The following is a 134,609-nucleotide window of genomic DNA, read 5'->3' as shown; positions in this document are numbered from 1 at the left end:
TCTCTCTCTTGTCTAGGGTGTAAACTGTCTCTTGCCAGGGTCCAAAGACTAAAAGCATCTATGAGAATCGACTTTGCTTCTCTAGATTTTAACATAACTCTAAAAGAACACATACACAAAAACATTTTACCATTATTACCTTGTCCCCTTTTGACCACTACCACTACCCCAAATCTTTATCTTTGCACATGCTTTCAATTTCTGCGATCCTTCTGAATTCTGCTTACTGGGGCCTTTTAAATCTGTATCCACCACCTGAGTTCCCATTCGAGGGGTCAATACGAGTCTGGTGGTGGAACTGAGGTCGAGTCCTGCGCTTCCTTTTATTGCTCTGCGGGGCAGCCCTGGATCCGATGGTTCTACCTTTAGTTTCACTTTCTCTAACCTGTTGGTGATGCTTTCTAGATTGTCTGACATTTCTAAGGTCAAGGCTTTTAAAGAAGAATATATCTTATTTGTTTCCTGGTCCTGATTATCCTCTTTTTTTTTTTATCTCTGGCTTCTCTCTGTTCCTTTTATCTCCTTTTCTTTTCTTTTTTTCTTTCGAGACCTTTTCTTCCTCCGACATACTTTCTTGTTGCTCTGCAAGGACCCTCTGACCTGTCCTAACCACTCTAACAGCATCCTCACATCGTTTATCCTCTAAGCAGGCACGGGCCATTTGCAAAAGAGGTTTTGGTCCAGGCTTAAGCTTGCCCTCTGTGGCTTCTCTATCCCACAAAAAAAAAAAAGAAACAAAATTACAAGCCCTACCCACAAAGGATCCATTGGCAACAACACTGCCATAGTTTAGCAACACTGCCTTTCTGCCTCTATACCAAGGCTTTCATCTTCTCTACTTACCTCCAGAGAACCTTATTGTCCCTTATCCGGGAATTTACCAACGTCGCCGTCCTGAATTTAAAGAGTTCTGAATCCACGAGAATGTCCTCGGGTCACCGTACGGGCCACCAGTTGCCACGCCCACCTCGGCAGGCAAGGAAGACACAACAGGGTCGGATTCTTCTCAACAGCCTTTATTGCAGGACCACCTCATTGCTGATACAGGGACCTCGAGCGGCAAAAGCACTCGTCTTATATACACAACAGGCTGGGACTATGCTAATTGTCTTTCAGGGATTGGCGGAGCACGAATCACCCCACTATCACCCCTGCTATTTGTCCTCCAGGGATTGGCGGAGAACGACCCGGACAACTGACACCAGGTATAAAACCCATGCATGCGCAGTACCGTTGTTCACCACAGGAGGGCGCCCTACATCCATGGATTGGAATTATCCTTCTAGTATCTACCATAGGGCTTGATTTGTAGAGAGGTATTATTGAAATTTTACTTTATCATGGAAAATATTCTTTTCTCCTTCAATGCAATTGATGATTTGTCCAGGCATAGTGGTTTAGGCCAGCATCTGAGGTCTCTGTGAGTCTGCAGGACATTTGTCCTGACACTTCTGTGTTTTAGAGTCTCAATAGAAAACTCATGTAACTCTAGTAGGTCTGCCTCAATATTTCACTTGCTTTATTTCCCTTGCAACTTTTAATATTTTTTTTTCATTTTGTCTATATGTTTAGTGTCTTCATGGTTATATAACAAGAAAAGGTTTCTTTTCTGGTCCAACCTATATGCCATTCCATCTGTTTCTTTTATGTTTATAGGCTTGTCCTTTAGGCTAGAAAATATTTCTTTGATGACTTCATTAAAATAGTTGTGAACCTTTGAGCTGGGAATCTTCTATATCTTTCGCTGCTGTTTGATCTTCTTTTTATTTATTTACTTATTATTGGATATTTTAATTTACATTGCAAATGTTATTCCCTTTTCCAGCTTCTCTGCCATAATTCCCCTATCCCATCCTCCTCTCCTTTTCTATAATGGTGTTTCCCCTCCACAAACACCTCCCCCTTCCCACACCCCCTGACATTCCCCTGCACTGAGGGGATCCAGTCTTGGCAGGACCAAGGGTTTTTCCTCCCATTGGTGCCAAATAAGGTCATCCACTACTACAAATGCAGCTGGAGCCACGGGTCTGTCCATGTGTAGTCTTTGGGTAGTGATTTAGTCCCTGAGAGATCTGGTTGGTTGGTATTGTTGTTCTTATGGGGTTGCAAGCTCTTTCAGCTCCTTCAATCCTTTCTCTAATTCCTCCAATGGGGACGCTGTTCTCAGTCCAGTGGTTTGCTGCTAGCATTCGCCTCTATATTATATTTGTCATGTTCTGTCTGAGCCTCTCAAGAGACAGCTATATCAGGCTTCTGACAGCACGCACTTCTTGGCTTCATCAATTTTATCTAGTTTTGGTGGCTATATATAAAGGGACTGTATACCCAGATGGGGCAGATTCTGAATGGCCATTCCTTCAATCTCTATTCTAAACTTTGTCTCTATGTCCCCTCGTGTGAATATTTTCGTTCCCCCTTTTAAGAAGGACTGAAGCATCCACATTTTAGTCATCCCTCTTCTTGAGCTTTGTGTGGTCTATGGACAGTATCTTGGGTATTCGAGCTTTAGGGCTAATATCCACTGATCAGCGAGTACATAGCATGTGTGTTTTTTTCTTTTGTGATTGGGTTACCTCACCCAGGAAGATATTTTCTAGTTCCATCCATTTGTTAATGAATTTCATAAAGTCATTGTTTTTAATAGCTGAGTAGTACGCCATTGTCTAGATGTGCCACATTTTCTGTATCCATTTCTCTGTTGATGGATATCTGGTTTCTTTCTAGCTTCTAGCTATTATAAATAAGGCTGCTGTGAACATAATGGAGCATGTGTCTTTGTTGTATGTTGGAGCATCTTTTGAGTATATGCCCAGGAGAGGTATACCTGGGTCCTCAGGTAGTTCAATATCCAATTCTCTGAGGAGCCTCCATACTGATTTCCAGAGTGGTTATACCACTTTGTAATCATACCAACAATGGACGAGTGTGCCTCTTTCTCCACATCCTTGCCAGTATCTGATGTCACCTGAGTTTTTTATCTTAGCCATTCTGAGTGGTGTGAGGTGGAATCTCAGGGTTGTTTTGATTTGCATTTCCTTGATGCCCAAGGATGTTGAACAGTTCTTTAGGTACTTCTCAGCTTTCGATTCCTCAGCAGAGAATTCTTTGTTTACTTCTGTACTCCATTTTTAATAGGGTTATTTGACTCTCTGGTGCCTAACTTCTTGAGCTCTTTGTATATTTTGGATATTAGCCCTTTATCAGACGTAGGATTGGTAAAAATCTATTCCCAGTCTGTTGGTTGCCTTACAGAAGCTTTGCAGTTTTATGAGGTCCCATTCGTCGATTCTTGATCTTATGGCTTAAGCCATTGGTGTTTTGTTCAGGAAATTTTCCCCAGTACCCATGTGTTTGAGGTTATTTCCCACTTTTTCTTCTATTAGTTTGAATGTATCTGGTTTGATGTGGAGATCCTTGATCTACTTGGACTTAAGCTTTGTACATGGTGGTAAGAATGGTTCGATATGCATTCTTCTACATGCTGACTTCCAATTTAACCAGAACCATTTGTTAAAAATGCTATCTTTTATCCACTTTTAGTTCCTTTGTCAAAGATTAAGTGACCATAGGTATGTGGTTTCATTTCTGGATCTTTACTTCTATTCCACTGATCTACCTGCCTGTCTCTGTACCAATACCTTACAGTTTTTAATCACTATATCTCTGCAGTACTGCTTGAGGTCAAGGATGGTGATTCCCCCCAGAAGCTCTTTTACTGTTGAGGGTAGTTTTCACTGTCCTGGGTTTTTGTTGTTCCAAATGAATTCTTCAAATTGCTCTTTCTAATTTTATGAAGAATTGAGTTGGAATTTTGATGGGGATTGTATTGAATCTGTATACTGCTTTTGGGAAAAATGGCAATATTTACTATATTAATCCTGCCCATCCATGAGCATAGTTTGATCTTTTCATGGAGTCCCCATTTCCTAGATGATTTGTGTCAGGAAATTTTTTTTAAGATTTAACATTTTATTTTACTGATACATCTATTTCTTCAAATATGTGTTCAACACCCAATATTCCCTCTTTAGTCTCTTGTAGTCTGTTGGTGAAGCTTGCTTCTGTAGTTGCTATTTGCTTAGCTTGTTTTTTGTTTTTTGTTTTTTGTTTTTTCATTTCTAGACATTTCTGGGTACGTGCTTTATTGCTTCTATTTTATTTCCAGGTCTGGAACAGTTTTAATCAAACTTCAAATGTATGTTTTGTTTGGCTTTCTTGACTTTCTTTCAGAAAATTCTCATTTCCTCAATTTTTTGTTTCTTTTTTTTCTTCATGTTCTTTAAGGAATTTGATTCACTTCTTATTTAAAAAATAGTATCATTGTCATAAATTTTAAGGTCTTTTCTTGTGCTTCTCTCTGTTAACATATTAAAGAATGATATAGTAGAATAGCAGAGCCCTGGTGGTGAAATTTTGCCCTGACTTTTGTTGATTGTGTTCATTAAAATGCCTTCTACATATCTAGTTTTGGCATGAATACAGGTCTACTTGCTGATTTCTGAGTTTGTCACTGCTGGAAGGATGTTGTGTTTCTTAATTTCTGTTCCTGTCTACTCCTCTGCTGTGGAACCTGTAGTTGAGCATGGCTCTTGACACAGGATGGTGTCTAGGACAACGCAATGAGTATGGTAGTGTGTTGGGGATAAAAAGGGGAAAAATGGGGAAGGTCTGCAGACCAGCACCATATCTCTTCATCAACCAGAAGGTTCTCACATATATTGGGGGTTAGAATAGCAAGACTATGGAGAGAGATGATTGGAATAGTATGTGGGGTTGTGGAGAAAATAGGGAACGTCCTTAGGCAAGAGGCCTACCTGGGCAGTTTTGGAGAAGGTTCCATGAGATGTTGAGAAGAAGATATATCCTTTTAATTAGGATGGAGTGTTCTATAAATATCTGTTAAATCCATTTGGTTCATAACTTCTGTTAGTTTCTCTATGTCTCTGTTTAATTTCTGTTTCCATGATCTGTCCTTTGATGAGAGACAGGTGTTGAAATCTCCTACTATTATCATGTGAGGTGCAATGTGTGCTTTGAGCTTTAGTAAGGTTTCTTTTATGAACGTAGGTACTCTTGCATTTGGAGCATATTTAGAATTGAGTGTTCATCTTGGTGGATTTTTCCTTTGATGAATATGAAGTGTCTTCCTTATCTTTTTTAATGACTTTTGGTTTAAAGTCAATTTTATTTGATATTAGAATGGCAACTCCATCATGTTTCTTCGGGCCATTTGCTTGGAAAGTTGTTTTCCAGCCATTTACTCTGAGACAGTGTCTGTCTTTGTCTCTGAGGAGTGTTTCCTGAATGCAGAAAAATGCTGGGTCCTTATTACATATCCAGTCTGTTAGTCTATGTCTTTTTATTAGGGAATTGAGTTCGTTGATGTTGAAAGATATTAAGGAATAGTGATTTTTTGCTTCCTGTTATTTGGTTGTTAGAGGTGGAATTATGTCTTCTTTGTCTCTCTTTTCATTTCCTTGCAAGGAAATTATATTCTTGCTTTCTGTATGATGTAGTTTCTCTCATTCTGTTTGAGTTTTCCATCTATTATACTTTATAGGACTGGATTTGTAGAAAGATATTGCATAAATTTGGTTTTGTCATGGAATATCTTGGTTTCTCCATCTATATTCATTGAGAGTTTTCCTGGATACAGTAACTTGGGCTGGTTTTTGTTTTTCTCGTAGATGTCTGTATGACATCTGTCCATGATCTTCTGGCTTTCATAGTCTCTGGTGAGAAGTCTGGTGTAATTCTTATAGGTCTGCCTTTATATGTCACTTGATCTTTTTCCCTTACTACTTTTAATATTCTTTCTTTGTTTTGTGCATTTGGTGTTTTAACTATTATGTGATGGGAGGAATTTCTCTTCTGGTACAATCTATTTGGAGTTCTGTAGGCTTCTTGAATGTTAATGGGCATCTCTTTCTTTAGGTTAGGGAGGTTTTCTTCTATAATTTTGATGACTATATTTACTGGCCCTTTAAGTTCAGAGTCTTCACTTTCTTCTACACCTATTATCCTTAAGTTTGATCTTCTCATTGTGTCTTGAATTTCCTGTTTGTTTTGGGCTAAGAGCTTTTGGCATTTTATATTACTTTTGACAGTTGTATCAATGTTTTCTATGGTTTCTTCTGCCCCTGAGATTCTTTCTTTTATCTCTTGTATTCTGTTGTTGATGCTTGTATTTACGGCTCCTTGTCTCTTCCTTTGGTTTTCTACATCTATATCTATATCTATATCTATATCTATATCTATATCATCTATATCTATATCTATATCTATATCTATATCTATATCTATATCTATATCTATATCTATATCTATATCTATATCTATATCTATATCTATATCTATATCTATATCTATATCTATATCTATATCTATATCTATATCTATATCTATATCTTTTGTGCTTTCATTATTGTTTCTATTTCCATTTTCAATTCATTCACCTGTTTGGTTGTGTTTTCCTGTAATTCTTTCAGGGATTTTTGGGTTTCCTTTCTAAGGGCTTCTACTTGTTTACTTGTGCTTTCCTGCATTTCTTTAAAGGAGTTCTTTAGGTCTTTCTTAAAGTCCTCCATCATTATAAAAAATGTGATTTTAAATCTAATCTTGCTTTTCTGGTGTGTTTGGATATCCAGTATTTTCTTTGGTGGGAGAACTGGGCTCTGATGATGCCAATTAGTCTTGGTTTCTGTTGCTTAGATTCCTGAGCTTGCCTCTAGTCATTGGGTTGTCTCTGGTGTTTGTTTGTCTTGCTGTTTCTGTGAGTGACTTGACCCTGTATAGGCCTCTGCATCAGCACTCCTGTAGAACTGTCTTTCTGTTTTCTTTCAGCCTTTCCTGAGAATAGGTGCTCTGATTTTAGGTGTGTTGGCACTCCTGGAGACTGTGTTCCAGCTCTAGGCGTGAACAGGAATCAAAGGGTCCTGCCCATGATTGCTCCTAGGTCCTTGCACCCAGGGGGCACAGTTGGCACTATGCGATTCCCTCTTGGGTCTGGACTGTGGGCAGAGGGTAGTCTCCTCTGATTTCTCAGGAGTATCCACACTTCTGAGCACCCATCTCTCTTCCCCATGGGATTTGGATACAGGGAGCTGTTTGGACAGTTCAGTTTGGTCCTTGTCGCAGATCAAATTCACTTTTCTAAATTCTGTTTCATATTAGCCACTAAGTATGGGGATTTAATTCACAAAATTTTGATTATACTTCCCTAAAAATATATATCTGCCCTTTCCTATAAATATATACCATGTGATAAATATAATTAAACTGAGCTGTACAATATTTTTAAACTGAAATTTTATAAAAGCATAAGTGAAGATATAAATGCTATAAAGAAACTTATTTTCTTATTAATATTCTTTCAGCAAAATGGTTTATTGTTGGTCTTCTTAGACAGTTTTCATACAGTTTTTATTTTGTTAGCATATAATAACCTATAAAATCTTTGTTCTTGTTATTGGAATTACTATAATTATCCACTGATGTATTAGAAATGAAATCTTCGGGGCTGGGGATTTAGCTCAGTGGTAGAGCGCTTACCTAGGAAGCACAAGGCCCTGGGTTCGGTCCCCAGCTCCGAAAAAAAGAACCAAAAAAAAAAAAAGAAATGAAATTTTCAATTTTATTATGCACTAGAGTCATGTGATGTACCTGTATTTGAGAATGTTGTAACTAAAAATAATATCACATGGTTTAAACTAAATGACAAAATAAATTATTAATGTCATATTGGATACTTGAACAAAGATAAAGATGCCAAGGGCTCCATAACATGTAATTATGATAGATGGTCTGATAAACCTTCATGTTGTTATAAGTACTATTGTTTTTAAATTCTTTTTAAAAATGTATTTTACTTTAATAATTGAATTTCCCAGAATCTTATATCTGATTTAAAGTAAACTAAGAGAAAAGAGAAATTACTAGCACAAAGATGATATTTGCTTATATTATTTCATTACATTCATTTATTTTTCCTATGTGTGTATTTGCATGCATGTGTGTATTTATGGATGTATGTACATCACACTGTACATGTAGATGCCAGATATTTGTGAGAATTGGCTCATTGTTTCCATCATATAAATCCTTGAGTTCAAACACAGGTCTCCAGGCTTAGAGCCAAGCAATCTTACTACCTTGGGCTTCTCACTGGCCTGATAATCTGTTTTAAAAGAATAAATTCATTAGGTGTGATGGCACATACTTGTGACACCAGCACTTAGGATTCTGGAAGGTTTTAAGTTTGAGGACCTATTAAGATAGAAAATTAGTCCCTGTTTCCAAAAACAAGCAAAGAAATATATACTAAATTAATGATTCATTGTGCATAAACTGTGTATATCATGTGCCCCTGATTGGAGTATAATTGTTTTATTATCATAAAAGCAAGATCTTATTTATGTGAGCAGAATTTATTTATGTTTACCAAAATTAGGATTTGTAATAGGAAACAAAATCATGTAAACTTAAACAATGTGAGGAAGAAGATGAAGAACAAATTGACAGAGTAGAAAATATTGGAAAGATAGTACCAGAGACTGAGAAAATTGATTTTCAGTTCAACAGTCTACTCACGTTTAATTCATTAAGGATGTGAACATATAGCAAAGGGGCACACACTTTCCTGTAATCCTAGCACTTCAGAGAGAGAGAGAGAGACGCATGAAGATAATAAATTCCAGAAAATTCTGGAGTCTCTATAAAGGCTTATTTTATATGAACAAGAGAAAACTTGAGGCTCACAAATAAAATCAAAGGGAAATGATGAACATTAATATCTCTCTGATTATAAGCAGTTCAGAATTATGACATCAGGGGTTTCTACAATAAAATGCTAAAATAGAATGAAGGGGCAAGCTATTAATTCATTTTGACAACTTGCCAAAGCCAAAGTATTATGATCAGTTTTATAATTATAAAATAATTTGAAGATTAAGATATGACTCACGGTGTTCTATAAAAACAATTTCCTGTAGAGATGATACACAAGCATCTATTTACCTCAGATAAAGTCAGTCGAACATACCTATGTACAGTACCACCAAAATGAAACATGAGGAGTCATAAGTTTTATTGGTATTACTTATAGAAATATAGGTGATGGTTTACTTACTGGAGGGGAATTGAATCAAAGACAGTTATATCATCAAAGCTTACCTAACATACGTGAAAGCTGACAAAATGTGGGAAACTAGAGTACACTGCACAGCATGTAAGCATCTCAATGCTCAACATGATAGAGAATGTTATTTCCATCAGACTCCATGGGTCTGAAAACTCTCCCAGAAAACTATTCTCGTGCCAGTTACTCCTAGGCAGCCAGTAGCCAGGGTGCCCATACTCACCTTGACCTTATCAGAAAACCAGAAAACCTAGTTAACCTCTTGCCAATAACATGCATTTCTATAAAATATCTTAATGAAGATAAAAAATGTGGATAGAGGAACAGTAACTATTCCAGTGTCTTGAAAACAAAGAAACTTCAACCATGTGCATTGGCATCTATCTTTTCCTCAGCTGACAGGACATTTACTGTCACTGGAAGGCTTCAGAGCAAACAAGCTTGCTCTAATTCAGTAAGCACTTTAGGTGAGAAGAACTTGCCCTTTAACTCTCAGTTTATATTGTTAAAATTTCTTCAAGAAAGTATTTCTGTAGACAAAAATCACTAAAGTTTTGATTTTGCATTTAGCACTGTACTTTTATTGGCTCATCTTGAACCAGTACTTTAACTTGATCTCTCAAAATTTCAAATGTTGTCTTTTTAGATTCAACAATGATATGTGGGCCTCCTCCACCTATTGAGAATGGAAACATCACATGCTTCCCACTACAAGTATACACGCTATCATCATCAGTTTAATATCACTGCCATTAATCATACAAACTGCAGGACAATAAGAAAATAACATGTAGAAGTGGAGAGTGGTCAGAGCCACCGAAATGTTTATGTAAGTACCCAGTATTCATAGATCTTGGGAAAGTCCATATTCTAATAATAAGACGGAAGTCAATATATTTTTTTGAAAGTGTCAGTTATCACATGTCATGAATCCCAAATAGGCAACCAAATTTAAGTACTGACAACAAACCCGATTAAGAAACAAAATGGTTATCATTATACAAAAAGTACTTTTTTAATATACCAATTCAATTGTTATTGCTAGTAACAATAAAAGCAATCTCATTCAGAGTGCTTAAGAAATTATCTAGCTGCCCATAAGCATGCAAGAAGCCTACAGAACTCCAAATAGATTGGACCAGAAAAGAAACTCCTCCCGTCACATAATAGTCAAAACGCCAAATGCACAAAAGAAAGAAAGAATATTAAAAGCAGTAAGGGAAAAAGGTCAAGTAACATATACAGGCAGACCTATCAGAATCACACCAGACTTCTCGCCAGAAACTATGAAAACCAGGAGATCCTGGACAGATGTCCTACAGACCCTAAGAGAACATAAATGCCAGCCCAGGTTACTGTATCCTGCAAAACTATCAATTAACATGGATGGAGAAACCAAGATATTCCATGACAAAACCAAATTTACACAATATATTTCTACAAATCCAGCGCTACAAAGGATAATAAATGGTAAAGCCCAACATAAGGAGGCAAGCTACACCATAGAAAAAGCAAGAAACTAATTGTCTTGGCAACAACAACAAAAAAAAAAAGAAGAGAAGAAAAGCACACAAACATAACCTCATATCCAAATATGAATATAGCAGGAAACAATAATCACTATTCCTTAATATCTCTCAACATCAATGGTCTCAACTCCTCAATAAAAAGACATAGATTAACAAACCGGATAAGCAATGAGGACCGTGCATTCTGCTGCCTACAGGAAACATACCTCAGAGACAAAGACAGACACTACCTCAGAGTGAAAGTCTGGAAAACAACTTTCCAAGCAAATGGTCAGAAGAAAGAAGCTGGAGTAGCCGTTCAAATACCGAATAAAATCGATTTTCAACTAAAAGTCATCAAAAAAGATAAGAAAGGACACTTCATATTCATCACAGGAAAAATCAACCAAGATGAACTAGCAATCCTAAATATCTTTGCTCCAAATACAAGGGCACATACATATATAAAAGAAAGCTTACTAAAGCTCAAAACACACATTGTACCACACACAATAATAGTAGGAGATTTCAACACCACACTCTCATCAATGGACAGATCATGGAAACAGAAATTAAACAGACATAGACAGAATAAGAGAAGTCATGAACAGATGGACTTAACAGATATTTATAGAACATTCTATCCTAAAGCAAAAGGATATACATTCTTCTCACCACCTCATGGTATTTTCTCCAAAATTGACCATATAGTTGGTCGTTAAATAGGCCTCAACAGATACAGAATGATAGAAATAATCCCATGCGTCCTATCAGACCACTATGGGCTAACGCTGGTCTTCAACAACAATAAGGGAAGAAAAACTCACATATACATGGAAGTTGAACGATGCTCTACTCAATGATAACCTGGTCAAGGAAGAAATAAAGAAAGAAATTAAAGACTTCTTAGAATTTAATGAAAATGAAGGTACAACATACCCAAACTTATGGGACACAATGAAAGCTGTGCTAAGAGGAAAACTCATAACTCTCAGGGACTGCAGAAAGAAACGGGAGAGAGCATATGTCAACAGCTTAACAGCACACCTAAAAGCTCAAGAACAAAAAGAAACAAATACACCCAGGAAGAGTAGAAGGCAGGAAATAATCAAACTCAGAGCTGAAATCAGCCAAGTAGAAACAAAAAGGACCATAGAAAGAATCAACAGAACCAAAAGTTGGTTCTTTGAGAAAATCAACAAGATAGATAAACCCTTAGCCAGGCTAACAAGAGGACACAGAGAGTGTGTCCAAATTAACAAAATTAAGAAATGAAAAGGGAAACATAACTACAGAATCAGAGGAAATTCAAAAAATCATCAGATCCTATGACAAAAGCCTATATTCAACAAAACTTGAAAATCTACAGGAAATGGACAATTTCCTAGACAGATACCAGGCACTGAATTTAAATCAGGAACAGATAAACCATTTAAACAACCCCATAACTCCTAAAGAAATAGAAGCAGACATTCAAGGTCTCCCAACCAAAAAGAGACCAGGTCCAGATGGGTTCAGTGCAAAATTCTATCAGACCTTCATAAAAGACCTCATACCAATACTATCCAAACTATTCCACAAAATTGAAATAGACGGAGTGCTACCAAAATCCTTCTATGAACCCACAACTATGCTTGCACCAAAATCCTCACAAAGACACAACAAAAAAATAGAATTTTAGACCATTTTCCCTTATGAATATTGATACAAAAATACTCAATAAAATTCTGGCAAACTGAATCCAAGAGCACATCAAAACAATCATCCACCATAATCAAGTAGGCTTCATCCCAGGCATGCAGGGATGGTTTAATATATGGAAAGCCATCAAAGTGATCCATTATAAAAACGAACTGAAAGAACAAAACAACATGATCATTTCATGAGATGCTGAGAAAGCATTTGACAAAATTCAAGATCCCTTCATGATAAAAGTCATGGAAAGAATAGGAACACAAGGCCCATACCTAAACATAGTAAAAGCCATATACAGCAAACCAGTTGCTAACATTAAACTAAATGGGGAGAAACTTGAAGCAATCCCACTAAAATCAGGGGCTAGACAAGGTTGTCCACTCTCTCCCTACTCATTCAATATAGTTCTTGAAGTTCTAGCCAGAGCAATCAGACAACAAAAGGAGATCAAGGGGATACAGATTGGAAAAGAAGAAATCAAAATATCACTATTTGCAGATGATATGGTAGTATATTTAAGTGATCCCAAAAGTTCCACCAGAGAACTACTAAAGCTGATAAACAACTTCAGCAAAGTGACTGGGTATAAAATTAACTCAAATAAATCAGTAGTCTTCTTCTACACAAAAGAGAAATAAGCCAATAAAGAAATTAGGGAAACAACACCCTTCATAATAGTCCCAAATAATATATAATACCTCGGTGTGACTTTAACCAAGCAAGTAAAAGATCTGTACAATAAAAAGTTCACTTTCTGAAGAAAGAAAGTGAAGAAGACCTCAGAAGATGGAAAGATCTGCCATGCTCACGGATTGGTAGGATTGACATAGTAAAAATGGCCATTTTACTAAAAGCAATCTACAGATTCAATGTAATCCCCATCAAAATACCAATCCAATTCTTCATAGAGTTAGACAGAACAATTTGCAAATTCATCTGGAATAACAAAAAACCCAGGATAGCAAAAACTACACTGAACAATAAAAGGACTTCTGGGGGAATCACTATCCCTGAACTCAAGCAGTATTACAGAGCAATAGTGATAAAAACTGCATGGTATTTGTACAGAGACAGACAGATAGACCAATGGAATAGAATTGAAGACCCAGAAATGAACCCACACACCTATGGTCACTTGATTTTTGACAAAGGAGCCAAAACCATCCAATGGAAAAAAGGTAGCATTTTCAGCAAATGGTGCTGGTTCAACTGGAGATCAACATGTAGAAGAATGCAGATCAATCCATGCTTATCACGCTGTACAAAGCTTAAGACTAAGTGGACCAAGGACCTCCACATCAAACCAGATACACTCAAACTAATAGAAGAAAAAGTGGGGAAGCATCTCGAACATATGGGCACTGGAAAAAATTTCCTGAACAAAACAACAATGGCTTATGCTCTAAGATCAAGAATCGACAAATGGGATCTCATAAAACTGCAAAGCTTCTGTAAGGCAAAGAACACTGTGGTTCGGATTAAAAAGGCAATCCACAGATTGGGAAAAGATCTTTACCAATCCTACAACTGATAGAGGGCTTATATCTAAAATATACAAAGAACTGAAGAAGTTAGACTGCAGGAAGATAAATAACCCTATTAAAAATGGGGTTCAGAGCTAAACGAAGAATTCACAGCTGTGGAATGCTGAATGGCTGAGAAAAACCTAAAGAAATGTTCAACATCTTTAGTCATAAGGGAAATGCAAATCAAAACATCCCAGAGATTTCACCTCACACCAGTGAGAATGGTTAAGATCAAAAACTCAGGTGACAGCAAATGCTGTCAAGGATGTGGAGAAAGAGGAACACTCCTCCATTGTTGGTGGGACTACAGACTGGTACAACCATTCTGGAAATCAGTCTGGAGATTCCTCAGAAAATTGGATATTGAACTACCTGAGGACCCAGCTATACCTCTCTTAGGCATATACCCAAAAGATACCCCAATATATAACAAAGACACATGCTCCACTATGTTCATAGCAGCCTTATTTATAATAGCCAGAAGCTAGAAAGAACCCAGATGCCCTTCAACAGAGGGATGGATACAGAAAATGTGGTACATCTACACAATGGAATATTACTCAGCTATCAAATACAATGACTTTATGAAAATCATGGGCAAATGGATGGAACTGGAAAATATCATCCTGAGTCAGGTAACCCAATCACAGAAAAACACACATGGTATGCACTCATTGATAAGTGGCTATTAGCCCAAATGCTTGAATTACCCTAGATGTACAGAACACATGAAACTCAAGATGGATGATCAAAATGCGAATGCTTCACTCCTTCCTTAAAGGGGGAACAAGAATCCCCTTGGCAGGGAATAGGGAGGCAAAGTTTAAAACAGAGGCAGAAGAAACACCCATTCAGAGCCTGCCCCACATGTTGACCATACATATACAGCCACCGAATTAGATAAGATGGATGAAGCAAAGAAGTGCAGGCTGACAGGAACCAGATGTAGATCTCTCCTGAAAGACACAGCCAGAATACAGCAAATACAGAGGCGAATGCCAGCAGCAAACCATTGAACTGAGAATGGCTCCCCGTTGAAGGAATCAGAGAAAGGAATGGAAGAGCTTGAAGGGGCTTGAGACCCCATATGAACAACAATGCCAAGCAACCATAGCTTCCAGGGACTAAGCCACAACCCAAAGACTATACATGGACTGACCCTGAGCTCCAACCTCATAGGTAGCAATGAATAGCCTAGTAAGAGCACCAGTGGAAGGGGACGCCCTTGGTCCTGCCAAGACTGAACCCCCAGTGAACGTGATTTTTGCGGGGAGGGCGGTAATGGGGGGAGGGTGGGGAGGGGAACACCCATATAGAAGGGGATGGGGAGGGGTTAGGGGTATGTTGGCCGGGAAACCGGGAAAGGGAATAACATTTAAAATGTAAATAAGAAATACTCAAGTTAATAAAGAAAAAAAGAATTTATATTAAAAAATGGGCTACAGCGCTAAACAAAGAATTCTCAACAGAGGAACGACAAATGCAGAGAAGCACCAAACAAAATGTTCCACACCCTTAGTCATCAGGGAAATGCAAATTAAAATGACCCTGAGATTCTACCTCAAAGCATTCAGAATGACTCAGATCAAAAGCTCAAGCAATAGCACATGCTGTCAGGGAAGTGGAGAAAGGGGAATACTCCTTTATTGCTGGTGGAATTGAAAACTTGTACAACTACTTTGGAAATCAATCTGGCAGTTTCTCAGAAAATTAAAAATAATTCTACCTGAATACCAGTTCTACCACTCCTATGCATATACCCAAATGATGCTTCACCATACGCTAAGGACAAATGCTCCATTATGTTCATTGCAGGTTTATTCAGAATAATCAGAAACTGAAAACAACCTAGATATCCCAAAGAATAAATATGGGAATCTGAATCAAGGTAGAATTCAAGAAGAAAATTTCAAACTTAGAACTGAATTACAATTAAAATACAATGTACTGACACTTATTGATTATATTAAAGGCAGTTTCATGAGGTGAGTTCATAGCACTAAGTGCCTACATTGAAGCAATAAAATAAAATAAAATAGCCTAGAGAAATCTTATGTTATTTTTACATAATGGCATCTTAGAAAACCCTAGAAATAACACCCCAAATAGAAAGGGGTAAATTAAACCATCAAAATCAATGAAATAAAACAAACAAAAATTACGAAGACTCAATGAAACAAAGCAAAATTATTTGAGAAAGTTTGACAAAACTTTCACCAAATTAATCAAGAGATGAAGATAAAAGGAAACAGCAAGGATACGGTAGACAACAAGGAAAATCAGAGAATCAGAAAGGCATACTTTAAAAAATTTGTATTCTACAAAACTAGAAAACGTAAAAGAAATTAATAAATTTGTATGTATTACCTACCGAAGTTAAGCCAAGATAAACAATTTACACTGATCCATATACCAAGGAGAAAAAAAGCAGTAGTAAAAAGTCCTCCCTCCCAATAAATGCCTACATCAGATATGATTCAGAACAGAATTCTCCTGCAAATTCCAAAAAATTCCTACTAAAAATATTCCTCAAATTATTGCTCAGAATAGAAAGGAAGCATTTCTAATTTCTTTTTATAAACTTCTATTTTTATACCAAAACTACTCTGAGACTCCTATACAGAATGTGTAACAACATTATATAGGCAATTTACAACAAGCATGGAGAGAAACTAAAGTAATTCCATGGACATTAGAAACAAGACAAAGATTTCCAGTCTGTCCCTACAAACTCTTATAGAAGAATAGGAGGAAGGATTGTGGACTGTGAAAGTGATAGAAATGCCACAGGAAGATCAACAGAGTCAACTAACCTGGATCCTTGGGGCTCTCAAAGACTGAACCACCAACCAAAGAGCATGCTTTGACTAGACTTAGGTCTCCCTGCAAAATATCAAGCAGATGTGCAACATGGTCCCCATGTGGGTTCCAAACAACTAAAGAGAAGACTATCCCAAAAGCTGTTTCCTGTCTGTGTGATGTATACTTCTAGTTAGGCTGCCCTGTCTGGCCTGAGTCAGAGAGGAGGTGCCTAGCCTGACAGACACTTCAAGTGCCAGGATGGTGGGAGACCCAGGGGTCCCTACCAGTTGAGAGTAGAATTAGAAGGGGAAGAGGTAAAGGATTGTGAGAAGGATGACCAGGAGAGGGGCAGGGAACAAGATGTAAAGTAAATATGTAAAAAAATTTTAAAAATGAAGAAACAATGGAATGAAGACAAAAACCTACCAATTGGAAGGAGGATCTTTGTCAGCTACACATGTAACAGGTTTATATCCAGAATATATAAAGAATATAAAAACATAAAAATAAAACATTTACTCACAAAATGGGCCTGTGATCTACACAGAGTTCATAAACCAAGAAAAAGCAATGTTTAAGGAGTATCTCAAGCAAGGGTTTGGAACCCTAGCAGCTTTCATTTTATTCTGTCAGAATAACCAACAGTAATGATCACAAGAACAATACAAAAAAAAAAAAAAGAAAGAAAAAGAAAAAGAACTAAAGAACTGGCATCAAAAGCTGGAGAGATGTGAGAAAATGGAACATCATTGAATTTTTATCAGTATTACCAATTGTGCAGCCACATTGGAAATTATCAAAAAAAAAAGTAAATTGACCTATGACCAGAATGACTTATCATCCTATCCCACATGTGCTTGCCCAGCTATGTTTATTGCTGCTCTATTTACAACAGCCAGTGAATGGAAACAACCTAAATGTCCTTCAGCTGGTAAATGGGTCATATGAAAATGGCTGGCATATACACTATGTGATACCATTCGGCTGGTAAATGGGTAAATGGGTGAACTAAAAAATATTATATTGTGATGTAACCGAGACCCACAAAAACAGACTACATGATCTCAACCTCCCTCACTGGATACTTCTCCGAATCTTCATAGGTGAGTCATATTCTGAAACAACTACAGACTCCAGTACAGTAAACACAGATCAGGGCCAGAGTATCAGGCCAGGTGAGCAATGGAAAGGTAAATATCAGTGTACAAATGATCTGAAGGAGAAAATATCAAAAGGGACAGAGACCCTGAGAACACAAATACAAGAGGGAGAATGGTAAATAACATTAAGGATATATGGGAAAGTCATAAGGACTCTTACTCTATCAACTCCTCACCATTCAAAATCAACTATAATTTGTAATAGTCTCTGTATGTATGTTCATATATATTATTAAAGAATATTTTATTCTCTAGGCTAAAAAAATGTTCCTTCCAAGAACCAAAGGCCATTTGAGAAACACAGTCATAACATCTAACATAAAATGAATGCTAGGAGAGAGAAATATTCTTTTGAGTTGTTGGGTAAAGTTGCCTTATGTAACACAAAATATAATAATAGACTACTTGTATTGCATTTGGTGGCCACCAAGAGGTAGAAGTACGTATTGCTAAAAACAACATTTACTTCATCACGGGGTCCAAAGTACCCTGATGTGGACTGTCCTGAAAGCTTCCTCTCTCAGCACTACCATTCATAGTACCAGAAGTTGTCATGTAAATTTCTAGTCAGGGAAGAAAGTAACCGTCCTGCCCAACTATGATGCCAATAAGAAGGAAACAACAAATTTATTGTCTTGTCTTCTTTTCCAAATCCTTCAGTTTGGCTGACTAGGAGACTCGCACTTTGAAATTGAACTTTATTATACTGGTCAATAAATGTAAAATGAACTCAGAGTGTTAGTGTGAAAACACTGATTGGACATTCTCTGTTTGTTTTGCTCCTCCCTTGTGAACTTTGATATTTACCAAACTAGCTGCTAGTAGTGTGCTGAATTTCAGAGTGATGACAGGGTTCCCAGAAGCACCACCACGGCTGGAGTTTTAAGGTTGAGAACATGGGGTTCTGTAACCTGTTGCTCTTAACCACTGTCTTCCTAACCTTATGGTTCACTACTTCCAAAGGTGAAGGTAAGAGGAAACAGACTTGAAAAATGCACTTTATAATCAAATATATTTTTCTCCTGTATGTTTACCAGAATACTTTTTAGAGTCTTTCATTTATTTTTATTGGTTATTTTATTTATTTACATTTCAAATGTTATTTCCCCTTCCTGATTTCCCCTCCCCCTCCTATTCCCCACCACCTACTTCTGTGAGGGAGCTCCCCCACCCACCCACCTACTCCCACCTCACCACCCTAGCATTCCCCTATGTTGGGACATTGACACTCCATAAGACTAAGGGCCTCCCCTCCCATAGATGCCAGATAAGGTAATCCTTTGCTATACAAGCAGCTGGAGCCATAGGTTCCCATCTGTGTACTCTTTGGTTGGTGGTTTAGTCCCCGTGAGCTCTGGGGGAGGCGTCTGGTTGATTGATATTATTGTTCTTCCCATGGGTTGTAAACCCCTTCGGTTCCTTCAGTCCTTTCCCTACCTCCTCCATTGGGGTTCCTATGCTCAGTCTGATGGTTGGCTGCAAGCATTCTTATCGTATTGGTCAGGCTCTGGCAGAGCTTCTCAGGGAACAGCTATACCAGTCTCCTATCAGCAAGCACTTCTTGGCATCGGCAATAGTGTCTAGGTTTGGTGTCTGCAGATGGATGGATCCCTAGGGGGACAGTCTCTAGATGGCCTTTCCTTCAGTCTCTGCTCCACTCTTTGTCCTTGCATTTCCTTTAGATAGGAACAAATCTATGTTAGTATTTTTAAGGTGGGTTGACGGCCCCATCCCTCAACTGGGGGCTGTGCCTGACTTCTGAACATGATCTCTTCAAGTTCTCTCTCCCCTTTATTAGGTACTTCAGCTAATGTCATCCCTTTTGGGTCCTGGGAGTCTCTTGCTTTCCTAGCATCTGGGACTTTCTGGTGGTTGCCACCAGATTCCCATCCTCAACTGGTACATACCTCAGTTCAATATCCTAACCCTCTGTACTTCTTCCCCTCCCATCTCCTCCCAAACCTGCTCCTGTCCCTCCCTTTTCCCTCTCCTTCCCTCCCAAGTTCCTTCCTCTATCTTTTTCCTGTGATCATTTTGTTCCCCCTTCTAAGTAGGGCTTAAACATTCACGCTTTGGTCTTCCTTATTCTTGAGCTTCATATGCTCTGAGTTGTATCATAGGTATCCCAAACTTTTTGCCTAATATCCACTTACCAGTGAGTATACATGATATGTATTATTTTATGACTGGGTTACCTCACTCAAGATGATATTTTCTAGTTCCATTTATTTGCCTATGAATTTCATGAAGTCATTGTTTTTAATAGCTGAGTAGTACTCCATTGTCTAGATGTACCACATTTTCTGTACCCTTTCCTCTGTTGAAGGGCATCTGGATTCTTTCCAGCTTCTGGCTATTATAAATAAGGCTGCTATGAATATAGTGGAGCATGTGTCCTTGTTATATGTTAGAGCATCTTTTGGATATATGCCCAGGAGAAGTATAGCTGGGTCCTCAGGTAGTACTATGTCCAGTTTTCTGAAGAATTTCCAGACTGATTTCCAGAATATTTGTACCAGCTTGCAATCCCACCAACAATGGAAGAGTGCTCATTTAGAATGGGAAATATATTAATCATGATTCTGAGTAGCCTGAATCAAGACTGTGATTGAAAACCATCAATGGGACCAAAACCTGCATCAGAAAAGTGTAAAGTATCAATATATTTTGGTCTGATTTGAGGACCTGCTATTTCTGCCTAAGATACACTTTTTAAAAAAATATTAGTTTTACTTCGAGGAATCAGATACAAAAATGACAAAGACAAATCCATATATGCCCACATGAGAATTAAAATTAGCTAAATATCTGAGAACTGTGATAATATGATACTCTGTTTTAAATGATGCTCCTTAAAATAACTTGTAAAAAGGAAATCTCAGATAATTTAATTTACCGATGATCTATGCAAAGTATAATTCTCAAATTTGTTAAAGAAAAATATTTAGGATACAAGAATATAATTTTAAACCATGTACCAAAAATATAGAAAATTCATGGGTTTTCAACTTATTAAAAAATACAATGAAAAGCGAAACTATAGCAAATTTGTATGCTTTTGTTGGTATTTGTTAGAATTCTTTTAACATGTTGCATGAGCTTTCCTGAAGTATAATCATACTTTATGAAAACTCATACTATTATGACAGTAAAAGTACTAATTATTTTTAAATAGGAGTAAGAAGAGATAAATGTGGCAACTTACATATAAATTTATTAATACTATGAACAATATAGCAATGTAGAAATGTTATAACATAGTTTAAAATAATATAATCACAATAAATTTCAGTTCAAATTCAAGTTTTAATTAAGCATTTATCATAGTCAATATTAATAAATATCCCAAATCTTCTTCTCTGGCGGGCTGTAAGATATAATGTAACTTCATAAAGAAAGACTTCCTCACATACTTCAGTGTCTGAATTCTATTTGTTTTCCTGTCCATCATACCTTTGTCTTCTTAAGCAGTTATACTAATTAATAGAAAGTAATTCTATTCAGGTGGTTTATCTATGATATGTATGGTTTATTATTTTAAACATGAAAAATTACACTACATTTTCCTGTAAGGTAAAAGAAATACTTCCTTATTCAGTAAATTTTCCCAATTAAGTCAAGGGACACATTTACTTCAAATATGAGTATGAAACATTCACATCTTTGAAAAGTAAGAACCTGTGAATATTAATACATGTGCCCAATGAGTGCTGAGAAAAGCAATTTCAAAATTAGAAAAATGTATGTAATCATTGAAGTTCTATATTGAAGTTATTGTTGATTAGATGAGTCATAAATCATGAAGCACTATATGTAATGGCTTCAACAGAGAAAAATTCAAGTCAGAGAGGCACAAGTACATTGGGAAGAGAGAGAGGAAGCATGAGTGATATATGAAGCTTGAGAAGATGTGCTTATTAAGGTCATTTTTACAGCTTTCAGTAAAAAAAGGAAAAAGAGTGTCTGCCTTTTAGTTTTCATATACATACTTAACATTGGAAAATGGGGAGCTGGAGGTAACCACTAGAAAGTACCAGACAACTGGGAAATGAGAGGTTTCTAGGACCAAACAGGGATGACTTTAGGTGAAATGCCCAACAAAGGAGAATACAACCTGTAGAGACCACCTCTCAAGATAGGCAAGGCCCCCAGTTGGGGAAACTCACGCAAATCAAAATTGTTAACTCAAAAATGTTCCTGTGAAAAAACAGGGGGAGAAATTGGAATAGAGACTGAAGGAAAGGCCATCCAGAGACTGCCCCACCAAGGGATCCATCCCATCTACAGATACCAAAGCTGAAATAATTGCTAATGCGAAGAAGCACTTGCTGACAGTAGCCTGGTATGGCTGTTGCCTGAGAGGTTCTACCTGACCAACACAGGTGTGGATACTCACAGCCAACCATCAGACGGAACCCAGGGGTCCCAATGGAAGAGTTAGAGAAGTACTGAAGGAGCTGAAGGGGATTGAAAACCTCATAAGAAGAACAGTATCAACTAATCAGACTGCGCAGAGCTCCCAGAGACTAAACCACCAACCAAAGAGTATACATGGATGGATCACTGTCTGTCAATACATATGTAGCACAGGATGGCCTTAGCAGCCATAAATGGGTGGGGGGTTTGGTCCTGTGGAGACTTGTTGCCCCATCAAAGAGGGATGCTAGAACAGTGAGGTGTGACTGAGTAAGTGAGTGGAGATGCACCTTCATAGAGGCAAACATAGTGGGAGAGGGGGAATGGAATGGAAGGTATGTGGAGGGGTAACCAGGAACAGGAAATATCATTTGAAATGAAAACAAATAAAATATATGTGTGTCTATGTATATATGTATATATATATGTGTGTGTTTGTGAATATGTGTTTATTATATATTATATGGCATTTGTTATACATATACATATAATGTGTATACACACACACACATATATATATATATATATGTATGTATGTATGTATGTATGTATAATTGTTTTCAAATGCTTACTTTCAGGAATAGCATGCAAACCCCCGTATATTCCAAATGGAATCTACTCACCTCATAAGATTAACTACACAATCGATGATGAAATAAAATATGAATGTAAAAATGGCTTCTACCCTGCAACAAAGGGAACTGTTGCAAAGTGTACAAGTACTGGATGGATCCCTCTTCCAAGATGTAGTTGTAAGTTTAAGTCAAAACTTTACTCCACATATTACTGAACTTACTCTTTAAACATGAACAAATGGAGACAACTTACTAACAAATATTTGATGTTTTACTTGTGTACAACCCTTAGAGACACTCTACTGTTAAAACTAATATTTATGTGATATTATATTTTAACTAATAGTAAATTTTAAAATATGAAGTAATATTAAATTTTTGCTTTAGAAACCAATAATTCATATTTTACTTCTACTGCAACTGATCAATATGTTTTTATGTGTCTTTAATTAATGAATTTCAAATATTTTTAGCAAATTATTGGGTAAGAATATTGTCATATAAGAATTGATTTTACTTATTCATTTGCTTTGTAGCAAATATCTTTCACAAATATTTGCTCCTTAATTAAACTTTGTCATCCTCCATTTCTGTCAACCATATTTGAGGATGACATGGCTACTGGCTCTGGATGCCATGCTGTCAGAAACTGTCTTTATTCTCAGGAATCAGGAGATTTTGCTGGACTGTAGACTGTATTCCAACATGGCACACAAATTAGTACATGAGCCTTCAGTTCCTTATCAGATAAACTGCCAGATTGGTTAATGAAATCTAACTTACCCTAGAGTTACTGATCAGGGAGACAATAGAGGTCTAGAATCCATGCATGAACAATTCTCACCCATTATGTTTTGTTTCGTTTTGTTTTTGTTTGTTTGATTTTAAGTGCTTATGGAATTTTTTTTATTGACATTTCATACATTATTCCTTTTCCTGGTTGCCAGTCCATAAAGGCCCTAATCCATCCATCTTCACCTTGCTTCTATGAGAGTGTCCTCCATTCACCCACAATCCCCTTTTTGCTCCCCACCCTGACATTCCTCTACACTGGGGCATCTAGCCTTGACAGGATCAAGGGCTTCTTAAACAATTGATGCCCAACAGGGCCATCCTGTGCTACATATGCAACTGGAGATATGGCTCTGGCCATATGTACTCTTTGGATGTCGGTTTAGTCCATGGGAGCTCAGGTTGGTTGGTATCGTTGTTCTTATGGGGTTGCAACCCCCTCCAGATCCTTCATTCCTTTCTCTAACCCTCTAATGGGGACCTTCTTTTCAGTGAAATGGTTGACTCTGAGCATCTGCCTCTGTATTTCTCATGCTCTGGCAGAGCTTCTCAGGAGACAACTATATCAGGTTCCTGTCAGCTTGCATTTCTTGGCATCAGAAATTTTTTTCTGGGATTGGAGGCTGTATGTTTATGGGCTGGATTCCAAGGTAAGGCAATCTGTGGATGGCCTTCTCTGCATTCTCTGCTCCAAGCTTTGTCACCATATCTCCTCCTATGAATATTTTTGTTCCCCTTTTAAGAAGGACTGAAGCATCCCCAGAAAACTGGAAAGTTATCAACCTCAAGACCCAGCTATACTACCCTTTGGCATATACCCCAAACACATCCTATCAAAAAGCACTCTCTAATCTATGTTCATTGCTTCTTTGTTTTTAATAGAAATACGAAGAAAATAACCTAGGTATTTCTCAAGAGAAAAATAAATTTTGAAAAAAATATGTTGCATTTATATAATGAACTTATACTCAGAGGCTTAAATAATTACAACATGAAATTTTCAGGCAAATGAATAAAACAATAAAATAAACATTGTGCATGGTATAACCGAGACCCAGATATATAAATATGGTATATATTGACATATAAGTGGATATTAGCTGTTAAGTAACTTATAACCATACTATAATCTTTAGATCCGGAGAGGTTAGATAAAGAAGGTTATAGAAGGAAAACATGGTTTAAGTATGAAGAGGAAATAGAATAAATGATGTTCATAGAGTGAAGGTTGGTAGAGAAAAGAACAGGAGGGATCAAGTGTGTGTGGAAGGAATAGAGAGAGATAGTATGGGGAGAGACAATTGGAATTGAGGCCTTTTGGGGTAGCAATAAGGAAACCTAGTGCAATGAAAAGTTGCTGAGTCTATGTCGATGAACTTAGACAGGATTCCTAGTCATGAAGATACATGGTCTGAACATAATCAGGCAAGGGTTCCAAAGGTAGGACGGGGTTATATTGTTTGGGTTGTTGAACTAGAAGGACAAATGAAGATCTCTGAACAACCCAGACTTGTGTTAGAACCAATGATTGCCCTCTTAAAACTGATAGTGCAGGCCTTATGATGAGAATAACATCCATTCAGATCACTGATTATAGGTAAGTCAAGTTGATATGGGCTTGATGCCTTCACTCTTATATTCTAGACCCTTTGTCCCCATAATGTAATATACAGGCTATTGAAAAAAATCTGGAAAACTACCAAGCCAAACACTCCCCAACCATATTCTGTCTTGCCTGTAAGATGTACAAGGGCAAAGTTGGCACAGAACATGTAGGACTGGCTAACCAACATTCGGTTTAACTTGAGGCATATGCCACAGAAGAGAGACCATTCCCATCACTGCCTGGAATACTAGGAACCAAGACTGGATATCCCAAAACCTACAGTATAACAAAGTTATACCTAGAAAATAGGGATGCTAGAGTGTTGAAGCATGGTAAGTTTAGTGGGTAGAGAAGCACTCTCATAGAACCAAAGGGGAGGGGGAAGAAGAGGGATGAGATGCATGGTTTTTGGAGGGGTAACCAAAAAGGAGGAATGTCAACTTATAAAATGATTTATATACATATAGATAGATAGATAGATAGATATAGATATAGATATTGATATAGATATAGATAAGATATTGATATATAAATAAATATATAATTATGATTACTTTGAGACATGACATTGCAAACCTCCTCATATTCCAAATGGGAACAACACACCCCAGATATTTAACTACACAGTTGAAGATGAAATAAGATACGAATCAAAAGATGGCTTCTATCCTAAACCCAAGGAACTGTTTCAAAATTCACAAGTACTGGATAGATCTCTTCTCCAAAATATAGTTGTAAGGTTCAGTTACATCTTTACTCCACACAGTACTAAAATTGCTCATCTAAAAATACACAAGTGGAGATACATTACCAGCATATATTTGATTTTTATTTCTGTACAACACATGAACTCTACTGTTCAAAATAGCACTCTACATAATGTAATATTTTTATAGAAAGTTTTTTATTTACATTTCAAATGTTATCCCCTTTTGTTGGGAGTGATGCCCTTAAAACCCTCCATTATTGATGTTAATAGTATAGTTAGAGTTAAGTATGACTGGGTTCATGGAAAATCCCCAGCCAGCTGCAGAAGACTAATACAAATCTGGTGGTCAGGATGAATAGTGATATGATAAAGTTCTGACCTTGCTGAGAAATACATCTGATGTCAAGATGCCCAATGTGATGACTTGTAACCTTTCGGAGAAACCAACATCCTGCTGACTAATGATATGATGTAATGATGTAACCTTTCTGAAAGAACAACATCCTGTTGACATCAGCTGACCACACAAATACTGTGTCCTTGGCCTGCATAAATGTTTCCCACTCCCCATCTCTCTCTGTTACCCCTGTTATGGTATAAATTCAGCATTGGGAAAAATTAAAATTGTCGCCTTGGCATCCTTCTTTGTGCCTCTTGTTCCCCATTCTCTTCCAGGTACCCTCGGCACACTCATTGACTGTCCTGTAGGATGAGACACCCTTTTCAGGCTTCATGTCCATAAACCCCTATTTCATCCTTCCTCCCCCTTGTTGTATGAGAATATTTCCCACCCATTCACCTACCACTACTCACCTCCCCGTTCTGACATTCTCCTATCATGGGCCATCAAGCCTTGGCAGGACCAAGGGCTTCTCCTCTCATTGGTGTACAACAAGTACATCCTGTGCTACATATGCAGCTGGAGCCATGGGTCTGTCCATGTGTACACTTTGGATGGTGATTTAGTACCTGGGAGCACTGGTTGGTTGATATTGCTGTTCTTATAGGATTGCAAACCCCTTCAGCTCCTTCAATAGTTTAACTCCTCCAGTGGGGACCCCATTATCAATTCATTGGCTGTCTCCTAGCATTTGCCTCTATATGTTTTATATTCTGGCAGATTCTCTCAGGAGACAGTTATATCAGGCTTCTGTCAGTATGCAATTATTAGCATTAGCAATATTATCTGGGTTTAGTGGCTGTATGTATATAGGCTGGCTCCGAAAGGTCATTTCTTCAATCTCTACTCCAAACTTCATCTCCGTATCCCTTCCTGTGAATATTTTGTTCCCCCTTTTAAGTAGGACTGAAGAATCCACACTTTCTTCTTCCTTCTTCTAGAGCTTCATGTGATCTGTGCATTGTACCTTGACCAAATTGAGCTTTTGGGCTAATTTCCAAATATCAGTGTGTACATACTATGTGTGTGTTTTTGTAATTGGGTTACCTCACTCAGGATGATATTTTCTAGTTACACCCATTTGCCTATGAACTTGATAAAACCATTGTTTTTCATAGCTAAGTAGTACTCAATTGTGCAAATGTACCATATTTTCTGTATCCATTCCACTGTTTGAGGACATCTGGGTGCTTTCCAGCTTCTTGGTACTATAAATAAGGCTGCTATGAATATAGTGGAACATGTGTCCTTGTTAAATACTAGAACATCATCTGGGTATATGCCCAGGAGTGGTATTCTGAGGAACCTCCAGAATGATTTCTAGAGTGATTGTAACAACTTGCAATCCCACCAACAACGGTGGAGTGTTCCTCTTTCTCCTCATCCTTACCAGCATCTGTTGTTGCCTGAGTTCTGATCCTAGCCATTCTAACTGGTGTGAGGTGGAATCTCAGGGTTGTTTTGATTTACATTTCTCTAATGACTAAGGATGTTAAACTTCTCAGCCATTCGATATTCCTCAGCTGAGATTTCTTTGTTTAGCTTTATACCACATATTTAATAGGGTTATTTGACTCTCTGGAGTCTAACTTCTTGAATTCTTTGTATATATTGGATATTAGCCCTCTATTGGATATAGGATTGGTAAACATCTTTTCCCAATCTGTTGGTTGCTGTTTTGTCCTAATGACAGTTTCCTTTGCCTTACAGATGCTTTGCAATTCTATAAGGTCCTATTGGTCAATTCTTGATCTTAGAGCATAAGCCATTGGTGTTTTGTTCAGGAAATTTTCCCCAGTGTCCATGTGTTTGAGGCTCTTCCCCAATTTTCTTCTCTTACTTTGAGTGTATCTGGTTTTATGTGGAGGTCCTTGATCCACTTGGACTTGAACTTTGTACAGGGTGATAAGAATAGATCAATTTTCATTCTTCTACATGCTTACCTCTACTTGAAACATCACCATTTGGTGAAAATGCTATCTTTTTTCCACTAGAAGGATTTTAGCTCCTTTGTCAACGATTAAGTGAACATAGGTGTGCGGGTTCATTTCTGGGTCTTCAATTCTATTCCATTGAGCTACCTGCCTGCCTCTGTACCGATACCATACAGTTTTTATCACTATTGCTCTGTAGCACAGCTTGAGGTAAAATTTGGTGATTGCCCTGGAAGTTCTCTTATTATTAAGGATAGCTTTTGCTATCCTGGGTTTTTTTGTTCTTCCAAATGAATTTGCAAATTGCTCTTTACAATTCTACAAAACCTTGAGTTGGGATTTTGATAAGGATTGCATTGAATTTGTTGATTGCTTTTGACAAAACGGCCATTTTTACTATATTAATCATCCCAATCCATGAGCATAGGAGATCTTTCCATCGTCTTAGATATTATTCAATTTCTTTCTTCAGAGACTAGAAGGTCTTGTCATACACATCTTTCACTTGCTTGGTTAGAGTTACACTGAGGTATTTTATGTTATTTGTAACATTTGTGAAAGGTTTCATTTCCTATTTCTTTTTCTCAATCTGATTATCCTTTGAGTAGAGGAAGGCTACTGGTTTGTTTGAGTTATTTTTATTTCCAGCCACTTTGCTGAAGTCCTTTATCAGGCATAATAGTTCTCTGGTGGAATTTTTGGGTCACTTTAATATCCTATCATGTGCAAATAGTGATATTTTGACTTCTTCCTTTCCCATTTGTATCCCTTTGACCTCTTTTTTTCTCTGCTCTGGCAAGGACATCAAGTAAGTGTATTAAATAGGTAGGGAGAGAATGGGCAGTCTTGTCTAGTCCCTGATTTTAGTGTGTTTCCTTCAAGTTTCTCTCCATTTAGATTGATGAAGGCATGTTGAATTTTGTCAAATGCTTTCTTGCATCTAAAGATCATGTGTTATTTTCCTTTTGAGTTTGTTTGTATAGTTATGATATATAAGTTGTTAATGAACTTCCATATATTAAACCATCCCTGCATCATTGAGATGAGGCCTACTTAATTATTATGGATGATCATGTTGATGTGTTCTTGGATTCGGTTTGGGAAAATTATATTGAGTACTTTTGCTTCAAAATTGATAAGGGAAATTGGTCTGAAGTTCTTATTTGTTGGGTCACTGTGTGGTTTAGGTATAAGCATAATTGTGACCTCATAGAAGGAATTAGACAGTGTTCCTTCTCTTTCTATTTTGTGGAATAGTTTGGACAGAATTGGTATGAAGTCCTCTTTGAAGGTCTGATAGAATTCTGTACTTTACCTATCTGGTCCTGGCCTTTGTTTTGGATAGGAGACGTTTAATATCTGCTTCGATTTCTTTAGGAGTTATGGGACTGTTTAGGTTGTTTATCTGATCCTGACTTAACTTTGGTACCTGATATTTGTCTAGAATATTGTCAATTTCATCCAGATTTTCTAGTTTTCCTGAAGATAGGCTTTGGTAGTATGATATGATGATTTTTTTTAAACTTCCTCTCTTTCTGTTGTTATGTCTCCATTTTTCTTTCTGATTTTGTTAATTTGAATATTCACTCTGTACCCTCTCCTTAGTCTGGCTAAGGGTTTATAGATCTTGTTCATATTCTCAAAGAAACAGCTCCTGGTTTTTCTGATTCTTTGTATAGTTCTTATTGTTTCTACTTGGTTGATATCAGACCTGAGTTTGAATATTTCCTGCCTTCTACTCCTCTAGGGTGTATTTGTTTCTTTTGCCCTATAGCTTTTAGGAGTACTGTCAAGATGCTAGTGTATGCTCTCTCTATTTTCTTTTCGGAGGCACTGGGAGCCATGAGTTTTCCTCTTAGCACTGCTTTCATTGTGTCACATAAGTTTCAGAATATTGTGCCTTCATTTTCATTAAATTCTGAAAAGTCTTTAATTTCTTACTTGACCAACTTGTAATTGAGTAGAGCATTGTTCAGCTTTATGTATATGTGGGCTTTCTGTCATTTCTGTCATTATCGAAGACCAGCCTTGGTCCGTGGTGATCTGATAGGATGCATGGGATTATTCCAGCCTTCTTGTGTCTGTTGAGGTCTCTTTCACAACCAATTATATGGTCATTTTTGGAGAAGTACTTTGAGGTGCTTAGAGGAAGGTATATTCTTTGGTTTTAGGAAGAAGTGTTCTATAGATACTTGTCAAGTGCATTTGGTTCATAACTTCAGATAGTTTCACTGTGTCTCTGTTTAATATCTGTTCCCATCATCTGTCCATTGATGAGAATGGGGTGTGGAAGTCTCCCACTATTATTGTGTGAGGTGCAATGTGGGCTTGGAGTTTTAGAAAGGTTTCTTTAATGTATGTAGGTGACCTTGCATTTGGGGCATAGATATTCAGGATTGAGAGTTCATCTTGGTAGATTTTTTTCTTTGATGAATATGAAGTGTCTTTCCTTATCATCTTTGATAAATTATGGTTGAAAGTAGATTTGGTCTGATATTAGAATAGCTATTCCAGCTTGTTTCTTGGGACCATTTTCTTGGAAAATTATTTTCTAGTCTTTTACTCTAAGGTAGTATCTGTCTTTTTCACTGAGGTGTGTTTCCTGTATGCAGCAAAATGCTGTATCCTCTTTATGTGACCAGTCTGTTAGCTTATGTTTTTCATCCGGGAATTGAGTTCATTGATGTTCAGCAATATTAAGGAAAGTTATTGTTGTTTCCTGTTATTTTTGTTGTTAAAGGTAGAATTATGTTTGTGTGACTCTCTTCTTTTGGATCCATTGCAAGAAGATTACTTTCTGGCTTTTTATAGGGTGTAGTTTCCCTCTTGCTGTTTATCATCCTTTGTAGGGTTGGATTTGGAGAAAAATACTATGTAAATTTGGTTTTTGTCATGGATTATTTTGGTTTCTGTATCAATGGCAATTGAGAGTTTTACTGGATATAGTAGGCTAGTCTGGAATTTGTGTTCTCTTAGGTTCTGTATGAAATCTGCCTAGGGTCTTCTGGTTTTCATAGTCTCTAATGAGAAGTCTGGTGTAATTCTGATAGGTCTGCCTTTATATGTTACTTGACCTTTTCCCCTTACTGCTTTTAGTATTAATTAGTTTTGCCCATTTGGTGGTTTGACTATTATTTGACAAGACAATTTTCTTTTCTGGTCCAATCTGTTGGTGTTTTGTAGGCTTCTTGTGTGTAATGGGCATCTCTTTCTTTAGGTTAAGGAAGTTTTCTTCTATAATTTTGTTGAAGATATTTACTATCCCTTTAAGTTTAGAATCTTCACTCTGTATCATATTTGTTATCCTGGGGTTTGATATCCTCATTGGGTCCTGAATTTCCAGTATGTTTTGGGTTAGGACCTTTTTGTGTTTTACATTTTGATTGACAGTTGTGTCAATGTTTTCTATGGTATCTTTTGTCACTGAGAATCTCTCTTCTAACCCTTGTATTCTGTTGGTGATGCTTGTGTCTTTGACTTCTGATCTCTTTCCTATGTTTTCTATCTCCAAGGTTCTCTCCTTTTGTGATTTTTCATTGATTCTATTTCTACTTTTAGATCGTAGATGGCTTTGTTCAATTCCTTCACCTGTTTGGTTGTGTTTTCCTATAATTTTTATGGCATTTTTGTGCTTTCTTTTTAAGGGTTTCTACTTGTTTACCTGTGTTGTCCTGTATTTCTTTAAGGTAGTCACTTATGTCCTTCTTAAAGTCCTCTATCATCAACATGAGATGTGATTTTAAATCTAAATCTTGCTTCTCTGCTGTGTTAGGATAGCCAGTATTTCATTTGATAGGAGAACTGGGCTCTGATGATGCCAAGTAGTCTTGGTTTCTGTTGCCTAGGTTCTTGTGCTTGCCTGTCATCATCTGATTAATTCTGGCATTAGCTGCTCTTGCTGTCTGTGAAAGTGACTTGACCCTCCTGTAAGCCTGTGTGTCAGCACTGCTGGAGATAGGCTTTGTTCCACTGTGGTCTGTGTACAGAGAACTCTGTCACAGGGTCAGCTCCAGGCACAGACATAAACCGGAAGAATCCTTGCACAGACTGCTTCTTGGTTCTTGTGTCCAGAAGGCTCCCAGCAGTTTCCTCTGGAGTCAGGAATGTGACCAGAAGTGGTGGTCTCCCCCTGTGTTCTCAGGATTGGTCACACTTTGAAGAGTCCCATTCTACCCCCAGGAGATCTGTATACAGAGGGCTATCAGACCAGGTCAGCTCTAGGTACAGGTGGCAACCACAAGTCTCCTGTCCCAGACTTCTCATGGATTCCTGTGTCCTGAGGGCTAGAGGCAGGTTCCTTGGAGCAGAAGTAATGGTCTTCCCTGTGCTGTCAGGATTTTTCACATGTCTAAGAGTCCAGGTCTCTCCCATGCAGTGTCTGGGTATAAAGTTATATTAAAAGCACATATCAGAAAAACAATAGTTCATAATTTAATTCTACTCCAATTTATGAATATGTATATAGGTTTCTTCAATTAATGAATATTTTCAAAGATATTTAGCATATTATTGGGTAAGAATATTGCCATATAAGAATCAATTTTACTTACTCATTTGCATTGTAACCAATATACTTCAAAAAGATTTGCTTCATAATGAAATTTTGATGTCAACCCACTTCTCTCAGCCATATTTGAAGATGATTTGGCTACTGTGTCCACATCATTGTTGTGCTGTCAGACACCGTCTTGACTGTCATTCATTAGGAGATTTTGCTAGGCTATAGGCCTTGTGTCAAATGTGGCACACTCACTAGAACACATGAGGCCTTAGTTCCTTATCAGATAATCCTCTACATTGATTCGTTGATGACAGCTAACTTGCACTAGAGTTTTTAATCAGAAAGACAATAGTGGTCTAGACTTCATCCATAAACAATCTCACCCAATATGTTTTTCATTATAGCTGTTTCACATATACTGAGTTCAACATTGACATAAAAGGGGATATTAAGCTTCTCTCTCTGGGAAAGTTTGCTTTGTAGGGTTTCAGTAAATACATATGTGGGGCAGCAGGCTGTGAAAGATACCCTGATATCTGGTTGAGAAACGTTGAATCCCCAGAGGCCAAAAGGGAACAGCGGGCACATTCCCTTTCTCCTAGGAGATCAAGGCCTCACTAGCTGCAGCCACCCACAGACCAATTTAAGATAGACCAGTCATGTATAAAATGCTACAAACCCCTCCTCAACAGGTGAGGACAGGAACACAGGTCTCATAGGCTCAAAACAGATCAGTCAGAGAAACAGGACCATACCCCCAAATATGTAGATGAGGTCTTCCCAAGCTCTTGGGCTTAACTAATAGGAAGTACCTGCTGTTAGACACTGACCTATCCAAAAACTGTATTTAAGAATCGTGTTCAGAATTAAAAGTGTACAGGAATTACCCCATCATCTGAGAGCTTCTGTCATAAGAGCTGTAACACACCACTACTTGGGGAAGAGATCTGCTCTCCCAAAACTGCTGCCAGATGCTCCCCTGCACACCTAGTGGGCTAGTCATTCTCCTGCTCTCTCAGCCTGGCAAGAGCAACCAAAGAGGCAGCAGGCAGAAAGGAGCAGAACCAGCAGCAAAGGAGGCAGAAGCAATCCTACCTCCCTGCCTGAGCTCTCTTGCCTCCTCCTGAACCAGCAAACCAACCCCATATCTGGCACGCAGAGATCCTCAGGGAAAACCCCCAGCTTGCAGCACCACACACGTACACTGCATTGTTATTTGTGTCTAAAGTATCTTATTTCTGGAATATTTCTTTTCAGGTTTTGGGCTATCTGCACCTATATTTATTTCTATCTAGTAGTCCATAATAACTGAGTATCACAACCCTTATATCACACTCTGAAAGGAAGAAAGAAAGAAGTTGAAAGCTTTATTAATCCTTATATAGATATGAATATGCATTACCTCAATTTCCACTTTGGCAAGATACCCTAAGATCATTATTCCCACAATACCAGGAACAACTGAGGCAAGACTAAACAAAGAAATATGACTAAACAAAGGTTTCTTCTCAAAATATTCACAAAACAAACCACTCCTCTTATTATTATCAAAATATACTCACCATTACCAAGAAAGCATGAGAACTGCTTTCACAGAAACAGGACACAGCAGAATATATTTTAAGGCCAAGTAAGAAAAACATTTTCTTCTCAAGGGTTGCATTCCAGCCCCTACTTGCACCTGTCACCAGTCCTTACTTGATTCTTCCTGGGAGCTGCATTTCTATGTCTCAACAATGGTGATCTGTAACATATCACAAGATTTCTAGAAGAAAGACTTCCTCATATACCTCAGATTTCTGAATTCAATTTGTTTCTTGGTCCTCAGTGCCCACGGCTTTCTCATGTAGTTCTTTTAATTTACAGAAAGTAATCTACTGATCAAGTGTTTTATCTCTGATATGAGTGTTTTATGGTTGTTTTATTTTATTATTTTTTCTTTCAAGTGAAGCCTTGTGATTTTCCACAATTCAAACATGGACGTCTGTATTATGAAGAAAGCCGGAGACCCTACTTCCCAGTACCTATAGGAAAGGAGTACAGCTATTACTGTGACAACGGGTTTACAACGCCTTCACAGTCGTACTGGGACTACCTTCGTTGCACAGTAAATGGGTGGGAGCCCGAAGTTCCATGCCTCAGTAAGCCAATGCCTTTGTATTTAACTATGTTGATTCTTTTAAAGAAAAAGCACATACATAATTAAGTTATTCATGACAAAAATAAGACCAACAAAAGAATTTGTGAGCAAAATGGCTAGGTTCTGTCATGAAATGTTTCTTCATGAAATATACACACATACAATAGGGACTATGGAAATACCTTGCATATTTTATTTTTACAAATGAAAGAGAAATGCTATTATCTTAAATGTTTGTTATTAATATTATTTTTGAATGACGTGCATGCTCATTAAACAGTTTTAAAGATAACATTTAACAGTTTATTCTTAAACAAATTAAAGATTTTATTTTTTTAATTTTTAATTATTATGTTTCTTAGGGCAATGTATTTTCCATTATGTGGAAAATGGAGAATCTTCATACTGGCAAAGAAGATATATAGAGGGTCAGTCTGCAAAAGTCCAGTGTTACAGTGGCTATAGTCTTCCAAATGGTCAAGATACAATGATATGTACAGAAAATGGCTGGTCCCCTCCTCCCAAATGCGTCCGTATCAGTAAGTACCTTGCTCTGAGGTTCTGAGATGCTCATGACTTCTCACTCATCTATGTTAACTGGGGAAAATTGCTCCATTGTTTCAAGTAAAGGATTGCTTACCGGAAGGATTCTTAACAAATACATAGTAAATTGAACATACCTACAGATACTAGTTAATAATAAAGCAAAACATTGAGTAATTTATTCTGTAATTTACAATATTTGCAATATTTAAAATCACTCTGTCATTTGACTTAAAAATTATAAAAGTGCAATGTAGAATTAAACAAATATGACAATAGCAATATACATCATTGATATATTTAGGAATTTATTTTTATATTATTAATATTAGTTATTTGTTTAAGTATGTACTGAATTAGATTTAGTATTTTATTTATGCTTGTTTTCTTCATATATATTATTGTACATATTCTTTTTAGTGTATATGTCAATTGGGCTGATTTATCTGAACTTACTGCCTTTCCTATTTATACATCTTTTCATATTTAAAGTATTATCTATGTATATTGCTTTAGCTTTTTTTCCCTAGGTAACTGAATAAGATCCTAACACAAATAACAGGGGATCAGAGAACACCAAAGACTCCCATGCTATGTGGCCTGCCCACAGCAGGACCTGCTATAATGTACAAATGAGTGGTGAACAGATGGGAGAAAAAGAGAAAACAGTTTGACCATTAAGTAGAGAGGTGGGAATTGAGAAGTGAGGGTGGAGAGAACAGCCTGTTTAAGTAACTACCTTTGACACTTGAGATCATGGTGAAATCTCAGCCCATGCTACCACTGAGGGACATGTCCTGGTTGATGGATTTGTAGTAGCATGGCTCCGTGTAGATATCATTGACTGGTATGAGCACTAAACTTCATGGAACCATCAGTTAGTGGCTTCTTAAAAGAATATTTTTTTTCTCCAAACCTTACTACCTCCCAAATAATTAACACTAGACTATTATATATATATATATATATATATATATATATATATATATATATATATATAACAAGCTTTAAGAACACAACTGAGTACTACTACTCTATTTAATCCTCCCAGCTATTCTGGCTACCCCCCTGCCAAAATCCCTGCATTTTAGCACTGTCTGCCTCTCTCTGCTCCAGGTGTTATCTCATGTTATATCCTGGACTCTCCCAATTGCAAGTCCCCATTTCTCTCTCCTGCCAGCCTCTGGGCTGGGAGGAAGTCCAGTCCTATTATATCCTCTGCTCAGACATGGGCTTATCAGCTTTTTACTAATCAGGGAATAATTGGAGAGCAATGTTTACACAAGGTTTAGACTGGAGATTTTTCAGAATAAGGATTATACCTAGATATGGGGGCACAATAATCAGTATTTAAGTAATACAAGGGTAATCTGTACACACTTCAAAATAATGTTGTACGTACCTTGGTTTGTCACCTAGGACCACTTTAAAGTCTTAGGGCTATGCAGAACTGTCCCCACCACTTGTGTGCTATGAGATGGCCTGTGTGTGGCTGTGATGCCCTCCTCCACATCTTGTCCCTTGCCAACTAACCTACAGCAGTCAGGAGATCTGGCCCTGGGATAAGGAGAGTAGGAGATCTGCATATGCCTCCAACCAGCTACAACACTTGGGAACTTAAGCTATTCACCTCACCGGGGGAGCACAGTTAAGCTCAAGCTCGCCCTGGTAACAGTGGCACTGGTGAGCTGGTCTGAGGGTATGAACAAAGAAGAGGCAACCCCACTACCAAAAACTAGTGTGGGAATGGGGAAGATGTCCTTCCCCAACACTTTCCACATGATTAGGTAAGAGAGCTATCCCAGCCCCTTGATTAGTGCAACACTTGGGAAAGTGTGACCTGCACTTTGATTGGGCAACACAGTATAGCAGGATCTGGTGGTGTGGGTGTGGGTGATCAGACCCTGAGGGCATGACACCAGGAGAGTTGACCTTGAAGCATGTAGCATTGGGTGAGCCAACAAGCCAGGATAGTGCTGTAGAGTTTGCCCTGTTGGTGGAGGAGAGTTGGCAGGCTGACCAACTCAGCTACCTCCCGTGTCCAGATTCAAGATGTTGAGCTGGCCCACCCTAACATCTACCTCATCTATGACCTGCTGGAGTAGGTGAAAGAGCTGATCCTGGAGGTGCAAAGCTGCTGGGTCTCCATGACACAGGGTGAAAATATGACATCCCAGAGGGTTCCTGGTAAGGAACCAGTATTGATGATATAGAAAAAAATCAGAAGCCTGGGTTCAGACTAATAACTCACTGCAATAAACATTTGCAAATAACAGTATGTGAAAAAAGTGCATACTCTGTGACATTGTGACACATTACAGCTTCCATGAAAAGATGAAAATCTACACTGTAAAAGATAATATTATAGAAAAAAATTTTTAAAAAAGAACTTCTATTTGAATCACTATCCCTGAACTCAAGTTCTACTACAGAGCAGTAGTTATAAAAATAACATTGTATTGGTACAGAGACAGACACATTGATCAATGGAATAAAATTGAAGACCCAGAAATAAAGCCACACACTTATTCATAGTTGATCTTTGACACAGAAGCCAAAAATATATGAGAGAGAGAGAGAGAGAGAGAGAGAGAGAGAGAGAGAGAGAGAGAATAAATGGTGTTGGTCTAACTGGCAGTCTGTACGTAGAAAAATGAAAATAGATTCATATTTGTCACCTTGCACAAAGCTCAAGTCCAAGTAGATCAAGTACCTCAACATAAAACCAGACACAGTGATTCTAATAAAAGAGAAAGTGGGAAAGAGCCTTGAAAGCATTTGCACAGGGGAAAATTTCCTAAACAGAACTCCAATGGCTCAAGCTCTAAGATCAAGAATTGATAATTTGGACTTCATGAAACTGAAAAGTTTCTGTAAGGTCAAGGACATAGTCAATAGGACAAATTGGCAACCTACAGATTGAGAAATAAGTCTTCACTAACACCACATCTAATAGAGGGCCTATATTCAAAATATATAAAAAACCCAAGAAGCTAAGCATCCAAACACCAAACAACCCAATCAAAAATGGGGTATAAAGCTAAGGAGAAAAGTCACAACAGAGGAATCTTGAATGATGAGAAGCACCTAAAAAAATTGTTCAAAGTCCTTAGTGATCAGAGAAATGCAAATCAAATTGACCCTGAGTATGCATTTTACACCAATCAGAATGGCTAGAATCAAATCTGTTGACAGCACATGTTGGCGAGGATGTAAAAAAAGAGGAACACACATCCATTGCTGGAGGGATTGCAAACTGGTACAACCACTCTGGAAATCAATCTGGAGATTCCTCAGAAAATTGGAAATAGATCTACCTGAAGATCCAGATATGCCACTCTTAGGCAAATACCCAAAAGATCCCCCACCATGCCACATGGACAGGTGTTCTAATATGTTCATAGGGCCTTATTTGTGATAGCCAGAAGCAGTAAACAACCCAGATGGCCCACAACTGATGCGCCCACCTCGACCAGCAAGGAAGACGCAACACCGTCGGATTCTTCTCAACAGCCTTTATTGCAGGAACACGTCATTGTTGGTACAGGGGACCCCGAGGAACAAAGGCACTCGCCTTATATACAAAACAGGCTGTGGCTGTAAACTTGTCCTCTAGGGATTGGTGGAGCATGAAGTACCTTATTAGCATGAATATCACCCTGGCCTTGTAGATGTTGGAGGTATGCCAACACATGTGCTGTAATGGTTGTATACCACAAACGACCACTAGATGTCAGCGCCATCTTTATCTATATATGCCACTCCCTACACACAACAGAATATTGGATACAGAAAATGTGGTTCATTTACACAATGGAATACTCCGCAGCTATTAAGAACAAGAAAATCCTGAGTTTTGCAGGCAAATGAATAGAACTAGAAAATATCATCCCGAGTGAGGTAACTCTGAACCAAAAGGAGGTATGTACTCACTATTAAGCGGGTAGTAGCCCAAAAAGTACAGAGTACACAAGATACAGTCCACAGAACTCCAAAAGGTCAACAAGGGGAAGGGCCCAAGTGAGGATGCCTCAACCACACTTAAGAGGGAGAAGAAAGCAATCACAGGAGGTGGGAGGGAGGGCAGGATCTGGATAGGAAAGGGGACCGTGAGGGGAAGAGGGAATCAGGTATTGAATGGGGAAAACAACTGAAGCCCTGAGGACCAGCAAATGAATGAGAACAGGAAACCTTGGGAGAAAGAAGCTAGGGGTAACCTCCAGAATGTAACAGAGAACTGGAAGGTGAGAGACTTTCAGGACTCAAAGGGAGGGGCCTTAGATAGAATTCCCTACGGGGGGAGAGGGAACTTGTACAGTCCACCTCCAGCAGAAAGACAGAGCATCAAGTGAGGTATGGAGTTACCATTCCACAATCAAAAACTCTGATGCATAATTCTTCCTGTCTGAAAGAAATGAAGGGATGGAAATAGAGAGGAGCCTGAGTAATAGGAGGTCCAGCGACAGACCCAAAGTAGGATCCAACTAAAGAGAAGGCCCCAAGGTCTGACACTGTTACTGAGCCTATGGATCACTCACAAAAAGTAACCTATCATGACTGCTCTCCAAAAAAAAAACAAAAACAAAAAAAAAACAAAACAAAAAACAAAACAAAACAAGCAGCTAAAAGAGTCAGATGCAGATATTTACACCCAATCAATGGACAGAAGGGTTCCTGACCCCTGTGGTTAAATTAGGAAAAAGTTGGAAGAGACTGAGGAGGAGGGTGACCCTACAGGAGGACCAGCAGTTTCAATTAACCTGGACACCTGTTTTCCTCTCAAACACTGGACCACCAACCAGACAGCATACACTAACTGTTATGGGGCCCCCAATACATACACAACAGAGGACTCCTGGGTCTCGGTTCAGGCAGAGAAGATGCACCTAACCCTCAAGAGAGTAGAGGGAGTTGGGAATGAGGAGGTCTGGTGGGATGGGGGTGGAAGGGACATCGTTGTGGAGATAAGGATGGGGAGGTATGAAATGTGGAACAGTCAGAGGATGGACCTGGAGGGAAATAGATTTTGGAGTGTGAAAAAGAGTTTAAATTACAAAAAGATAAAAAACACATTATAAAATTTTAAATCTTGGGGTTGGGGATTTAGCTCAGTGGTAGAGCGCTTGCCTAGGAAGCGCAAGGCCCTGGGTTCGGTCCCCAGCTCCGAAAAAAAAAGAAAAAAAAAAGAGAGAACACGTGATGTTTAAAATTTTAAATCTTAAACAATTCTTTGAAGAACTGATATTTTTAAAGGTGTTCTGCATTGCATAGCCAAACCTTTGTTCCCAAATATGAAGATACAATTTTTAGTGAAGATATATATCCATGTTTTAAATCATAGTACATGTGATGACATTTATAATATATTTCACACTATGTGTTCAAATCCATTTCTCCCTATTAGAAAATCTTTCCAAGTGTCTTGATATTGGAAAGAAAAAATGTTTCAAATACCAGCAAAATGTATATTTTGAAAGTTAACTTTGATTTACAAACTAATGAAAGTTTCAGTTTGCCTTATTTATTAGGAAACTAGGCAGTGGTATTATTCAACACACCTTACATGAAAGGGTTCTTTAAAGCATTCATTACTTTTTAAATTTATGTTTTATTCATCATGCTTATACATGATTTTGTAAATCATGATTTTGTAAACTTACTCCTATTTGTAAATCCATTTTATTAAATTATAAGTAATCAGACTACATTGGTTTTTCTTATTGTTAAAAAGAAAACATTTAATATACTACATTGAATGTATTTTTAAATTAAGCTAATCTACTTTTCTGAATTCTATATTTCACGTTAGCTACTAAATATAGGATCTAATTCAGATAAATGCTATTACATGTTCCTAAAAAATATGAATTTTCATCTGTATATTTATTTATATCATGTAATAAATATGAGCAAATTTTAGCCATGAAATTATTATTAATTGGAAAATTTTTATTTACATTTCAAATGTTAGCCCCTTTCCCAGTAAAACCCCTATCCCATCCCTCAGCCCCTGGCTTCTATGACGGTGTTCCCACACCCACCCATCCCTTCCCGCCACCCTGCCCAGACATTCCACTACACTGGAGTATCTCGCCATGGCAGGACCAAAGGCATCTCCTCCCATTGATGCACAAGTCCATCCACTGCTAAATATGCAGCTAGAGCCATGGGTCTGTCTATTTGTAGTCTTTGAATGATGGTTTAGTCCGTGGGAGCTCTGGTTGGTTGGTATTGTTGTTACTCTGGGGTTGCAAACCCCTTCAGCTCCTTTAATCCTTTCTCTAACTCTTCCAATGGGGACCCCATTCTCAGTTCAATGGTTGACTTGCAAGGATCTGCCTCTGTATTTGTAATGTTCTGACACAGCCTCTCAGGAGATGGCTATATCAGGCTCCTGAGCATTAACCTCTTGTCATCTGGAATATTGTCTGGGTTTGGTGGCTGTATGTTTATGCGCTGGGTCCCCAGGTGGGGCAGTCTTTGCGTGGCCATTCCTTCACTCTCTGCTCCAAATTTTGTCTACGTATTCTCTCCTATGAATATCTTCCCACCCCACCCCTCATTTTCTTGATTTTTTATTAGAATTTTTTATTTACATTTCAAATGTTATTCCCTTTCCCAGTTTCCCGTCCATAAGCCCTTATCCCATATCCCCTACTCCTTTTTCTATGAGGGTGTTCCCCCACACATCCACCCAATATTCCTGACCCCCCAACATTCCCCTACACTGGGGTGCCCAGCCTTAGAAGGACCAAGGGCTTCTCTCATTGGTGCCCAGCAAGGCCACCCACTGTTTATCCATCTGGAGCCATGGGTCAGTCCATATGTATGCTTTTGATGGTGGTTTAGTCTCTGTTTGGTTGATATTGTTATTATGGGGTTATAAACCTCTTCAGCTCCTTCTAAGAAGGATTGAAGCATTCGTAATTTGGTTGTCCTTCTTCTTGAGTTTCATGTAGTCTGTAAATTGTATCTTGGGTAATTCGGAGCTTTTAGGCTAATATCCAATTATCAGTGAGTGCATACCATGTGTGGTTTTTTGTAATTGGGTTATACAACTTAGATTGATATTTTCTTTTTTTTTCTTTTTTTAATTGGGCATTTCTTATTTACATTTCAAATGTTATTCCATTTCCCAGTTTCCCGCCCATAAGCCCCCAACCCCTCCCTCTCCCCTTCTATAAGGGTGTTACCCTCCCCATCCACCACCCTTACCCACCCCCCGACAATCCCCTACACTGGGGGGGGGGTTCCAACCTTGAAACCCAGAAGAGAATACAGAGACAAGGACTTCTTCCATTGGTGCCCAGCAAGGCCATCCTTTGCTACATATAGAGTTGGAGCCCAGGGTCAGTCCATGTATAGTCTTCGGGTAGTGATTTAGTCCCTGGAAGCTCTGGTTGGTTGGCATTGTTGCTCTTATTGGGTTGCAAGCCTCTTCAGCTCTTTCAATCCTTTCTCTAATTCCTCCAACAGGGGTCCCGTTCTCAATTCAGTGGTTTGTTGCTAACATTCCCCTCTGTATTTGACATGTTCTGGCTGTGTCTCTCAGGCGAGATCTATATCTGGTTCCTGTCAACCTGCACTTCTTAGCTTCATCCATCTTATCTAGTTTTTGTGGCTGTATATATATGGGCCACATGTGGGTCAGGCCCTGAATGGCCCTTCCTTCAGTCTCTGCTCTAAATTTTGCCTCCCTATCCCCTCCTATGGATAGTTTTGTTCCCCTTTTAAAGAAGAAGTGAAGCATCCACATTTTGGTCATCCTTCTTGAGTTTCATGTGGTTCTCTTTCTTTGTTGGGTCTTTATGTGGTTTAGGTATAAGAATAATTGTGGCTTCATTGAAGGAGTTGGGTAGTGCTCCTTCTGTTTCTATTTTGTGGAGTAGTTTGGACAGAAATGGTATTAGGTCTTCTATGAAGGTCTGATAGAATTCTGCACTAAATCCATCTGATCCTGGACTTTTTTTCAGTTGGGAGACTTTTAATAACTGCCTCTATTGCTTTAGGAGTTATGGGACTATTTAGATGGTTTATCTGATCCTGATTTAACTTTGGTACCTGGTATCTGTCTATAAAAGTGTCCATTTCTTCCAGATTTTCCAGTTTTGTTAAGTATAGGCTTTTGTAGTAGGATCTGATGATTCTTTGAATTTCCTCAGTTTTTGTTTTTATGTCTGCCTTCTAATTTCTGATCTTGTTAATTTGGATACTCTCTGTGCCCTCAGGTTAGCCTAGCTAAGGGTTTATCTATCTTGATGATTTTCTCAAAAAGCCAACTCCTGGTTTTCTTGATTCTTTTTGTTTCTACTTGGTTGATTTCAGCCCTAAGTTTGATTATTTCCTGCCTTCTACTCCTCTTGAGTGTATTTGCTTCTTTTTGTTCTAGAGCTTTTAGGTGTTGTCAAGCTGCTAATGTATACTCTCTTCTGTTTCTTTCTGGATACACTCAGAGCTATGAGTTTTCCTCTTAGCACTGCTTTCATTGTGTCCCATAAATTTGAATATGTTATGCCTCCATTTTCATTAAACAATAAAAAACCTTTAATTTCTTTCTTTATTTCCTCCTTGGCCAAGTGATCATTGAGTAGAACATTGTTCATCTTCTGTGTGTATGTTGGCTTTCTGTCATATTGTGTAATCTTGGTTTTGTCATGACATATCTTGGTTTCTCCATCTATGTTAATTGAGAGTTTAAGGTGGATATAGTATCCTGGGTTGACATTTGTGTTCCTTTAGGGTCTGTATGACATCTTCCCAAGATCTTCTGGCTTTCATATCTCTGGTGAGAAGGCTGATGTAATTCTAATAGGTCTGCCTTTATATGTTACTTGACCTTTTTCCCTTAGTGTTTTTAATATTCTTTCTTTGTTTTGTGCATTTAGTGTTATAACTATTATGCAACGGGAGGAATTTCTTTTCTAGTCCAGTATGTTTCCAGGTATATAGGCTTCTTTTATGTTTATGGGCATCTCTTTCTTTAGGTTAGGAAAGATTACTTCTATAATTTTGTTCAAGATAGTTACTGGCCCTTTAAGTCAGGAATATTCACTCTCATCTATACCTATTATCTTTAGGTTTCATCTAGATTTGTCCTAGATTTCTTGGATGTTTTGGGTTAGGGGCTTTTTGCTTTTTGCATTTTCTTTGACTCTTTTGTCAATGTTTTCTATGGTATCTTCTGCCCCTGAGATTCTCTTCTGTCTTTTGTATTCTGTTGGTAATTCTTGTGTCTATGACTCCTGATCTCTTTCCTAGGTTTTCTATCTCCAGGGCTGTCTCCCTTTGTGATTTTTTATTGTTTCTATTGCCAGTTTTAGATCCTGGATGGTTTTGTTTAATTCCTTTACCTATTTCATTGTGTTTTCCTGTAATTCTTTAAGGGATTTTGGGGTTTCCTCTTTAAGGGCTTCTATTTGTTTACCTGTGTTGTCCTGTATTTCTTCTAGGGAGTTATTTATGTCCTTCTTGAAGTCCTCTATTGTAATCATGAGATGTGATTTTGAAATCCAAATCTTGCTTTTCTGGTGTGTTGGGGTACCCAGGGATGTGCTTGGCTTCTGATGATGCCAAGTGGCCTTGGTTTCTGTTGCTTAGGTTCTTGCCCTTGCCTCTTGCCATCTGCTTACCTCTGGTGTCAGCTGGTCTTGCTGTCTGACAGTGATTTGACCCTCCTGTAAGCCTGTATGTCAGCACTACTGGGAGACCACTTCTTTTCCAAGGGTATTTGGGTACAGAGAACTGTGTTACAGGATTAGCCCCAAGCACAAACAGAAACCAGAAGCATCCTGTCACCAACTGGTTCTCAGTTCCTGTGTCCTGAAGGCTCCAGGAGGGTTCCTCTTGGGACAGGAATGTAAGCAGAAGTAGTGGTTTCACCTGTGCTCTCAGGAATGTCAGCACTTCTGAGAATCCAGCTCTCTCCCAGTGGGATCTGAGTACAGATTTCTGTGGCACACGGGTCAGCTCCAGTCGCAGGCAGAAATGGGAATAGTGAAATTATTTTTAAATTGAAATATTTTGAAACTTAATTAAAGAGATAATGCTATATTGAAATTCATTTCATTTTAATAACAATATCAATTGGTCTTCTTAGATGGTTTTTACATAGTGCTTAATTCATTAGTACAAATTAACTTATAAAGCCTTTTCTTGTTATGAGAATTATTCAGATTATCCATTGACTCCTTAGAAATGAAATGTCAATTTTATTTTACATTAGAGTCATGTGATATGCCTGTGTTTGAGAATGCTGTAATTAAGAATAATAGCACATGGTTTAAACTCAACGACAAAATAGACTATGAATGCCATGATGGATATGAAAACAAATATAAACAAACCAAAGGCTCCATAACTTGTAATCATGATGGATGGTCTGATAAGCCCTCATGTTATGGTGAGTACTGTTGTCTTTAGAATTTTTCACAAAACAAAATTAAATATTAATACTTTAATTTCAAAAAATTAAATGTTCTAGAATCTTCCATCTGATTTAAGGGAAATTAAGAAAATAGAATATGAAAAAAAAACTTTGGAAGGCTAAGATGATAGTATTTTATTACTTCATTATATTAATCTATTTATCCAATGTATATTTGCATACATGTGTGTGTTTATGGATGTGTGTACACATTGCACATACACATTTCTGGTGTCAGAGGCTTGCAAGAATCTGCTCACTCTTTTCATCAAGTGAGTCCTTGGGATTGAACTCATGTCACCAGGCTTAGAACTCTCATTTTAAGTCTTTTAACTGATGGGAAAATCTGCTTTTATAATAATACATTCAAGTTGATATGCCTTTTATTTGACCATGTATGTCATAGTATCATAAATGAAAGCTCAAAATTATTTAAACTAGGTCATCATTACAAAAATTACAATTTTATTGTAAATAAGATCATGCATCTTGAAAAATGTGAAGGAGGAAGATGAAATTGGCAGAATAGGAAATATTGAAAGGATAATAGCAGAGACTAAGAAACTTGATTTTCGGCTCAAGAATCCACTCAAATTTAATTCAGTAGGATGTCAACTTCTAGCAAAATGGCACAGACCTATAATTTTAGCACTGGGAAGATAAAAAATGAGGGTCTAGAATTTCAGATAAGTCTGAGTTACATAGGAAAACTTATCACAAACGAGAGGAAACACATGACCACCAAATAATGAATTCAATCTAAACAAATAAAGATTATTTCGTTCTCTGAGTATAAGCATGTCAATATTATGAAATCAGAGCTTTCTGCAGTACAATGGTAAAATAAATGCTAGAGCAGAGGTATTACTTCATTAGAACGATATTTGGCTAAGCCTTTGTCTCAAGGTCAGTTCTAGCATTATATAAATAAGATTAAAATCAATATGAAATTATTTATATACAATTCTGTTTTGTGACAAAAAAATTTTATAGAGATGATACACAGGCATCTACTCACACCAGGTTAGGAGCCCAGAACACACCAATGTACAAAAATCATCAAAGTCCAATGTGGTGAAACATGAGTTTTATTGAATTACTTACAGAAAAATGACTCAAAGACAGTTGCCTAACCAAACCCTATGCAGCACGGGTGACAAAATCTGGGAACCTGAAATATATTGTACAGCCTGAATATGGCTCAACGTGTTGGAGAATGTCTCTTCAACTGACTCCATTGGTCTCACGTGTTGGAGAATGTCTCGTCAACTGACTCCATTGGTCTCACGTGTTGGAGAATGTCTCTTCAACTGACTCCATTGGTCTCACGTGTTGGAGAATGTCTCGTCAACTGACTCCATTGGTCTCACGTGTTGGAGAATGTCTCGTCAACTGACTCCATTGGTCTCACGTGTTGGAGAATGTCTCTTCAACTGACTCCATTGGTCTCACGTGTTGGAGAATGTCTCTTCAACTGACTCCATTGGTCTCACGTGTTGGAGAATGTCTCTTCAACTGACTCCATCGGTCTCACGTGTTGGAGAATGTCTCGTCAACTGACTCCATTGGTCTCACGTGTTGGAGAATGTCTCGTCAACTGACTCCATCGGTCTCACGTGTTGGAGAATGTCTCTTCAACTGACTCCATTGGTCTCACATGTTGGAGAATGTCTCTTCAACTGACTCCATCGGTCTCACGTGTTGGAGAATGTCTCGTCAACTGACTCCATCGGTCTCACGTGTTGGAGAATGTCTCTTCAACTGACTCCATTGGTCTCAAGCTCTTCCAGACAGTTATGGTGGTTCCAGCTACTTCCAGGCAGCTGGCAGCAAAAGTAAAATATATAAGTGCCCATTCTTACCTTGACCAGATCAGGAAGCCAGAGAGTCTAATTTACCTCTTGTCAATAAATGTGTGCTTCTACAAAAATGACAATAAAGATCAAGAATATGTAGATAAATAAACAGTAAATATTCCAGTGTCTTAAAAATAAAGAAATGGTGCTTGTCTGCATTGGCATCCATCTAATCAGCACCTGATAATACATCTATTATCACTGGAAGGCTTCTGAACATACATGCTTACTCCAGTTGAGTATGTGCTTTAGGTGAGAAAGAAGGAAGAACTTGCCCTTTAACTATCAATTTACATCATAGAAAGTACTCCAAGCAATCAGTATTGTGACCTGAAACCATCTTGACATTTGTTAGTCCAATATGTTTATTGGTTCTGCTCAAGCCTATACTTTGACTTGATCTCTGAAAACTTCAAATGTTGTCTTTTTTAGATTCAACAAAGATCTGTGGGCCTCCTCCACCTATTGACAATGGAGACATCACATCCTTCCCACTACAACGATACATACCATCATCATCAGTTGAATATCAGTGCCAGTCTTTATACCAACTGCAGGGCAACAAGACAATAATATGTATAAATGGAGAGTGGTCTGATCCACCAAAATGTTTACGTAAGTAACTTGTTCTCATGGATCCTGGGAAAGTCAGTATTCCAAGATGAAGGTGGCCGTCAACTCATTTGGGATGTATGGGTTGCCGTGTGTGGTAAATTCCAAAGAAGCACTCAAATTTAAGAACAAATTTGATTAAGAATCTAAATGGGGGGATTGGGGATTTAGCTCAGTGGTAGAGCGCTTGCCTAGCAAGCGCAAGGCCCTGGGTTCGGTCCCCAGCTCCGAAAAAAATAAAAAAGAAAAAAAAAAGAGTCTAAATGGGTATTAATACACAAAATCAGCTTTTTTCTGTATAATAATTTCATTTTATGAAAAGTAACAGTAAAACAATCTCATTCACACTAATTAAAAAAATAATCTACCAATGAATTTGAAAGAACTGAATGACTTCTGAGTTCTGAAGTTTATTAAGGAATCTCACAGAACAAAAATTGAGAAACCTATATTACAGGGTTAGAAGAATTAATATTAAACTGCCCACATTGCCCAAGGCAATTAGCAGACTCTATGAAAGTCCATTAAAATATGGAAAACATACTTCATACAATATGAGAAACAATTCTAAAATCTGTATGAAAGTATTATAAAATGTGTACGAGTAAAAGGAACTTAACATATAGAAAAAATCTGGAAATGTCATAATACTATATTTCAAGGTACACCAGTAGCCATAGTAACCAGAACTTTATGACAATGGGATAAAACTAAAGCACCAAAAGAGAATATATATTTGAAAAAATGCTCTATGCATCTATGGTTAATTGTTCAAGACAGAGATTCAAAAACACACATTGGGAAGAAGGGTAGCATCTTCAGTAAGTAATTCAAGGAAAGTTGAAATGCACAGGGAGATAATACAGGGATACACAGGGATTCCTGACATAGCCTATCGAAAAAAGGTAAGTAAAAGTGGAGCAAAGTCCTAAATGTAAGAAAAAAATTCTAACTACAAGGATAAACAATGGGAAAACACTTAAGTAGGTCTGGACTCTAGATATTTGAATGGTATCTCAAAGAAAAGACTAAAAAGAAAACCCAGTAGATTTTATCACATCGAAGTACTTCTGCAGGGCAAAGAAGTTAATCGATACAATTAATAGATAGACTTTAGAACTAGAGAAAATGATTTTCAGTTACTTCATTGTCAGGAGTTGTCATATGTATTATAGGGGTTTTCCATGTCAAGGAATCACTGAAAAATATTTAAATTCATTTTTAGAATATAAGTAAGTCTATTAAAATGGAGTAAAAGAAAGATACTTATGAAATGATAGATAGATAGATAGATAGATAGATAGATAGATAGATAGATAGATAGATAGATAGAAGATAGATGATATAGATACATATGTCAGTGAGGAAAATAATTTTATTAATTTCATTAGCTCTTATGGTACTGCCTGTTAAAGTCACAATGAGATCCTTTTTCATCCAATAAGAATGGTATCACAGAAAAGAACCCTTAAAATAACAAATGTTCATGTAAAGAAAAAGGATAATCTGTTGATAGGACTGTGATTCTGTGCAGTTTACTATGGAGAACAATATGGAGATTGTTTGAAAATCTAAAAGTAGATCTACCATATACGATCCCTGTACCTCTCTTTGTTATATATCCAAAGGAAATGATATTAATCGATTTAATCTCCAATTACATGGTACAAGTACAGTGCTCCTCGACAAGACCCAAGACAAAAATATTGATTATATTCCCATAAGTTGTTGAATGTGTACAGACAATGTTACCACATTTAAATGGTATATTTACATGATGTATGCTCAGGGACCAAGATAGTGATTGGTAAAGCTGCTTTGCAGCCAGGCTTGTCACTTTTCAAGTTTTGTTATTTGATAGGTTTATTTTTAAAAATCTATCAAAATAAAATTCATGATACATTCACACTTACTACTTTGTGACTATATAATAATTATTGTGAAAGCAATTATGATCATGCTGTGTAATTGCACTATGTTTTCTACATTGCTTGTTTTCAGATTTTTAGTGCACCAGATAATAACAAACACAAAATCCTCCCACACATTTGATTTTTTTTAAAGAGATTTATTTATATATTATGTATACATTGTTCTGCCTGCATATACACCAGCAGGTCAGAAGAGGGCATCACATCCCATTATAGATGGTCGTGAGCCACCATGTGGTTGCTGGGAATTGAACTCAGGACCTCTGGAAGAGCAGACAGTGCTCTTAACCACTGAGCCATCTCTCCAGCCCCACATTTGATTTTTTTTTATTTCCTTTATGGAACAGAATATTAACTCAGGCAGAGTAGGAATGATCATTTCTTACTGTCCCAGTCAAAATCATGCTGAAAATACAGGTGTATTTTCACCTGATCATTTTGATTTTCTTTTTGTGCAGCCTTTTACAAATTATTTTACTTATTTACATTCTAGCCATTGCCTGCCCCTCCCAGTTCCTCATCAATTCTTCCTCCCCCTTGCCTCCAAAAGGCTGCTCCTCCCTCCCCAGCCCCTGACAGAGTCCTGCTTCCTGGGGCCTCATGTCTCTTGAAGACTAGGTGCATCTTCTCCGACTAAGGCCAGACCAGGCAATCTTCTGCTCTATATATGGCAGGGACTTTGGACCAGCCCATGTATTCTACCTGGTTAGTAGTTCGGTCTCTGGGAGCTCCCAGGAGTCTTGGATAGTTGAGACTGCTGGTCTTCCTATAGGGTCACCCTCCCCTTCAACTTCTTCAATTCTTCCCCTAATCCAACCATAGTGGTCCATGACTTCAGTCCAATTGTTGGGTGTAAGCATCTACACTCTTGGTCAGCTGCTGGTACTTCTCAGAGGACAGCTATGCTAGGCTTGTCGTGCATGTCCTTTTGGTTCTGGGTTGCCTCACTATGCATGATGTTTTCGACTTCTATCCATTTGCCTGCAAAATTTATGATGTCCTCGTTTTAAATAGCTTAATAGTGTTCCACTGTGTAAACGAATCACATTTTCTGTATCCCGTGTTTGGTTGAGGGACATCTGGGTTGTTTTCAGCTTCTGGCTATTACAAATAAGGTTGCTAGGAACATGTGTCCTTGTGGAATGGTAGGGCATCTTCAATCCCATAATTGCACTGTTTTTAATGGTTGTCATATCATTGAATATTAGATTTGAGTATCATAAATAAATAAATCATATCTCAAATTGTAAACTTCAAATTTTATAACTTTCCCAATAACTAAATCAAAGTAAACAATCACAAATAAACTGAGATGCAAGTTATTGATATTAGGAATGCCTGCTGATGAGATCTAATTTTCATATCAAACATCATGTTTCCATCATTTAACATTCTCTATTTACTTAGCTGTATAAGCTATTTTCATAGTTGTTTATAGGAATTTAGCAAAGGATGCCTTAAATATAATATACTCTATTTGAAAACTGGATCTCAGTAACTTCATTTACTGATATTCTTGTGGTATGTTTTTCTTTTAGATCCCTGTATAATATCAAAAGAAATTATGGAAAAACATAACATAACTTTCAGATGGGAAGAAAAACAAAAGCGCTATTACCAATCAGGGGAGACGCAAGAATTTAAGTGTAAAAACGGACATCATCTGGCAACAACTCAACCGTTGATTACAATATGCATTAATGGTCAAATCAATTATCCCACTTGTACAAAATCACACTAACACTCTTAGACTTTAAGCATACACTTTTGTTCAGTTAGGGTGCATGCATATTATCAATACAGTAAGAGTATTACTTTTAAACTCTTGTTTAACTAATTTTCATTCATAAGTATAAGCTGGTGTCCATATTTGGTGATTAATCTGGGAACTAGGAGACTGTAGACAGCAAGGGAAAAGAAGTTTCTTTAGAGTTTCTAAATCAAAATATGATATATCCTAGCATAAAAACCAGTAGCAATAATTACAGGTAATTACTTCTCTATCTGCCTCTATCTACCACTTTCCCAAATCTTTCAAAGCTTCTACTCTGCCTTTTGTTATAAGACTTTGATTCACAATGAACACAAAACATGTTCTCAGTCTCCAAAACTGTAGCATTTCACAAATATATAAGAAAACTGTCATAGTTTATATTACTAGTGAATATAAATAATTCTACATATTGCTTTTGTTACCAATAAATAATACAAAGAACTTTGCAAATGAACTTCTAAATATGTTACTGTTATACTTTAAGGCTTTGCCAGAGCCTGAAAAATACAGAGGTGTATGCTCACAGGCAACCATTAGACTGAGCACAGGGAGTTAAAGAAGGAGTTAAAGAAAGGACTGAAGGAGCTGAAGGGATTTACAACCCCATAGAAAGAACAACAATATCAACCAACCAGATCCCCCCAGAGCTCCCAGGGACTAAACCACCAACCAAAAAGTAGACATAGATGGACCCATGGCTCCAGCCACATATGTAGCAGAGGATATTCTTGTCAGACATCAACGGGAGGAGAGGCTATTGATATTGGGAAGGCTCGATGCCCCAGTGTAGGCAAATGCTGAGGTGCAGAGGCAGGAGTGGGCACCTGGATGGGGGAGCACCCTCACTGAAGCAGGGGGAGGGAGAATGGGATAGGGGATTTCCAGAGGGTTAACCGGGAAGGGGATAACATTTGAAATGTAAATAAATAAAATATACAATGAAAAATGCAGTTAACAAAAGAAAGAAAGAAAGAAAGAATGAATGAAAAACTCCAGATATGAGAATAGAATTTAATATGTGTGTGTGTGTGTGTGTGTGTGTGTGTGTAGAGAGAGAGAGAGAGAGAGAGAGAGAGAGAGAGAAAGCGCCACCAAACTGAACTAAAACTCAAAATAAAAAGCTCAAAAAAAAATCAAACAAAAAGTCATTGAAAAACTCTCCAACATAATGAACGAAGTGAAATAGAGAATTTCCAGTCCTGATGACAAGTTTTTTAAAAAAGATAGCTCTGTAAAAGGAAATATTAAATTTAAAAGGAAAGAAGAAAAGAAAGGAAGGAAGGAAGGAAAGAAGGAAGGAAGAAAGGAATCAAGGAAAAATTTGGCAGGAGTAAAAAAGTCTCTAGTACAGAACATTCAGGAAATCTTAGATACTGTAAAAAGAACAATACATAGAGGAAAGAAGGAAAAATAACTGATAAATGGCATATTTCCCTTTATCTAAAAGAAGATGATTTTCAGTGTACAAGAAGCATAGCAAAAGGAAAAAGAGACCAAACCAGACCCCCATAGCACACAATAATCAAAACACTAAATGTGAGCTATACAGGATTTAAAAGTTCCAAGGGAAAATGACCTAGTCATACATAAAAGCAGGCACATTAGAATAATACCTGACTTCTCAATAGAGACTCTTAAAATCCAGGACATGGGTAAATGTTGTACAAACTTTGAAACACCACAAATGCTGACCCTGGATACATGACAGGTAAAAATATCAATCACAATAAAAAAGAAAGCAAAATAGTCATAATTAAACTAAGTTCAAAGTAATTTTGTCTGCCAAAAGACATTCACAGAAGACACTGGAAGGGATATATCAACCTTAGGGAGAAGGTTATTTACACCAAGAATATAAAAGAATTAAATAATCACAGAACAGTAAATCAAGGTCAGAGGGACATTCTCAACACTGCAATAAAATATCAAGAATAAATAAGTATCACCTAATAATAACTTGCAATATCAATGGTCTCAATTCCTCAAATCAATAGATACAGACCAAACGATAAAGAAAAAAAAGGATGCCAAATTTAGTGGCACAGAACTTCAATTCCAGTATTTGGAAGGGACAGTTCAAGGCCAGCCTGGTCTACAGAGTGAGTCCAGGGTGCACAGAGAAACCCTGACTGAAAAAAAAAACAAATAAACAAAAACAAAAAAACAAGAGACAGAGAGATTGAGAATTTGAAGTCTCAACCATAGCACTATAGGAGACCACTTGCATGCAATGAGCTGCCCTACTTTTCTGACTCCACTCTCTGGGAAACCTCATGGAAGAACCTGCTTTCCTCTTTTTGCTAACCCTTTCAGTCACCCTGCTTTTGTGTCAACCTCCAATACATAAAACCACATTCCATGGGAACTCTATTGGAGACACCTATACAAGATTACCAGATAAAACAAGTCACAAGTTCCTAAGATCTGGAGGCAGCAACAGAAAACTAGGAATGGAACACTCGCCCAACAAAGACTAGACAAAATATCAACATACAGTCACAAAACATTCCAAACCCAGATGGCTAGTCACCAATGCAAAAATACAGCTATAAACATGCAACATAGTATAACCCAAAAACCTTGAAATATGCCACTGAGAAATACAATATAACTGAAGCATAGACAAGGACTTCAAAGTAATTGTTACAAATAGGTTTAAGTACTTTAAAGAGAATATGAATATATTAATAAATCCAGAGGGATAACTGAAAATAGAATTTAGAAAGTCAGAGACCTAAAAGGTAAACCTCTCCAATTAACTGCAAATAGTCAAAGGGAGAATCTCGGGCATTCAATAAAGATACAAGATCTAGATAATTCAGTCCAAGAAAATGTAAAATCTTTAATTGTCATGAAATCTAAGGCACTATGAAAAGAGAAAATGTAAAAATAATAGAAAAATAAAAGAGAAAGAACCCACATCAAAGGCACAGAAATTATTTTTAACAAAACTGAAGAACAAAATTTCCCTAACCCTAACTGAAGGGTTATCTATCCATGATAAAAAGAGAATAAAGGACCCCAAATGAGTTGAAAAATAAGCTGGAACAGAAAAAAGAAATCACATAGCACAAAATAATGAAAACACTAAATATACAGAACAAAGATTATTAAAAGATAAAAAGAGAAAACACCAAGTAAAATATAAAGACAGGCTCATTAAAATAACCCCTGTTTTCTCAACAGAGACTCAAAAGCCAGAAGGGTCTGGACAGATACTCTACTCTTTTTATAAGACAATTTATACCAGTCCATTTTACTGTACCCACCAAAACTTTCAATCACAATAGATTGAGAAAGAAAAATATTCTGCAATAAAATCAAATTTAAATAGTATCTATTTACAAATTAAATTCTAATAAAGGCACAAGATGGAAAACTTCAAGCTAAAGAGGTTAACTTCACCCAGAAAACAAAAGGAATAAATGATCTCAAAACAGCAAATGAAAAGACAGGAAAAAAAACCTCAATAACAATAATGTAACAAGAAAATTACAAAATCAATAAACACTGATTTTTGATAATACTCAGCAATGGTCTCAACTCCCCAATAAAAAGACACAGACTGAAAGATGGATGGGAAAACAGGATATATTCTCCTGTGTCCACAAAACTCATCTTCACATCAATCTTAGTTATCACCTAAAGATAAAAGGATAAAAAAAGGTATCTCAATGATGTGGAACCAAGAATCAAGCAAGTGTAGCCATTTTAAAAATCTGACAAAACATACTTATAAGACAAACCAGAAGAGATAGGAAAGAGTACTATATTCTTATCAAATGGAAAATCCAACAAGAGGAAATTATAATTCCAAATACAGGGCACCCATCTTGACAAAATCAACCATGAGAGCTAAAATTATAAATTGGACTTAAGATGAGGGAGGATAACTTCAAGTTCCCATATTTACTATTCATGTTTACTAAGGAACAGATCATCTGCCTTTGGCCTTATTTTTGAACTCTTACTAAGCTAAACTCACTAATCTTCTGTTCGGGTCTTATATTCATAATAGAATAATTTATTATTGGATGTTTTCATTTACATTTCAAATGTTATCCCCTTTCCATGTATCCCATCCATAAATCTCCTATGCTATCTGCTTCCTCCTTCTTGTATGAAGGTGTTCACCCACTCAGCCACCTACTCCTGCCTGCCTCCCAACCCTGATATTCCTCTACACTGGGGGGTACAGCTTTTGCTACAGTGGGGGCTTCTCCTCCCACTGGTGCCCAAAAGGCCATCCTCTGCTACATATGCAGCTGGAGCCACGGGTCTGTACATGTGTACACTTAGGAGGGTGGTATAGTCTCTGGGAGCTCTGGATGGTTGGCATTGTTGTACATATGGGGTTGGAAACCCCTTCAGCTCCTTCAATCCTTTCTCTAACTTGAAAATGGAGACCCTGCTCACAGTTCAATGATTGACTGTGAGCATTTGCCTCAATATTTGTCATGCCCTGGCAGGCCTCTTAAGAGAAAGCTATGTCAGCATGCACTTCTTGGCATCAGCAATATTGTCCAGGTTTGGTGGCTGTATGTATATGAACTGGATCAGCAGTTGGGAGCAGGCTCTGAATGGCCATTCCTTCAGTCTCTGCTCCAAACTTTGTCTCCATATCTCCTCCTATGAATATTTTTATTATTCCGTTTAAGAAGGACTGAAGCACCCACACTTTGGTTGTCCTTTTTCTTGAGTTTCATGTGGTCCGTCGATTGCATCTTGAGTAATTCAAGCTTTTGGGCTAATAACCATTTATCAGTGAGTACATACCATGTGTGGTTTTCTGTGATTGGGTTACCTCACTCAGGATGATATTTTCTAGTTCTATCCATTTGCTATGAATTTCACGATGCCATTGTTTTTGATAGCTGAGTAGTACTCCATTGTGTAGATATACCACATTTTCTGTATCCATTCCTCTGTTGAAGGACATCTGGGGTCTTTCCAGCTTCTGGTTATTATAAATAAGTCTGCTATAACCATAGTGGAGCATGTGGCCTTGTTATATATTGGAGCATCTTTTGGGTACATGCCCAGGAGTGATATAGCTGGGTCCTCAGGTAATGAAATGTGCAATTTTCTGAGGAAACTCCAGACTGATTTCTAAAGTGGTTGCAACAGCTTGCAACCCCACCACCAATGTGGTGAAAGTGTTCCTCTTTCTTCACATCTTCACCAGCATCTGTTGCCACCTGAGATTTGATCTTAGCCATTCTGACTAGTATGAGGTAGAATCTCAGATTCAAATCTGTTTTGATTTGCATTTCCCTGATGACTAATGATACTGAACATTTCTTTAGGTACTTCTCAGATATTCTGTATTCCGCAGGTGAGAATTCTTGGTTTAGTTCTGTACCCCATTTTTTAGATAATTTTTAATATCAAATGTTTTTCCTGTCCTGATTTCTGGGCCACAAGAACCCTAACCCATACCCTCCTCTTCTTCTATAAAGGTATTCCTCCTCCCCAATCACCTCCCTTCTGTCCCCCAATATTCTCCTACACTGGTGGTCCAGCTTAGACAAGACCAAGGGCTTCTCCTTCCATTGGTGCCCAACAAGGCCATCCTCTGCTACATATGCAACTGGAGCCATGGGTCTGTCCATATGTAGTCTTTTGTAACCCATTTTAATAGGGTTATTTGACTCTGTGGAGTATAACTTCTTGAATTCTTTGTATATATTGGATATTAGCCCTCTTCTGGATGTAGGACTGGTAAAGATCTTTTCCCAATCTGTTGTTTGCCTTATTGTTCTAATGAGAGTGTCCTTTGTCTTACAGAAGCTTTGCAATTTTATGAAGTCCCATTTGTTGATTCTTGATCTTAGAGCATATGCCATTGGTGTTCTGTTCAGGAAATTTTTCCCAATGTTTGAGGCTCTTCCCAACGTTTTCTGGTATTAGTTTGAGTGTATCTGGTTTTATATGGAGGTTCTTGATCCATTTGGACTTGAACTTTGTAAAAGGTGATAAGAATGGATCGATTTAAATTCTTCTACATGCTGACTTCCAATTGAACCAGTACCATTTGTTGAACATGCTATCTTTTTTCCACTGAATGGTTTTTGCTCCTTTGTCAAAGATGAAGTGACCATAGTTGTGTGGATTCATTTCTGCATCTTGAACTTGATTCCATTGATCTACCTGACTGTTTCTGTGCCAACACCATATAGTTTTTATCACTATTGCTCTGTAATACAACTTAAGGTCATGGAAAGTGATTCCCTCAGAAGTTCTTTGATTGTTGAAGATAGTTGTTCCTATCCTGGGTTTTTGTTATTCCAAATGAATTTTCAAATGCTCTTTCTAATTCTATGAAGAATTGAGTTGGAATTTTGATGGGGATTGCATTGAATCTATAGATTGCTATTGGAAAGACAGCCATTTTTACATATTAACACTTCCTATCCATGAGCATGGGAGATCTTTCCATCTTCTGAGATTTTTTTTTCTTCAGAGACTTAAAGTTCTTGTCATGAAGATCTTTCACTTTCTTGGTTAGAGTTACACCAATGTATTTTATATTATTTGCGATTATTGTAAAGGGTATTATTTCCCTAATTCCTTTCTATTTATCCTTTGAATAGAGAAAGGCTACTAATTTGTTTGAGTTAATTTTATACCCTGACACTTGGCTGAAGTTGTTAATCAGGCTTAGGAGTTCTCTGGTGGAATTTTTGAGGTCACTTAAGTATACTATCCTATCATGTACAAATAGTGATATTTTGCCTTCTTCCTTTACAATTTATATCACTTTGACCTACTTTTCTTGTCTGATTGCTCTGGCTAGGACTTGGCGTACTATATTAAATAGGTAGGGAAAGAGTGGGCAGCCTTGTCTAGTCTATAATTTTAGTGGCATTGCTTCAAGTTTTTCTTCATTCAGTTTGATGTTGGCTACTGGTTTGCTGTATATTGCTTTAACCATGTTTAGGTATAGGCCCTGAATTTCTGATTTTTCCTACACTTTTAGCATGGAGGAGTGTTGAATTTTGTCAAATGCTTTCTCAGCATCTATGAAGATGATATTGTGGGGGTTTTTTGAGTTTATTTATACAGTAGATTACATTGATGGGTTTCCATATATTGGACCATCTCTGCATCCCTGGGATAAAGCTTACTTGATCATGATGGATGATAGTTTTGATGTGTTCCTGGATTTGGTTTGGGAGAATTTTATTATTTTTGCATCATTATTCATAAGGCAAATTGGCTTGATGTTCGCTTTTTTTGCTTGGGTCTTTGTGTGGTTTAGATATATGTGAAATTGTGACTTTATAGAAGGAATTGGAGAGTTGTCCTTCTGTTTCTATTTTGTGGAATAATTTGGACAGTATTGTTATTAGGTCTTCTAAAAAGCTCTGACAGAATGCTGCACTAAACTCCTCTGGTCCTGGGCTTTGTGTGTGTGTGTGGGGGGGGGGGGGTAATAGCTGCTTCTAATTCTTTAGGAGATATGGAACTGTTCAGATGGATTATCTGATCCTGATTTAACTTTGGTACCTGGTATCTGTCTAGAAAATTGTCCATTTCATCCAGATTTTCCAAATTTGTTGCATATAAGCTTTTCTAGTAGGATCTGATAATTTTCTTAATTTCCTCAGATTCTGTTGTTATGTCTCCTTTTTCATCTTGGATTTATTTGACTTATGTGTGAGTGGGCATGAGAAGACCCTCAATGCATATTGCCTGGCATGATTATTTGCTTTCTGATACCACACACTGTTGGGCAATTTTCATGCAAATCATCGTGAAGATGATTATTCTTGAGATATTTAGATATTTAGGTGAATTAATGATTTTATGGAATTCCTTATTTGATTTTCATAGGTTTAGGAAGCTGTTTGATTTAAATAATTTTGTGAAGTTAGAGTAGTTGCCAATAGATAGTTTAAAATTAGAATCACATACATATGGGCATGGTATTTTTTTATATACAGAATCCAGAAATTCCCACTGTACAAAAGGACAGAGTCCTCTGGATGTCTGAATATAGAAGAATACAAACAGATCCATACTTATCATCCTATATAAAACTCAAATCAAATGGACTGAAGAAATAAGCTGGAGTTGCCATTCTAATATTGAAAAAAATTGACTTTAAACTAAAATTCATCAAAAAAAGATAAGGAAGGACACTTCGTATTCATCAAAGTAAAAATCCACAGGATGAACTCTCAATCCTAAATATCTGTGCTCCAAATGCAAGGGCACCTACATACATAAAAGAAACCTTACTAAAGCTCAAATTACACATTGCAACTCACACAATAATAGTAGGAGATTTCAACACTGGACTCTCATCAATATACAGATGATGGAAACAGAAATTAAACAGATAGAGAAAATAACAGAAGTTGTGAGCCAAATGGATTTAACAGATATTTATAGAATATTCCATCCTAAAACTAAAGGATATACCTTCTTCTCAGAACCTCATGGTACCTTCTCCAAAACTGACCATAGAATTGGTCACAAAACAGGACTCAACAGATACAAGAAGATAAAAATAATCCCACGCATCCTACCAGATCACCACAGACTAAGGCTGGTCTTCAATTACAAAAATGATGAGAGAAAACCCACATATACATGGAAGTTGAACAATGGTCTACTGAATGACAATTGGTCAAGAAAGAAATAAAGAAAGAAATGAAATATTTCTTAGAATTTAATGAAAATGAAACTATGACATACCAAAACTTTTGGGACACAATGAAAGCTGTACTAAGAGGAAATCTAATAGCTCTGATTGCCTGCAAAATAAACAGGAGAGAGCATATGTTAGCAGCTTGTCCGCACACCAAAAGCTCTAGAACAAAAAGAAATAAATAAACCCAAGAAGAGTAGAAGGCAGGAAATAATCAAACTCAGAGCTGAAATCAACCAAGTAGAAAGGAAAAGGATGGAGCAACTTGAGCCGCGGGACCACAGGTAAGACCAACTTCTCTGCTCCAAGGGACCTGCCTGGGGGACTCAGGACACAGGCCCACAGGAAGAGCTAAAGACCAGTAAACAGGAAAGACTACAATCCCAAAAGCAGAACACTCTGTTCCCATAACTGGCTGAAAGAAAACAGAAAAACAGGTCTACAGCACTCCTGACACACAGGCCTATAGGACGGTCTAGCCACTGTCAGAACAAGGTAACACCAGAGACAACCTGATGGCGAGAGGCAAGCTCAGGAACACAAGCAACAGAAACCAAGAATACATGGCATCATCGGAGCCCAATTCTCCCACCAAAGCAAATACTGAATACCCAAACACACCAGAAAAGCGAGATCTAGATTTAAAATTACATATGATCATGATGATGGAGGACTTCAAGAGAGACATAAAGAACTCCCTTAGAGAAACGGAGGAAAACATAAATAAACAAGTAGAAGTCTATAGAGAGGAAACACAAAAATCCCTGAAAGAATTCCAGGAAAATCAATAATCAAGCTAGTGAAGGAATTAAAAATGGAAATAGAAGCAATCAAGAAAGCACAAGGGGAAACAACCCTGGATATGAAACCAAACGAAGAGACAAGGAGCCATAGATACAAGCATCACCAACAGAATGCAACAGATAGAAGAAAGAACCTCAGGAGCAGAAGATTGCAGAGAAATCATTGACTCAACTGTCAAAGATAATGTAAAGAGGAAAAAGCTACTGGTCCAAAGCATACAGGAAATCCAGGACTCGATGAGAAGATCAAACTTAAGGATAATAGGTATAGAAGAGAGTGAGGACTCCCAGCTCAAAGGACCAGTAAATATCTTCAACAAAATCATAGAAGAAAACTTCCCTAACCTGAAGAAAGAGATGCCCATAAACATACAAGAAGCCTACAGAACTCCAAGTAGATTGGACCAGAAAAGAAAATCCTCCCATCACATAATAGTCAAAACACCAAATGCAAAAAACAAAGAAAGAATATTAAAAGCAGTAAGGAAAGAAGGTCAAGTAGCACATAAAGGCAGACCTATCAGAATTACACCAGACTTCTCACCAGACACTATGAAAGCCAGAAGGTCCTGGACAGATGTCACACAGACCCTAAGCGAACACAAATGCCATCCCAGGTTACTGTATCCTACAAAACTCTCAATTAACATAGATGGAGAAACCAAGATATTCCATGACAACACCAAATTTACACAATAACTTTCAAAAATCCAGCACTACAAAGGATAATAAATGGTAAAGCCCAACATAAGGAGGCAAGCTACACCCTAGAAAAAGCAAGAAACTAATCATCTTGGCAACAAAACAAAGAGAAGAAAAGCACACAAACATAATCTCACATCCTAATATGAATATAACAGGAAGCAATAATCACTATTCCTTAATATCTCTCAACATCAATGGTCTCAACTCCCCAGTAAAAAGACATAGATTAACAAACTGGATATGCAACGAGGACCCTGCATTCTGCTACTTACAGGAAACACACCTCAGAGACAAAGACAGACACTACCTCAGAATGAAAGGCTGGAAAACAACTTTCCAAGCAAATGGTCTGAAGAAGAAAGCTGGAGTAGCCATTCTAGTATTGAATAAAATTAATTTTCAACTAAAAGTCATCAAAAAGGTAAGGAAGGACACTTCATATTCATCAAAGTAAAAATCCACCAAGATGAACTCTCAATCCTAAATGTCTATGCTCCAAATACAAGGGAACCTACATACATAAAAGAAACCTTACTAAACTTCAAAGCACACATTGCACCTCACACAATAATAGTAGGAGATTTTAACAGCCACTCTCATCAATGGACAGATCATGGGAGCAGAAATTAAACAGAGACATAGACAGACTAAGAGAAGTCATGAACCAAATGGACTTAACAGATATTTATAGAACATTCTATCCTAAAGCAAAAGGATATACATTCTTCTCAGCACCTCATGGTACTTTCTCCAAAATTAACCATATAGTTGGTCATAAAACAGGCCTCAACAGATACAGAAAGATAGAAATAACCCCATGCATACATCTTATCAGACCACCACGGACTAAAGCTGGTCTTCAACAACAATAAGGAAAGAACGCCCACATATACATGTAAATTGTACAGTGCTCTACTCAATGATAACCTGGTCAAGGAAGAAATAAAGAGAGAAATTAAAGACTTCTTAGAATTTAATGAAAATGAAGGTACAATATACCCAAACTTATGGGACACAATGAAAACTGTGCTAAGAGGAAAACTCATAGCTCTAGTGCCTGCAGAAAAAAACAGGACACAGCATATATCAGCAGCTTGACAGCATGACTAACAGCTCTAGAACAAACAGAAGCAAATACACCCAGGAGGAGTAGAAGGCAGGAAATAATCAAACTCACAGCTGAAATCAACCAAATAGAAACAAAAAGGACCATACAAAGAATAAACAGAACTAGAAAATCAACAAGATAGATAAACCATAAGCCAAACTAACAAGAGGACACAGAGAGTGTGTCCAAATTAACAAAATCAGAAATGAAAAGGGAGACATAATAACAGAATCAGAGGAAATTAAAAAAATCATCATATCCTACTACAAAAGCCTATATTCAACAAAACTTGAAAATCTGCAGGAAATGGACAATTTCCTAGACAGATACCAGGTACCGAAGTTAAATCAGGAAAAGATAAACCATGTAAACAACCCCATAAATCCTAACGAAATAGAAGCAGTCATTAAAGGTCTCCCAAACAAAAAGAGCCCAGGTCCAGATGAGTTTAGTGCAGAATTCTATCAGACCTTCATAGAAGACCTCACACCAATTCTATCCAAATTATTCCACAAAATTGAAACAGATGGAGTTTCAATTCCTTCTATGAAGCCACAATTACTCTTATACCTAAACCACACAAAGACCCAACAAAGAAAGAGAAATTCAGACCAATTTCCCTTATGAATATCGATGCAAAAATACTCAATAAAATTCTAACAAACCGAATGCAAAAACACATCAAAACACATCCACTATGATCAAGTAGGCCTCATCCCAGGCATGCAGGAATGCTTTAATATATGCAAAACCATCAACATAATCCATTATATAAACAAACTGAAAGAACAAATGACATGATCATTTCATGAGATGCTGAGAAAGCATTTGACAAAATTCAACACCCGTTCATGATAAAAGTCCTGGAAAGAATAGGAATTCGAGCCCCATACCTAAACATAGTAAAAGCCATATACAGCAAACCAGTTGCTAACATTAAACTAAATGGAGAGAAACTTGAAGCAATCCCACTAAAATCAGGGACTAGACAAGGCTGCCCACTCTCTCCCTACTTATTCAATATAGTTCTTGTAGTTCTAGCCAGAGCAATCAGACAACAAAAGGAGATCAACGGGATACAGATTGGAAAAGAAGAAGTCAAAATATCCAGCTATACCTCTCTTGAGCAGATGATATGATAGTATATTTAAGTGATCCCAAAAGTTCCACCAGAGAACTACTAAACATGATAAACACCTTCAGCAAAGTGGCTGGGTATAAAATTAACTCAAATAAATCAGTAGCCTTCCTCTACACAAAAGACAAACAAGTTGAGAAAGAAATTAGGGAAACGACAGCCTTCATAATAGTCCCAAATAATATAAAATACCTCGGTGTGACTTTAACCAAGCAAGTAAAAGATCTGTATGACAAGGACTTCAAGACTCTGAAGAAAGAAATTGAAGAAGACCTCAGAAGATGGAAAGATCTCCCATGCTCATGGATTGGCAGGTTTAATATAGTAAAAATTGCCATTTTGCCAAAAGCGATCTACAAATTCAATGCAATCCCCATCAAAATACCAATCCATTCTTCAGAGAGTTAGACAGAACAATTTGCAAATTCATCTGGAATAAGAAAAAACTCAGAATAGCTAAAACTATCCTCAACAATAAAAGAACTTCTGGGAGAATCACTATCCCTGAACTCAAGCAGTATTACAGAGCAATAGTGATAAAAACTGCATGGTATTGGTACAGAGACAGAGAGATAAACCAGTGGAATAGAATTGAAGACCCAGAAATGAACACACACACCTATGATAACTTAATTTTTGACAAAGCAGCCAAAACCATCCAATGGAAAAAAGATAGCATTTTCAGCAAATGGTGCTGGTTCAACTGGAGGTCAGCATGTAGAAGAATGCAGATCGATCCATGCTTATCACCCTGTACAAAGCTTAAGTCCAAGTGGATCAAGGACCTCCACATCAAAGCAGATACACTCAAACTAATAGAAGAAAAACTGGGGAAGCATCCCGAACACATGGGCACTGGAAAAAATTTCCTGATCAAAACACCATGGCTTATGGTCCAAGATCAATAATCGACAAATGGGATCTCATAAAACTGCAAAGTTTCTGTAAGGCAAAGGACACTGTGGTTAGGACAAAACCGCAACCAACAGATTGGGAAAGGATCTTTACCAATCCTACAACAGACAGAGGGCTTTTATCCAAGATATACAAAGAACTTAAGAAGTTAGAAAATGGGGTTCAGAGCTAAATAAAGAATTCACAGCTGAGGAATGCCGAATGGCTGAGAAACACCTAAAGAAATGTTCATCATCTTTAGTCATAAGGGAAATGCAGATCAAAACAAGCAGGAGATTTCACCTCACACCAATGAGAATGGCTAAGATCAAAAACTCAGGTGACAGCAAATGCTGGCGAGGATGTGGAGAAAGAGGAACACTCCTCCATTATTGGTGGGATTGCAGACTGGTACAACCATTCTGGAAATCAGTCTGGAGGTTCCTCAGAAAATTGGACAATGAACTACCTGAGGATATATCTATAAGATGCCCCAACATATAACGAAGACACGTGCTCCACTATGTTCATAGCAGCCTTAATTATAATAGCCAGAGGCTGGAAAGAACCCAGATGCCCTTCAACAGAGGAATGGATACAGAAAATGTGGTACATCTTCACAATGGAATATTACTCAGCTATCAAAAACAATGACTTTATGAAATTCATAGGCAAATGGAGGGAACTGGAAAATATCATCCTGAGTGAGGTAACCCAATCACAGAAAAACACACATGGTATGCACTCATTGATAAGTGGCTATTAGCCCAAATGCTTGAATTACCCTAGATGCACAGAACCCATGAAAGTCAAGAAGGAGGACCAAAATGTGAATGCTTCACTCCTTCTTTAAAAGGGAACAAGAATACCCTTGGCAGGGAATAGGGAGGCAAAGTTTAGAACAGAGGCAGAAGGAACACCCATTCAGAGCCTGCCCCACATGTGGCCCATACATACACAGCCACCAAACTAGATAAGATGGATGAAGCAAAGAAGTGCAGGCCGACAGGAACTGGATGTAGATCTCTCCTGAGAGACACAGCCAGAATACAGCAAATACATAGGCGAATGCCATCATTATACCACTGAACTGAGAACGGGACCCCCGTTGAAGGAATCAGAAAAAGGACTGAAAGAGCTTGAAGGAGTTTGAGACCCCACATGAACAACAATGCCAACCAACCAGAGCTTCCACGGACTAAGCCAGTACCCAAAGACTATACATGGACTGACCCTGGGCTCCAACCTCATAGGTAGCAATGAATAGCCTAGTGAGAGCACCATGGAAGGGGAAGCCCTTGGTCCTGCCAAGACCGAACCACCAGTGAACGTGAATGCTGGGGGGAGGGTGTTAATGGGGGGGAGTATGGGGAGGGGAGTACCCATATAGAAGGAGAGTGGGGGCTAGGGGAGATGTTGGCCCGGAAACTGGGAAACGGAATAACAATGGAAATGTAAATAAGAAATACCCAAGTTAATAAAGATGAAAAAAAAAGAAATGTGAATACTTAGGTAAAAATAATCTAAGTGAGGAAATGAAGGGAAAAGGAGAAAAGTGTAATTTGGAAGACAGGAAAGAGAAATATAGAAGGAGGGAGAAAATTATGGGATACTCTTTAGAAAATCATATTCTGAACTATCATCCCCTAATAAACTGTAATTCATGTAATTCTGCATGTGAATATATACGAATGTAAAAAATAAAATTTTCTACCCTAGGCTCTCAACAAACCAAAAATCATCTAAAATCTACACCAACACTAGGCAAGAGAAGCACACATTAGAGTTCTTGGTCAGGATTGTCTTAATAGAACCCAGAACATAACTGATTAATGCTATTGCAGTTGATCGTTCCCAAGAGGTGGAAAGTAAGCTATCATTGCTGAAGACATGTTCTTTATCACAAGCTCCAAAGATCCCTGAGCTGGAGCTGTTCTCAAAGCCTCCTCCCTAAGGACCAGCATTTATGGTACCAGCAGTTGCCATACCAGCTGTCCAATAAGAGAAACAACCAACAGTCCTACCCAACTATCATGCCTATAGGAAGGAACAAAAATCTAATCTATTTCCTTTCAAAATCAGTTTGGCTGACTAGAAGTCAGGCACAAAGAAACTGAACGCCATTATATTGTTCGATAAACATAACTCAAAGTGTTCATGTGCAAACATTGATTGGACATTGTTTGTTTATTTTGCCCCTCCCTTGTGAACTTTAATATTTACCAAACTAACCGCTGCTAATGCTCTGAAACTCAGTCATACACAGCACTGTTAACTACAGGATTCCCAGAAGCAGCACCAAGGCTGGAGTGCTTTAAGCTTCTGAAGATGAGGTTCTGTATCCTATTGCTCTTTGCCAGTATCTTCCTAACCTCGTGGCTCTCTACTGCCAAAGGTGAAGTAGGTAAGCAGACACAGATTTGAAATATGCATCTTTTAGTCAAATATATTTTTCTGTTGTTTGTTTATGAGAATACTTTTTATTTGCTTTTAATTTGTTATAAAATATTGGAAATAGAAAAGATATAAGATATTTTAATGAAAAATTAAAGAACATTTTAATGATAAAACTAATTGTTTTATGAAGTTTCTTGTAAGCAATCAAGGAATAAGATTTGATGAAATGAGTTTTTCACTGTCCTCTAAAACTCTGTACCCCACTTTTAATCGGGATTTTGGTTTGTTGATGTCTATTTTCTTTTGTTCTTTGCAAATTTTGGATATTAGGCCTTTGTTAGATATGGAGTGGGTGAAAAAACTTTCCCAGTCTGTATCCTGCATTTTGCCTTATGGACAATGCCCTTTGCCTTACAGACGCTTCTCAGTTTTATGCGGTTCCATTTAATGATTTTTTTTGCTCTTAGTACCTATATTATCAGAGTTCTGTTTCAGAAGCTCTCTCCTGTCCCATTGAGTTCACAGCTATTCTTTCTCTTCTATTAAGTTCAATGGTTCCGGTTTTATGTTTAGGACTTTGATTCACTTGGACCTGAGTTCTGTGCAGGATGGTAAATATAGATCAATATCCATTCTTTTTTAATGAGCACAGAACCAAAATTTCTCTCTTTTTTATTGGTTATTTTATTTACTTACATTTCAAATGTTATCCCCCACATGCACCCTATTGCCTCCTTCCTCCCCCTGCCTCTATGCTCCCCTACCTGAATATTCACTCCTGCGTCAGCAGTCTAGCATTCCTCTATCCTAGGTCATCAAGTCTCTACAGGACCAAGGAGCTCCCCTCCCAGTAATGCCAGATGAGGTAACCTCTGCTACATATCAAGCTAGAGCCATGAGTACTTCTGTTTACTGTTTGGTTGGTGGTTTAGTCCCTGGGAGCACTGGAGATTCTGGTTGATTGATATTCTTGTTACTCCTATGAGATTGCAAACACGTTCTTGCCCTAACTTCCACATTGGGGTCCCTATGCTCAGTCCAGTGTTTGGCTATGTACATGTACATCTGTATTGGTCCAGCTCTGGCAGAGTCTCTCAGGGGACAATTATACTGGGCTCCTGTCAGTAAGCACTTCTTGGCATCAACACTAGTGTCTGGGTTTGGTGTCAGCAGATAGGGTGGATCCCTAGGTGGGGCAGCCTCTGGATGGCCTTTCCTTCAGTCTCTGCTCCATTCTTTGTCCCTTTATTTCCTCCTGTAAGGATTTTGTCCCCACTTATAAGAAGGACTGAAGCAACCACACTTTGGTCTTCCTACTTGAGCTTCATGTAGTCTGTAAATAGTATCTTGGGTGTTCCGAGCTTTTGGGCTAATATCAATGAATGATATCAGAGAGTGCATATCATGTGTGGTTTTTTTGTGATTGGGTTACCTCACTTAGGGTGATATTTTCTATTCCATCCATTCACCTATGAATTTCATGAAGTCATTGTTTTTAGTAGCTGAGTAGTACTCCATTGTGTAAATGTAACACATTTTCTGTATCCATTCCTCTGTTGAAGGAAATCTGGGTTGTATCCAGCTTCTGGCTATTATAAATAAGGCTGCTATGAACATAGCCAAGCAGGTGTCCTTGTTATAGGTTGGAGCATCTTTTGGGTATATGCCCAGGAGTGGTATAGCTCGGTCGTCAGGTAGTATTATGTCCAATTTTCTGAGGAACCTCCAGACTGATTACCTGAGTGATTGTACCAGATTGTATCCCACTAAAAGTGGAGGAGTGTTCCTCTTTCTCCACATCCTCACCAGCATCTGCTGTCACCTGAGTTTTTGATCTTAGCCATTCTGACTAGTATGAGGTGGAATCTCAGGGTTGTTTTGATTTGCATTTCCCTGATGACTAAAAATGTTGAACATTATTTAGGTACTTCTCAGTCATTCGATATTCCTCAGTTGAGAATTCTATGTTTAGCTCTCTACCCCATTTTTAATAGGGGTATTTGATCTTCTGGAGCCTAACTTCTTGAGTTCTTTGTTTTTGTTGGAGTTAATTTTATGTCCAGCCACTTTGTTGATAAACAACTGTTTATCAGGTTGAGAGTTCTCTGGTAGAATTTTGATGTCACTTAAGTAAACTATCTTATCATCTGCAAATAGCAATATTTTGACTTCTTCCTTTTCAATTTGTATCCCTTTAACTGCCTTTGTTGTCTAATTGTTTTGGCTAAAACTTCAAGTAACAGTAAAATAGGTAGGAAGAGAGTAGGCAGCTTTTTTAATCCCTGATTTCAGTGGGATTGCTTCAAGTTTCTATCTGCTTAGTTTGATGTTGGTTACTGACTTACTGTATATTGCTTTTATTATGTTTAGGTATGGGTCTTGAATTCCTGATTATTTCCAAGATTGTTATCATGAAGGGGTGTTGAATTTTGTGAAATGCTTTCTCAGCATCTAATGAGATGATTATGTTTTTCTTTGAGTTTGTTTATATAGTAGATTACATTTATGGATTTCCTTATATTGAACCATCCCTGAATCCTTGGGATGAAGCCAACTTGATTATGATGAATAATTGTTTTCATGTGTTCTTTTATTTGGTTTATGTAAATTTTATTGAGGATTTTTGCATTAATAATCATGAGAGAAATTGGTCTGAAGTTCTCTTTCTTTGTTGGGGCTTTGTGTGGTTTAGATATAAGCATAATTGTAGATTCAAAGGACAAATTGGGTAGTGTTTCTTCTGTTTCTATTTGGTGGAATAGTTTGAAGAGTATTGGCATGAGATCTTCTTTGAAGGTCTGATAGACTGCTTATATTTCTTTAGGAATTATGGAACTGTTTAGATGGTTTATCTGATCCTGGTTTAACTATAGCACCTGATATCTGTCTAAAAAATTGTCCATTCCCTGCAGATTTTTCAGTTTTCTGGAACATAGGTTTTGTACTAGGATCTTATAATGTTTTGAATTTCCTCAGTTTCTATTGTTATGTATCCCTTTCCATTTCTGATTTCATTAATTTAGATACTCACTGTGTGTGCTCTGGTTAGTCTGGCTAAGGGTTTATCTATCTTGTTGATATTCTCAAAGAATCAGTTACTGTTTGAGTTTTTTGTTTGTTTTTGTTTTTATTTTGTTTTTGATTCTTTGTACAGTACTTTTGTTTCTACTTGGTTGATTTCAGCACTGAGCATGATTATTTCCTGCAGCCTACTCCTCTTGAATGTATTTACTTCTTTTTGTTCTAGAGCTTCAGAACAGCTTTGTTCAAGTATACTGTCAAGCAGCTATTAAGTCCTCTTTCCAGTTTCTTTTTGGAGGCACTGAGAGCTATGAGTTTTCCTCTTAGCACTGCTTTCATTGTGTCCCATAAGTTTGGGTATGTTGTACCATCATTTCCCTTAAATTCTAAAGGCTTTAATTTCCTTGTGTATGTCTTCCGTGACCAAGTTGACATTGAGTAGAGCATTGTTCAGCTTCCATGTGTATGTGGGCTTTCTGTTTTTGTTGTTATTGGAGACCAGCCTTAATCCATGGTGATATGATAGGATACAAGTGATTATTTCAATCTTCTTATGTCAGTGGGGTCAGTTTTGTGACTTATTATATGGTCAATTTTCAAGAAGGTATGAGGAGACACTGAGTAAAAGGTTTATTCTTTTGGTTTAGGATTAAATGTTCTATAGATATCTGTTAAATCCATTTGGTTCATAACTCCTGTTAGTTTCACTGTGTCTCTGTTTAGTTTCTATTTCCACGATCTGCCCATTGATGAGAGAGGTGTGCTGAAGTCTCCCACACTTACTGTGTAAGGTACAATTTGCGCTTTGAGCTTTAGTGAAGTTCCACTTATGAATGTAGGTACCCTTGCATTTGGGGCATAGATATTTAGGATTGAGAGTTCATCTTGGTGGATTTTTACTTTGATGAATATGAAGTGTCCTTCCTTACCTTTTTGATGACTTTTAGTTGAAAATTGATTTTATTCGATATTAGAATGGCTACTCCAGCTTTCTTCTTCAGACCATTTGCTTGGAAAGCTGTTTTCTAGCCTTTCACTCTGAGGTGGTGTCTGTCTTTGTCTCTGAGGTGTGTTTCCTGTAGGCAGCAGAATGCAGGGTCCTCGTTGCATATCCAGTTTTTTAATCTATGTCTTTTTACTGGGGAGTTGAGGCCATTGATGTTGAGAGATATTAAGGAATAGAGATTATTGCTTCCTGTTATGTTCATATTAGGATGTGAGATTATGTTTGTGTGCTTTTCTTCTCTTTGTTTTGTTGCCAAGATGATTAGTTTCTTGCTTTTTCTAGGGTGTAGCTTGCCTCCTTATGTTGGACTTTACCATTTATTATCCTTTGTAGCACTGGATTTTTGAAAGTTATTGTGTAAATTTGGTGTTGTCATGGAATATCTTGGTTTCTCCATCTATGTTAATTGAGAGTTTTGTAGGATACAGTAACCTGGGATGGCATTTGTGTTCTCTTAGGGTCTGTGTGACATCTGTCCAGGACCTTCTGGCTTTCATAGTGTCTGGTGAGAAGTCTGGTGTAATTCTTATAGATCTGCCTTTGTATGTCACTTGGCCTTTTGTGGTTACTACTTTTAATAGTCTTTCTTTGTTTTGTGCATTTGGTGTTTTGACTATTATGCGACAGGAGAAATTTATCTTCTGGTCCAATCTATTTGGAGTTCTCGAGGTTTCTTGTATGTTCATGGGCATCTCTTTCTTTAGGTTAGAGAAGTTTTCTATAATTTTGGTGAAGATATTTAGTGGCCCTTTAATTTGGGAGTCTTCAGTCTCTTCTATACCTAACATCCTTAGATTTAATCTTCTCATTGTGTCCTATGTGTCCTGGAAGTTTTGTGCTAGGAGCTTTTTGTGTTTTACATTATCTTTGACAGTTTTGTTGATCTTTTTCTATAGTATCTTCTGCCCCTGAGATTCTCTCTTCTATCTCCTGTATCCTGTTGGTGATGATTGCATCTATGACTCCTGATCTCTTCCCTGGGTTTTCTATCCCCAGAGTTGTCTCCCTTTGTGCTTTCTTTGTTTGTATTTCTTTTTTAGATCCTGGACAGTTTTGTTCCATTCCTTCACCTGTTTGGTTGTGTTTTCCTCTAATTCCTTCAGGGATTTTAGTGTTTCTGCTTTAAGGGCTTCTACTTGTTTACTTGTGTTGTCCTACATTTTCTCTTAAGGGAGTTATTTATGACCTTCTTAAAGCCTCCATCAACAAGATAAAATGTGATTTTAAATCCAGATCTTGCTTTTCCAGTGTGTTTGGATATCCAGTATTTTCTTTGTTGGGAGAATTGGGCTCTGATGATTCCAGGTACTCTTAGTTTCTGTTGCTTAGGTTCCTGTGCTTGCCTCTCACCATCAGGTTGTCTCTGGTGTCAGCTTGTCTTGCTGTTTCTGACAGTGGCTTGACCCTCTGCTAGGCTTCTGTGTCAGCACTCCAGTAGAACTGTTTTCCTGTTTTCCTTCAGCCATTTCTGGAAACAGGTGCTCTGTTCTCAGGTGTGTAGGCACTCCTGGTGACTGTCTTTCAGCTCTTGGCTCAGGTAGGAATCCAAAGGTCCTGCCCCTGCTTCCAGGGGGCACAGATGTCACTAAGGGATTCCCTCTTGGGTCAGAAATGTGGGCAGAGGGTATTCCCCTCTGATTTCTCATGAGTGTCTGCACTTCTGAGGGTCCAGCTCTCTCCCCCACAGGATTTGGTTACAGTGAGCTGTTTGACCAGTTCAGTTCAGTTCTGGGTGCAGAACAGGACCGCAGGTACCTTCCGCTAACTGTTCCTATATTCCTGTGTCCAGAGGCACTATGCAATTTCCTCTTGGACCAGGGATGTGGGCAAATGTGGGTAAAAGTTGCAGTCTGCCCTGCAGTCTCAGGATGGTCCGCACTTCTCTCCTATATTTCTTTAAGGGAGTTATTTATGTCCTTCTTAAAATCCTTTATCATCATCATGAGATGTGATTTTAAAGCCAAACCCTGCTTTTCTGTTGTGTTGCCATATCCAATATTTGCTGTAGTAGAATAACTGGGTTCAGAAGAGGCCAAGTAGTCTTGGTTTCTGTTGCTTAGGTTCTTGCACTTGCCTCTTTCCATCTGGTTATCTCTGATGTTAGTTGTTCTTGCTGTCTCTGACTGGAGCATGTCCCTCCTGTGGGCCTGCAGGCCTGTAATCTTAGGAGTAAGAGTGCTCCTGGGAGACTAGCTCTCTCAGGGTCAATTTTGGGTCTGAGAGTTGTGGGACAGCCCCAGGTCTGGGCATAGATGGAGACTGGAAGGGTCCTGTCTCAGGCTGCCCTATGGTTCCTGTGCCTAGTACACTCAGTGTGACTCTCTTTGCACAGTCACAGGTAAGAACCCTGGAGTGAAAGTTGGGTCTCACCTTTGGGATTAGGAGGAAGAGCATTTCTGGTAGACCAGCTCTCTATAGGCAGGTTTTGTGTCTGAGGGCTGTGGAACATCCCCAGCTCTAGGCTCAGGTGGGCCCAATTTTAAAACAGTAATTATTGTATTGGATATTAATAAATGTCCCTGATCAACTTCTCCAGTAAGCTGTAAGATATAATGTAACTTCATGAAGAAAGACTTCTGCACATTCTTCAGTCATCTGTATTCTATTTTTCCCTGTCCATCCCAGTCTCTGTGTTTTGTGCAGTTATTTTAATTAATAAAAACTAATTCATGATTCATGTGATTTATCTATGATATGTGTTGGGATTCTTTTTTTAATTTTAAAGGTAAAGAATTTCACATTTTCCTGTAAGGTGAAAGATATAGCTTTCTTATTCAGTAAGTTTTCCTGTGTAAGTCAAAGGGCACATTTATTTAAAAAGGTGGGGTGTGAAAACTTTATAGCTATTTATAAATTAGACCTTGTGAATATTAATACATAGGCCCAATGAAACTTGAGAACAGCAATTTCAAAATTAGAAAATAGAAATAATCATTGAAGTTCTGTATGATGAAGTTACTGCCAGGTATGTGAATCATAATCATGAAGTACTATATGTGATGGCTTTAACAGAAAAAAATTTATATCAGAGAGGCAAAAATACATGAGGAAGAGAAGAAGCCTGAGTGATACATCAACAATAGGAAAGTGGACTTGTTAAATGGGATTCTTATAGCTTTCAGTAGAAAAAGAAATAGTATCTGCCATTTAGTTTTCATACTAAATTGTACTCAGGTGAAATATTTCTAATTATTTTATATGTTTCTTTTTAGAAGTGAAATGCATAGCTCCTCATATTCCAAATGGTAACTACACACCTCACAGGATTAACTACACAGCTGAAGATGAAATACAGTATGAATGTACAGATGGCTTCTACCCTACAACCCAGGGAACTGTTGCAAAGTGTACAAGTACTGGATGGATTCCTGCTCCAAGATGTAGTTGTAAGGTTTAGTCAAATATTTTATCCACATAGTACTGAAATAAGGCTTTTTAACATGTAAACACATTTAATAAATGGAGATATATTAGCAGCAAATATTTGACTTTTAATTCATGTATATTCCTTAGAAATACTCAACTGTTCAAAATAATATTTTATTTGATACTATATTTTAAATAATATTAAAATTTAAGATATCAAGTAATATTAAATACATAATTTAGGAAACAAATAATTCATAATCTACATCTACTAAATGTATTTATACATTCATAGGTATGTTTTATATTAATGAGTACTTTCAAGAAATTTAGAAAATTGTTGGTTAAGAATATTGTCATATAGGAATTCATTTTACTTATTTATTTGCACTGTAGTAAATATCCTTCAAAAATATTTGCTTTACAATGAAACTTTGTTGTCTGACATTTCTGTCAGCCAAATTTGATGACTTGGCTACTGGCTATGCATCATAGTAATGGTGTCAAAGATTGCTTTGTCTGTCAGTCATCAGAACACTTCGCTGGGATGTATGCTATATGTTGATCATTCTTTCTAGCTGTTCCCTGGTGAACAAGAAGCAATTAGCTTTGCTTTATAACACACTCTCTGACATAATTATCTTCTTGGTCACAGGCAGGTATAAAGGGATGAGACTACCTAGTTGACAAGAAATTCAAGTCACCAGAACTATAAATAAATCTTCCTTTTTTTCTAATTCATTTATTTCAGTAATATTGACACAAAGACAAAAGCATTAATAAGATGAGATCCTTGACCTTTTATTCGTCAATAGTTTTATTTTGCTTGTTTATTTTGTTTGTTTGCATAGAGAGAATTAGGCTTGTAATACAATGTACATATGTACAATGTACATATTTACCATGTACGTAGTGTATTCTGGAAGTTCTATCTCCTCACTTCTCTCACATATCTCCAACTATATAGATAATATTTCATCCTTGTCTATCCTTTTCCCATTTCATAAGTTTAAGCTTTAAAGTATCATATATTTAGTTTATCCCAGTCCACAGGTTTACCACTTCTATTATAATTGTCTTTTGGAACCTGAGTTAATCACTAGTAGGGAAAGAATTGATTCCCCTTTTCAAGCATCTGTCAGCATGAAATAGTTCAGAGGTAAAGGCCATGGCTCCCTGAGATCTTACTCCAGTCATTCCTGGATGCTGTTGAACCATTCTTGTGCAGACTCATAGTGATATCTGTACTTGTTGAAAGTTAATGATTACACTGGCTATGTAGAGTCCAGGAGATAGTTAACAGTCTAATGATTATTAGATTATTGGTCTATCACAAATTCTAGCTCTAAGAATCTTTCTGTACTTCATCCACATGTTATTAAACAATGAGGTGGATGCTGTAATTGTCATATTTAATACTGAGCACAGACTCTCCCTATTGCAGTATTTTCTTTACTGGAATCATAGAACCATCATAGTTTACTAGAATGGGAAGGCTTCTCTGATTAATGTTGAGGCTGTTGGTTGCCTAAAAATACAAACATATATTTTTGGAAGATTGCTCAACATTATGTCAATTCATCTTACTAACAGAATATAGACCCTCCTGCCTAGACCTTATGACACACCTACCATGGCCTTATGAGTAAGTTTATGATTACAGGTATGGAATCAGTGTGGTATAGTGTGTCTCAATCTCTATTACAGTTGATTTTTAGAATGCAAATATGCCTAAATATGTATCCAGACTGACTCTGGCCTGAAAATGCCTGAGCTTGAGTTACTGCACAGTGTAATTAGTGATGTTTTCCTGGATAAGATAAAGATGACAAATCTCTACGTATGTTCGTTAAATAACTTTTCTACTTAAAATATAGAGTGCTCTCTTCTCAGGCCTGTTAGCTGGAAGACTGTGCTAGTAATAGTATTCATACTTTAAACCTTGTCTTCTCGGGTTTAGTGCAGAATTCTATCAAACCTTCATAGAAGACCTCATACCAATATTATCCAAACTATTCCACAAAATTGAAACAGATGGAGCACTACCGAATTCCTTCTATGAAGCCACAATTACTCTTATAACTAAACCACACAAAGACCCAACAAAGAAAGAGAACTTCAGACCAATTTCCCTTAGGAATATCGACGCAAAAATACTCAATAAAATTCTGGCAAACCGAATCCAAGAGCACCTCAAAACAATCATCCACCATGATCAAGTAGGCTTCATCCCAGGCATGCAGGGATGGTTGAATATAAGGAAAACCATCAACGTGATCCATTATATAAACAAACTGAAAGAACAAAACCACATGATCATTTAATTAGATGCTGAGAAAGCATTTGACAAAATTCAACACCCCTTCATGATAAAAGTCCTGGAAAGAATAGGAATTCAAGGCCCATACCTAAACATAGTAAAAGCCATATACAGCAAACCAGTTGCTAACATTAAACTAAATGGAGAGAAACTTGAAGCAATCCCACTAAAATCAGGGACTACACAAGGCTGCCCACTCTCTCCCTACTTATTCAACATAGTTCTTGAAGTTCTAGTCAGAGCAATCAGACAACAAAAGGAGGTCAAGGGGATACAGATCAGAAAAGAAGAAGTCAAATATCACTATTTGCAGATGATATGATAGTATATTTAAGTGATCCCAAAAGTTCCACCAGAGAACTACTAAAGCTGATAAACAACTTCAGCAAAGTGGCTGGGTATAAAATTAACTCAAATAAATCAGTAGCCTTCCTCTACACAAAAGAGAAACAAGCCGAGAAAGAAATTAGGGAAACGACACCCTTCATAATAGACCCAAATAATATAAAGTACCTCGGTGTGACTTTAGCCAAGCAAGTAAAAGATCTGTACAATAAGAACTTCAAGACACTGAAGAAAGAAATTGAAGAAGACCTCAGAAGATGGAAAGATCTCCCATGCTCATGGATTGGCAGGATTAATATAGTAAAAATGGCCATTTTACCAAAAGCAATCTACAGATTCAATGCAATCCCCATCAAAATACCAATCGAATTCTTCAAAGAGTTAGACAGAACAATTTGCAAATTCATCTGGAATAACAAAAAACCCAGGATAGCTAAAACTATCCTCAACAATAAAAGGACTTCAGGGGGGATCACTATCCCTGAACTCAAGCAGTATTACAGAGCAATAGTGATAAAAACTGCATGGTATTGGTACAGAGACAGACAGATAGACCAATGGAATAGAATTGAAGACCCAGAAATGAACCCACACACCTATGGTCACTTGATTTTTGACAAAGGAGCCAAAACCATCCAATGGAAAAAAGATAGCATTTTCAGCAAATGGTGCTGGTTCAACTGGAGGTCAACATGTAGAAGAATGCAGATCGATCCATGCTTATCACCCTGTACAAAGCTTAAGTCCAAGTGGATCAAGGACCTCCACATCAAACCAGACACACTCAAACTAATAGAAGAAAAACTAGGGAAGCATCTGGAACACATGGGCACTGGAAAAAATTTCCTGAACAAAACACCAATGGCTTATGCTCTAAGATCAAGAATCGACAAATGGGATCTCATAAAACTGCAAAGCTTCTGTAAGGCAAAGGACACTGTGGTTAGGACAAAACGGCAACCAACAGATTGGGAAAAGATCTTTACCAATCCTACAACAGATAGAGGCCTTATATCCAAAATATACAAAGAACTCAAGAAGTTAGACCGCAGGGAGACAAATAACCCTATTAAAAAATGGGGTTCAGAGCTAAACAAAGAATTCTCAGCTGAGGAATGCCGAATGGCTGAGAAACACCTAAAGAAATGTTCAACATCTTTAGTCATAAGGGAAATGCAAATCAAAACAACCCTGAGATTTCACCTCACACCAGTGAGAATGGCTAACATCAAAAACTCAGGTGACAGCAGATGCTGGCGAGGATGCGGAGAAAGAGGAATACTCCTCCATTATTGGTGGGATTGCAGACTGGTACAACCATTCTGGAAATCAGTCTGGAGGTTCCTCAGAAAATTGAACATTGAACTGCCTGAGGATCCAGCTATACCTCTCTTGGGCATATACCCAAAAGATGCCCCAACATATAAAAAAGACACGTGCTCCACTATGTTCATCGCAGCCTTATTTATAATAGCCAGAAGCTGGAAAGAACCCAGATGCCCTTCAACAGAGGAATGGATACAGAAAATGTGGTACATCTACACATGGAATATTACTCAGCTATCAAAAACAACGAGTTTATGAAATTCGTAGGCAAATGGTTGGAACTGGAAAATATCATCCTGAGTGAGCTAACCCAATCACAGAAAGACATACATGGTATGCACTCACTGATAAGTGGCTATTAGCCCAAATGCTTGAATTACCCTAGATGCCTAGAACAAATGAAACTCAAGATGGATGATCAAAATGTGAATGCTTCACTCCTTCTTTAAAAGGGGAACAAGAATACCCTTGGCAGGGAAGAGAGAGGCAAAGATTAAAACAGAGACTGAAGGAACACCCATTCAGAGCCTGCCCCACATGTGGCCCATACATATACAGCCACCCAATTAGACAAGGTGGATGAAGCAAAGAAGTGCAGGCGGACAGGAGCCAGATGTAGATCTCTCCTGAGAGACACAGCCAGAATACAGCAAATACAGAGGCGAATGCCAGCAGCAAACCACTGAACTGAGAATAGGACCCCTGTCGAAGAAATCAGAGAAAGAACTGGAAGAGCTTGAAGGGGCTTGAGACCCCATATGTACAACAATGCCAAGCAACCAGAACTTCCAGGGACTAAGCCACTACCTAAAGACTATACATGGACTGACCCTGGACTCTGACCTCATAGGTAGCAATGCATATCCTAGTAAGAGCACCAGTGGAAGGGGAAGCCCTGGGTCCTGCTAAGACTGAACCCCCAGTGAACTAGACTGGTGGGGGGAGGGCGGCAATGGGGGGAGGGTTGGGAGGGGAACACCCATACGGAAGGGGAGGGGGGAGGGGGATGTTTGCCCAGAAACCGGGAAAGGGAATAACACTCGAAATGTATATAAGAAATACTCAAGTTAATAAAAAAAAAAAAAAAGATTAGGGCCTAGCTGTGCACAAGGGGAATACTCTTGTAAGCTGTGATAAAAATAAGAATAAATAAATAAATAAAACCTTAAAAAAAACCTTGTCTTCTTTTGGTATCATTCAAAAAATTAATCTAATTTAATTTATTGGTGTTCTATTAAAAATATAATTTTCAATTTTGTTAAAGAAGAACAGAGGATAAAAAGAATTTATATTGGTAAGCATTTTCAAAATTCTTAAAAATCTCTTATAAAGCAAAAGTGAAATGAATAAGAAAGCTATAGGAATTTTGTGTACATTTATTGGTATTTGATGAAATTTTTCTTTTTAACCTATTGCATGGAGTAATCTGATGAGCAATCATACTTCATGGAAAAATGAATACTATTCTGATATTAAAAGTACTAATTATTATTAAGTAAAAACATAAAGAAAAAATTAGTGAAACATCTACAAAATTTGTTAAAACAGTAAACAATACAGCACATCAATATGAACTTATAAGCTGAGTTCAATACATTCCGATCACTTTAGATTTTAGCTCCCATTCAAATTACAAATATACAGTTATTGTATTAGATATTAACAAATATCTCAAATCCACTACTCTGGTAAGCTGTAAGATATAATGTGACTGTATGAAAAAGACATCCTCATATACCTCAGTTGTCAGAATTCTGTTTGTTTCCTTGTCCTGAATGCCTTCTGCCTTCTTGTATAGGTATTTTAACTAACTGAATGTAATTTACTGATCAAGTGTTTTTCTGTTTTAATTTTTATTGCAAGTGGAACCTTGCGATTTTCCACAATTCAAAAATGGATATTTATATCATGAAAACATACGTAGATCTTACTTCCCAGTACCTATAGGAAAGGAGTTCAGCTATTACTGTGACAATGGGTTTTTGACACCTTCAGGATCATACTGGGACTACCTTCGTTGTACAAGACAAGGGTGGGAGCCTGAAGTCCCATGCCTCAGTAAGTCCATATCTATATTATATCATGTTTAATTCTGTCAAAACTTGGAAAGAGAGGAACACATACATAATTAGAGATAAATTTCTTGTGACAAAAATTTAACCAACAGAAGAGGTTGTGACCAGAGACAACTGACCTCTGCAAGCAGCTCTGCATGAAAAGCACAGGACACTGGGAACTACATGAATTCCTCTTTTTAATATTGAGTATTGGTTTTATTTTTAATGTCACAATGCTCATTTAACTATTGAGAAGTACATTTGAATTTAATTTTCGAATAAATATTTTATGTTTTTAACTTATCGTCTTAAAAATTTAGGGCAATGCGGTTCACCTTATATAGAGAAGGAGGAATTTTATAATGTAAAGGAAGCTATGTACAGAATCAGTCTGTAAAAGTCAAGTCTTACTCTTGCTCCTACCAGTTACATGGTTCAGATACAGTTAAATGTACAGAGAGTAGTTGATCCCCTCCACCCAAATGCATCCTTATCAGTAAGTGATCAGCTCTGAGATCACAAGATGCCCATGACTTCCTGTCTCAATTAAATTAACGACGGCAAATCCCTCATTGCTTCAAGTTTGTTTAGTGATAAGTGTTTGATAAGTATATAGCAAAGCAAATACATGTAGCAAATGTTAGGCAATAATTCAACAAAACACTGAGTAAACTTTAATTTATAGTACTATATTCTTTGAAATCACTTTGTCATCTGATTCAGAACAATTATAAAAGTACTGTGTAGAGTTAAACAAATGTAATAATAGCAACACACATCATTGACATATTCAAGAAATGAATTTTGTATGATTATTATTAATTATCTTAAAATATGTACTGAATTTAATTTAGTAGTCTTTCATGCTAGTTTTATTTGTATCTTAAATTACATATTCCTTTTAGGGTCTTTGTTAATTTATACAAAAAAACTGCTTTTTCATAGTTATGCATCTTTCCTTTCTGTGTAGATCTATGAAGATTGCTTTCAGTTTGTGTTGTTGATGTTGTTGTTGTTGTTGTTTCTCAAGTAATTCAAAGAGATCTTAAATGACTCAGAGAAGAGGAACCCAGCTGGTCACATGACTTGTCCACAGTGGGAGCCACTACAATACTCAAGTATATGGGGTACAGATGGGAGAGAAGGAGAAGCAGAACAATTTGAGCATTATAAGGAAATGTGGAATTGGAGAAACAAGGGTAGAGAGGGACAATGTGTTTAAATAGCTAGCCCAAGCACCTGAGGCCATGGTGAGATCCCAGTCCATGCTGTGGCTGAGGACCAGGTATGGGTCCACGGTCTTGCTGCTACACGGTTCTATGTTGCTGTCTGTGGCTCATATTACAACTAAAGAACCTCCTTTGGTCTCCCACCTGGGACCACTTCGATGTCCAAAGGCTGAGCAAAGCTGGCCCCACCACTTGTCTGCTGGGAAGTGGCCTAGATATGGAGCTAATATCCTCACCCACCCCTCATCCCTAGTAAACTCAAGCTGTCAGAAGAGCTGTCCCTGGGGTCATGAGAACAGAAAAGTTGGTTCTGCCTCTCACCAGCTGCAGCACTCAAGAGAGTGGACCCTGTGCCTCACCTGAACAGCACAGCAGAGCTGGCTCTGGGTGAGCCTGTCCTGAGGTCATGAATGCAGGAGACTTAACTCTGCCCTTCATCAGTGGTAGCAATAGAGATGCGAGCCAGGGCAGTGTTGGAGAGCATGCTCTGGTGGTTCTGGTGCAGATCAGTGAGCTGAAAGACCAACTTATCTAACTTCTAGGACCAAATCCAGGGCTTTAGATTAACCCACTCTAAAATCTTCCCCATCTGTCAACTGCTGGAGCATAAGAAAGGGCTGATTTTGCAGATCTGAAGCTGCAGGATCTCCACGACACAGGGCAACAATAGTGTATCTGAAAGGACTCCCAATGAGAATATAATATTGATAGTGTAAGAGAAACCAGAGGCCTCAAACTACACCAATAACTCATTGCAATAAACATTTGCCTATAAAGATGTATGTAGAAAATTATATACTATGGGACACACTGTGACAGACTATACCACTTCCATTATGAGATTTTTAAATGTTTTGCTTTGTTTCGTTTTGTCTCCTTTGTTATTGTTTGGGGGTTTACAAGAGCAAACAGTGGATATAAAAGGAGACAGAGATGAGTGGGGTTGGGATCCATAAACTGAAACTCACAAAGAATCAATTAAAAAAAATTTTGGTTCTGTATGCCCTTTCATTTACATCTTAAAGATATGCACAGTGCTGCACACTCATATTCTTTTTATTCAAGATTTTAACATTTATTTATACTTACATTATGAGAACTAGCTTTTACATTGAATGTTTTTCTTTTCTTTTTTCTCCCAGTCTACAGAGAGATATTTTATTAGATATACTTCTTTACTTACATTTAAAATGTTATTCCCTTTCCTGGTTTCCTGTCCATAAGTTCCCATACCCTATCCCTCCCTCATATGGGTATTCCCACCACCCATTTCCTTTACTTCCACCCCCAATATTCCCCTGCACTGGGGGTCCAACCTTGGCAGGACCACCTGCTTCTCTTTCCACTGGTGCCCCAACAAGGCTATTCTCTGCTACATATGCAGTTGGAGCCCTGGGTCACTCCATGTATAGTCTTTCAGTAGTGCTTTAGTCCCTGGAAGCTCTGGTTGGTTGGCATTGTTATTCTTATGGGGTTGCAAGCTCCTTCAACTCTTTCAATACTTCCTCCAATTCCCCCCAGGGTGTTGCTGTTCTCAGTTCAGTGGTTTCTTCCAGCATTAACCTCTGTATTGGACATGCTCTGGATGTGTCTCTCAGGAGAGATCAAGATCCGGTCCCTTTCAGCATGCAATTTTTAGCTTCATCAATCATATCATTTTGGCAGCTCTCTATATATGGGCCACATGTGGGGCAGGCTCTGAATGGCCGTTCCTTGAGTCACTGCTCTAAACTTTGCTTCCATATCCCCTCCTATGGATATTTTTCCCCTTTTAAGAAAAGGGAGAATCCCCATTTTGGTTATGCTTCTTCTTGAGCTCCTGTGGTCTATGGATTGCATCTTGGGTAGTTCCAGCTTTTGGGCTAATATCGACTTATCAATGAGTACATACCAAGTGTGTTTTTCTGTGATTGGGTTACCTCACTTAGGATGATATTTTCTAGTTCATTCCATTTGCCTATGAATTTCATGAAATCATTGTTTTTGATAGGTGAGTAGTACTCCATTGTGTAGATGTACCACTTTTTTTTCTTTATTAATTGAGTGTTTCTTATTTACATTTCGATCCTTATTCCCTTTCAAAGTTTCCAGGTCAACATCCCCCTAGCCCCTCCTCCTCCCCTTCTATGTGGGTGTTCCCCTCCCCATCCTCCCCCCCATTACTGTCCTCCCCCCAACAATCATGTTCACTGGAGGTTCAGTCTTAGCAGGACCAAGGGCTTCCCCTTCCACTGGTGCTCTTACTAGGCTATTAATTGCTACCTATGAGGTTGGAGCCCAGGGTCAGTCTTTGGGTAGTGGCTTAGTCCCTGGAAATTCTGGTTGGTTGGCAATGTTGTTCATATGAGGTCTTGAGCCCCTTCAAGCTCTTCCAGTCCTTTCTCTGATTCCTTCGACGGTGGTCCAATTCTTAGTTCAGCAATTTGCTGCTGGCATTCGCCTATGTATTTGCTGTATTCTGGCTGTGTCTCTCAGGAGAGATCTACATCCGGTTCCTGTCGGCCTGCACTTCCTTGCTTCATCCATCTTGTCTAATTGGGTGGCTGTATATGTATGGGCCACATGTGGGGCAGGCTCTGAATGGGTGTTCCTTCTACCTCTGTTTTAATCTTTGACTCCCTATTACCTGCCAAGGGGATTCTTGTTCCCTTTTAAAGAAGGAGTGAAACATTCGCATTTTGGTCATCCTTCTTGAGTTTCATATGTTCTGTGCATGTAGGGTAATTCAAGCATTTGGGCTAATATCCACTTATCAATGAGTGCATACCATGTGTGTTTTTCTGTGATTGGGTTACCTCACTCAGGATGATATTTTCCAGTTCCAACCATTTGCCTATGAATTTCATAAAGTCATTGTTTTTGATAGCTGAGTAATATTCCATTGTGTAGATGTACCACAGTTTCTGTATCCATTCCTCTGTTGAAGGGCATCTGAGTTCTTTCCAGCTTCTGGCTATTATAAATAAGGCTGCGATGAACATAGTGGAGCACGTGTCTTTTTCATATGTTGGGGCATCTTTTTGGTATATGCCCAAGAGAGGTATAGCTGGGTCCTCAGGTAGTTCAATGTCCAATTTTCTGAGGATCCTCCAGACTGATTTCCAGAATGGTTGTACCAGTCTGCAATCCCACCAACAATGGAGGAATGTTCCTCTTTCTCCACATCCTCGCCAGCATTTGATGTCACATGAGTTTTTGATCTTAGCCATTCTCACTGGTGTGAGGTGAAATCTCAGGGTTGTTTTGATTTGCATTTCCCTTATGACTAAAGATGTTGAACATTTCTTTAGGTATTTCTCAGCCATTCAGCATTCCTCAGCTGTGAATTCTTTGTTTAGCTCTGAACCCCATTTTTAATAGGATTATTTGTCTCCCTACAGTCTAATTTCTTGAGTTCTTTGTATGTTTTGGATATAAGCCCTCTCTCTGTTGTAGGATTGGTAAAGACCTTTTCCCAATCTGTTGGTTGCCATTTTGTCCTAACCACTTTTTCTAATCCACTCCTCTGTTGAAGAGCATCTGGGTCCTTTCAGCTTCTGGCTATTATAAATAAGGCTGCTATGAACATAGTGGAGCATGTGTCTTTGTTGTATGTTGGAGCATCTTTTGGGTATATACTCAGGAGAGGTATAGTGAGTCCTCAGGTTTTATGCTCAAATTTCAAGGACTTGTCTTTAAAAACTAATTCTTATTCAAGAATTAGTACATATATGATTAGTGTTCATGTCAGTGGTATTGAAAATAAATGTGCTATGGAAAAAATAAAGCATCTTCAACATATGGTGCTGATGAAACTGAATGTCTGCATGTTGCAGAATACCAACAGATCTATAACTATCACCATGCCCAGAACTTAAGTCCAAGTAGATCAAAGACCTCAACATAAAACCAGACACACTGAACCTGATAGAAGAGAAATTGGAGAATAGCTACGAACATATTGGCACAGGAGAAAACTTTCTGAACAAAACACCAATATCACATGCATTGAGACCAACAATTAATAACTGGGACCTCATGAAACTAAAAAGCTTCAGTAAAGCAAAGAACACTGTCAGTCAACAATCAGACAAAGCGATAACCTACAAAATGTGAAAACACTGTTATTAATTTCACATCCAATAGTGGTTTAAAAATCAAGAATATATAAAGAACTCAAGAAACTAGATTTTTAAAAATTAAACAAACCAATTAAAATGAGAAACATATGCAACAGAGAATTCTCAATAGGGAAATCTCAAATGGCTGAAAAATTCTTGTATTTTTCAATATGCAACAATTCACCAATTGAATTAATATTGAAATAATATTCAACAATTTTCGCCATTGGAGAAATAAAAATAAAAACTACTTCGAGATTATATCTTCCACCTCTAGAATGGCTAAGATCAACACAGATGTGATAGCTTCATGTTGATGAGGATGTAGCACAAGGGGAACACTCCTCCTTTGCTGTATGGAGTAAAAACTTGCACAGCCAGTATGGAAAACAATATGGTGGACCCTCAGAAAATTGGGAATGGATCTGCCTCAAGACCTAGCTATACAACTCTTGGGTCTACACTCCATCCTAATACAAGGACTCAACTATGTTCATAAGAGCTTTCTTCATAATATCCAGAAACGGGAAACAACCTAGATGTTCCTCAACAGAAGAAAGAAAATGTGGTACATTTCCACAACAATGTTTTCTTCAACAGTTAGCAAAATGCCACAGTATTTTCAAATATTCATTTATTTGCCAACTTATGGGAAATGACAAATTTTTTTCTGTTTCTAACTATAAATAATATTACATTGTACAAATGTACTGCCTTTTCCCCTCTTTTCTGTTGTAAATATTTTGGCTTTTAGAATAGTAAACATGGAAATACAAGCACATCTTTTTAAAATGCCATGATGAAATTTGCAGGTAAGTGAATGAAACTATTAAAGAACATCATGACCGAGTTGACCCAGACCAGAAATGCAAATACAGCATATATTCATTTATAAGTGGATATTTGTCGGTCCACATCCATGAGGAGGCTGAACATGCAGAGTTTGACTATGCTACTCCCATGCTGCTGCCAGGGCAGGTGCCTGGCTGTAGAAAAGCACCAAGATACTGTTCAAGGGGTGGAAAAGCACAGTCTGAGATATGGAAAAACCAGAGTCAGTTTGGGGGTTCCCAGGCCTGCAGTGTGGCTGGGGACATGGGTTCCTCAGACTCTTTGACATCCAGGCACTGCTGGGAGTCATGGAAGAGCTGAGTCAGGGACCCAGAGGCTGGGGACCGCATCTAGGAAAGAGGATCACTGGCTTGTCTCAGTGTTAGTTGCCCTTAGCTTGGCAGAGGCAGGACAGAAGCACAGAGGAGCCTTTTATCAGAGAATTAAGTTGTGGCTCTGTAAGTGAATGCCTTCTCTGTGGCTCCTCGTGGTGGATCGTGATGAAAGAGACAGTCCACAGATCTAAACTCTCTATTGACTGTTCATGGCAGAAAATGGGTGCATAACTAAACAGTACTCCCTTCTCAGAGTGAACCTGAGATTAAATACATTTGCAGGGAGGAAAGTCTCAGAAGAGAAGCTTATTGGCTAAACCCTCAGGGCCTCTAGATACCTCATTAGCATAGAGAACTCTGTTCTGGGCCTATGTGACCATAGATCACATTTCCTTGTGTGAGAAGTGAGGCATGTGTTGCAGGCCAGGTTCTGGCAGATTGCAGGGAGTTCCGTAAGACTCAGGTACGTGCAGACCAAGTCCAGGTCTCCACCTTCTCTACCTTACCAAGCTTCCTGGCATGGTTTTACCATTTAACAGATATTAGATATTAAGTAAATGATAACCAAGCTGCAATCCTTGGTTCAGAAAGGTTAGGTAAATAGGAAGGATTTCTACAGAGAGAAAACATGAATCTACTCGTGAAGGAGAAATAGAAGAAATTCTGCTGGTGGACTGGGGACTCTGGGGACAAGGACAGGAGGGAACAGGTAGGCTAGAGAAGAACGGAGGGAAGAAGCATGAAAGGAACAACTAGAATTGGGGGGGTCTTTGTGGTGAGTCAGTGTAGAAACCTAGTGCAGTGGAAGTTTCTGCAATCTATGAGGGTGACCCTAGGAAGAACTTCTAGTAATGAAAAATATAGAGTCTGAACTGGCCAATTTCATAGCCAGACAAGACTTTTAGTGGTGGTACTGTGTTATATCAGTTGAGTCATTGGCTAAGGATAGCACTTAGACATCTTCAGTAATCCACACTGACATTAGGACAGAAGAGCAACCTCTTAAAACTTAAAGCAGGGCCCCATTGCTAAGGACAAAATCCATTCAGCTCACTGAATTGGTAGGAAGATCAAGCTGATGTAAGCTTGGAGCCTTCACCCTACACTCTAGTCTCTTTGGCTCCAGAAGGTACTCTGCAGGAAAGAGAAAACTGGAAACCAACCCAGCCACAAAATCCCCCACCTACAATCTTTCCTGCTGCCAGTTGAGCACAGAACATGTGGGACAAGCCAACCAATGTTTGATATAATTTGGGGCCCAGGTCACAAAAGGAAGTCCATGCCCTACACTATCTGGAGGACCAGAAAACAGAGACTGGATATCCCAGGGACCTAGCATAGAACAAAACATAATAGGACAAAAAAATCAATGAAATTATTTCTAATAATATTCTGGTACACTCATAGAACAGGTACTTGTCCAGTTGTCAACAGATAGGCTTTCTCTGACAACTGGTGGTAACAGGTACAGAAAACCCACAGCCAGACATTATTAAAAAAGACTCTAAATTGTAGTTTCCATTAAGTTCTTCCTGTAGGAGACTGGGGGACCCTGAGGAACAGGAGGAAGAAAGATTGTAGTGGTCAGAGGTATGGAGGACACCAGGAAAACATGGTCCATTGAATCAACTCAGCAGAGTTCACATGGACTCACAGAGACTGAAGCAGCAACCAGTGGGCATGAATGAATCTGAACCAGGTCCTCTAATTATATGTTATGGCTGATGGCTGGATGATTAACGCTGGGAGTGAGTGCATATCTGATTCTTTTGCCTGATCTTGAAACTGTTTTCCTCCTATTAGGTTCCATGTCCAGCCTCATTATGAGGGCTTTTCCCTTAGTTATTGTGTATTGTTTTGTCCTGTCTGAATACCTGCTCTTGTCTTAAGACTAAATGGGGGAGGGACAGAGGTATGGATCTAGGGTAAAGGAGAAGTGTGGGAGAGCTAATATGAGCAGAGAGAGAAGAAGCTGTGGTTGAAATGTAAAAGCACATAATTAAATTCATTTTTAAAAAGGAAGAAAATTTAGTGTACATATATGACCATAATCCCAGACAGAATCAGTTGTGATCATCTGAGGGCGATCATCATTCCTTTTGTTCCCTTCTTCAGTCTGTGACCAGCTCTCGTAAATATAGCTTTTATTTCATCAAATGAAAGGATGAGATTAGAGCTGTCCAAAGCTGTCCACATAAATGGCTTAGACTAGACCCAGAGCATTTCTTTCTCAGTTTTAAATCTCTCTAGACTTAGACCTGAAAGCTTCTAGCCTCCGTAAAATCTAATCTCCCAAACTGACTGCTTTAATTTTGCTTCTCTCGGTATTGGACTAAATTTCTCTGCTTGACCTCATATTAATGTTGGCAATATGTTCTACTCTTCTGTCTCTTTCTCATTCTCCGGCTCATTCTGTCTTCACCTGTGTCCTTTCTCTGTAAAATTGTCCCAGTAAAACTGCTCTCTCTCCCTCTCCCTCTCCCTCTCCCCCTCCCCCTCCCCTTCCCTCTATCCCTCCACCTCCACCTCACCCTCTCTCTGTCTCTACTCTTACAAAACCTCTCTTTCCTGTGTTGTTCTTCAGTGAGTTGGGCATATCCTATCTCTGACTTATTCTGTCATGTCTTTCTTTGATTCATTACTTTGTCAGCCTTTCAATTAGACATCACTTCTTTTTTTCCCATCCTTATTAACTTGAGTATTTCTTATTTACACTTCGATTGTTATTCCCCTTCCTGGTTTCCAGGCCAACATCCCCCCAAACCCCTCCCTCTCCCCTTCTGTACGGGTGTTCTCCTCCCCATTCTCCCCCCCCCATTACCACCCTCTCCCCAACAATCCATTCACTGGGGGTTCAGTCTTGGCAGGACCAAGGGCTTCCCCTTCCACTGGTGCTCTTACTAGGCTATTCATTGCTACCTATGAGGTTGGAGCCCAGGGTCAGTCCATGTACAGTCTTTGGGTAGTGGCTTAGTCCTGGAAGCTCTGGTTAGTTGGCATTGTTGTTCATATGGGGTCTCAAGCCCCTTCAAGCTCTTTCAGTCCTTTCTAAGATTCCTTCAATGGAGGTCCCGTTCTTCTAAATGGCTGCTTCCTTCTACACATGAGCCTTACCTTCATTGTTAGGAATTAAAGGTTTTTACTAAGGACTTGTTTATATTCCAACCAGATCATAGTGTGATACAAAGTGTTTCTGTATTCTAATGAGATTATATAAACCTAGAAGGTCTTGGGATGTGATCTCTGGGCAAAACAGCCATGTAACTGGATTTAAATTTTTCTACAAACTCCACCACTGTAGACAATAGCCTTGACATTTGCTAGTAGTGTTGTATTTCTACCATATTATATCAATAGATTTATGTATCATGTTTTCTAAATTAATTCCATTTTTTCAGTTGAATATCTGTGTCATTCTTCTATGTTATGATGTTAATATTAACTGATTTTTATTTGGGAACAATAAATCTTTACACAGACACAAAATTATTTGGCTATGTATACCATTTTAAGGAACACGTTTGGCTGTTTTAAATAGTGACAATAGGTTGAGCAATTTATGAAAAAATAACATAAATCATTGGATTACCCTTTAAAATTATTTCTTAGATAAATATCTAAAACTGGAATTAGAGAGTATTATGTATGTGCATAGACGCTAGAATATAGTATGTGAATTTTCAGAATATCTGGGACATTTCCCATCCTAATGAGCAAGCTTCCAGTTGACTTGCTTCCTTCAAAAAAAAGCAGGCTCCTATCTCCATGCACTTCTTGGTTTCATCAATATTGTCTAGGTTTGGTGGTATTTTGGCTAAGGGTTTATCTATCTTGTTGAGTTCCTCAAAGAATCAGCTCCTGATTTTGTTGATTTTTTGTATAGTTTTTTTTTATTTCTACTTGGTTGATTTTAGCCCTGAGTTTGATTGTTTCCTGGCTTCTGCTCCTCTTAGATATATTTGCTTCTTCTTGTTCTAGAGCTTTTAGGTGTGCTGTCAAGCTCCTAATGTATGCTGTCTCCTGTTTCTTTTTGGAGGCACTCAGAGCTATGGGTTTTCCTCTTAGCACTGCTTTCATTGTGTTCAATAAGTTTAGGTATGTTGTGTCTTCATTTTCATTAAATTCTAGTAAGTCTTTAATTTCCTTCTTTATTTCTTCCTTGACCACGTAATTGTTGAGTAGAGAGAGCATTGTTCAACTTCCATGTGTATGTGAGGTTTCTGTTGTTTTTGTTGTTATTGAAGACCAGCCTTAGTCTGTGGTTATCTGATAGGATGCATGGGTTTATTTCAATCTTCTTGTATCTGTTAAGGTCTGTTTTGTGACTGATTATATGGTCAGTTTTGGAGAAGGTACCAGGAGGTGCTGAGTAGAAGATATATCCTTTTGTTTTAGGATTAAATGTTCTACAGATATCTGTTAAATCCATTTTGTTCATAACTCCTGTTTAGTTTCACTGTGTCTCTGTTTAGTTTCTGTTTCCATGATTTGTCCAATGATGAAAGTGGTATGTTGAAGTCTCCCACTGTTATTGTGTGGATGTCATATGTGCTTTGAGCTTTAGTAAAGTTTCTTTTATGAATGTAGGTGACCTTGAATTTGGAGCACAGATATTCAGGATTGAGAGTTCACCTGTGGATTTCTCTTTTGATGAATATGAAATATCCTTCCTTGTCTTTTTTAATAACTTTTTGTTGAAAGTCAATTTTATTGGATATTAGAATGGCTACTCTAGCTTGTTTCTTGGGACCATTTGCTTGGAAAAATTTTTCCCAGCCTCTTACTCTGAGGTAGAGTCTGTCTTTGTCACTGAGGTGTGTTTCCTGTGTGCAGCAAAATGCTGAGTCCTCTTCTCATATCCAGTCTTTTAGTCTGTCTTTTTATTGTGGAATTGTGTCCTTTGATGTTGACAGATATTAGGGACCACTGGTTGTTGTTTCCTGCTATTTTTGTTGTAGATGTGGAAATATATGTTTGTGGATATCTTCTTTTAGATTAGTTGATATTAGGTTACTTTCTAGCTTTTCCGAGGGTGTAGTTTCCCTTCTTGACTTGGAGTTTTCCATCTATTATCCTTTGTAGGGCTGGATTTGTGGAAAGACATTGTGTAAATTTGGTTTTGTCATGGAATATCTTGGTTTCTCCATCTATCCTAATTGAGGGTTTTGCTGGATATAGTGGCCTGGGCTGGCATTTGTGTTCTCTTAAGGTCTGTATGACATTTACCCAGGATCTTCTGGCTTTCATAGTCTCTGGTGAAAAGTCTGGTGTAATTCTGATAAGTCTATTTTTATATGTTACTTGACCTTTTTCCCTTACTACTTTTAATATTCTTTCTTTGTTTTCTCTGTTTGGTCTTTTGACTATGTGACAGGAGGAATTTCTTTTCTGGTCCTATCTGTTTGGAGTTCTGTAGGCTTCTTGTATACTTATAGGCATCTCTTTCTTTAGGTTAGGGAAGTTTTATTCTATAATTTTGTTGAAGATATTTACTGACCTTTTAATATGGCGGTCCACTCTCTTCTATACCTACTATCCTTAGGTTTGACTTTCTCATTGTGTTCTGGATTTCCTGGATGTTTTTGAGTTAGGATCTTTTTCGTTTTGCATTTTCTTTGATGGCTATGTCAAGGTTTTCTATGGTATCTTCTGAGATTCTCTCTTCTATCTCTTGTATTCTGTTGGTGATGCTTGTGTCTATGACTCCTGATCTCTTTCCTAAGTTTTCTATCTCCAGGGTTGTCTCCCTTTGTGATTTCTTTATTGTTTCTATTTCTATTTTTAAAGTCTGAATGGTTTTGTTCAATTCCTTTATCTGTTTGGTTGTGTTTTCCTGTAATTCTTTAAGGGATTTTTGTTTCCTTTCTAAGGCTTCTACTTCTTTACCTGTGTTGTTCTATATTTCTTTAAGGGAGTTATTTATGTCCTTCTTTAAGTCCTCTATCATCATTATGAGATGTTATTTTTAAATCCAAATCTTGCTTTTTGGTGGTGTTGAAATATCCAGTACTTACTGTGTTGAAAGAACTGGGCTCTGATCATGAAGTAGTCTTGGTTTCTGTTCTTTAGGTTCCTGTGCTTGCCTCACCACCGGGATGTCTCTGGTGTTAGCTTGTCTTGCTGTCTCTGACAGTGGATTTACCCTCCTGTAAACCTGTATGTCAGCACTTCTGTTTTCTTACAGTGGGTTCTGGGTACAGTGAGCTGTGGGACCTGGTCAGCTCTGGGCATTGGCAGAAACTGGAAGGGGCTTGTCCCAGACTGCTCCTGGGTTTGTATGTCCTGAGGCCTGCAGGTGGGTTACTTGGAGCAGAAGAGTTGGTCATACCTCTGCTCTCAAAGCATGTCAGCACTCCTGGGGACTGGCTTTCATCTCTGGGCATAGGCAAAAGGAAGAATCCTGCCCCTGACTGCTCCTAGCTTCCTGTGCCCAGAGGGCACTAGGTGGGTTCCTCTTGGGTCAGAAATGTGAACAGAAGTGGAGGCCTCCCTTGAGCTCTAAGGAATATCTGCACTTCTGAGAATCCAGCTCTCACCATCATGTGGTTTCGGTAGAGAGAGCTGTGGGACTGGTTCAGCTCCAAGCACAGGCAGAAACCTGAAGGTTCCTGTCCTAGACTGCTCCTGGGTTTGTGTATCCTGGGGCCTGCAGGCAGATAGCTGGAGGAGAAGAGTTGTCCTTACCTCTGATCTCAGGTGTGTCTGTTGATTGTGTTCTTTTTTTTTTTTAAAGATTTATTTGTTTATCATTATATATAAGTACACTGTAGCTGTCTTCAGATACACCAGAAGAGGGCATCGGATCTCTTTTACAGATGGTTGTGAGCCACCATGTGGTTGCTAGGAATTGAACTCATGACCTCTGGAAGAGCAGTCGGGTGCTCTTAACCGCTGAGCCATCTCTCCAGCCCCCAGTTGATTGTGTTCTTGAACTGGCATGTACACATCGATGTTTGGGAAAATTACAAGTCTAGTTGCTAATTCCTGAGTCTTTGTCAGAAAGGCATTTTGTTGCTTGGTTTCTCTTTGCTGTTTATACTTCTGCTCTGTGTGGCCTGTAATTTAACAGGGTTCTTGACACAAGATGAGGCATAGGACAAGGCAATGAAGAAGGGAGAGTGGCTATGGCATGGGAAGGGGAGCACTGAGAGTTGGATAGGTCTGCAGACCAGACTTATGGCAGACTTATAGGTCAACCAGAATCCCTAGTTGGGAACCTGGACACAGAAATTAGGAAGGGAGGGGTGATTGTGGCTAGTGTGTGTAGGTTACAGAATTAGCAAGGGAAGTCCTTGGGCAAGAGGCCTACCTGGATTTCTGAAGGATAGTATGTCCTTTGGTCTAGTTGGTAGTATCTGACTGAGTTTGCTTTTCTGCTTTTCTCCCTGGTGTAATATACACTTGAGCAAAGGAAGCCCATTGGAGTTGGGGTATGGACTATACATAAGGGGGTTGGAAGGTAAAAAAAATAGTGTCAGATTGTATCTTTGAGAATCAAGGAAATTAAAAGTTCTACAGGCAAGTGACCTACCAATTCTTCTTGCTGGAACAGCTGGAACTTGAGCTGAGGATATATGCCTAAATCAGGGACTAAGTCACAACACAGTGGGTAGTGGTAGGAGGAAGTGGGTGGTGGCAAATTGGGTCTGTGGGAACTGAACCTAGGGAGTCGAAGTGGAAGAGTTCCATGGATGGGGAGCACACCTGGTCTTCTGGCTAGCATGGCCTCCACTTGAACACGTGATATTCACCCAAGTTGGCAACTGAGACATGGCAAGGGCAGGGTATAGCAGTAGAGGATTGGGTTTGTGTGAACCAAAACTAATTAGTGAGAGAGTTTCTCTGGTCGGTAACCTATCTGTTCTGTTAGCATGGCCTGTGTATTTGTCATTTTTGTCACATCCAAAATGATATTGCTTAAGCCAAAAGAAAATGTTGCTCTAGTTCACATTTTACAATTAGATGTTTAATCAGTTTTGGGTTAATTTTCATATGAACATGAGAAAGAAGTTTAAGCTTCTCATTTTGCATTTAAGTGCTTAGGTATTGATGTTTGTTTGTTAAAGAGTCTTCCACTTGGGCTGGAGAGATGGCTCAGCGGTTAAGAGCACTGACTGACTTCTAGAGGTCCTGAGTTCAAATCTCAGCAACCACATGGTGGCCTACAACCATCTGTAATAAGATCTGATGCCCTCTTCTGATGTGTCTGAAGACAGCTACAGTGTACTTATATATAATAAATAAATCTTTTTTTAAAAAAAAGTCTTCCACTATAAAATTGCTATTGATTTTTGCTAAATATATTATGGTCCTATTTGTCTAGTTCTTGACTTCTTGTTCTCTTCCACTGTTCTGTGTGTCTGTACATTCACCAACATAACAGGTTTTGTTAATGACTACTGTACACTTAATATCTTGAGGAATCTTTCCATTCTTCCAGTTTGAATATCTCACATTGTTAGTGGACTTGGAACCTATTACCTTACAATTTGGGGTAGATTGTGTTCTTGTGATATTCTGTATCACATAGACTTGTCCTTTGGTACATATGCTGATGTATAGAATGAAAAGATAAAGGATCTCTGGTGCTTGTATAGTTCTATTTCATGTTTTCTCTCCTCTGCTTTTCTATGCCAGGAGTCTCAGTAATGCCAGTCCCTTTGAGAACAGTGACTTTTGTTGCTTAAGTTCAATAACTTAATAACTGTGTTCTTGTTGGTAAAATTCCTCCATACCTGGTAGATATGGAGCCTCATTAATACTTGCTACTCTGGAATTCTAATCTGTTTTAATTTGTCTCCCAACAACACCTATTGGTAATTTTTTACCATATTTCCCTGCTCCCTCCTTATTTGTATGTGGCACTCACTTTTATTTTATTAACAATTTTATTACATTCATTTTCAAAAATCACAACTTTGTTACCCTTCCCTCATTTGACTTCTATTTGACGTCATCTTTCTTAAGTTTTGAGAATTTGTGCTTGTGTTAGCATTACCTTTCCTTTTCCAAGATAACAAAGTAAAAATACTCACTGAATTTTATTCTGTATTAAATTACTATTTTCTAGCTGTTTGATGGTGTTCCTTTCTATTTACAACTTAGTTCTGTCTCCCTACTATTTTCTTCTTTGATTGCCTGATTATCCAAAAACAAGCATATATATGCTGGAAGGAAATTAAATAACTGAAAGAGGTATACTTTTATAATTTCTTTTTAAAAATAATTTTTCATACAATATATTTTTATGTGGTACATTTCACAATGAAATACTATCCATCTGATAAGAAAAATGGAATTAAGAATTTTACTTTTACACTTTCATGTTCTACTGCACAGGAGTTGAAGAAGCATTATAGTAGCATAAAAAGACTCAATAAACTTATTGTTTCTTCTGATCTTCTTTGAACGTCTACTGTATTTTAGGGACTCACTGATGATGACATTTCAAACTGTTCATACTGGAGTCTGTAGCACCTATGCAAATACATTTTATGTTATTATCACCCAACGTGTAGAAAACTAATAAATGAATATAAAATAAATTTCCTAACAGTTTATTTATTTTCAGTATTAAAAAAAGTGAAATATATATATATTCTAGAGTTCTGACAATCTGTAGGATTATATATTCACATGGATATAAGCAAAAAAAGAATTGATCCATTTTAGAAGAGATTATGAGTGATTTAAATATTACTTTGTAGGAAAAAATTTACAGAGGATTATGATATGTCTTTTTTTGGCCCAGCAATATGAATGATTTTAATTATTCCAGCACTTCATATACAAATGACTAATAGCTATTTTAATATCTGTTTGTATTTTACATCCTTAAACTATGCATGCACTGGGCACGCAATCATCTTTTTCTTACTCTTTTCTCTTTTAGAGACATGTTTAAAGTCAGATATTGAAATTGAGAATGGATTTCTTTCTCAATCTGATTCTAAATATCTTCAAAATAAGAAAGCACAGTATATGTGTAAACAGGGATATGTGACAGCAGATGGAGAAACATCTGGATCAATTACCTGCCTAGAAAATGGATGGTCAGCTCAACCCTCATGCCTTAGTGAGTATGTCATTATAGTGCTCCCATTACCCTAGTGATATAGAAGAGTCTAGTTTTATTCTCCTTTTTGAGTCTGATATTATATCACTTGAAAGATGAATTTTAAATTTCAAGAAAAAATTTGCATCAATATTTGTTTTTCTCATTGGACACATTCTTTATCTTCTAATGCTTTAAAATACCATATAATTTTTAAACCTAGTGAGGTATTCTTTGACCAGCTGACATTTTAAAGATGTTTTTCTCTCATTTGTAAAGATAAAATTTTTAGTGAAGATAATGCCCATGCTTTAAATCTCAGAATACGTGATCACTTTTGTAATGTATATTTGACAATCTCAATTAAGATCCATTTCAGAATGTCTCCCTCTCAGAGAGTGAGTCTAAATAACAATATTAGAGAGAAAAAATGTTTTCAGGCAGCAGCAAATTTTGGTGTTTTGAAATTTTTAATTCTTTTATGATATACAATTAACAAAAGTTTTCTAATAATAATAATATCAGTTTATCTTATCTTATTTATCAGAAAGCTAGTCAGTGATATTTTCAAGAACTCTTCAACATATATTAAGCAAAAGTCTCTTTAAAATCTTAATTACTTTATTGATTTTTATTCATTATGCTTTTATATGACCTATTCAAAGATAATTAAAATTATTCCCATGTAATATTCATTCACATTAAAATTTAATAAGAGCCTATTTTGGGTTTACACATTTTTGAAAAATGTTTTGTATACTACAACAAATATACCAATTTTAAATTAAGCTGATCCACTTTTCTAAATTCTGTTTTATATTAACTACTAAATATAGGGTCTTAAGTCACAGAAAATGCTACTACATCCCTCCCAAAATTGTATACATCTGCACTTGTCTATTTAAAACATGTGATGAGTATAATCAAAACTGAGCTGTGCAATTATTTTTAAATTGAAGTTTTACAAAATTTTAAGTTAAGAGATAAATAATATGACTATTTTCACTTTAGTAACCATTTCAACAAAATGATTTACTGATGGTCTTTTTAGATGGTTTTCATACAGTATTTAATTTGTTAGCATATAACCTATAAAACCTTTCTTCTTGTGGTGGGAAGTACTCAGATTACCATTGACATATTAAAAATGAAATCTTCAATTTTATTATGCATTAGAGTCGTGTGATGTGCCTGTGTTTGAGAATTCTGTAACTAAGAATAATAGCACATGGTTTAAACTCAATGACAAATTAGACTATGAATGTCACATTGGATATAAAAACAAGTATAAACATACCAAAAGCTCCATAACTTGTACTTATGAAGGATGGTCTGATGAACCCACATGTTATGGTGAGTACTATACTCTCTAAGATTTTTTTTAACTTATTCACTTTGAATCCAGCTTACGGAACACATCCTGCTCACCCCCTTCCTCAGCCCTTACCCCATCCCTCATCCCCTTCTGCTCTGAGTAGGTAAGGGATACCCCCTGGGATTCCCCCACCTTAATACTGCAAGTCTCTGCAAGGTTAAGTGTGTCCTCTCGCACTGAAGCCAGACAAGTCAGCACAACTAGAAGAACATATTCCATGTACAGGCAACAGCTTATGAGATAGCCTCCACTCCACTTGTTTGGGACCCACATGAAGCTCAGGCTGCATATCTAGTACATAAGTGTGGGAAAGTCTAGGTCCAACCCATGTATGCTCTTTGGTTCATAATTCAGAATCCAAGTGCCCCAAGGGATCAGGTTATTGATTCTGTTGGTCTTCCTATGGCGTTCCTATCCCCTTTAGAACATGTAACCCATCCTCCTATTCTTCCATAAGAGCCTCCAAGCTCCATCTATTGTTTGGCTGTGGGTATTAGCATCTGTCTGAGTCAGCTGCTGGTATGAGTCTCTGAGGACAGCCATGCAAGGTTCCTGTCTGCAAACATAACAGTATCATTAATAGCATTAGAGATGGGTGCTTGCCTGTATGTGGGTTGAGTCAGTTATTGGTTGGCTATTCTCTCGGTCTCTGATCCATTCCATGTGCCTGTATTTCTTGTTTACAGAATAAATTTAGGGTTGAAAGTTTTGCAGGGGCCTTGGTGTCTCTATTGTCACCACTGGAGTTCCTGCCTAGCTAAAGAAGGTAGCCTCTTCAGACTCCATATCCCCAATGTATTGTGTCACAGCTAAGGTCTCTCCCATTGATTCTTGGGCACTTCTCTAAGCCCAGGACTCTCTCTCATCCTGGAGATGAAACTCATTTCATCACCCCTGTCAGTCTCAGATTTCCATTAATTTTCCTGGCCATCTAGCCTTATCTCCTGTCCTTCCTGACACCTGCTCCTGAAGCTCCCATTCCTCTCCTTGACCTCCACCCTTCCACTAGGAATGGAGAAGTGTTCTTTTGCTCCACATCCTGGCCATCATGTGTTATCACATGAGTTTTTGATTTTAGCCATTCTAATAGAAGTAAAGTAGAACCTCAGAGTCGTTTTGATTTGCATTTCCCTGATGACTGAGGACTTTGAATTTAGTGATTCTCAGCCATTTCAGATTCCTTTGTTGAGAATTCAGTGTGGCTCTGCACCCATATTTTAATTAGGTTATCTGAGTTGTTGGCGTCTAACTTCTTGAGTTTTTTTAATAAATTTTGGATATTAACCCTCTGTCAAATGTAGGATTGGTGACAATCCTTTCCCAATCTGTAGACTGCTGTTTTATTCAATTGACGGTGTCCTTTGCTTTATAGATTGGCAAGGTCCCATTTAACAATTGTTGATTTTAGAGCTTGAACCTTTGGTGTTATGTTCAGGTAATTGTCTCCTGTATCAATGCCTTCTAGACTCTTTCCCAACCACTCTTCTATTAGGTTTAGTGAATCTGGTTTTTTGTTGAGGTCCTTGGGCCACTTGGAGTTGAGTTGGTGAAGGATGATGAATATGGATCAAATTTCACTCTTCTACATGTAGACATCCAGTCAGACCAGCACCATTTGGTGAAGATGCTTTCTTTTCCCCATTTTATGGTTTTGCTTTCTTTATCAAAGACCAAGTATTCAAAAGTACTGTGGGTTTATTTCTTGGTCTTCAATTCAACTCCATTAATCAACATGTCTGTTTCTATATTAATACCATGCAGTTTTTACTACTATTGCTCTGTAGTACAGCTTGAGGTCAGGGATGATATTTCTCAAATTTCTTTTATTATTCAGGATTGTTTTGGCTATCCTGGGTTTTTCTATTTTTCCAAATGAAGTTGAGAATTTCTCTTTCAAGGTCTATAAAAATTGTATTTTGATGAGGATTGCATTGAATCTGTAGATTGCTTTTGATAAGTTGGTCATTTTTTACTATGTTAATACTACTGACCTATGAGCATGGAAGATCTTTCCCTCGTTTGATATCTTCTTCACTTTCTTTCTTGAGGGACTTAAAGTTCTTGCTGAACAAATGTTTCACTTGCTTGGTTAGAGTTATACTAAGATATTTTATATTATTCATGGGTATTGTAAAAAGTCTTGTTTCTCTAATTTCTTTCTTGCCCATTTACCATTTGTATAATGGAGGGCTACTGATCTATTTGAGTTAATTTTGTATAGCCACTTTGCTGAAGGTACTTATCAGATGTAGGAATTCTGTGGTAGAATTTTGGGGTCGCTTATGTATATTATCGTATCATCTGCAAATAATGTTACTTTGACTTCTTCCTTTCCAATTTATATTCCCTTGATCTTCTTAAATGTCTTATTGCTCTGGCTAGAATTTCAAGTACTGTATTGAATAAATAACTAAAGAGTGTACAGACTTGTCCCTAATTTTAGTGAAATTGCATTAAGCTCCTCTCCATTTATTTTGATATTAGCTATTGGCTGGCTGTATTTTGCCCTTTGTTTACATATATGCCCTTTATCCCTGATTTCTCTAATACCTTTAACAAGAAGGAATGTTGGGTTTTATCAAAGACTTTTTCAGCATTGGAGATAATCATACTGCTTCTTTTTTAACAGTTTGCTTATATGGTGGATTAGATTGATAGATTTTTGTATATTGAACCATCCCTGCATCCTGGGATGAAACCTACTGTATCTTTATGGATGACATCTTTGATGTATTTCTGGATTCCATTTGTGATTATTTTATTATCTTTGCATCAATGTTCATAAGAAAAACTGGTCGGAAATTCTCTTTCTTTGTTGAGTCTTTCTGTTGTTTAGGTATCAGGGTGATCGTGGCCTCATATGAGTTTGGCAGTACTCCTTTTGTTTCCATTTTGTGGAATAGTTTGAACAGTATTAGCTCTTCCTTGAAAGTATGGTAGAGTTCTGCATTAAAACCATTCGCCCTCTGGCCCAGGCTGTTTGTTTTGTTTTGTTTTGTTTTGTTTGTTTGTTTGTTTGGTGTGTTTTTTAAAGGAAGACTTTTAATGACTACTTCTATTTCTTTAGGGGTTATGGAGTTGTGTAAACCCTTAACTAATCTTGATTTAGCATTGGTAAGTGGTATCTGGCCAATTCATTAAGATTTTCCAATCTTGTGAAAAACAGGCTTTTGAAGTAAGACCTAATAATAATTTGACTCTCCTCAGTGTCGGTTGTTATGTCTCTCTTTTCATTGCTGATTTTATTTATGTGAATACTGTCTGTCACTGGGTTAACTTGGCTAAAGGTTTTTCTATGTTGTTGATTTTCTTAAAGTATAGTACCAAGGAAGGGTTTCCGAACTCCAAAAGACCAATCAGGAGCCTATCTGATGCAATGACATCAGATATGACTGTAAATACAGATATGACTGTAAATACAGACTGTAAATAAATGTCATTTATTTACAGGGCTTAACTCACCATAGATCCACAGGACATTGTTGTGGAGAAAAGTCCAGAACACTCAGTGGGACAAGGTTTTACAGAAAAATGGCAAGCAGGAGGTGAATGTTACTAGCCTGTCAGGCATCTAATTAGGGTGCTACTATGGCCTTTAGCATAATTGGCTAGTGCTGGGAACCAAGCCATAAACTTAACTTCTGCCTTCCTCCTGATTGGAGGACATTAGACAGGAGTGGATTTATAAAACCTGGAAGTACAGATTTTTGGGGAAGAGTAACCTACAGGTCTTCTTCGGTGATACCTCGGAAGTTGGAGTTAGGTTCAGGTTTTGTTGGGAGTGGGGATGGGTGGTAATCTGGAAAATGGAACTAGGTACTGGCCTGTTAGTTTAAATCAGATTTTCTAAGATGAAGCTTGAACCCCCCAAAAAATTGGTCTCTTATAACTGATTTATTTCAGCCCTCATTTTGACTATTTTCTGCCTTTTACTCCTCTTTGGTGTGCTTGTTTTTTTTTTCCCTTAGGGCTTTCAGGTATAGTTTTCAATTGCTGGTCTGAGAACTTTCTAACTTCTTTATGGAAGCACTTAGTGCTATGAACATTCTTCTTCACATGGCTTTCATCATGTCACATAAATTTAGAGATGTTATGCCTTCATTTTCATTTAATTCTAGAAAGTCTTTAATTTTTTTCTTTCTTCTCTGACCCAAAGATCATTGAGTAGAGAGATGTTAAATTTCCATGACTGTATAGACTTTCCAGTGTTTCTGATGTTGTCGAAGTCCAGCTTTAATTCATAGTGGTCTGATAAGATATAAGGTATTATTTCAATTTTCTTGTATCTATTGAGGCTTACTTGTGTTGGACAATATGGTTAATTGTTTGAGAAGGATCCATGAGGTGCATGAGAAGGAGGTATATTCTTTTGGGTATATGCCCAAGAGAGGTATAGCTGGATCGTCAGGCAGTTCAATGTCCAATTTTCTGAGGAACCTCCAGACTGATTTCCAGAATGGTTTTACCAGTCTGCAATCCCACCACCAATGGAGCAGTGTTCCTCTTTCTCCACATCCTCTCCAGCATCTGCTGTCACCTGAGTTTTTGATCTTAGCCATTCTCACTGGTGTGAGGTGAAATCTCAGGGTTGTTTTGATTTGCATTTCCCTTATGACTAAAGATGTTGAACATTTCTTTAGGTGTTTCTCAGCCATTCGGCATTCCTCAGCTGTGAATTCTTTGGTTAGCTCTGAACCCCATTTTTAATAGGGTTATTTGTTTCCCTGCGGTCTAACTTCTTGAGTTCTTTGTATATTTTGGATATAAGGCCTCTATTTGTTGTAGGATTGGTAAAGATCTTTTCCCAATCTGTTGGTTGCCGTTTTGTCCTAACCACAGTGTCCTTTGCCGTACAGAAGCTTTGCAGTTTTATGAGATCCCATTTGTCGATTCTTGATCTTAGAGCATAAGCCATTGGTGTTTTGTTCAGGAAATTTTTTCCAGTGCCCATGTGTTCCAGATGCTTCCCTAGTTTTTCTTCTATTAGTTTGAGTGTGTCTGGTTTGATGTGGAGGTCCTTGATCCACTTGGACTTAAGCTTTGTACAGGGTGATAAGCATGGATCGATCTGCATTCTTCTACATGTTGACCTCCAGTTGAACCAGCACCATTTGCTGAAAATGGTATCTTTTTTCCATTGGATGGTTTTGGCTCCTTTGTCAAAAATCAAGTGACCATAGGTGTGTGGGTTCATTTCTGGGTCTTCAATTCTATTCCATTGGTCTATCTGTCTGTCTCTGTACCAATACCATGCAGTTTCTATCACTATTGCTCTGTAATACTGCTTGAGTTCAGGGATAGTGATTCCCCCTGAAGTCCTTGTATTGTTGAGGATAGTTTTAGCTATCCTGGGTTTTTTGTTATTCCAGATGAATTTGCAAATTGTTCTGTCTAACTCTTTGAAGAATTGGATTGGTATTTTGATGGGGATTGCATTGAATCTGTAGATCGCTTTTGGTAAAATGGCCATTTTTACTATATTAATCCTGCCAATCCATGAGCATGGGAGAACTTTCCATCTTCTGAGGTCTTCTTCAATTTCTTTCTTCGGTGTCTTGAAGTTCTTATTTTACAAATCTTTTACTTGCTTGATTAAAGTCACATCGAGGTACTTTATATTATTTGGGTCTATTATGAAGAGTGTTGTTTCCCTAACTTCTTTCTCAGCTTGTTTCTCTTTTGTGTAGAGGAAGGCTACTGATTTATTTGAGTTAATTTTATACCCAGCCACTTTGCTGAAGTTGTTTATCAGCTTTAGTAGTTCTCTGGTGGAACTTTTGGGATCACTTAAATATACTATCATATCGTCTGCAAATAGTGATATTTTGACTTCTTCTTTTCTGATCTGTATCCCCTTGACCTCCTTTTGTTGTCTGATTGCTCTGGCTAGAACTTCAAGAACTATGTTGAATAAGTAGGGAGAGAGTGGGCAGCCTTGTCTAGTCCCTGATTTTAGTGGGATTGCTTCAAGTTTCTCTCCATTTAGTTTAATGTTAGCAACTGGTTTGCTGTATATAGCTTTTACTATGTTTAGGTATGGGGCTTGAATTCTTATTCTTTCCAGGACTTTTATCATGAAGGGGTGTTGAATTTTGTCAAATGCTTTCTCAGCATCTAATGAAATGATCATGTGGTTTTGTTCTTTCAGTTTGTTTATATAATGGATCACGTTGATGGTTTTCCGTATATTAAACCATCCCTGCATGCCTGGGATGAACCCTACTTGATCATGGTGGATGATTGTTTTGATTTGCTCTTGGATTCGGTTTGCCAGAATTTTATTGAGTATTTTTGCATCAATATTCATAAGGGAAATTGGTCTGAAGTTCTCTTTCTTTGTTGTGTCTTTGTGTGGTTTAGGTATAAGAGTAATTGTGGCTTCATAGAAGGAATTCGGTAGTGCTCCATCTGTTTCAATTTTGTGGAATAGTTTGGATAATATTGGTCTGAGGTCTTCTATGAAGGTCTGATAGAATTCTGCACTAAACCCATCTGGACCTGGGCTCTTTTTGGTTGGGAGACCTTTAATGACTGCTTCTATTTCCTTGGGAGTTATGGGGTTGTTTAACTGGTTTATCTGTTCCTGATTTATCTTCGGTACCTGGTATCTGTCTAGGAAATTGTCCATGTCCTGTAGATTTTCAAGTTTTGTTGAATATAGGCTTTTACAGTAGGATCTGATGATTTTTTGAATTTCCTCTGAATCTGTAGTTATGTCTCCCTTTTCATTTCTGATTTTGTTAATTTGGACACACTCTCTGTGTCCTCTCGTTAGTCTGGCTAAGGGTTTATCTATCTTGTTGATTTTCTCAAAGAACCCACTTTTGGTTCTGTTGATTCTTTCTATGGTCCTTTTTGTTTCTACTTGGTTGATTTCAGCTCTGAGTTTGATTATTTCCTGCCTTCTACTCCTCCTGGGTGTATTTGCTTCTTTTTGTTCTAGAGCTTTTAGGTGTGCTGTCAAGCTGCTGACATATACTCTTTCCTGTTTCTTTCTGCAGGCACTCAGCGCTATGAGTTTTCCTCTTAGCACAGCTTTCATTGTGTCCCATGAGTTTGGGTATGTTGTACCTTCATTTTCATTAAATTCTAAAAAGTTTTTAATTTCTTTCTTTATTTCTTCCTTGACCAGGTTATCGTTGAGTAGAGCATTGTTCAATTTCCACGTATATGTGGGCATTCTTCCCTTATTGTTATTGAAGACCAGTTTTAGGCCGTGGTGGTCTGATAGCACGCATGGGATTATTTCTATCTTTCTGTACCTGTTGAGGCCCGTTTTTTGACCAATTATATGGTCAATTTTGGAGAAAGTACCATGAGGAGCTGAGAAGAAGGTATATCCTTTTGCTTTAGGATAGAATGTTCTATAAATATCTGTTAAGTCCATTTGGCTCATGACTTCTCTTAGTCTGTCTACGTCTCTGTTTAATTTCTGTTTCCATGATCTGTCCATTGATGAGAGTGGGGTGTTGAAATCTCCTGCTATTATTGTGTGAGGTGCAATGTGTGTTTTGAGCTTTAGTAAGGTTTCTTTACGTATGTAGGTGCCCTTGTATTTGGGGCATAGATATTTAGGATTGAGAGTTCATCTTGGTGGATTTTTCCTTTGATGAATATGAAGTGTCCTTCCTTATCTTTTTTGATGACTTTTAATTGAAAATTGATTTTATTTGATATTAGAATGGCTACTCCAGCTTGCTTCTTCCGACCATTTGCTTAGAAAGTTGTTTTCCAGGCTTTCACTCTGAGGTAGTGTCTGTCTTTGTCTCTGAGCTGTGTTTTCTGTAGGTAGCAGAATGCAGGGTCCTCGTTGCATATCCAGTTTGTTAATCTATGTCTTTTTATTGGGGAGTTGAGGCCATTGATGTTGAGAGATATTAAGGAATAGTGATTATTGCTTCCTGTTATATTCATATTTTGATATGAGGTTATGTTTGTGTGCTTTTCTTCTCTTTGTTTTGTTGCCAAGATGATTAGTTTCTTGCTTCTTCTAGGGTAGAGTTTGCCTCCTTATGTTGGGCTTTACCATTTATTATTCTTTGTAGTGCTGGATATGTAGAAAGATATTGTGTAAATTTGGTTTTGTCATGGAATATCTTGGTTTCTCCATCTATGTTAATTGAGTGTTTTGCAGGATACAGTAACCTGGGCTGGCATTTGTGTTCTCTTAGGGTCTGTATGACATCTGTCCAGGATCTTCTGACTTTCATAGTCTCTGGCGAAAAGTCTGGTGTGATTCTGATAGGTCTCCTTTTATATGTTACTTGACCTTTTTCCCTTACTGCTTTTAATATTCTTTCTTTATTTTGTGCATTTGGTGTTTTGACAATTATGTGATGGGAGGTGTTTCTTTTCTGGTCCAATCTATTTGGAGTTCTGTAGGCTTCTTGTATGCCTATGGGTATCTCTTTCTTTAGGTTAGGGAAGTTTTCTTCTATGATTTTGTTGAAGATATTTACTGGTCCTTTGAGCTGGGAGTCTTCACTCTCTTCTATACCTATTATCCTTAGGTTTGATCTTCTCATTGAGTCCTGGATTTCCTGTATGTTTTGGACCAGTAGCTTTTTCCGCTTTACATTATCTTTGACAGTTGAGTCAATGATTTCTGTGGAATCTTCTGCTCCTGAGATTCTCTCTTCCATCTCTCGTATTCTGTTGGTGAAGCTTGTATCTACAGCTCCTTGTCTCTTCTTTTGGTTTTCTATATCCAGGGTTGTTTCCATGTGTTCTTTCTTGATTGCTTCTATTTCCATTTTTAATTCCTTCCATGGTTTGATTGTGTTTTCCTGGAATTTTTTCAGGGATTTTTGTGTCTCCTCTCTATGGGCTTCTACTTGTTTATTTATGTTTTCCTGGAATTCTTTCAGGCATTTTTGCGATTCCTCTCTGTAGGCTTCTACTTGTTTATTAATGTTTTCCTGTGTTTCTCTAAGGGAGTTCTTCACGTCTTTCTTGAAGTCCTCCAGCATCATGATCAAATATGATTTTGAAACTAGATCTTGCTTTTCTGGTGTGTTTGGATATTCCATGTTTCTTTTGATGGGAGAATTGGGCTCCTATGGTGCCATGTAGTCTTGGTTTCTGTTGCTTGGGTTCCTGCGCTTGCCTCTCGCCATCAGATTATCTCTAGTGTTACTTTGTTCTGCTATTTCTGACAGTGGCTAGACTGTCCTATAAGCCTGTGTGTCAGGAGTGCTGTAGACCTGTTTTCCTGTTTTCTTTCAGCCAGTTATGGGGACAGAGTATTCTGCTTTCGGGCATGTAGTTTTTCCTCTCTACAGGTCTTCAGCTGTTCCTGTGGGCCTGTGTCTTGAGTTCACCAGGCAGGTCACTTGCAGCAGAAAAGTTGGTCTTACCTGTGGTCCCAAGGCTCAAGTTCACTCGCAGGGTGCTGCCCATGAGCTCTCTGTGGTGGCAGCAACCAGGAAGATCTGCGCCGCCCTTTCTGGGAGCTTCCGTACACCAGGGTTCCAGATGGCGTTTGGTGTTTTCCTCTGGCATCCGAGATGTGTGCAAATTGCAGTCTCTTCTGGTTTCCCAGGCATGTCTGCCTCTCTGAAGGTTTAGCTCTCCCTCCCACAGGATTTGGGTGCAGAGAACTGTTTATCCGGTCTGTTCTTTCAGGTTCCGGAGGTGTCTCTTTGTTGACTCTTTATGTAGTTCTTTTTGTTCCTAATTGGGTGATTTCAGCTCTGAATTTGAATATTTCCTACCATCTACTCCTCTTGGATAAATTTGTTTCTTTTTGTTCTAGAGCTCTCATGTGTGCTTTCAAGCTGTTAGTGTATGCTCTCTCCAATTTCTTTTTAGAGGCACTCAATGTGATGAGTTTTCCTCTTAGCACTGTTTTCATTGTGTCCCATAGTTTGGGTATGTTGTGCCTTCATTGTCATTAAATTCTAAAAAGCCTTTAATGTCTTCCTTTATTTCTTCCTTGACCAAGTTGCCATTGCATAAATGATGGTTCAGCTTCGATGAGTGTGGTGACTTTCTGTTGTTTTCATTGTTATTGAAGACCAGCATTAGTCCATAGTGATCTGATAGGAGGCAAGTGATAATTTCAATCTTCTTATATCTGTTGAGCCCTGTTTTGTGACAGATTATATAGTCAGTTTTAGAGAAGAGACTTTGAGATGCTGAGAAGAAGGTATATTCTTTTGTTTTCAAATTAAATGTTCTATAGTTATCTGCTAAATCCATTTGGTTCATAATTTCTGTTAATTCACTGTGCCTCAATTAAGTTTCTATTTCTATGCCCTGTCCATTGATGAGAGAGGGGTGTTGAAGTCTCCCACTATTATTGTGTGTGGTGCAATGTATGCTTTGAGTCTTAGTAAAGTTTCTTTTATGAATGTGGGTGGCCTTGCATTTGTAGCATAGATGTTCAGAATTGAGAGTTCATCTTGGTAGATTTTTCCTTTGATTAGTGTGAAATATCCTTCCTTATCTTTTTTGATAACTATTGTAGAAAGTATATTTTATTTGATATTAAAATGGCTACTCCAGCTTCTTTATTGAGACCATTTGCTTGGAAATTTTTTCCCAACCTTTTATTCTTAGGTAGTATTTGTTACTGTCACTCAGGTGTGTTTCCTGTGTGCAGCAAAATGCTGGGTCCTGTTTACATAGCCAGTCTTAGTCTACATCTTTTTATTGGGAAATTGAGCCAATTGGGGTTGAAAATATTAAAGAATAGTGATTGTTTCCTGTTACTTTTGTTGTTAGAGGTGGAATTATGTTTGTGTGACTCTCTTCTTTTAGGTTTGTTGCAAGAAAATTACTTTCTCACTTTTTCTAGGGTGTAGTTTCCCTCCTTGTGTTGGAGTTTTCCTTCTATTATCCTTGGTAGGGCTAGATTTATGGAAAAATATTGTGTAAATTTGGTTTTGTCGTGGAATATCATGGTTTCTCTATCTGTGTTAATGAAAAGTTTTGCTGGATATAGTAGCCTGGGTTGACAACTGTGTTCTCTTAGGGCCTGTATGACATCTGTCCAGGATTTTCTAGCTCTCATAGTCTCTGGTGAGAAGTCTGGTATAATTCTGATATGGCTGCCTTTGTATGTAACTTGACCTTTTCCCTTACTACTTTTAATATTCTTTCTATGTTTTGTGTTTTGACTATTATGTGATGAGTGGAATTTCTTTTCTGGTCCAATCTATTTGGAGTTCTGTAGGCTTCTTGTATGTTTATGGGCATCTCTTTCTTTAGGTTAAGGAAGTTTTCTTCTATAGTTTTGTTGAAGATATTTACTGGCCCTTTAATTTGGGAATCTTCTCTCTCTTCTATACCTATTATCCTTAGGTTTAACTTTCTCATTGTTTTCTGGATTTTCTGGATGTTTTGGGTTAGGAGCTTTTTGCATCTTGGAATTTTTTTTTACTATTGTGTCAATTTTTTCTATGGTATCTTCGGTCCCTGAGATTCTCTCTTCTATCTCTTATATTCTGTTGGTGATGCTTGTATCTATGACTCTTGATCTCTTTCCTAGGTTTTCTATCTCCAGGGTTATCTCCCTTTATGATTTATTTATTGTTTCTATTTCCATTTTTGATCCTGAATGGTTGTGTTCAATTCCTTCATCTGTTTGGCTGTGTTTTCCTTTAACTCTTTAAGGGATTTTTGTGATTCCTCTTTAAGGGCTTCTACTTGTTTACTTGTGTTGTCCTGTATTTGTTTAACAGAGTTATTTATGTCCAACTTAAAGCACTCTATCATAAACATGAGATGTGATTTTAAATCCAAATCTTGCTTTTCCATTTGGGATATTCAGTATTTGCTGTGGTGGGAGAACTGTATTCTGATCATGCCAAGTAGTCTTTGTTTCTGTTGCTTAGGTTCTTGTGCTTGCCTCTTGCCACCTGGTATCACTGATGTTAGTTGGTCTTGGTGTCTCTGACTGGACTTTGTCCCTCCTGTGGGCTTGTGAGCCTATGAGCCTGTGATCGTTGAAATGAGAGCACTCCTGGCAGACCAGCTCTCTACTGCCAAGTTTGGGGTCCAAGAACTGTGGCATAGCCCCAGCTCTGTGCCCAGATGGAGACTGGAAGGGTCCTGTCCAATGCTGCCCTGCAACTCTTGATTCCTGTGCACTCCCAGCTAGTCTCTCTTTGGACAGTCAATGAAAGAAATTGGGGTTCCACCTGTGCGCTGTTGGCTTATGAGCAAGAGGGCTCCAGGCAGACCAGCTGTCTGCAGGAAGGTTTTGTGTCCTTGTTTTGCTTTTAATTATTCACTTTTTATCCTGCTCACTGACCCCCCCCCACTCACTACCACCTCATCCTACAATCCTTTCCCTTTCCCCTTACTTCTCTCCTTTGAGAAGTTGAGGCCTCCTGGGTATCTTTCCACCATGGCACATCAAGTCTCTATATTCCATGTACAGGCAACAAGTTTTGGGATAATTCCTGCTCCAGTTGTTCAGGACCCACATGAAAATCAAACTGCACATCTGCTATATATGTGTGTGGAGGCCTAGATCCAGCCTGTATATGTTCTTTAGTAGATGGTTCAGTCTCTGAGAGCCCGAAGGGTCCAGATTAATTGAATCTTCTGGTCTTCCTGTGGAGTTCCTATCCCCTTCAGGGGCCCTGCAATACTACCACCTAGAATATTGAATTTTCTTGAATCTTCCATCTGATTTCATGTAAACTATGAGAAAAGACTTTTTAGAAAGCCAAAGATAACAGTATTACTTCATACTATATTGTGTATATTAATTTATTTTATGTGTACATTTGTATGAATGTTTATATGTAAGAATGTATGTACACCACATTGTACAAGTAAATGTCAAATGTCAGATACTTGTAAGAGTCAGCTCACTCATTTCATCATATCAATCTTCAAGATTGAACACAGGTCTCCAGAAAGAGAGGCAACTACTCTCATTGTATAAAACCAACCAAACCAAATGTATTAAATAAATGATTCATGTGTATGAACTATGCACATTATATGTCTCTGATTAGAGTGTAATTTTGTTTTATTATAATAAATACAAGCTCTTAATCAATTAAAGTAGGTATTCATTACTAAAATGATGAGTTGCACTATAAAACAAGATCATGTAAAATTAAACATATTAGGAAGAAGATGAAGGACTAGTGGCAAAGTAGAAAATAGTGAAAGGATAGTACCAGAAACCAATAACTTGACTTTCAGCTGAACAGTTTATTCAAATTTAATTCACTAAGGAAGTCAACACTAAGTAAAGTGCTTCACATTTCCGTGTAATTCTAGCACTTGGTAGATAAAGGTATAAAGGTCTTAAATTCCAGATAAGTCTGTGCTACATATGAAGACTTATCACATACATACAAGAGGAAACACATGACCCACAATTAAATAAAATCAAACTAAGCAAATGATGATCATTAATTTCTCTCTGAGTATAAGCAGTTCAAGATTATGAAATCAAAGCTTTCTTAATACCATGCAAAGGCAGGAGTGCTAGTTCATTGTAACAACACTTGGCTAAGCGATGGCCTTAGGGTCATTTCTATTATAAAAATAAAATGGAAAATAAGATAAAAGTATTTATATACAACTCTGAATATAAAAAAAAATTTCCTGTGGAGATGATACACAAGCAACTACTCGCTCCAGATAGTGAGACCAGAACAGACCAATGTACACTGCCAACAAAGTGAAACTTGATGAGACATGAGTTTTCTTGGAGCTAGTTACAGAAATATAGATGAGAGTTTAATTACAGGAACAGAAATGACTCAAAGACAGTTACATCACCAAAGCTCACCCAACACAGGAAACTAGAGTACACTGCAAAGCCTGTAGGCAGCTCACCAGATTGGAGAATGTCTTTTCTAACTCAACTCATAGATTGAAATTTATTCCAAACATCTGTGTTGGTTCTGCATACTCCCAGGCAGCTGGTAGAAAAAAAATAACATATATGTATATATATATATATATATATATATATATATATATATATATATATATATATATCCATACTCACCTTGACCCTATCAGGAATGCAGAAAACCTAATTAGCCTCTTGTCAATGAACATGTGTTTGTACAACATTGTCAATGAAGATCAAAAATATGTGGATAGAGGAACAGAAAATATTCCAGTGTCATGAAAACAAAGAAACTGTGCCTGTCTGCATTTGGCGTCTATCTGTTCATTAGCTGATAAGACATTTATTATCACTGGAAGGCTTCAAAGTAGACATGCTTGCTCTAATTCATTAAGTGTTTTATGTGAGAAGGAAGTACTTGCACTTTAACCCTCAGTTTGCATTATTGAAATTTCTTCAAGTAATCATTTCTGTACACAGAAATCACTAAAGTCTTGATTTTGTGTTTAGCACTATATTTTTACTGGTGCTACTTGAGCCAGTACTTTGACTTGATCTCTCAAAATTTCAATTGTTGTCTTTTTAGATTCAACAAAGATATGTGGGCCTCCTCCACCTATTGAGAATGGAGACATCACATCCTTCCCACTACCAGTATACATACCACCATCATCAGTTGATTATCAGTGCCAGTATTTGTATCAAATGCAGGGCAACAAAACAATCATATGTATAAATGGAGACTGGTCAGAGCCACCAAAATGTTTACGTAAGTACCTTGTTCTCATAGATCCTGGGAAAGTCAGTATTCCAATACGAAAGCTGAAGTCGACTCATTTTATTCAAAAGTACAAGCTACTATATGTGGTAAATCCCAAGCAGGCACCCAAATTTAAGTACTGAAAACAAATCTGATTAAGAAGAAAAATGTGTACAAGCACACACACACACACACACACACACAGAGAGAGAGAGAGAGAGAGAGAGAGAGAGAGAGAGAGACCTTTTTCTATATATCAATTCTATTTTTATGAGAAGTAAAAATAAAGGCAACCTCATTCACAGAAATTTTAAAAAATTATCTAACAGTGAACTTAACAGATAGGAATTACTTCAGAATGACTTCTGAATGTTGTAGTTTATTGATAAAACAATCTCACAAAACTCAAAAAAGAAATCTAATATATATTAATAAATTAGAGGAATAAACATTAAAATGCCCATGCTTTCCAATGGAATTAACAGACTCTAGGAAACTCCATTAAAATATGAGCAACATTCTTCATACAAGATGAGAAGCAATTCTAAAAATCTGTACGGAAATATAATAAAATGAATACAAGAAAGGGAAGTTAAACATAAGGATAAAATCTGGAGATATCATGATGCCTTATTTCAAGACATACCAAGAGCCATAACAACCAGATCATTCTGCAGTAATATAAAACTGATGCACAGAAGAGAATGTATATTTGAGAAATTATCTAAGCATCTATAGTTAATTGATCTTGATAGAGTTTCAAATGCACACTGGGAAAAGGCATAGCATCTTTACTAAATAGTACAAGGAAAATCAGGATACACATAGAGATTTCTTTTATTACATACATTTCTTTATTTATGTTTCAAATGTTATTCCATTTCCTGGTTTCCTGTCCATAAACCCCCATCCCCTCCCTTAAAGGTTGATTGATTTCTGTCTCAGACTGGGAAAAATAATCAACTGAAAGTGGATAAAAGACATACGTGAAAGAAGAAAACCCCGAAATTACAAGGAGAAACAATGGGAAAAACAGTATATGGGTTTGGATTCTGAGTATTTGAATGCGATCCCACAGTATAGGACACAAATCAAACCCTGAGCAATAGTTTTTCACATTGAAATGCATCTGTATGGCAAAAAAAAATATAATCAATACAATTTATAGACTCTAGGGTTGAAAAAATGGGTATAATCAATTCAACATCAGGAGTTTGCATGTGTAAAAGTAACAAACTGTTATTAAAAATAAATAAATACACAGGTCAGTGTGGAAAATAATGCTCAATTTGATTAGCTGTCATGGTACTGCCAGTCAAAGCTACAATGAGATACTTCATCATCCAGTTAGAATGGTATCACAAAAAAAAAACCCTTAAAATAACAACTGTTAATGTTGTAAGTAACCTGAATCAAAACTGATAGAAAAACATCAATGTGGGTAGGGCCACAGCCTGCATCTGGAAAAGTGTAAGATATCAATGTATTTGGGGTGGATTAAGGGCCTACTACCTCTGCTGCTGCTATACTTTAAAGAATATTAGGTTTGTTTCAAGGAATCAGCCATAAAAATGTCAAAGATAGATTCATAAATGCTCATACAAGAACAAAAATTTGCCAAATATCTGAGAACTGTGGTAATATGATATCCTAATTTAAATTATGCTGCTATTAATAACTTTTAAAAAGAAATCTCAGTGAGATAATTTAATTTACTGATTATCTATGAGGAATATTATTCTCAAATTTGTTAAAAAATACTTAGGATATAAAGAATATGTATTTTAAACCATGTGTGGAAAAAATATAGAAAACTCATGAAAAATTCTCTTATAAAAAATACAGTGGAAAAGGAAGCTATAGTAAATTTATGTCATTTGCTTGATATTTGTTAGAATTCTTTTAACATGTTACATGAGGTTTCCTGTAATAAAATAATATCTTGTGGAAATTAATACTATTCTGATAGTAAAGGTACTAATTATTTATAAATAAGAGCAAGGAGAGGAAAAATTATGGAAAATTACAATATAAGTTTTGAATACAATGGTTTAAAATAATGTAATCATGTTAAATTTCAGTTCCAAACCATTTTTAATTAAGCAATAATATCCCTGATCCACTTCTCTGGTGAGCTGTTGAAGAAGACTTCCTACACACTTCATTCAGATGTACGAATTCCATTTGTTTTCCTGTCCATCACAGCCTCTGCCTTTTATGCAGTTATTTTAAGTATAGAAAGTAATTTGTGAATCAGCTGATTTATCTATGATATGTGTGGGGCCTTTTTTATTTCAAACGTGAAAAATCACACATTTTCCTGTAAGTTTAAAGATGTAACTTGCTTAGTATTTTCCCAACTAACTCAAAGGAAATGTTTACTTCAAAAATAATGGGTGTGAAACCTTCACATCTATTTGAAATGAATATTAGTACATATGCCCAATGTTTGTTGAGAACAACAATGTCAATGATTAGGAAATGAAAATAATCATTGAAGAATTATGTGATGATGTCATTGCATTGCCAGTTATATGAATCATAAATCATGAAGCCATAAGTGATGGCTTCAGTAGGCAAAAGTTTATATCAGAAAGGCACAAATACATCAGGAGGCAAGAAAGGAAGCCAGAATGCTATGTCAAGCATAGGGAGATGTGCTTATTAAATGTCAGTTTTACAGCTTTCAAATATATATATTTGTAAAGAAGTTAATGCTTCTCGTTATTTTTTAATGCTTACTTTCAGGAATGGCATGCAAACCTCCTGATATTCCAAATGGTATCTACTCACCTCAAAGGGTTACCTACACAGCTCAAGATGAAATAAAATTTGAATGTAAAGACGGTTTCTACTCTGCAACCCAGGAAACTGTAGCAAAGTGTACAAGTACTGGATGGATCCCTGCTCCAAAATGTAGTAAGTTTTATTCACATATTTACTCCCCATAGTACTGACATTACTCTTTTAAACATGCACAAATAGAGATACTTTACCAGCAATATTTGAATTTTTATTTGTTTACAACTATTAGAAACAGTCTTCTGTTCAAACTATTATTTGATGTGATATTATATTTTAACTAATATTGAATTTAAGATATGAAATAATATTAAAAACACATCTTAGAAGGCAAATAATTCATAATTTACTTCTCTAATTTTCATATATGTGCATATGTATACTTTTAATTTAAATTTCAAAAATTTTTACGAAATTATTGGGTAAGAATATTATCTTATAAAAATTAATTCTACTTATTCATTTGCATTCTAGCAAATAGCCTTTAAAATTATTTGCTTAATAATGAAACTTTATTGTCCCCCTATTTCTGTCAGCCAGATTTAAAGATGATTTGGCTCCTGGCTCTGCATCAGTGTGGTGCTGTCAGAGATTGTCTTGGCTGTCAGTCATCAGGAGACTTTGCTAGGCCAACATGCCACACTCACTAGGATTTGGAAAGAGGCCTTGTTCCTTATCAAATAAACCTCTGCATTGATTGGTTGGAAACAGCTAACTTGCCCTACAGTTATTGATCAGAGAAACAAAAGGAGTCTAGAATCCATCCATGAAAAACTCTGACAGACCAGGCTTTTTACCATAGCTAATCCTTATATCCTGAGTTCAATATGCACATGAAGAAGAAAATTATCCTCCTATCTCTGGAGAGAGTTGCTTTGAAAGGTGTCAATGGAACACACATGTACACTGAACTGTTTTTTTGGGTCAAGAGCATTCTATTTCTGGAATACTTCTTTTCCAGGTTTTGATCTATCTGCACCTATTATTTCTTTCTATATAGTACTCTGTGGTAAGTGGATATCACAACCCTTATATCCTGCCCCCAAGAAAAGAAAGAAAGAAACAGAAAGGAAGGAAGGGAGGAAGGAAGGAAGGAAGGGAGGGAGGGAGGGAGGGAGGGAGGGAGGGAGGGAGGGAGGAAGGAGGGAAGGAAGGAAACTGATTACAAATGAATGGTTGACGATTTCATCTTAGTCATCTTTCTGTCTGTGTCAATATTCCTGAAGTAAATAACTTATAACAAAGAAAGATTTATTCATTTTTGATAACTCAAATTTATTTTAAACTTGTCCTATCATTTTAAACATGTAACTAGACAGATTGTCATGTCATAGAGTGAGTTCAAAATCAAACCTCATTGCTTCCTGTCCACCAGGAAACATTATCTAAAAAGGAATAGCCAACATCCCAATAACCCTTCAAAGGGGAAGCCCCAGTGACTTAACTATTTTAACCAGGCTAGTCATTATTCCCTCTCACAAAACACAAGCAATGTGCACCTAAGCTCTAATTGTCATGAGATTTTGAGGTCCAGACCATAATAAAAATTGAAGAAGATATTTCCAGTAAGAAATACTATTAATGCATATGAGAAGTGTAAAGAAACAGTTTAATGTTTTTATTACAATTAATATTATAAAATGAATTTTCTTACATTTAATTAATTGACAATTTCTAACATGTATATAATGTATTCTGGATATTCATATCTGCAACTGTATGATTCATATTTCATCCTTGCCCTTCCTTTTGCTAATTCATATGTTTGAGCTTTGATGTGTGATGTATTTAGTTTAACCTTTGTGGTCTTCATCCATATTATTAAACACTGAAGGGTATGCTGTAAATATCATGTTTAATACTGAGCCCACACTCTCATTATTTTCAGCATCTTCTTTAGTAGAATCATAGAATCATTATAGTTCAGTAGAATAGATAATCTTCTCTGGGTAATGTTGTGGTTGCTGATTGTCTATAAATACAACCATATATGTTTAGATTTCTCAATGTTATGTCAATTCATCTTACTAACAGAATATAGACAGACACTCCTGCCTAGACCTATGACACCCCTGCCATGGACTTTTGAGTATGTTAACAATTACAGATGTGGAATCACTGTAGTAAAATGTGCCTTAAATTGTATTATGATTGGTTCCTCAAAGCATATCTGTCCAAATATATCAGAACTTACTGTGGCCTGAATGTATCTGAATTTGAGTTATAGCACAGTGGAATTTCTGATGTTTTCCTGGATAAAATAAAGACAACTAATTTCTCTGTAAGTTCACTACAGAATGTTTCTTCTTAAAATGTGTAGTGTTCTCTTCTCAGGCCTGTTCACTTACTCATTCATTCATCAAATGGTTACTGTTGGGTTGAAAATGTGGCATAAATTTACAAGTGCAACGGTACAGAGAATGATGATCATGAATCTGCATTAGGAGAGATTCCAAAAACTGATTTTTTTGATGCCATGTTGAATTTGTAGATGGATGAAATTTGCCAACAAAAACTAAAGGATTCTGGGTTAGGTTAAAAAAATGAACTATTTCAGTAATTATTTAAAATAGTTTTTAAAATTAGTAAATATGTTAAACCGTGTTGTGAGTAGCTTTAGTCAAGAAGTGATGGACAGACTATGACTATTGGAAGAACCATGACCTACATCTAGAAAGGTGTAAGATGTGAAGTGTGGCTGCTCTAAGTACTAACCACCAATGCTAATTTGCTGATCAGGAATATTAAGTCAATTTTGAGGAATTGCAAATGAAATAGACAAAGACAGAGTCGCCTATGCCCACAAGAGATGGGATATCAGCTAAGAGATGGAGGACTGTGTTAGTATGGTATTCCTACTTTAAATTGTCTCATTTGATGCCCACAGAAAGAAATCTTAGTGAACTAATTTGTTATTGATGTTCTATGAAAAGTATTAACTATCAAATTTGCTAAAGAATAAAACTTAGGATAAAAAGAATTTAAATTTATAAAGAAGGTAATGAATGTACAAAAAAAAAATTCTTGAACCTTCATATCAAACCAGATACACTCAAACTAATAGAAGAAAAAGTGGGAAAGAATCTCGAACATATGGCCACTGGAGAAAATTTCCTGAACAAAACACCAATGGCTTATGCTCTAAGATCAAGAATCTACTAATGGGATCTCATAAAACTAACTACAGAGCTTCTGTAAGACAAAGGACACTGTTGTTAGGACAAAACGGCAACCAGCAGATTGGGAAAAGATCTTTACCAATGCTACAACTGATAGAGGGCTTATATCCAAAATATACAAAGAACTCAAAAAGTTAGACCGCAGGGAGACAGATAATCCTATTAAAAAATGGGGTTCAGAGCCAAACAAAGAATTCACAGCTGAGGAATGCTGAATGGCTGGGAAGCACCTAAAGAAATGTTCAACATCTTTAGTCATAAGGGAAATGCAAATCAAAACAACCCTGAGATTCCACCTCACACCACTCAGAATGTCTAAGATCAAAAATTCCAGCGACAGCAGATGCTGGAGAGGATGTGGAGAAAGAGGAATATTCCTCCATTGAGGGTGGGATTGCAGACTGGTACAACCATTCTGGAAATCAGTCTGGAGGTTCCCCAGAAAATTGGACTTTGTACTACCTGAAGACCTAGCTATATCTCTCTTGGGCATATACCCAAAAGATGCCCCAACATATAACAAAGACACATGCTCCACTACGTTCATAGCAGCCTTATTTATAATAGCCAAAAGCTGGAAAGAACCCAGATGCCCTTCAACAGAGGAATGGATACAGAAAATGTGGTATATCTACACAATGGAATACTACTCAACTACTAAAAACAATGACTTTATGAAATTCATAGGCAAATAGATGGAACTGGAAAATATCATCCTGAGTGAGGTAACCCAATCACAGAAAAACACATGTGGTATGCACTCATTGATAAGTGGATATTAGCCCAAATGCTCGAATTACCCCAGATGCACAGAGCACATGAAACTCAAGAAGGATGACCAAAATGCGAATGCTTCATTCCTTCTTTAAAAGGGGGACAAGAATACCCTTGAGAGGGAATAGGGAGGCAAAATTTAGAACAGAGTCTGAAGGAACGGCCATTCAGAGCCTGCCCCACATGTGGCTCATACATATACAGCCACCAAACTAGGTAAGATGGATGAAGCAAAGAAGTGCAGGCTGACAGCAACCGGATGTAGATCTCTCCTAAGAGACAGAGCCAGAATATGGCAAATACATAGGCAAATGCCAGCAGCAAACCACTGAACTGAGAACGGGACCCCCATTGAAGGAATCAGAGAAAGGACTGAAAGCTTGAAGGGGCTTGAGACCCCATATGAACAACAATGCCAACCAACCAGACCTTCCAGGGTCTAAGCCACTACCCAAAGACTATACATGGACTGACCCTGGGCTCCAACCTCATAGGTAGCAATGAATAGCCTAGTAATAGCACCAGTGGTAGGGGAAGCCCTTGGTCCTGCCAAGGCTGGGAGGAGAACGATAATGGGAGGAAGTTTGGGAGAGGAACATCCATATAGAAGAGGAGGGTGAAGGTTTAGGGGATGTTGGTCTGGAAACCGGGAAAGGGAATAACATTTGAAATGTAAATGAGAAATACCCAATTTAATAAAGGTGGGAAAAACGAAAAACAAAAAAAGATATACAACATACCTAGCAAATTGTAGGAATTCAAATCATGATGAGAGAGTTCTGAGCTATTAAAATGAGCAAAGTAATTAGTAGGTCCTTACCAGTTGCTGACAAGGAACACTCAGGCACTGCTATCTGACTGGAAACCACCACAGCTGCTCTGAGGAAATAGTTTGACAGTGTCTCACAAACTTTGACAAAGTCTTAGAGCATGTAACTACCAATCCAAAACTATCTGTGTCTGCACATAGATGCCTGTGCTATAGGTATGTACAGGTGTTGGTATCAGTGTGCACAGGTCATTGTGAGCAAGTTTGCATGCCACAGGTTGATTTTTACATTACTTACCATATCACTCTTCATGGTTTTGTTTGTTTCTTTGTTAGACACATGATTGAGGTTGACCAATTCAGCTAGACTGCCAGGAGAGTAACTTCAGGGACCTATGTGACTCTCCCATCCCTGTCTAATGCTGGCACTATAGACATATACTGCTTTTCCAAGCTTTCCTTTTTTTTAAATTTCTGTAGTCATGGTGATGGTAGAGGTAGTATTCTGCTGGTAATTCACAGTTTCTCCTGCTTGCATAGCATACAATTTACTGACTGAGACATATCTATGCATATGACATTTTTATAGTGACACAACATGGTGATAGAGATCAGATTTATGGTTGCTAGGTGTTAAAGGTCAGATGTTTGTGACTGACAGGATGGCAAGAGGCATGTTGTGAGCATAGATGGAACTGTCTAGTATATTGAAGAGCGTATGGAACCTGACAGTTCCATAGAAGCACACATACCTCAAAGCATTGAACACACACACACACACACACACACACACACACACACACACACAGAGAGAGAGAGAGAGAGAGAGACAGAGACAGAGACAGAGACAGAGACAGAGAAAGGAGACAGACCCAGACAAAGACAGAGACAGTGAGACCGAGAGACACAGAGACAGAGAAACAGAGACAGACAGAGATAGAGACAGACAGAGAGACAGAGACAGACAGATACAGTCACTTGGCATAAAAGCACAACCTTGTAATTCCAGCAGTTCAGACACTGAGACAGGAAGTTTGTGAGTTTGATGCTAGCCTGGACTACATACTGATATCCTGACAAAAATTAATAGTAAGTAAGTTACTCAGTCAGTCTACCCATGTTGCATCCTTGATTAAAACTTCTAACTTGGGATGGAATCTAATCTCCATTCCTCATAGCAATAATCCCTAAAAAATCAAGCTTCAGGAACCCTTTAATGACATCTTCTCTAACTTTCCCTTACTTGGCACCCTGCCTGCTCTGAGACTCATTTACAATTTCTAGTTTTTCCCAGATATTTCCAGCTCAGACTGAGTTTAAAGGAAACTCAATATCAGCTCTTTAGACAGAATGACACTAAGCAAAGTTAAGAATGTCTCAAATATTTGTAGAATGGATAAATGAATAAACACAAGGGATGAACAAAAAAATTCTTGAAAACCATCTTTCTTTTATAAAACAAAAAATGAAATGAATAAGGATGCTGTAAGAAGTTTCAGTGTTCCTTTTGATATTTGTTTGGATTCTTTTAATATATTTTGTGAGGTTCTCTGAAGCAAAGTCATTCTTCATGAAAAAGAAATGCTACTCTAATATTTAAAGTACAATTTTATTAAAACATGAAGGGGAAAAATTAAATAAAATGTTTATATAATTTATTTATACAATGAACAATGCAGCACATCAATATGAATGTATAAGTATAGTTCAATATGATATAATCACATTAGATTTCAGCTCCACATCAAATTGCAAGTGAGCATTTATTATATTATATATCAAGAAATATATCTGCTTCTCTAGTGAGTTGTAAGATACAACATGACTTCTATAAGAAATACATCCTCATATACCTCATCTACCTTTCGGAATTCTATTCGTTTCCTTATCCTGCATGCCCGCTCCCTTCTCATGTAGTAATTCTAATTAATTTTAAATAATTTACTGATTAAGTGTTTTGTCTCTGATATGAGTGCTTTTCTGTTTGTTTTATTTTTATGGCAAGTGAAACCTTGTGAGTTTCCACAGATTAAAAATGGAGGTCTATATCATGAGAGGAGACGAAGACCCTACTTCCCAGTACCTATAGGAAATGAGTACAGCTATTACTGTGACAATGGGTTTTTGACACCTTCTCTGTCATACTGGGACTACCTTCGTTGCACAGAAAAAGGGTGGGAGCCTGAAGTCCCGTGCCTCAGTAAGTCAATGTCTTTATATTAAATTATGGTTAATCCTTTTAGAGTGAAAAGAATAGACCACATATATAATTACAGTTAAGTTTCTCATAATAAAAATAAGACCAACAGAAGAATTCATGAGCAAAAAGACTAGCTTGTGTCCTTTGAGAGCAATTCTTCACATAAATAATAGGGAGTACCTTTAGCATTGCATATTTTATTTATAAAAAATAAAGATAAAGGCTACTATTAAACATCTGCTACTAACTTTACTTTTGGATGTCACGTATGTTCATTTAAAGTTAACCAAATTTAACTTAGTTAATTTTCAAACAAATGGAAGTTTTTATTTTTTATTTATCATTTTTATGGTTTTTAGAACAATGTGTTTTCCATTATGTGGAGAATGGGGAATCTTCATACTGGCAAAGAAAATATGTAGAGGAACAGGCTGTAAAAGTCCAGTGTTACAATGGCTATAGTCTTCCAAATGGTCAAGACACGATTACATGTACAGAGAATGGCTGGTCCCCTCCTGCCAAATGCATTAGTAAGTACCCTGTTCAGAGATCACAACATGCTCATAACTTCCCATCTTATATATTAAATAGGGCAAAATGCTGTATTGTTTTGAGTGTTCTTAAGTGAAGGGTTGTTAATAAGTATATAACAGAGTAAGCATACCTAGTAGCTATAATACAACAAAACATTGGGTAAACTTTTCATTAATTTATAGTAGTATTATCTTTGAAATAACTGTCATTTGACTCAAAACAACTTTAAAAATACAGTGTAGAATTAAACAAATATGATAATTGCAACATGTATCATTGATATATTCAAGAATTTATTTTTATATGATTAATATTAGTTATTTGTTAAGTATGTACCGAATTTAATTTTGTAGTCTTATTTATGCTTGTTTTGCTCATATTCATAATTTTACATATTCTTTTGAGGGTCTTTGTTCATTGAGCTGATTTATGTGAGCGTATTCCTTTTCATATTTACATATCTTTTCATTTTTAATAGTCCTGTCTATGTACAGTTCATTAGCTTTTTATGCCAAGTAACTCAACAGCATCGTAAAACAAATGACAGGTAAGCAGAGGACACCAAACAACCCCCATGCCCTGTGTCCTGCCCACAGCAGGAACCACTATGGAAGTAGACAGAAGGGAGAAAAAGAAAATCACAGTTTGAGCATTAGGGGAGAAGGTAGAATTTGAGAAGCGAGAGTGGAGAAAACAGCCTGTTTTAAGTAGACAGCCCTACCACCTGAGGCGATGGTGAAATCTCAGCCCATGCTGCCACTGAGGGACATGTCTGGGTTGATGGCCTTGCAGGGGTCTGTGTTGATGTCTGTGGCTAATATTACTACTAAAGATCATGTGGACATTTGTTAGTGGGTTTTTTAAAGAGTGGTTTTGTTTTTCTCTAGCTTCCAAATAATTAAGATTATTTAACAAGATTTAAGGACACAGCAACTGAGAAGTATTACTATATTTCATCCTCCAAACTGATCTGGCTACCCTCCTGCCAAAATCCTTGTGATACTTGCATTTTAGTACTATCTGGCTCTCTCTACTCCAAGTGTATTCTCATCCTGGGCACTCCCAGGGGCTAATCCTCACTTCCTCTCTCTCTTACCCGCTACCTTGGCTGGGAAGAAGTCCAGCCCTATTGTTTACTCGGCTTAGTCACAGGCCGAGCAGCTTCTTTATTGAGCAATTAGAGAATAGTTCTGGAGCAATGTTTACACATATTCAAACAGGAGATTCTCAGAAAAGGATTACATCCAGATATAGGGGCACAATGATCAGCATCTGAATAATACGAGGATAATCTTTACATAGTGCACAATACTATTGTGCCTACAGATGTCTCTGGTCTAGTCTGCCACATAGGACCACTTTAAAGGCTTGGGATTGCACAGAGCTGGTCCCATCACTTGACTACTGTGAGATGGACTGTGTGTGAATGTGTTGTCCTCCTCCACTCCTCAGCCATTACCACCTAACCTACAGCAGTCAGGAAATCTGGCCCTGTGATCACTAGAGTGGGAGGACTGGCTTTGCCTCCCACCAGCGACAGTGCTTGGGTAAGCAAACTGCACCTCCACTGAGCAGCGCAGTAGAGCTGAATCTGGTGGTATGGATGTGGGTGAACCAGCCCTGAGGACCTGAGAGCAAGAGTGTGTTGACCCTGCACCTTACCAGGTACAGTACTCAGTGAGCTAGGAAGACAGGAGAGTGCTAGAGAGTTTGCCCTGGTAGTACAGGAGATCTGGCAGTCTGACCAACTCAGCAACCTCCCATGTCCATATTCAAAACTTTGAGCTGGCCCATCCCAATATCTACCTCATCTATAAACTGCTGGGGTGGCTGAAAGGGCTGATTCTGAAGATCCAAAGCTGCAGGATCTCCATGACACACAGGGCAACAACAGGATATCCAAGAGGATTCCTGGTGAGGATCCAGTATTGATGATGTAGAAGAAGCTAGAGGCCTCAATTCAGACCAATGACTCGCTGCAATGAACATTTGCAAATAAATATGTGTGGACAAAAGTGTATAGTCTAGGAAACGTTGTGACACCACAGCTTCCATGACAAGATGTTTTCATGCTTTGCTTGTTTGTCTTTTTTTGTTTGTTTGTTTGTTTGTTTGGGCTTTTGGGGGGTGGATGGATTGTAAGGGCAACCAGTGGATATTAAGGGACAGAGAGATGAGTGGGATTGGGGTACATGATGTGAAACACACAAAGAATCAATAAAAATATTTTTAAATTGAGAGTTATATGCTCACTTTCCAAGGATTCATCTTTGAAAAGTCATTTTTATTCAAGAATCAGTTCATAAATAGTTAGTGTTCAAGTCAGTAGCATTGAAAGATGAATATGTCCCGCTGGTCTCCAGGAATGCTGACACACCTGAGAGCACAAGTGAGACCACCACATCTGCTCACATTCCTGGCCCAAGAGGTATCTGCCTGGAGCCCTCTGGACACAGGAACCGAGGAGCAGTCTGGGACAGGAGCTTCTGTCTGCACCAGAAACTGACCCTGTGACACAGCTCTCTGTACCAATATCCCCCTGGGAGAAAGCCCATCTCCAGGAGTACTGACACACAGGTTTACAGGAGGCTCAAGTCACTGTCAGAGACAACAAGACCAGATAACACCAGAGACAACCAGATGGTACACTACATAGCCTGAAGATGGCTCAACATGTTAGAGAATGTCTCTTCCAACTGACTCCATTGATCTGAAGCTGTTCCCAATAACTATGCTGGTTCCAGATGCTGAGTGTGGCCAAAATGGATAATATTTGGTTCTATTATTTCATTATATAAATTATTGACCCTGTGTACATTTGCATGCATGTATGTGTTTACGGGTATATGTTCAGCACATTTGAACACACAGATATCAGATGCTTTTGAAAGTCAACTCACTCTTTTCATCATGTGAGCATCTATTAGTATCTTGTCTATATTATTATTTCTAAATTCTTATCTTGCTTATTAGAAATCTAACCAGTAAAAAAAAAGAAAGAAAGAAAGAAAGAAAGAAAGAAAGAAAGAAAGAAATTTAACCAGTGATATTTTTCAAGAACTATTTAACGTAACTTTAAAAAAGGCTCTTTAAAGAATTCATTACTTTTTAATTTTTATTTTTCACTCATCGTGGTTTTACAGAATTGTTAAACAAAAGATATTAAAATTATTCCAATGTAATATTCACTTATATTAAATTATACTTAATAAGTCTACATTGGATTTACTTATTGGTAAAAAATACCTTTGATATACCACAATAAATGTATTTTGATATTAAGCTAATCTACTTTTCTGAATTCTATATTTCATGTTAACTACTATATATAGGAATTTAGGTCACAAAAATGCTATGACACTTTCCTAAAAATATAATGAACATTTCCACTTATCTATTTATTTGTATCATGTCATAAATATGAGTAAATTTGAGCTGTGAAATATTTTTAAATTTGAAAGCTTTAGTGAAGAGATAAATGCTATATAGAATCCTTTTTCATTTTAATAAATGGTTCAGTTGTACTTCCTAGAAGGCTTTTATACAGTATCTAATTTGTTAGAATACATTAACCTATAAAGCTTTTTTCTTGTAATGGAAACTATTCAGCTTATCCTCTGACACTTTAGAAATGAAATCTTCAATTTTATTATGCATTAGAATCGTGTGATGTGCCTATATTTGAGAATGCTGGAACTAACAATGATAGCACTTGGTTTAAACTCAATGACAAAATAAACTATGAATGTCATGTTGGATATGTGAACAAACATAAACATACCAAAGGCTCTATAACTTGTCATCATGATGGATGGTCTGACATACCCTCATGTTATGGTGAGTACTGTTATCTCTAGAATTTTTTCACAAAGCAAAATTAAATATTTATTTTTAACTTAAAAATATTAAATATCCTAGAGTCTTCTATTAGATTTATTATAAACTAAGAAAAAATGCTATGAAAGGGATTTTGGAAAGACAGAAGAGATGATAATATCTGTTTGTATTACTTCACTGTATTAATTTATTCTGTATGTATTTGCATGAATGTATGTGTTTGTGGATGTATGTAAACCACGTTGGACATGCAGATGTCAGATGCTTGTGTGAGTCAGCTCACTCTTTTCATCGTGCAAGTCCTTAGGATTGAACTCAGGTCACCAGGCTTAGAGTCAACAACAGAATCAACAACTCTCATGGTGTAAATCTTCTCACTAGTGTGATAATCTATTTTTAAAACATTACATTCATCAGGTGGGATATATATCTTATTTGACTATAATTGTTTTTAGTATCATAAATGCAAGCTCTTAATATTTTAAACTAGGTCATCATTTCTAAAATTATAATTTGCAGTGTAAAATGAGAACATGAAAACTTGAACAATGTGAGGGAGGAAGCTGAAAGACAATTGGCAATGCAGAAAAAAATTGAAAGGACAATAGGAGAGACTAAGGAAATTGATTTCCAGCACAACTTCAAGCAAAGTGGCACAGACCTATAATCTTATCACTTGGGAAAAAGAAGCATAAGGTTCTCTATTTCAAGATAAGTCAGGGTTATACAGGAAACTTATCACAAACAAACAACAAGAAACACATAACCACCAAATAATAATATCAAACTAAAAAATGAAGATCATTACTTTTACTGAGAATAAGCCATTCAATATTATAAAATCAGGACTTTCTACAGTACAATGCTAAAATAAATGCAAGGATGAAAGTATTCATTCATTGGGACAATACTTAGCTAAGTCATGGTCTTAGGGTCGGTTCTAGTATTAGATAAATAAGATGAGCATTAATATGAAATTATTTATATACAATTCTGTTGTGTGACAAAATTTTTCCTGTGGAGATGATACGCAAACATCTACTCAAATCAAATAGGAGGCAGAACACACCAATATACAAATCCCACCAAAGTCCAATGGGGTGAAACATGAGTTTTATTGAAGTTACTTATAGAAATATAGGTAAGGGTTTATTTACAGGAGGAAAAATGACTCAAAGACAGTTGCATCACCAAACCCTATGCAGTATGGGTGACATCTCACAAAATCTGGGAACCTGAAGTACACTGCACAGCCTGAAGATGGCTCAACATGTTGGAGAACATCTCTTCCAACTGACTCCATTGGTCTGAAGCCCTTTGAGACAGCTAAGGTGGTTTCACCTACTTCCAGAGAGCTGGTAGCCAAAGTATATAGGTGCCCATACTCACCTTGAACCTATCAGGACTCCAGGAAGCTTAATTTACCTCTTGTCAATAAACGTATGTTTCTACAAAAAAATGACAATGAAGATCAAAACATGTGTGGAAAAAAACAATAAATACTTCAGTGTCTTAAAAATAAAGAAACTCTACCTGTCTACATTGGCATTTATCTGTTCAGCAGCTGATAAGACATCTACTATCACTGTAAGGCTTCAGAGCAAACATGTTTGCTTCAGTTGAGTATGTGCTTTAGGTGATAAGGAAGGAAGAACTTGCCCTTTAACTATCGATTTTCATCATAGGAAATGCTTCAAGCAATCATTATCGTAGCCTGAAATCATTAGTCTTGACGTTGTGTACATTCCTTTGACTTGATCTCTCAAAATTTCAAATGTTGTCTTTTTTAGATTCAACAAAGATTTGTGGGCCTCCTCCACCTATTGCCAATGGAGACACCACATCCTTCCCACTACCAGTATACATACCACCATCATCAGTTGAATATCAGTGCCAGTCTTTATACCAACTGCAAGGCAACAAGACAATAATATGTATAAATGGAGAGTGGTCTGATCCACCAAAATGTTTACGTAAGTAACATATTCTTATAGATCCCGGGAAAGTCAGTATTCCAATCTGAAGGCTGAACTCAACTCATTTTTAGTGTATAGATTGCCATATGTGGTAAATCCCAAAGAGGTACTCAAATTTAACAACTTAAATCTGTTAAGAATCTAAATGGGTGTCAGTATACAAAATCAGCTTTTTTTCTGTATATTAATTCCATTTTTATGAGATGTAAAAATAAAACAATCTCACTTACACTAATTAAAATTAATCTACCAATGACTTCAAAAGAACTGAATGACTTCTGAGTGCTGAAGCTTATTGATGAAGGAATTCACAAAACAAAAATTGAAAAGTCTATATTATAGGTTTAGAAGAATAATATTAAAATGCCTGTGCCTGTGTTTCCCAAGGCAATTAGCAGAGTCTATGAAACTCCATTAAAATATGGAAACATACTTCATACAATATGAGAAACAATTCTAAAATCTGTATGAAAGTACTATAAAATGTATTTGAGTAAAAGGAACTTAACATATAGAAAAAATCTGGAAGTATTGTAATACCTTATTTCAAGGTACACCAGTAGCTACAGTAACAAGAACATTCTGACACTAAGATAAAACTGATGCACAGAAGAGGAATGTATATTTGAGAAATTATCTAAACATTTATAGTTAATTGATCTTGATAGAGTTTCAAATACACACTGGGAAAAGGCATAGCATCTTCCATAAATAATACAAGGAAAGTTGAGATATACACAGAGATGACCAATTTTGTTCCTGTTTCATTCTGTGAGAAAAAAGTCAACTAAAAGTGGAACAAAGACATAAATGTAAGAACAAAAACATTGCAACTACAAGGGAGAACTAATGCAGGTTTGGACTCTGAATATTTGAATGGCATCCCAAAGAACACACAAAAAATAAAACCCTGAGCAGTGGAGTTTGTCACAATGAAATGCTTCTGCATAGTAAAGAAAATAATCATTATATTTAGTAGACAGACTTCAAAATTGGGGAAAATTATTGTCAGTTAATTCATTGTCACAGGTTTGCATATGTAACATAGGGGTTTTCCATGTCAAAGAATCATGAGAATATTTCAATTCATTTTAGAAGGTAAGTCTACAAAACTGGGGTAAAAGGAACAAACATTTATCAAAAATAAATAAATACATATGTCAGTGAGGAAAATAATGCTTAATTTAATTATCTCTCATGGTTCTGCCTGTCAAAGTCACAATGAGATTCTTTATCATTCAGTTAGAATTCTTTATGGGAAAAGCCCTTAAAATAACAAATGCTTATGTAGAGAAAAAGAAGCTCATACTCTGTTAATGAGGTATGATTTTGAACAGTTACAATGAAAAACTATATAAAGATTGCTTTAAAATGTATATACCATTCCTGTACCCATCTTTTGCTATATATGCAAAGGAAACAAATTAACCTACTTAATATCCAAATATATGTTAATTGTACAGTGCTAATTGACAGGACCTAAGACAAGGAAATCATCTATATTTCCAAAAATATTCAATGCCTAAAGACAATGTAGTGTATTTATATGATGTAAGCCAAGATAGTGATTGGAAGAGCTACTTTTCAATTATGTTTGTCACTTAGCCAGTTTTGTTTTATGATAAATATTTAAAAATATCAAAATAAAATTTATGATGTATTAATAGTTACTTCTTGGTGAGTATATCACAAATATTGTGTAGGCAATTGGGATTTGGTTTCTAATTCCTTTATTTTAAATAATTGTCATATCATTGAACATTAGATCTAAGTACCATTCATAAGTCATATGTCAAATTGTATAACTTTGCCCACTATCTAAATCAAGGTAAACCATCATAAATATCCTAAAATGCAAGTTACTGATGTTAGGAATGATTGATGATAAGATCTGATTATCACATTATATATTATTTTTATATCATTTAATGCTCTATATTTACTTAACTCTATATGCTGTCTTTATTTGTTTTTAAAAAGTTTGTCAAAGTATTCTTTTAATATATAATAAGTTCACTCTACTTGAAAACTGGATCTCTGTAGTTTCATGTATGATATCTGATGGTATGTTTTGCTTTTAGATCCATGTATAATATCAATAGAAATTATGAGGAAGCATAACATAACTTTCAGAACGGAAGAAAACCAAAGGCTGTATTACCAATCAGGGGAGATGCAAGAATTTAAGTGTAAAAATGGACATCATCTGGCAACAACTCAACCGTTGATTACAATATGCATTAATGGTCACCTCAATTACCCTGTTTGCACAAAATAACATTTAAAGTATTAGTAGAACTTACATATACATCTTTGTTCCACTAAGGTGCATGTTATTATCAATACAGTAAGAGCTTTACTTTTGAACTCTTGCTTAACTCATTTTCATTTATAAGTATAAGCTTGTATTGATGTATGATGATTAATCTGGAAACTAAGAGACTGCAGACACCAAGGAAAATACACTTTTTTCAAAGCTCCTAAACCAAAACATGATATATACTAGCACAAAAACCAGTTGCAATAATTAGATATTAACTTCTCTGTCTTTATCCACTAATTTCCCAAATCTTTCAAAGCTTCTGCTATACCCTATGAAATAAAGCTCTGATTCACAGTGAACATAAAACATGTTCTGAGTCTTCAAAACTGTATAATTTCACAAATATGTAAGAAAATTATCATATTTATATTGCTAATGGATATAAGTAAGACTGTGTATTGCTTTAGTTGGTAATTAATAAGTAGGAAGATTTTTGTGAAAGAACATCTTGATGTGTGACTTTTTATTTTAATTTTTTCAAGCAATTATACAATGACTTAAATTTTAATTACATGTATGATTACAGTGACTATCACAATATTGGCACTAAAACCTATGAACATTTTGTGTAACTTGCGAACAAGCAAGAAGCAGCATATTCTCTGCAAAAATAGAAAGAAAAATACATGTTAAACAAAATAGACATGTCTTAAGAAATGGTAGGGCTATGAGTTTTTGCCTCTCTTCCCAGCCTACTTCCATCCCCTTGGGACTTATCCTCATGGGGCAGAGATTTTGTCTTTTATCCATTCCTTCTAACCTTTTTCAATTTTTCTTTTGTTGTTTTTACTCTATGTAAACTTACTGAACAGTTCTGTACCAGGGGCACCATAGCCACCACACATGGCTAGAAATCAAGGATCCCAAAGCCACTACACATGGCTAGAGTCCAGAGTAGGTAACAACAACCCAAAGGGGTAACTATCATCTCAACATAGCGAGACCAAAAATTTACAAGAACTCCAAATGCAGTAACTCTAGATGCCACAACACTGACACAAAAACAAAAACATGATTAAACAAAGCCATATGCTTTCTTGAGAAGCAATCAGACCTATTTTCACATGCCATGAGAAAAGCAATTAAGCTGCAAGAAAAAAACAAGAGCTTCCAAAAGGCATTGTAAATATGCTGAAGAATTATCAAAAGAATGTGAATAAATGCCTAAATGAGGACAGTGAGAACAACAGATAAACAGCTGAATGAAATAATGAAAAGTTCCAGATATGAAAGTTGAATTTAATGAAGTGGGGGGAAAACACCAAAGAAATGTCAAACTGAATTAAAACTCAAAAAGCTCAGGAAATCAAATAAAAGCTCACCAAAAAACCTATCTAACATGTTGAATGAAGCGAAATATAGAATTTAAGGTCTGGAAGACAAGATTAAAAAATAGGTAGCTCAGTAGTAGAAACATTAAATTTAAAAATAAAGAAACTAAAGGAAGATGGGAAGGAAGGAAGGAAGGAAGGAAGGAAGGAAGGAAGGAAGGAAGGAATAGAGAAAAATAAGAGAGAGGGAGAGAGGATAAAAAAAGATCCAGGCAGAAAGACCCAGTCACAAAATATTAAGGAAACTTAGACATTATAAAAAGAGAAATACATAGAGGAAAGAGGGGGAAATAACAAAAAAGGCATAAAAATATTGAAAAACATATAGAAGAATGCTTTCATTGTATAAGAATCATATAGAAAGAGAAATAGACAACACCAGATCTCCATAACACATGATAATCAAAACACTATATGTTCACAATAAAGTATTCAAATGTCACCAGGGCTAAAAGCCTAGCCATAGACAAAATCAGACACATTAGAAGAGTACTTGGCTTCTCAATAGACACTCTGAAGGTCTGGACATGGGTAGATTATTCAAAATCTGAAACACCACAAATGCTAACCCAGATATATATACCAGGCAAAATTCTCAATTAAAATCAATAGAGAAAGAAAGACATTTACAATTAAACCAAATGTAAGGGATGTCAGTCCACTAAAAATCCTTCACAGAAGACACTAGAAGGAACACTTTAGTCTTATGGAGAAGGTTAATTATACTGAGAATATATGAAGGATAAACAATTGCAAAACAGTGAATCAAGAGAAGAGGGATACTAACAACACTGCCACAAAATATCAGGGATCAGGGATAAGTAATTGTAATATTAATGGTCTCAATTCTTGATTCAGTACAGACAAAATTATGGAACTGGAAAAAATTATGCCAAAGTTGGTGGCACACAACTTTAATCACAGGAATTGGGAGGCAGAGCTCAAGGCCAACCTGGTCTAAAGAGTAAGTTCAAAGGTCCACAGAGAAACACTGTATCAACAAAACTGAGAGGGGTAGGAGGAGAGAGAGAGAGAAAGAGAAAGAGAGAGAGACAGAGACAGAGACAGAGACAGAGACAGACAGAGAGAGAAAGAGATTGAAAATTTGAAGTCTCGACCCTAGCACTGTAGGAGACCACTTGAAGAACCTGCTCTTCCCCTTACTTTTTTAAGTTCTTTGAATAATTTATTGTC

The 134,609-nt window shown here is 37.3% G+C and overlaps 2 protein-coding genes across 18 annotated transcripts; both read left to right on the top strand.

Moving 5' to 3' along the window:
* The first annotated feature begins 18,625 nt into the window (after positions 1 to 18,625).
* On the top strand, positions 18,626 to 52,493 carry Cfhr2l1 (complement factor H-related 2-like 1). Of its 3 annotated transcripts, none has more exons than XR_015635030.1 (7): positions 18,641 to 18,796; positions 22,822 to 22,995; positions 34,707 to 34,901; positions 35,263 to 35,439; positions 45,666 to 47,692; positions 47,958 to 48,337; positions 51,804 to 52,493. XR_015635030.1 is itself a non-coding variant. In NM_001402196.1 (7 exon segments), coding segments are annotated over 7 exon segments (1,182 nt in total). In that variant the 5' UTR covers positions 18,645 to 18,723; the 3' UTR covers positions 52,007 to 52,493.
* Positions 52,494 to 67,542: 15,049 nt separating this feature from the next.
* Positions 67,543 to 132,741, top strand: Cfhr2 (complement factor H-related 2). 15 transcript variants are annotated; one of them, XM_087581669.1, is made up of 12 exons: positions 67,543 to 67,747; positions 74,980 to 75,153; positions 81,063 to 81,182; positions 97,569 to 97,751; positions 98,907 to 99,083; positions 113,517 to 113,699; positions 116,439 to 116,609; positions 123,220 to 123,414; positions 123,774 to 123,944; positions 127,609 to 127,785; positions 129,576 to 129,758; positions 131,843 to 132,741. In XM_087581669.1, the coding sequence occupies exons 1-12, from the start codon at positions 67,672 to 67,674 to the stop codon at positions 132,037 to 132,039; spliced, it is 2,007 nt and encodes a 668-aa protein (XP_087437795.1). In that variant the 5' UTR covers positions 67,543 to 67,671; the 3' UTR covers positions 132,040 to 132,741.
* Positions 132,742 to 134,609: the final 1,868 nt, after the last annotated feature.

The sequence above is a fragment of the Rattus norvegicus genome, chromosome 13 (assembly GCF_021556685.1).
Source record: "Rattus norvegicus strain SHRSP/BbbUtx chromosome 13, alternate assembly SHRSP_T2T, whole genome shotgun sequence".
In the NCBI taxonomy this organism is placed as follows: Eukaryota; Metazoa; Chordata; class Mammalia; order Rodentia; family Muridae; genus Rattus; species Rattus norvegicus.
Note: the sequence above shows the minus strand (reverse complement) of the source record. Positions and strands in the feature narration are given on the sequence as shown.

What these genes read in the sequence shown, in the direction of transcription:
- Cfhr2l1 (XM_087579807.1), top strand. Translation starts at nt 18,724, where the DNA reads ATGGGGTTCTGTAACCTGTTGCTCTTAACCACTGTCTTCCTAACCTTA. An exon ending in TCCCAAATGCGTCCGTATCA is followed by an intron (nt 35,440 to 45,665) that starts GTAAGTACCTTG and finishes ATTTTACATTAG; the next exon opens with AGTCATGTGATATGCCTGTG. An exon ending in TGATCCACCAAAATGTTTAC is followed by an intron (nt 48,338 to 51,803) that starts GTAAGTAACTTG and finishes TTTTTCTTTTAG; the next exon opens with ATCCCTGTATAATATCAAAA.
- Cfhr2 (XM_087581668.1), top strand. Translation starts at nt 67,672, where the DNA reads ATGAGGTTCTGTATCCTATTGCTCTTTGCCAGTATCTTCCTAACCTCG. An exon ending in AGCTCAACCCTCATGCCTTA is followed by an intron (nt 97,752 to 98,906) that starts GTGAGTATGTCA and finishes ATTATGCATTAG; the next exon opens with AGTCGTGTGATGTGCCTGTG. An exon ending in AGAGCCACCAAAATGTTTAC is followed by an intron (nt 113,700 to 116,438) that starts GTAAGTACCTTG and finishes GCTTACTTTCAG; the next exon opens with GAATGGCATGCAAACCTCCT.